Source organism: Anolis sagrei, chromosome 5 (assembly GCF_037176765.1).
Source record: "Anolis sagrei isolate rAnoSag1 chromosome 5, rAnoSag1.mat, whole genome shotgun sequence".
In the NCBI taxonomy this organism is placed as follows: domain Eukaryota; kingdom Metazoa; phylum Chordata; class Lepidosauria; order Squamata; family Dactyloidae; genus Anolis; species Anolis sagrei.
Genome location: NC_090025.1, coordinates 141597255 through 141741433, shown reverse-complemented (window position 1 = coordinate 141741433; position 144179 = coordinate 141597255). Strand labels below are relative to the sequence as shown.

General features: G+C 39.4%; 2 protein-coding genes across 5 annotated transcripts; both read right to left on the bottom strand.

Annotated features, from left to right (window-relative positions):
• Window positions 1-30995: 30995 nt before the first annotated feature.
• On the bottom strand, window positions 30996-111356 carry MSRB3 (methionine sulfoxide reductase B3). 4 transcript variants are annotated; one of them, XM_060777512.2, is made up of 7 exons: window positions 111156-111356; window positions 87410-87443; window positions 73798-73906; window positions 71923-72000; window positions 66930-66958; window positions 41424-41521; window positions 30996-34223 (listed from the first exon to the last, which is right to left on the bottom strand). In XM_060777512.2, exons 1-7 carry the CDS (start codon window positions 111339-111341, stop codon window positions 34059-34061), a joined length of 699 nt encoding a protein of 232 aa, XP_060633495.2. In that variant the 5' UTR covers window positions 111342-111356; the 3' UTR covers window positions 30996-34058. The 4 variants fall into 4 exon arrangements, with proteins under 4 accessions (XP_060633495.2, XP_060633494.2, XP_060633497.2 ...); XM_060777511.2 differs by having other exon boundaries at window positions 87317-87443; window positions 111156-111334; XM_060777514.2 differs by lacking the exon at window positions 87410-87443 and adding an exon at window positions 92144-92287 and having other exon boundaries at window positions 111156-111245.
• A 4010-nt stretch (window positions 111357-115366) lies between these two features.
• Window positions 115367-142541, bottom strand: LEMD3 (LEM domain containing 3). Its single transcript, XM_060777516.2, has 13 exons — window positions 141107-142541; window positions 135747-135781; window positions 134435-134498; window positions 131119-131186; window positions 124639-124718; window positions 124105-124253; window positions 123154-123255; window positions 122225-122327; window positions 121862-122040; window positions 120394-120475; window positions 118164-118269; window positions 117999-118077; window positions 115367-117447 (listed from the first exon to the last, which is right to left on the bottom strand). Exons 1-13 carry the CDS (start codon window positions 142431-142433, stop codon window positions 117284-117286), a joined length of 2538 nt encoding a protein of 845 aa, XP_060633499.2. The 5' UTR covers window positions 142434-142541; the 3' UTR covers window positions 115367-117283.
• Between the last annotated feature and the right edge of the window lie 1638 nt (window positions 142542-144179).

Here is a 144179-nt window from a genome sequence, read left to right as displayed (position 1 = left end):
AGACAGAATATTCTGCTTCTAGACTTTTTTTTTCAGACCACCCTCATGGTTAGCCAACTTAATTCATTCACATGAACAAATGCTCATATTTATTATCTTTATCCATGAAGATTCATGGATACAATTTTGTGTAACTTCATGATGACTAATGTCCTATAAACATGGGATGTACACCAATTGTTCTGCTGGGGAGTGAGGTGAAACCCAAAGTGTAATGGAACACACTCCACTACCCCAAAATCTGTGACAAAGCTCAGCTCAGTCTGTACACATTCCTTGCTAAAGAGGAGAGCAGTAAAATGGAAGATGTGAATCTTTTTTAGTAGCCCCAGTTGAGCAAAAAAGAGCAGCGTATCTGAGTGCCCGGTGGGACCGGCTCAGCATTCCAGAGATCCCATCCTCCCAATACCTGCAACTGTGAAATGTGGCCTGCAACTAAGAAGGGCTCTCCCAGGAGGATCTCTGAACTTAAAACAAATGCTGTTTAATTTGCCACTCATTAGGGGTGTATCTGGATTGATTTATTGAGCTCTTATGACCCAACATCTTTGGAGAAGCATTCCTTCATGATTAAATGAGGAGAGAGGATTTGAGTAAAACTGACGAGAAGCACAGACAGGCTTTGGTAAGAGGGTTTTGTTTTTGAAAGCAGGTTCCTATCATGTAACCAGGTCAACAAAAAGCTTTCCTTTGGCTCAGAGTCTACACATTTTCTGACCAGACTTCAGGTGGCTTTGGTAATGGATGTGATCATAGGAATTCGTGAACTACACACATTGTGATTCTATTACTTCACCTGGGTTTGGTATGTTTTAGAATTGTGCAAGCCACATAAAACCAAAGAGATCAACTACTTCTAAGGAAAACATCCTGGTTGCTACCAGATACTAAAAGCCAATACATGCCCTTATGGAATCAATTCCTGCTTGCAATCTGATCTACACTGACTAGGGAATAAGAAGAGGAAAGCAAAGGAAAAAACACTTTCATTGTAAATACATCATAAATAAAAATGTTGTTATGGCAACCACATAAATTCATGTGGAAGGACATAAATTTAATAGTTTCACTGGGAACAGAATTAAGTTCTAGTTCTTGAAGCCCATTCATCCCTACATGCTGCACTTACAGGTATTAACACAGGGAGATGACTAGGAGCTTTTCCACAGTCCTATAATTCAGAAGTTCAAGGCAGAAAACCCCACAATATCTGTTTTGAACTGGGTTATCTGAATCCACACTGCCATATATTCCAGTTCAAAGCAAATATTGTGGGATTTTATTCAGCTGCGTGGAAGGAGCCTTGGAGTAGGATATGGCATTGTAGACATTTTTCTCTCATGTATAGTGTTGGCTAGAATAAGAAGAGTCACATTTGCATTTATGGATGCAAAATAAGGAGAATTGCATTGATTTATCTATATGTGACTCAGGGTATGCCCCCACAGAAGTGGCAAATGCACACTTCATTCTAAGGTTGCTCCTCCTGGGTTGCTTCAAACTGTATGGGAGCTATTCCAGTTCTGGACCTATGAAAGGTAGGAGAGCTTTAGGAGAACTCCTGTACAACTCAGAGCTGCTTTGGGTGGAGTGGCAATAAAATAAAGAGCAGATTTACCACCATCGTGATTGGAGACCCATCAGGACATGCACATGTTTCTCATATTTGCCATCCATGTTTTCTGCTGGTGATTCCTAAGTTTCTACTATATACTGTGTTGTTATTGTGATTGTGGTGATGTTTTCAGGTCTTTTCTGACCTATGGCACCCCTGTCAAAGGTTTTCTTGTTGTATGCTATACCCTTTAGTTCAATCAGCATGTTAAATCTGTTAAGTACCATAGTATTATTTAAACTAGGGTTTCCAGAACCAATACCAGTCCTTTGCTGGTCCTCCTTATCCAATAGTCAGGGAAGCACTGCTTTGTACCAGTGAAGATATTGGAAAGCACTATTTCTTTGGAAGAGAAGGTGTTGCTTGTGTCCCTGGGAAGAGTCCATATTTGATATGTGTGCAGCAGAGATGTCAGTAGGATCCAGAGGCTTTTAGACTGAGGGCTGAGCAACACTGAGACTCCATTTTACCAGATCTGTCTTCTGATTGCATACATGCAAACTGAGGGGAGAGGGGGAGGAAAATGTATGGTACATGAAAGAGCTCTTTGAAGTGGCTGATGTTAAAAGCATTGTGCATTTGGGAGAAAGCCCTAAATATTAGGATCCTACAAGAACACTTCCCAACTGCTGTGTGTTATATCTTTCTCTCTCTGGTTAATGGCTCAGCTGTTAAAAACAAGGTGCAGGTGGTTTCATCTGCCTTGTGACTTTTCTCTCTTACAAAAAGTGAGGCTTGTATGGACTTCTGAGTAAGTTGCTCCAACCTGGGAAAAAATCCCACCCTACATAGATTAGTCAACTGAGATTCTTCTCTCTTACCACCGCTGGATTTCTTGGAGTCTATAGTCGGAGTCTCATTGGTTATTCCCAAATAAAATAGATTTATTTAATCAATCATTGAATGAAAAGCCAACCTATAAATCAATAACGTTGATTCAATGGATCAACTCAAACAATAAGATTTAGACCACTGTCGATGCATTAAAAAGTAGGCCATGAGTTTAAATCAGCTTTCTGAGCTGTATGGCCATGTTCCAGAAGCATTTTCTCCTGATGTTTTGTTCACATCTACAGCAGGCAACCTCGTAGGTTGAGGGATCTGTTGGAAACTAGGCAAAGGAAATACTTTGAATAAACAAAGAAACAAACAAACAATAGAGGGCTAAATGTTTGTCAGTTACCCTAGATAATAGGAGTAGATTATGACCAGAAAGCACATTAGCTTATGTTCACATCAGTTCTACAAAGGATATTTCTTTTTTTAAAAAAAATATCCATTTTTGACTATGATATATATATATATATTCATATGGGGAACAGAGTTTCAGTCACAGCTGGGACAAGAAAAGATAATCTTCTCCCCAGTCTATGCTGTGATTTCCCCCCAAATAACCCCATCTCTAATTAATTTTCTGTGAGAAAAACAAAGGGCCTTGGTATGCCATATGCTATGCAGTAACTGTAATGTAGCTTGGCCTTTATCAGGCAAATGACCAGAATATTGCAATTATATTTTCCCATTATTTATTTATTTATCGTGTCAGGGGCAGACCAAACAGTTACATTGCATTTTTTAACAAAACAAACAAACAGACAAACAAAATACAAAGTTTGCAAGCCTGGTAGTTGATTAAATGTCCTTTGACCCGTAGCTGGCCACTTGGAGTGCCTCTGGTGTTGCTGCAAGAAGGTCCTCCATTGTGCATGTGGCAGGGCTCAGGTTGCATTGCAGCAGGTGGTCAGTGGTTTGCTCTTCTCTACACTCGCATATCATGGATTCCACTTTGTAGCCCCATTTTTAAGGTTGGCTCTGCATCTCGTGGTGCCAGAACGCAGTCTGTTCAGCGCCTTCCAAGTCGCCCAGTTTTCTGTGTGCCTAAGGGGGAGTCTCTCATTTGGTATCAGCCATTGATTGAGGTTCTGGGTTTGAGCCTGCCACTTTTGGACTCTCACTTGCTGAGGTGTTCCAGCGAGTGTCTCTGTAGATCTTAAAAAACTATTTCTTGATTTAAGTCATTGACGTGCTGGCTGATATCCAAACAGGGGATGAGCTGGAGATGTCACTGCCTTGGTCCTTTCACCTTACATCACCTGGTGGATATAAGGTGGTGCAATACTGGCTAAACAGTGTAATTTCTCAAGTGGTGTAGGGCGCAGACACCCGTGATGATGTGGCATGTTTCATTAAGAGCCACATCTACTGTTTTAGCGTGGCGAGATGTGTTCCACATACTCAGCAGCAGAGTAGCATAGCACAAGGGCAGATGTCTTCACTGTGTCTGGTTGTGATCCCCAGGTTGTGCCAGTCAGCTTTCGTATATTATTATTTCTAGTGAAAGCTGACTGGCACAACCTGGGGATCACAACCAGATACCATGTTGACTCACAAATAAGTGGGTTTTTAATGCACTTTATTTTAGAAAATAGAAAACTTTTTTTTCATGTCAGGAGCAACTTGAGAAACTGCAAGTCATTTCTGGTGTGAGGGAATTGGCCATCTACAAGGATGTTGCCCTGTATATGGTTCAGAAATGTGTATAGTGCCATCTTGGAGTGGATTCACTGCCCCATAGAGGTTGAAGCCACCAGCAAACTTGGATGCTCACCGATCTGAAATAAAATAATACCTATAGCATAACATTATATCATTATAAACACAGCTCTAGGTACCTTGGGCCCTTGAGGGAGTGAGGCTTCCTGTTTATTTATGGATATATTTATTTAATTTATAGCCCATCATTCTCCCAGCACCAGGTTCAAGGCAGTTGACAATCAGAATGAAATAGAAATACAACACAAACATACCTAGTATTTAAAGCTTCATCTGCTATAACATATTAAAAACCAAAGGTGTCTCTAAATTTAAAAAGACCTTTACCAACTAGCTGAAAGACAGCAAGGAGAGGCCAACCGGTCGTCCCAGAGGAGGGAATTCCATGACTCGGAAGCAGTCCCTGATTAGACTCTCCTCCATGTCCTCTGTGTGCCTTTGATGGTGGTGATAGGACCAAGAGAAAGCCCTCCTGTACAGATCTTAAAGCTCAGACATCCTAAGAGAGGGAGCTACGGTCTTTCAGACAGTCTGGACCCAAGCTGTGTAGGTCTTTTAAAGTTCATAACCAGCACTGTTGTATCTAATTCTCAAGCAGTGCCCTCCTGGCAATAGTGATGAAAGAGAAATTGAGCTGTTTTTGCTGCTTGAGTGATTTTCTCAGGTGGGATGGGCAATCCTTTCCATTGCCCTTGCTTCCAGAAGTGGAAAGATTACAGTCTCGAGTGACACTCTTGCTGGGCTCACCATGGGATGTTTTTTCCTCCTTCTCTTTAACCCCACAGGCTTCTTTCCCCTGTTTCTAGAAATGGCTGCAGAGGTGTTGGAAGTTTGATTTTTTAAATTTCAACTTGCTTCTTTTTCTCGGTTTGGTGCTATTCCAGTATTGCCCCCTGTTGTGTGGTGCTTGTTTACCTTGGCTTTGGTTGTAACATATCCTGCGGCTGAAGAGTACGAAACTTCCTTGCTCTCTTGTGTGGGCCATTAGGCACATGGCTCAAGAGCAAATCTCATATGAGGAGTCAATATTTCTGTGCCAAAGGTTTTTTTTTTTTTTAATCCAAAATGCTACCATCTGGAGTTGAGGCTGGAAGAGTTGCCGTTTTGGATTACATCACCCAGAATCCCAGAAGCAGAATAGCCACTGGGACATGCAGTCCAAATAAAGTAATTTTTCCATGTTCTGAATCCTGCGATCAATATGGAATGTACAAATGGAATGGATACACCATTTTGCATACATCAAACTGCCAGTTAAGATTTAGGAGCAATCAGTTTTAAAAATTGGCACTCTAAAGTAAAATGGTGTATGGAAATGGTGTATGGAAAAGGAATGGAGTAATCTGTGTCTGGATGGCCAGATCATTAGGTAGATTGAGGCAGGCAGCAGGCTGTGGGGAGAGGCAGGAGAAAAGGCCCTGTGGGATTTTTTGCCTCATGTGCCAAATGTTAAATTCTGTGTACCCTGGCTTATCTGGATCCAAGAGGAAGTAGTATTTGCTTTTTTGAGTCATATAGCAAAAGGTCTTGGCTTAGTCTTGGGACAAATTATGCATATTGTGGGGAATCTGTGTTCAGATTATCACCTTTTTATAAACAATTGTGTGCAATGGTAAAGATCTCATTTTAATTGGAAAGGGGGTGTATGCCCTTTTCAGTGACCGCTTCTTCCTCAACTTGTTTATAGCTACAGTATGTATCAGCGAATCTGAGAGCCAGCATGATGTAGTGTTTTGAGTGTTGGACAATGAGTCTGAAAATCAATATCGTGTTTCCTCGAAAATAAGACACTGTCTTATATTTATTTTTCTTCAAGAAGACACACTATGGCTTATTTTCAGAGGATGTCTGGGTTTGTTTTTTTAAAGTATGGTTCAACAATCTGCGTTTATGGGATGATCTCTCTGGGCTTAGTAGCAGTGTGCTTGCTAAAGTTTCCCCCCTAACCTCTGGTGTTTGTGGGGGTGAGAGAGACCCACAGACTGTTGCTGGTCAGTGCTGGGGAGAAGCAGATTTACTGGTGTTTGTGGGTGGTGAGAGAGACCCACAGACTGTTGCTGGTCAGTGCTGGAGAGCAGAAGCTTTACTGGTGTTTGTGGGTGGTGAGAGAGACCCACAGACTGTTGCTGGTCAGTGCTGGGGAGCAGAAGCTTTACTGGTGTTTGTGGGTGGTGAGAGAGACCCACAGACTGTTGCTGGTCAGTGCTGGGGAGCAGCGGCTTTACTGGTGTTTGTGGGGTGTGAGAGATGCCCACAGACTGTTGCTGGTTGGTGCTGGGGGAGAGGGACCTACAGCGCTGAGTAAAATCACAATCACAGCTTTACTTCTTCCCCCTGAGGACCTAAAGCAGAGCATCCAATCCTCACTTCACTGAAGAGACTTTTATTTTCACTTTTTATGTCTCCCTCTCCGTAAGCTCAGGGTATGGCTTATATTGTGCAAATGCTTAAAAATCCTTCTACGGTTTATTTTATGGGCATGTCTTATTTTCAGAGTAACAGGGTACTGGGTGACCTTGGCCAAGGCAACTTCTGAACAAAATAGATTCTGTAGGTTTGTTCTTTAGTTGAATCTGTTTGTAAGTTAGAACAGATACATTTTTAAAAGGAAACTCTCCCTAGCGTTGGCTGTGGAGGAACATTAGGGGGCCCTGCCTCCTTCCTCCACCAATGCTGGGGTGAAGGGCAAGGGAAACTGGCCAGAAGCCAAGGCTCCCCAGCCATGACTGGAGGGAGAGGGGTAAAGGAGCCTTTACCTTGGCTGGAAAGGAACAGGGAGCTAGCTGCACCACTCCCCAGCTGGCTGTCTCCACCTTGTTTGTATCTACAGTTGTTTGTAAGTTGGATGTTCGTAATTCGGGGACTGCCCGTACTCCCTGTTTCTGGTAGCATTGGTTGCAGTCCACAAACCCTTGTGTTAAATGAAGTTTGTTGGTGTTCAAAGTGCTACAAGCAAAAGACAAAGTGCAGCTAATCTGTCATGCTGTTCTAACTTTATAACCTTTTAAATCTCCTTGGTAAATTTTAATAGCTTCTTCACAGCATTCATGTTTAATTTTAGGGCAGTTTTCCCATTTCTGTTCTACAGCTCTACTTAATGCACACAGTATGAAGCCGATGGAGCCCAGCATGCTGTTTACACTTCAGTTTTCACCATATCAGCACTTTAATCTCAGTGGAAACAGCTTTAATACTGTTATAACCCTTGACATAGGTTTGCACCTCTTGCGATTCTAGACCATAGAAATTGGTATTGCATAAACCCACAGAGAGACTGAAAAACTCTGTTGATGAGAGCTACCTTTAATTTTTTTTTTTTTTTTTAAAAAAACCCTACAGATTCCGGTGAAAATTGGGGCCATTTAATTTTATAATTTTGTAGTAAATATTTCTATTAATAAAATTATTATTGAAATTTGGGACCATTTAAGTATAATACATTTAAGAAATTATTGTATACATCCTCTTCTCTCTGGACATAATACACAAACCAGCACCACACTGGGTTTTAACTTTCTATGCTGTGTTATCAAAATATAATTAAAATAGGCGTATATGAGGAGCAAGTATAGTATAATGCAGGCCAGCACAACATGTGGTCCTCCAGATGTTTAGGCCTCCAGCTTCCAGAGGCCCTGGCCAGCTTATCCAATGGTTAGGAATACTGGGAGCTGAAGTCCAAACACCTGGAAGACCACAGATTGTACAGGCTTGGTGTAGTGGTTTGAATGTTGGACAAAGACCCCTTCTAAACTTCCACAAAAAAACCCAGGTTATCTACTTTGAACCAGATTATATGGCAGTATAGACTCATATAATCCAGTTCAAAGTAGATAATGTGGATTATCTGCTTTGATAATCTGGATTATATGGGAGTGTAGAAGGGGCCTAAGATTCTGGAAGACCTGTGTTCATATCATTACTTGGCCTCAGGAACCCAGTGGGTGACTTTTTGCAAGTCACAAATGCTCAGTCTCTGAGGAAAGCCATGGAAAATCCTCTCTGAGCAAATCCTGTCAAGAAAAACGAATGACAGATATATTTATGATTAAAGAACATTATGTGGTAGTACCTTCCCCCTGATTCATATCCCATCCCCTGAATTCTCCAAGGCCAATAATCTGAGGTAAGTAATCTAGACTCCTGCCCAAGGTGGGCTTAGTTGGATGACTGGCAGAGTGGCTACAAAACCCATTCAACATCTAAAATAATAGTTTCTCTTCACTTGTAAAAAAAACTTGTAAAGTTAGCAGAACTGAGCTCTATGAAAGCCAAAGCACTGAAGTGTATGGCTAGTCTTACGCTGACATTCATTGCAATATCAGAGTCATTCAACAAGTGGCGTAAGGGACAGTGATATTGCTGGTTTGCTATTTTCTACGGTTTCTTGTTTCCGTGGTAAGTTCAGAAATGTACTCTGCATGGATATGACGATTGTACTGCACTCAGTGGCACAACACCTGTTTTGCATTCTAAAGGTTCCTAGTTCAATCCTTTTCTGATATCTCTAGGAAAGGTAGTAAAGATAGCTTCCTGGAACATTAGAAAGCTACTACCAGTTAATATAGGCAATATGAGAGTTGGACCAGCAAAAGCAGATTGAGGGGACACATTGAGGACTGACTTCTTTTCTAGCAGAGGATCATTGTCTCCAAGGCATAACCACTTTAAGTCCATCAGGGATGGCCCAGCAGCAGCCAACACCTCCTTGAACCAAGAAGGAGACTGAATATGAAGTAGCCCATGTCCTTTCCCAGCCATCCACCAGAGAAACACAATGAGAAAAAGCTTGCCACACCACTGGTTCTATGTATCAGACTTGGAAGGAAAAGGAAGTAGCAGTGACAGTGCCTCCTTCCATTTGCAAATGAGGAAGAGGCAATGGCTGTGACTTCCTTCACTTACTTCGCTTAGGCGATCCCTCGTAGCTCAAGGATGATTATCTTCCAGATGTGGTGTCTTCGCAACGGGTTCGTAGGTGGCTGTGGAGCCCTTTTCTTGTTCCACATCTTCTGCAGTGAGGACATCAGTTTCCAGGTGGAAGGCAGTCCCGGTCAGGGTTGGTTTGACTTCCCATTCTTGAGTTTGGAGTAGAGTAGCCACTTTGGGAGACGGTGATCAGGCATTCAGACAACGTGACCAGTCCAGTGGAGTTGATAGCAGAGGACCATCACTTCAATGCTGGTGGTCTTTGCTTCCTCCAGCACACTGATATTTGTCCACTTGTTTTCCCAAGAGATTTGCAGTATTTTTCAGAGGCAGTACTGATGAAATTGTTCCAGGAGTTGCGTATAATGTCTGTAGACAGTCCACATTTCGCAGGCATATAGCAGGGTCGGGAGGACAATGGCTTTATAAACAAGCACCTTGGCCTCCCTACAGACGTCCCAGTCCTCAAACATTCTCTGCATCATTTGGAAAAATGCTGCACTTGCAGAGCTCAGGCGGTGTTGTATTTCAGTGTCAATGTTGACTTTTGTGGAGAGGTGGCTGCCAAGGTAGCGGAAATGGTCAACATTTTCTAATGTTACACCATTAAGCTATATTTCTGCCATTGGAGAGGGATTGGCTTGTGACTCTTGGAAGAGCATTTTGGTTTTCTCAGTGTTCAATGAGAGGTCAAGTTTCTTGTATGTTTCTGCAAAAGTGTTTCCTTCACCTAATATTAAAAAGGAAGATGATACAGTTGTAGCACATAGTAAGAAAGAGGTCTCGACAGTTGTCGCTCTAATCACTAGTGAATTTCTTGAACAGTAGGGATCATGCAAATGCAGGGGCAAGTAGCAAATATGCCTGTGATGACTGTATTAACTGAAATTTATGGCAGACCCAGTCCTGAGGTTTATCCTGGAAAAGACAATGTGGCTATATCCAGTTATGGCATGGGAAACTTACAGGATTTTCCTACCAAAACATTGAATCAATTGCAAACTAGACTTGCCTCTAACGAGCATTGAAAGAAACATGGCATTTCCGGAAAGCTTTTGAGGGATTTCAGAATGGATGTTTTAACTTGCAAACACTCCTGTCTTATTCCTACAAAAGACAATTGACACTTGTAAATGGAGAAGACATGCAATGGTGTGAGCAAGGAATGCAAGCAGAGGCAGTCTGCCCAAGGTGTTAAAGCATCCCTCCCAGAGTTTTGCTTATGACTATATACACTGAGCTTTAAATACACTTTGATTGAAAACAGGGCCCTTTCATTCTGTGGGTGACTGTTTGGGAGCTACAGTATACAAAGCGAGAACTAATGCTGTTAACTTTAGGCTGTGATATACTGGTAGCAAGGACACTTGATAGCTTCCCAGCCCCACCCGAACCTCCTTGTTAAATTAAGCCACCCACACTGAATGCATTCACAGGAAGAGCCAAAAAAAAAAGTCTTCAGTGCTCTTGTCATTACATTCCTTTTATTAATTGTAAAACCTGTCTGGTTATGACAGTGTTCTTGTGGAAACTTTCCATCTGGGCCACCCCTCCTTAGGAGGACGGGAAGTAAAACTTGGTCTACCTACACAGTTTTTCTTGGTGTGATCCTTGAAATGGCACAAAACAAGAAAAAGGCAGGATCTAAACAAACAAACAACCAGTCCATGTCCTCTGAGCAGGAACATAGAGCTGTGAATCATAGAGCTGGAAAAGACCATGAAGACATCCAGTCTAACCCCCTGCCACACCAAAGTACACAATCAAAGCAAAATCAGATGATTTCAGTGGAGTTTGTCAGGCTGAACCAATAAACTATCTTTATACTTTTGTGCACTGCATGGAAGAAAACATATACACTTTCGCCAGGTTAAGAACCAGTTTGGTGCAGTGCTTAGTGTATTGGACTTAGGAGATCCAGGTTCTAAGTTCTTACTGTGCCATGAAATTCATCTTGGACCAGTCACTCTTGTTGTTAGCTTGCTCTGCCCTACAGTGTTGCTGTAATTAAAAAGTGAGGAGGAAAACAGCTACCATATTTTCTGGCGTATAAGATGACTTTTTAACCCTGGAAAATCTTATGGAAAATTGGGGGTGGTCTTATATGCTGGGTATAAAAATGGAAGTATAAAAAATGCCTCAGCGGGCAGCGGGGCTGCTGAGAGTCATAATCCGGAGATGCTTCCTTGGGCCTAGGTGTACCTGGTGACCTTTGGAAGCTTCTGCTGGCCCTCCTTCTCTCTCTCCCGGCTGCCTGCAAATAGCGATGTGGGAGGATTTGGAGGGCCTTGAAAGTAGAGCGGTGAGAGCGGCAGTGGTGGTGAGGACAAGTCCCTTAACGGTGCAGCCTGAGGAGGAGGAGGGAGGAGAAGGAGGAGGTCAGAGGGAGGGCTCAGGAAGGAGGAGTGTCAGGGCTGCTGGACTGCTCCCGCCACTCTCCCCATTCTACTTTCAAGGCCCTTCTCCAACTACTCCAATGTTGCCATTTTCAGGCAGCCGGAAGAGAGAGAAAGGAAGCAAGGCCACCCGATCGGTTGGCAGAAGCCTCCAAAGGCCACCAGGCTCACCTAGGCCCAAGGAAGCGGATCGGGTGGCCTTGCTTCCTTCCACTCTTAGTTTATTTCCTAAATCTCAAGGTTAGAGTTTTTAAATCTCAGTAAGATAGTCCATATTTGTAAAATGAAATTAACAGATTTGGTCAGGAAGAAATGGGAATAGATACAATCTCAGAAAACAACACCTATAATCTGTATGGCAAGCCAGAAAAGATACGCCAGTGCCTATTAAACAAATACAACTGATCAGTGAAGGGTGTTTCTGTCTGTGTGAATATAGATAGATATAGATATAGATCAGTGGCTCCCAACCCTTTTTTGACCAGAGACCATGTGACCAGGGACCTCTCTCCAACATTAGTACCAAAAGGGTTACGAATCTTTTTTTTTTGTCAACTTTAGATTTGATTTGCTAATTTGGAATGCTGATTCAGTAATTTGTATTGGATAGACCACACCAGTTTCTGATACAGAACATATGCCATCCAGTAGTAATCATCTGCTTGTCCACAGAAAACCATGTTCACTAAGCCTTGGCACTATAAGAGGGTTTTGCGAGACCAGTCGCTCTTGTTGCAACAGTGTAGTAATGGTGAGGCCGTGGACCATATTTTAGTTCTTACGGACCACTGGTGGTCCACAGACCACAGGTTGGGAACCACTGATATAGATGATATAGATATAGATAAGTACTCAATACATATTCTCTTGAGATTTTCAAAAAATATAACTCTTTGAAACTAATTTGGAACATATGAGTCCCAATTAGACAAAGCCTAGTGAAATAAATGGGACTTGTTAACTACGACTTAAGTACATCCCATTGAGGAAGGGAGTTTCACAGCCTGAAAAAAAGCTTTCATGTCCTCACCAAATGTGACTGTAAGGGTAGCGTCACTGAAAGAAATCCTTCCCCTGAAGAGCTCAAAAGTTTGACAAGCTAATATGGAGAGGTGTGATCTTTAAGATAGTCCTCATCCAAACTGTATAGGTTTTTGCGGATATAACCACACTTTGAGTTGTGTCCAGAAACAAGCTAGCAGTCAATCTCAGTAACAAGGAATTTCTGTCCTCCCTGTAACCACCGCCAGACAGCAGTCTGGCCACAATTTCTTGGACCAGTTACAGTTTCCAAACGCTCTTCAAAGATGGTCAAGTATAGAGCAAGTTAGAATAATCCAAACAGGATGTAACCAAGGTTGGGTGTGTCACCATGGCCAGATGATACATTTCCAAAGACAGGTACAGCTGACACATTAGTTCTTAATGTGCAGATACATACCTAGATACCCCAGCCCAGATCCAAATCTGGGAATAGACCTATGTTGCAAACTTGTAATGTAATGTAATTCCATTCAGCATAGACTGAATCCCTATCCTCTAAACTTCCTTTTCACTGACCAAAGTCCTCCTCAGAAGACCCTGGCAAAGTGTCCCACTTTGCAGAGCTTTTCATAGAATCATAGAATCATAGAATCAAAGAGTTGAAAGAGACCTCATGGGCCATCCAGTCCAACCCCCTGCCAAGAAGCAGGAATATTGCATTCAAATCACCCCTGACAGATGGCCATCCAGCCTCTGTTTAAAAGCTTCCAAAGAAGGAGCCTCCACCACACTCCGGGGCAGAGAGTTCCACTGCTGAACAGCTCTCACAGTCAGGAAGTTCTTCCTCATGTTCAGATGGAATCTCCTCTCTTGCAAGGAAAGATGGAGCAGTGGGGCAAATCTGCCCCCCCCCCCCCCCCAGACACTCACAGCTCCCTTTTGGCAACACTTTCCTCATCACATTGGGAAAGTGTCACCATTGCAGGGAGAACCCATGCTGGCTCCATTGGAGCCAGCACAATACAGGAAGCCTCCCATTTTGGGATGGAAATGTCCAGCAGTGCTTTCACACCAGTTGGGGGCATGGCCTATGTTGGATATCACACAATGTCATGTGATGTCCAGCATCAGTCTCTGTTCCCCCCCCCCCCCCCCAGGTGGGGTGAAAGCATTTTAGGATGCTAAAATCACCCTGTCTGATAAGGGTTCAAGAGCACATTCTCTTGCCTAGATCACGCTTCTGCTTGTTCACACTTTTCCAGTGCATTACTGGACACCAGACACTTTTGGAATTCTTAGAGATGTTATCCAAAAAAGTAACTTTCCCATTTCAGATGGGCTATTGATCTAACTCCACATGAGGCAGCCCCTTATGCTCAATTGCTCTGAAGTCTGTCAGATGAGAGAGAAACCCCTTTCCTTCATGGGCAATGTAACTGCATGCTTAGAGCAGTTTTAAATACCTGCTGGCTGGAATAAAGAAATTCATTGATTAAAAAATAGTTAAAACACTATCCCAAGTGAGTTGGTCCTTTGATTCTCCAGCACAAGCCAGCCATTGCTTAAGAAACATCAATTCCAGATTCCAGAAGTGTAAAGTAAATACAATGCTGGCATAGTTGGGTATGCAGATGACATTTGATGATTTATATCCCTGCTCAGAACATTCTACACAAATGTGTGCTAGTGTTCATTGTTCCTTGCAGTAAGGCTAGCCTCTGCAGAGAAAAGTTGATGGAAAGCAGCCTAGCAAATCTATTTGCTACCCTGAAGTTAGTGTTCAGCACAGGGTGTTAAATAAGCATGCATGGGACAATCCCTGTATCACTTACCACCTCATCACATGCAGTCAGAACAGCAATTCTCTGGGCTGCCAGAACTCCCGGCATGGAGTCCACCAGAGCCCATCAGATGATACAGGGCTACTTCCGGTGGGGCTTTACTGGGCTCCATGCTGGCGCCATGCCAGCAGCACAGAGACACGAAGCCCTGATGAGACTCCTCATACAAGAAGCTGGGGAATATGCAGGAGGAAACCAGAGACAGTGGAGATACATCATGGGAAGGGTTCGCACGACCAGCCACGACAAGGGGACAAAGTGATACGCTGCCCCATGGTTTCCTCCACTGTCACCCAGTTTCTCGGCCTTCGCGTAATATAGTCTTTTTTGTTTTGTTTATTTTTTTTAATTAAATTTTATTTTGAAAAGATCATACACCAACCATATATGTTGCAAAAATGTACACATACACAAACAAACACACATACACAAACAACCCTCCATACAGTTACCCCTCCACCCACCCCCAGTGCTACCCACCACCTTGACTTCCATCACTAATCCACGCAGGATTTATGCACAACTTATTTAACCCTCTATACTTCTAATTCAATAAATTCCTCTTGTTTTTATTTCTTTAGCTCTCCCGTCAAGTATGCTAAGGCCAGCTTCCAGTTTCTTTCAAATATTTCATTATTTTCATATTTCAAATTGCTTGAAATCTTAGCCATCTGTGCATAATCCCACAATTTATCCTTCCAATCTTTGATGCTTAATGTTTTCTCCCCTTTCCAATTTTTGGCAATTGTAATGCGTGCAGCCGCAAAGCTGTACAAGCAGATTTCTCTCTCTGGCTGTTCTAAGCTGTCTCTGAATATCCCTAATAGGCACATCCCTGGGTTCTTTTTTACTTTGTTGTAAATCATTTTATTTGTTTCCTTTATTATTCTTTTCCAATAGATCTGCACCAGTTCACACGACCACCATACGTGAAAGAAAGTCCCTTTCTTTCTTTTGCATCTCCAACAGGATCCTGTTTGTGACTTGTCCATTTTGGCTAGGAGGGCTGGAGTTATGTAGCATCTGTAGAACATTTTATATACATTATCTCTAATTGAAGCTGCCACTGTAAATTTAAATCCATTGTTCCACAGGTTTTCCCAGATGTCAAAATCTATGCTTCTCCCTAAATCTTTTGCCCATGAGATCATGGGGGTTTTAACACGATTATCTTCCAAATTATAGTGTAAAATATATTTGTATAATCTGGCTATTAATCCTTTTCCCCCTTTATCTAATATAGTTTCCAGATCTGATTTTTTGGAAGCAAATCCCCTCTTCTCGTCTTTTTTGAATCTATCGTATAATTGATGATATCGGAACCAATCTTTAATACCTAATTCGTCTTTTCCCCTCAGTGCCCATTGGCCATTGGACCTGATAAGTAGTTCCCCGTATGTTCTGACATCATCCTTGCAGGTGGGTCTCCCAATGGCTTCTATTGGCCTCAGCCACAGGGGTGTTTTGGATTCCATCCCTAATTTGTATCTTTTCCAAACATCTATTAAGCTTCCCCTAATTACATGTTTATTGAATGCCTTATTTAATCTCTCTCCTTCATACCAGAGGTAAGAATGCCATCCATATCTGATTCCATGTCCTTCTAAATGTAGTAGATTTATGTTCCGGAATTGTATCCAATCTTTGAGCCAGCTCATGCAGGCAGCCTCATAGTAGGTTTTTAAATCTGGTAAATTTAGTCCTCCCCTCTCTTTGGTATCAATTAAATTTTTGTAAGCAATCCTGGCTTTTTTCCCTGCCCAAATGAAATTCATGATATCCCTCTTCCACAAATTGAAAATTTTAGTCCCTTTAATAATAGGTATGCTTTGAAAAAAGAAAAGCATTTTGGGAAGTATCATCATCTTAATAATTGCAATCCTGCCCAGCCATGTTAATGGTAGCTTTTGCCAATTGTTCAAATTTCCTTTGATCTCCGACCATGTCTTCACATAATTATTTTGAAACAAGTCGATGTTCTTGCTTGTGATAGTTATTCCCAAATATTTTATCTTCGGGACTACTTTACAGTTAGCCACTTCCTCTAATTTCCTAATAATTTTAGTGTCTAAATTTTTTGTAATAAATTTAGATTTATCTTTATTTATTTTAAAACCCGAAACCTCTCCATACAATTTGATTACCTCTAATAATTTTGGAACGCTCTGTGTTGGATTAGATAAAATACAAACCATATCGTCTGCATATGTTCTGATTTTGATTTCCTGGCCTTTTACTTGCGTAATATAGTCTTTAGAACCCTGATCAAGATCAGTGACATGCAAAGAAACCAACTTACTGCCTTTGAAAATGCTAGTGCCCGTATTTACAATGCATTTCCTTTACAGTCCCCTTCAACAGATTTTTAAAAAGATAAAAATAACCTACAAGCTTCACATTGCCAAACAAACTGTGAGAATTTCAGCAATATTAGTCAGTTATAGAGCAGACACTTGCCATGAAGATGATCTCGGTCTCCAACATTTCTGGCCAGTGCTGATAACACTAGACGATAATAATAATAATAATAATAATAATAATAATAATAATCAACTTTATTTGTACCCCGCCACCATCTCCCCAATGGGGACTCGGTGCAGCTTACGTGAGGCCAAGCCCAAACAATAATTACATAAAATAAAACAAAATAAAACCGAAAACGCAAATAATGAACAATAATAACGCAATTACATAAAACAAATGAAAACATAGCAATATAAGATTACAATAAGCGCAATCACAAAGACATGAGCAAGCTACATGCAATGGATAAAAGAAAAACTGATTAAAAGCAGATTAAAAACTCAGGCGAGATAAAACAGAGACAGATTATTTGCGGAGGAGAGCTCATTATAGACTACATGGAGCAAAGGTTTGTCTCAGTTTTAAGGCAGCGTTCTATGTTCTGCTGACACCATTCCTGGGTTTGTAGCATTAATACTAACATTTCAAACATGTCTCATCGGAGAAAATTTGAGGTTGGCCTGCTTTCAGATTGTACAAGGTGATTTTTGGAAGCGCAATCTAGACTTTGAATGGCAAATGTTCTGAGTAATGCTTATGGTTGTGCTGAACCTTAGAAGAGGCAGTACTGGATAGTTACATAAAGAAATTTCAAGAATATTATTCTGAAACTCATAATGGATATTCTGAATTTCTTGCATTTCCACTAAACATATAACCTCCTTCTATCCCAGAAGTTTCAAGGAGCCAGAAACAGAGATATGGCCAAGACTTTCATTCCCAGACTTGAAAAATAAGATTATGGGATTTATACTGCTTACCTCAAACATGAGGAGAGATTCATGAGCCTTCAATGAGTTCTTCTCCAGCTTGGATTTTAAAATCCCTGTCATTTCCTCTCTCATCAAGTCAAAGCACCTCCCAACAGCCGGATACCCCTCTTTTATCTACCCTGGTATCTTGAGTCTTCAAATGTTATGCAGATGTGTGAAAAGTGTGAAAATTATAGGCATTTTTGTGGTCATCCACATTCACAAATCTCAGTTTACATTTGGGCTTGGAATTGGACCAAAATGAGTCCAGATCTATTTAGTCCAAATTTGTCTGATGTCCAAATGGCTAAATGAGGCTTTAGAGATTTATACACAACCTTCTTTCCTAACAGGAAGAAGCAAAGCTTTGAGATAATGTCTTACAAGTAAGTATGTTTTTGCTCTGAAAAACACAAGATGTTACTTGCAACATGTTATTTTTTTCCTGAAACAAGAAAGGAATAACAATATTTATTTTTTAAAAATAAAGTATTTGCAATATTGTTAATTAGTAACATTTGTTCATTTGTGCTTTTTTTGTTACTTTCGGAAGGAAAAAATGCTTTTAGGGAGAATTTAGGGTTTGTAAAAAAAAATAGATGGACTTTTAAAAGGAATGAACGAATATTGAAAAAGCTACCAGTAATATGATACGCTGTACATTGAGTCTGGTAAGGACCACCAAGTGAATTTGGGGCTCCAAATTGTTAGCTGCCTTAAATGGAACAAAAGAAGAACTATAAAATAGCTTAATTAAAATGATAAAAACAAACCCGAGGTCCAACAGATTATGGATTAGTAATTTAAAATAGATGGGGGAAAATAAATACATTAAACTCTAAAAAGGTGGTAAAGAATTCTGACTGCATTTTTCGTAAATATTTTCTGTAATTTTTTAGAGGGTGGGAAACATTCGAGAAATGTGTCTCTACAGCAGCCCCCAGCTGTTGTAGGGTACATATGGAACTCACAGAGCACATCGTTGATTCCCTTTAATTGTCTACAAGTAGTAGTATGAATGGCAACCTTTGAGCTTTTTAAAAAAAACCTCTCCCCCTTCCAAACCCCTTCCTTCCTTATGGCAATCACTGAAGTTGGCATTTGAACAGCATGAACATAGCATGAAATAATTTGTAGATTGCCACACATCCCCACCAGGAATCAAATAACATGAAGGATTAAAATAGTTCTGCTCAATAACTTCAATTCCAGTTGTATAAATTTTCCTGTCATACAGCAGACTGGCAATTTTATGCTAATAAAAACTTATTCCCTTGGTTGCATTTTTTTAAAGGAACACAACAATTAAAATTGGCAATTAACAAACTGCTCTGAATACAAAGCACCTGCCATTTAATTTTTTCTTCATTTGAACTGTATATTTAGGAATCATCGATTATATCATTGCACCATAGGATCATCTATGGCAGGGCTCCTTAAACCTTTCCACTCAGGACACCTTTTGGCTTGGGAAATGTTTACGTTACCCCAGGTATATAGGTATATAAAATAGAGATAAAAAATCAAACACTTACTAATCACAAATCCGCGTTTGCAAGGCTTGTTAAATAAGCTGATTTCTCTGTTTATGAAATACATCTAAAGATCTTCTGCAGAGTCCAATGTAAACACAGAACAATAGATTCATGTAAATGTCTAAAACAGCCACTAAGGGTGCTTCCAGACAGCACCAAATCGCGGGTTTTAGTCAGGGACAAAAAACCCGCAACCTGAGAGCAGGTCCACAAACAGACCTGTTAATTCCGGGATTTCTGCCTCCAGATTGCCACTGCGGGACATCCGCCGTAAACTTCGGCAATTTTTTTAAAATGCGAATCATTGTATAAGTTCCATTCCTGGGTTATAAAGGCTGTGTGGCCATCTGTGCAGACAAATTTGGCCTTGTACTGCTTGGATAAAGGTACTGTCTGGATGGGCCCTAAGTCATGCTCAGAAAACTTTTACCACCTCTTCACACGGGGCATTTTTGCCCTGTTTTGCCACTTTGCTTCATGGCAAGGACAGAGTCTGTTGTGTGTCATCAAACAACGCATAGCAGGCCTTGCCCTCTTTCCTCTGAGTTGGGGAGAAGCGTTGAAAGGCACTTCCTCCACGATTGTGGGGAGGAAAGTGTATTTTGGGTAGCTCCAGTGGAACTACCTGCATTTTCCTCCCCTTTTTGCCATGTGATAGCAGAAAGAGCAGCATCCTTTCTGCCATCTCATGAGGGAGGGAAAGGGTGCCAAAGCACCCTCTTCTGTCTCCATCATGTGATGAGGGGAGGAGGGAGGGTGCATAGGGTGCCACGAGCCACTCCACGCACCTTCTCTTTCACCGGCAATTCCAACTACAACAGTATAGCTGGAAAGGGCTGTGTGAAGAGGTTCTTAGTGTTGCAATTCTTTTTTGAGACCCCATCATTTAAGTACCACTGATCTATGGTACTTCAATTCAGCATCCCAACAGGAGCAATAAGGAAGAGATGTCCCTGCATTCTTAGGCAAATTTAAAAAAATATTAAACTTTATATGCATATCATATACACTTTATGCAGAATTTTGAATAACAATTAATTCTCTGAGTTGATTATTTGTCAGATTTTCTCCTTAAGTGGCATTCTCCCTATGTTTCCATAAAGACACTGAAGTTGACCTTATACTTTAATATTAGGTTATTAGAATTCATTGAGAGGGATGCTTTCCACCTGAAAAAATCATTAAAACAGGAAACAGGATTAGAATTTGAAGAACTCTATTTCACAGTTAGGTGGGCTAATCTGCATGCTATATCATGGCTGTCCTCTTGCTTCCCACCTCCCAAATCTCCTAGCCACTCCCATGTTATGAGAACCAGTACAAAAAGGATGTAAAGTTAAGCCAGAAAAATGAGGGGTTTTGAGAAGTAATATGAATAGCTGCATTGATAAAGCCTGAGCCAGGGTGACACCTCTCCACATCCTGAAAAAGTTAGTGAAGCATTTCTATTGGGAAGTAAGCCACCACTTTGGATTCAGGCAGTGTCCTCACCACATGTGAAGACAGCAGGATAACGTAGGGCTCAGTAGACAGATCATGTGTGTCACACATATATATCCTCTAATACAGGGGTCCTCAAACTAAGGCCCGGGGCCAGATGCTGCCCTCCAAGATAATTTACCCGGCCCTCGCTCAGGGTCAACTTAAGTCTGAAACAACTTGAAAGCACACAACAACAAAAACAATCCTATCTCATCAGCCAAAAGCAGGTCCACACTTCCAATTGAAATACTAATAAGTTTATATTTGGTAAAATTGTTCTTCATTTTAATTATCGTATTGTTTTTAAGTGATTTTTGCAGTATAAATAAAATATGTGCAGTGGTCAAAGAAATTAATTCATTTTTTTTCAAGTTATACTCTGGCCCTTCAACAGTTTGAGGGACTGTGACCTTGCCCTCTGTTTAAAAAGTTTGTGGACCCCTGCTCTGTTAGATTGGGGCATGTCTACGCTGACCACTTAACTTGGATTGAAGGCATCTTGAAAATGTGGAATTCAAATGATGCACATTGCAAACCTGTGCAGGAAACTGCATTAGAGGCCTTACCCTGGGAGAAGCAAAATTGCAGGATATTCCGAAACATAGTCCATAATGTGCATCGGCGTGTGTAGATGTAAATCACATAGCATGGCAAAGCTGATTGGCAGACAGGTGTTCCAGCAATCCACACATGCACATTGGAGCAGGAGGGAGTGTGTGTGAGAAAAAAACCTGAAGCCTCCCAAACTATGAAGTCACATTTACTGCAAATAAGGGCTCTCAATCAACAGTAATGATATACCTAGCTGGACTAGTAACACTGAGCAAAGAAAAGAACAACAATAGTGAATGATAATGATCAAAGATCTCAGCCAGATCAAGTCAAAAGTTGGGTTTTAGTTGCTGGAATCCTCTCCATAGGGGTTGGAAATATTTGCATGCCTATTTTGAATGATATCTCTGAGACCATGCATAAGGTTTTCCTAGTTCAGCAACTTGCTTCCTATGGTGGCCAAACAGTTCTAGGAAGCAAAACATGGAAGAACAACACCCTCCAGCTCTTGGTCTTCCTTAAGGCATCCTGTCCCTCAAGATGGAAGCAACAGACAATGATGAGGCCCCACTATGGAAAACTTAATCCACCCTTGATTTGTCCTCCTCCCGTAATTTCCCTTTAGTACTGTCACTGCTCATTATTCTAGTGAAGCCTTCTTTAAAGTGTCAGAATTCAACATCCATGGTGCTAATTTAGTCAGTGTACTCCACATGGCTTATGTGCCCATACTCTTTTTCCTTCTGCCACCACTGTCTACACCAATTATGCCAGTTAATGGTTTCAACGGGATTCCAGCCTGAGCATGTGTTTTGGGAAACCACTAATGAAGTCAAACTTTTTTTTCATGTCAGGACCAGCTTGAGAAACTGCAAGTTGCTTCTGGTGTGAGAGAATTAGCCATCTGCAAGGATGTTGCCCAGGGGATGCCTGGATGCTTTGATGTTTTACCATCCTTGTGAGATGCTTCTCTCATATCCACACATGGAGACATGAGCTGACAGAGGGAGCTCATCCGTGCTCTCCCCGGATTCGAACCTCCGACCTGTCAGTCTTCAGTCCTGCCGGCACAAGGGTTTGGACTGCGCCACTAGGGGCTTCTGAAGTCAAATTAGAAGGACATGAAGAAGCACACACCCCATTCATATCTCTAATTAGCTTTCTGTGGGGTTCTGGGAGTTGCCGTTCAAAATATTAACTTTTTCAATCTCTACTAAAGGGAGTAGCATGGAGTAAAGCAACAACAACAATAGCCTCCCTGGTGGTGCAGACAGTTAAACCACTAATCAGCTGAACTTGATGACCAAAAGGTTGATGGTTCGAATCTGGGGAGTGAGGTGAGCTCCCGCTGTTAGCCCCAGCTTCTGCCAACATAGCAGTTTGAAAACATAGAAATGTCAGTAGATCAATAGGTTCCCATTCTGCAGAAAGGTAATGGCGCTTCATGCAGTGATGCTGGCCACATGACCTTGGAGGCATCTACAGTCAACGCCGGCTCTTTGGCTTAGAATTGGAGGTGAGCACCACCCCCCAGAGTTGGACACGACTAGACTTAATGTCGGAGGGAAACTTTACCTTTGCTAATACTAATATTGGTTTAGTATACTGTATAGTTGAATCAGAACAACAGAATTAAATCAGATGGCATCATGAAAGTCCATGCAATACAGAAGTAAGAAAGGACTTTATATTCTTTTATAAAATAGTAAAAGGCAAAACCAAACACAAGAAACACAATGTATGTGTGTCCAGCTGAGCAACTCTAGCAGAAAAAATAAAGAGCTGCTAATATTTGTGTGCTGAGGAAAGAGGGCCGGAGCATGAAGTTTCCATCCACCTTTCAGCTTCTCAGATCTGGTTTTACGCTATGCAGGGAATTTCACACTAAAACAAATTAGCAAATAGCAACTTTCTGGGATTAAATAATTAGAGTAACAGCCACTTCCATTAAAAAACCCAGGAGTTTGAAGAAATCATCACCATCATGCATACCAGGTCTATCTAAAAATACCATTTTCTAGATTCAGATGTTAGATGGTTGGTATGCAAATCTTTTGTGCTTTTAATTAGAATGTTGATGCTATACAGTGATCCACTGTATAGACATTGATATTTGGGTCACCATTTTGTCTTGTTGATGCTAACATTTCAGAAACATTCATTGGCTTTTAGTACAAGATTATGAATGAGCCCTAAAGTTAAAATTATATTAGATTGGATTTCTGAAAGTATTTAAGCTATTTCCATGCAACCATGGGAGGTCTTTTAAAAAACAGAGGAACTGAATATTTTTTCTGAAAACATTTGTGCAAGGTGGACAAGGTTTCTTGCAAAACATTGTAGATCTTAATGGCTGACACTTTGGTTCTTTTTAATTTGCTTTTTTTTAAAAAAAACCCACCACAATGAAATAGTCAGTAGTTATTTCTGCATGCAGTTTCCTCAGATGCTCTGAAGTCATAAGAAAATTAAAACAGTTTGTAAACTGGAGAAAACATGACCCTACATTTTCCTTTTCTTCAGAAACTGTACTCTTAGCTAAGATCCAGCTGTTTAAAACAACAATTCTTCTGTATTGTCAAAGGCTTTCATGGCTGGAATCACTAAGTTCTTGTAGATTTTTTTTCCGGGCTATATGGCCATGTTCTAGAGCAGGGGTCCTCAAACTAAGGCCCGGGAGCCGGATGCGGCCCTCTAAGGTCATTTACCCGGCCCTCGCTCTGGGTCAACCTAAGTATGAAACTACTTGAAAGCATACAATAACAACAACAATCCTATCTCATCAGCCAAAAGCAGGCCCACACTTTCCATTGAAATACGAATAAATTTATATTTGTTAAAATTGTTCTTAATTTTAATTATTGTATTGTTTTTAAATGTTTTTTGCACTACAAATAAGGTATTTGCAGCGTGCATAGGAATTCATTCATTTTTTTTTTAAATTATAATCCGGCCCGCCAACAGTTTGAGGGACTGTGACCTGGCCCTCTGTTTAAAAAGTTTGTGGACCCCTGTTCTAGAGGCATGCTTCTAGAACATGGCCATATAGCCCGAAAAAACCCACAAGAACTTAACAATTCTTCTGCTTCTAGGGGAACTCAGAGTATTTCCCTGTAAGTAATGCCAGATTTAGTCATTTACAGGGAGCCCCCAGTGGTGCAGTGAGTTAAACCGCTGAGCGGTTGAGCTTGTTGACCGAAAGGTCACAGGTTCGAATCCAGGGAGCGGTTTGATCTTCCACTGTCAGCCTCAGCTTCTGCCAACCTAGCAGTTCGAAAACATGCAAATATGAGTAGATCAATAGGTACCACACCGGCAGGAAGGTAACGGCGCTCCATGCAGTCATGCCAGCCACATGACCTTGGAGGTGTCTATGGATAATGCCCACTCTTCAGCTTAGAAATAGAGATGAGTACCAACCCCCAGAGTTGGACACGACTGGACAATGTCAGGGGACAACTTTTACCTTTACTTTAGCCATTTATAAACTTGCTGCAGTTGGCTTCATTAACTCTGACAAGTACACGTTGCTTGATGCATAAACTAAGAATAGTTTTGTCTTTACTACCTGGGATGATACAGTTGAGATAGTTGAGAACCATTGGTATAAGACATCATGTTTTCTCTGTATGTTTATACCCGTACCTTTGAAGCATCCTGCTTGTACTTGCATCACTTTTGGCCAAATTGAATTAAACCTCTGTGACTTGTCTTCAATCTGGTGAGTTGTTGTTCTCTCCTGGCCCTTTTGGTTTAGTATATGTTCGCTAGGCATGGATCCTCTTATTCTAGCTAAATTTCACTACACTATGGATTTAAATTATATGACAAATACTCTAGCAATGAATTTAAAATAACTTTTTTTACTATTAGAATTGTTTGGTAGTGGAATACATTGCATTGGAAGATAGTGACTCTCTGGGTATTTTTTAGGGTTGCTTTACCACTGCATCAGACGGCCAGCAGCCCGTGGTGGCAGTATTTGGCTTTGGAGATGGCGTGGATAATCTGGCACCCCATGCCCCGCATCACCCAGATCCATGGGAGGGCAATCACATGGGGGGAAGCATGAGCTCATGTAGTGCATGTGGCTCCCCCCCCCCCCCCCAATAGATTTAATGGCAAAACAAGAGCTCTCCCATGTTACTCTGCCAGCAGCATGCACCGGTCATTAGTTCATCCATTTTGTATTCCTGCATGGCAGGGGATTTGACTAGATGGCCCTTATAATTATTTCCAATGCTAAGATTCTATGCTTCTATAATTCTATTTGATGTGCACTTTATAGATCTGGAAACATTTAAATATTTGCAGATATCACAAGTCCCCCTCTCTGATGTTTCATTTATGCTTTCACTTATGTGCCAATTTCTCTTATGTGTAACAAAAGATGTCACTACTTTGAGCATCTTACTTCCCAGATTTTATGATGCAAGCGTCCTTGTTTTACAAAATAAAATCACATTTCTTAAAGAGCTCATCAAAAACAGAAAAGCAATGCGTTACAAAACATTAACTGTCTGAATACGATACGATGGTGAGATATATCATATGATAGTGAGGTATAGATAGTGAGAATATGATATGATAGTGAGAATCCAAAGCTCCCTGTTTCTGTAAATGAAGAAACAGTACTGATGGCAATGCTGAGTTGGGATAGTGGTAAGTATAGGTTTTTGCTCCTTAGCAACAAAACTTCTCAGTATCTAGGCGAACACAACAGAAACCACAGAATAACTGCAAACCAGACACAGCTGTCAAGTAATATTGCTGTGCCTTAGCACACATTCAGGAAACAGGCATCAAGATACATGGTAAGCTGGTCATCTGTATTCACCCAATGTGCTATACTTTCCTTAGAAACAAATGACATGATCTGAAGGAGAGGTGGTGACTAAGGAAACATAAAGACCGCCAACATGCTTCTAGTTTAAAAAATGGCAATGGAAAGATGTCCCCCAGATGAACTAAGTGTGTGGAGCGGATTGTATGGGAAAAGGCGATTCTGTAGGTAATCTAGACCCAAATCATATAGTGCTTTAAAAGTCAAAAACAACAGCTTATGCTTTGCCCTGAAACTAATTGTCAGCCAGTGGAATGACTTTAGGATAGGTGTAATATGCTCACCTATGGATGTTCCTGTATCCAACCTGACTGCCATATTTTGAAACCAGCTGGAGTTTCGGAGCTTGACACATCGCAGAAGTCCAGTGTTGAGGTTATCAGTGTGTACACTACCATCTTTAGATCCTCTGAATATAGGAAGGGGCACCTCTGGCATATCAGCCGAAGCTGGTAGTAAGCACTCCTAACCATCACATCTGCCTGGGCTGACATTTGGAGAAACTGTTCCAGGAGCATTCCCAAGCTGTGGGAATGTAACACCATCCAGAACTGGTTGACATACTTCCATCCCCAGATTCATAGCCAGCCCTGAAACCAGGTTAAAATGGATCCAAATAATCAGTTTCATGCAAGAAGCTTTGGTGTTGAGAGGCCACCATCTTCTCTAGAACCTTGCCCAGGAATATTTCTTTTCTCTGACATAAGAACACAGTCAATAAAGCTGAAGGCAAGTTCTTATAATGAGGGTAGACAAGGCTATCACTATGGGGACAGGGCAAAGTGAGGATGTTAACAACAACAACAACAACAACAAACTTTATTTGTATCCTGTCACCATCTCCCCAAAGGGACTGGGGAAGGCTCACAAAAAGCACTCAATATTGCAACAATATACAAAATACAGCAAGGTACATAGAAATAAAACAAATAGCACTCCAAATTCTGTTCCCTTGTGAAATTTTTCATTAGTTCCTATGTTTCATGGCAATATTTTAAACCCTCACCTGAGTGCTCAGAAAGATAGTGTAAACAGCTAAAGGAAAATTATAAGTAAAGTTATTAAGACAACGTGAAGACAATATATGAAACATAGAATCATAGAGTTGGAAGAGCCCACAATGGCTATCTAGTCCACTGCTTCGTAAATTATGGGTCCCGACTCCAAATAGTTTTCCTAAGATCAATGTTGGAGTCATGAAAAATTTGGCAACAGTAAAAGGTCTCTGAATGTCACCCATTTATACAAATCCGTTAGCAACCATGTGAAGTGATTACATTGGATCATATGGAAAATACTCCAGCTGTATTCCACAAAAAGGAAAATCAGCCCATTAGGACCTCATCACATTAGAGCATGGATCCAGTTTAAATCCATTTTCTGCCTCCTGGGACTGGGAATTCTGGGTCTTGCAGTTTAGTGAGGGGCCTTTAAACCGCTCAGTCAGGCAGGTCCTAGGCCTCACTAAACTACAAACCCCAGAATTCTGCAGGAGGCAGAAACTGGATTGAAAGTGGATCCATGCTCTAGTGTACTGAGGCTGTTAAGGAAGCCTTAGAAATGTTGATTTATTTTTATTAAATGTTTGAGGTTGTGAGTGGGAAAAGTTTAAGGAGCCCAGATCTAGTACTACCTCTACTATGCAAGAATACACAGTCAAAGCATTTCCAACAGATTTGGTGTGAATGACGTTTGATATCTCACTCACCCCATTGTAAAAAAAACCCACCTTGGGGGTCATTCACACTACACAGTTTTAGTGCTATTATTCAGCTTTTGACTGCCATCACAACATGATCTGGAATGCTGGAATTGGCAGGTTAGGGAGGGCATTTAGGATTCTCAGCCAGAGAGCTCTAAGGCCGCCCCAAAGAACAAATACACAATTCCTTTGGATGGAACTATGATAGTAGAAGCAGAATAACAGCACTAAAACTGGTGAAGAGTGAATGAACTCTATGTTCCACTTATACTTGGACATAGGCACACAAGAGATATACACAATCAGCATTTGTTCATAATTTTTTCTTCTAGGATTTTGAACACAGGGAAACTATGCCCCCCTCAGTCATTAACCACCGTTCTCTAATATCTTCAGCAATAAGACACACACAGTTCCCTCCTCCTTGATATAATTGAGGCTAAAAAAAAATTAGGTCACTGACTGAAATGACCAACAAGTTTTCAAGTCCCATATACGTCATTCAATAGTTGGAATCACTCCCTATCTTGTCACACTATCAAACAAGATTAATAGAACAGCTCTTTGGCCAGGTTACTCTTATGTTACCCACGTCAGATTTGAGTGCACTGAATTGACAATACCCATGAACTCTGCCCTCTTTTTAAAAGGTGCAAACATGTTGTGACCTTATGGCCACAACTCTCACCTAGGTAATATACACAATGTATTTGAAACAGTGGCCTTATTGCATTGTTTTGTCTTGTAAAGACACTAAAGATCTGATGATCAACAGTCAAAACCATGTGTGAAACAAAATCAAATTCCATTTTATGGCCACTAAAATTTCAGAAAATAAATGGTGGCCAATGAATGCTTCTTTTGGAAATCATGATATAAGTTGCATCTTAGAAATTACACCTTTTCCCTCAAAACTAGTCAAATATTATGTGACATTATAATAGTCTCATTTAGGAGCAAGATCGGATATAAACAACAATCCAACAAGTCTGGGAAAATATTGGCCTTCCATATGCTAAGAGTTTCAACATATAGAAGCCCCAGCCAGCATACTTGGGATAAAGAATTGTGGGCATTCTAGTACAATGGGAGAGCTGAAGGTTCAGCAAACCAGTTGTGGAGAATGTTTCAGGCATTTACAAGAGATTCTGAGAATGATGGTGTCTCAAACATACATCGCTTAAGGTAGATATTTAGTTTGCATAATCAGTTCTCTACTTTACACAAAAATAGCAGACACATATCTTGTGCTATACGTACCTACAGTGTTCCAGGACTAATCTTCACAGTAGGAAAGGTGGGACAACGGCCTCTGGTGGCAGATGCTGGGGGCAAAGAGTGGAATGGCAGAGTTCTGTTTGTCACACACTCTGCATTGTATTCCCTAAGATAATTCATTGTCATTCGATTTGTAACATTGGCAGTGTTGAAGTCAGGTTCAGTTCCCAGTCTAGTCAATTCATGAACATGGTTGGCTGATCCTTTTCCTAGGACAGGGAGGTGTTTGGGGTTGACCTTCTACTATGGTCATTAAGCTATATATTGTATCTTTTAACAGCACATATATGCCAAGAAAAGTAATTTAGAAAGACTTTAGGCCAGTGGTGTCCAACCTTGGTTCTCCAGGTGTTTTGGACCTCCGCTCCCAGAATTCCAGAGCATTGGATAAATTGGTCAGGGCTTCTGGGAGTTGGAATCCTAAACAGCTGGAAGACCAAAGATTGGACACCACTACTCTAGGCTAACAATTACAGACTAATGTAGACTAATATATAACACATAAATGGCAGTAGTAAAATTAATATAATGAAACAAACATTCAGTTTCAACCTGTTTTTATTGAGATACCTGATTCTATTGACTTAATGAAACATTGGCTGCACCTACTACATTCAAATGCCCCTGATAGCCTTTCTAATATTTGATTTAAAAAATTGAACCATGCACTAGAAGTTCTCAGCAAATGCAAACATGAAAGCTGTGTTGGTGACAAAAGCCTCTTTCCCACAAAATGTGTGTGTGTGTGCAGTTGAGTTATCAAGGAAAGCTTATCCACAAACAAAAATGGCATTCTATACTCAGCATTTTTACATACCAAGCTTCTAGAAAATGCTCCCAGGCAAATTACTTTGTCACAGTTTAGGACTCCTTTGGCAGAATTCTTATAATATATTGTGTGATATCTCTGTTGAATACTTCTTCAAAATGTTCCCTCCCTCCAGTTATACCTGGATCTCTGAAATATTTTTCCAGGGTCGTGACATGTTCAGGGAATTTGTGTGTGGCTTGTGAAAGAGCTCTGTTTCTCCCAAGATAACTGAGAGCTCGGAGTTGATGTGTGGTCTACAAAATATAGACTTGAAACACCAGACTTGGCCATGGTAGTCCATACCTTAGTCACAACCTGTTTGGACTACTGTAATGCTCTTTAGGTGGGGGTGCCTTTGAAGATAGTTCAGAAGCTTCAACTGGTCCAGAGACTGGCAGCCAGATTACTAACTGGAGCACCGTTCAGGGAGAGAACCACTCTCATGCTGTGTAAGCTCCACTGGCTGCCGGTCTGTTTCCAGGCTAAATACAAAGTGCTGGTTATTACATTTAAAGCCCAAAATGGCTCAGGTCCAGACTATTTGACAAACCACATCTCCCACTGTAGACCAACTCGTACACTACGGTCATCAAAGGATGCCCTGCTCTTGGTCCCACCCCCATTCCAAGTGCAAGTGGTGGGAATGAGAGAAAGGGCCTTCTCTGTGGCCACCCCCACCTCTGGAACTCCTTCCTAAGGAGTTAAAGATGCACGCTTCCCGCCCCACCTTCAAGAAACAGCTGAAGAAGTCCCTTTGGTCACTGGGAGAGTTGGTAATGCAACCACTATACCTCTGATTAATAGCTACCATCTGTATCCATGCCCTGTTTGCTCCACCAGCTCAATAGATATCTTGAGCAAAGTTCAATCTATTTTTCCCAAGGAAGTGGGAAATTGATGCTTCTGTTCAATATTTTGTCTTATATCTGATATAACAGGTAGTGCTTTTATTTAGTTTTAGTTGTTAAGTCATAATTTGTTTTTATATGTTGGGTTGCCAAATTTTGTTTCTATTGGTGTATTGTTGTGTTCAGGCATTGATTGTTTGCCTTTTATGTTTGGAATCTGCTTTGAGTCTCTCTGGGGAGATAGGAAGGAATATAAAGAAAGTTTTATTATTATTGAAGTACAAACAGATAAGGGTGGTGTAGTGGGCGGCTGGAACAGAAAACTGTGGAACAAAAGCCCAGAGAGTGAAATGTATTTATAAATTATATTTATTATATATCTGTGTACAGCAAATATATTAAAAGATATCTCCATTGAAAAAGTCAGCACTGATATCTTCAAAGCAAAGAACAATTCAGAGGAAAAGTTCAAATATTTAAAATAGTATATCCTGTATGCTAAAATAATCTTTTTTTAAAAAACAACAACCTTTTCTCTTTCTTTAAATAACATTTGTGATGCACAGCAGATCTTTTGCAAATCCTCAACAGACAATTATAAAGTATAGATCTCTATTTCTATATAAATTTGCATTCAGTAGTTTTGTGCACCCATTAAATACAAAGAACAGAAAAACTTCCCAGCTATAGATTGTGTTCAACTTCAACTATCCCTTGTGAAGGCCATAAACAAAGTGACCTTTATTTGGGTTTTGTAACACCAGTCCTTTTAGCATCCTCTATTGGCATTCACAGAGAAAAACACTGCCCAGTATTGCAGCTGAGAGAAAGAACAATGGCTTTCCATTGTCAATAGTGTTACACTTCCATTGATCATATATACCTAGCCATTCTGACTCAGTTCACTGCATTCCAGATCGTGCAAGTATAAATCTACCGATGGGCAGCTGACACCATTCCTCATTGAAGTTTGAGTCATATATTTCTTTAATGGAAGACAGAAATACACTGAAACTTGATACTACAGTGATTCTTTACTACAACTGTGATCTGAAAAGCAAACTGCGTGCATATCCCACATTTTCGCTTATGTTGCACATTAGAGATTTATGTCTTAAAATGTGACTGGAGATAACTCAGTTTTTTTTCCCAAGAGGCAAAGAATAAGAACAGTCCTTCTGGAAAAATAACGATAAAGATAAAGATAAAAAAAGCAATAATGATATGACACATAAATTGCTTTGCCTTTATGTACTAAAGACTGTTCAAATGATAAGAGTAATGGCATGCATAATTGTTTTCTTATGTATATGACTGCATTCTGAAATCCTACATCTGTCTATTCTTCAACTATATTTGTTATTTATTAGCATATAGGTTTTTTTGTCCCATTGAGCTGTAAGGCATAAAAGGCAGTAATTGTATGTACTGCAAAGGGTGCCAACGTTAAATATTTCAGGTATTACATAATACCATGGTGCTAGGCTTTTGCAAAATGCATCTGTTCCAATCATGTACACTACTGAAAGGCAATGCAGAAAGCAATTGCGCCATTCTTGTAAAAAAGCAAATTGAGCCCTCAAACGTAAGCAGCAATTTCTTGAAAAACAAATTAAACAAAATTATAACATCATTATAGGCACATGAACTAATATGCTGCACAATGTTCAGTAAATGATATATTCTCTGTATATGTTTATGTGTGTAGGTATGGATAGGATTGTTCCTCGTTGAATATCTTTTTATTGCTTTGATTGTCTCTCTTTGTTCCAGAAACTATATTCGGATATCTACTACACCTGTACACATGTTGGAGCTGAAAGCAAATATGAGCTCAGAGATGTGTTCAGGTAGCACACTAATAAAAATTTGTACTTGAGCAGGCACATTTGTTTCACTACTCATGCTATTGAAAGATGGAAATATCATCTTTCCAAACATTTTAAGGGGGACTACAGGAAGGTTTGTACTTCTCTAACGAAGTACAGTAATCTCTCCACATTAACTGGAGGTAGGGGAGAAGGACCTCCACAATAGTGGGAAAACTGCAAATAAAAAACTGCTTTTTAAAATATATATATGAAAGAACACCTTTCTAGGAATCTCTAGATCCTCCAGTGCAACTCTTTGATCAACTTCTGTAAGATCGCATGGGAGGTCCTACACATATCTAAATAAATATTTTCTTTAGAAATCCTCCAGTGTGACATCTGCCAGAAATTGACCAGAGTCACGCTGGAAAACCTGGAGATAACATATAGCAAATTAATAATCAAATCTGTAAAAGTCAAAGCTGCAAATGTGGAGGTCAAGCTGTATGAACTGGGAGAGGACAAAGGTTGCACTACTTGTTTATTTCCACAAAAAGGCAGCGCCTAGAAAAGTTACATTTTGGATTACAACTCCGAGAATCAATTTCAGGGTTTTGAGAGTTTAGTTCAAAATTAATGTCTAAGACACAATCAACAGACTGTTCTTATGAAAGTTTTTTTTGCTCCTCAGTGATTATTTTGCAGGATCTTCATTAGGAACGTATGCTAGAACAATTATTTAGGGCTATCACTTGAGGCATAGATCACTCCTCTAAAGATTATCGTGTCTCTCTCCACCTTTGTCTAAATTCTGATTGCAACTTAAGATGTTCTAACAGGCTGCGCTAGTTGTTTATTTCCACCAACAAAGGCAGAAAAGGACAAATTTCTGCTATGTCCAATACCAGTGAGAGCTTTATTTTCATTTAGATCAAGTGGTCCTCAACCTGTGGGTCCTCAGGTGTTTTGGCCTACAACTCTCAGAAATCCCAACCAGTTTAGCAGCTGTAAGGATTTCTGGGAGTTGAAGGCCAAAATATCTGGGGACCCACAGGTTGAGAACCATTGATTTAGATTAATGTGGGGAAGCAGATTACACATAGTTAACAGTAAGTGCACTCTCTGAATTTTGATAGAAACCTGAGCCATGGGATAGGTTCGATACAACAACCGATCCACAAATCTCCACTATGGGAGAGTATGATAGTTACTGATAGATGGTTGGCTGCCCAAGTCTTGTAAATCAGAACAAGATATCAGAATTCTGTTGCATATTATAATTCGACTTTGACAGAAATGAACTGTCATCTTCTCCCCTGCAATAAAAAAGAGTTATATTCAAGCCTACAATAACCAAGCAGTATAATGGTAATAACTCGTACTGCCAAAGCCCTTCTTGCTAAGGGATTACCCAAAGCACAGACATAAACAATTATCCAGGTATAATTATATAACAAAATACATTGGCACACAAGGCCTCATCTTAGTACAGAAAAACATTGCTAGTACAGAATATCTTTTTTTAAAGATAGAAGGCAATTTAGGATAACATTCTTTATAAGTCATGTAGGGACGCCAGCTGTCTGTAGTATATCCTTTCCTGCTACAGCTCTGTCTTGTCTGGTTGAGCAGAAGTAGAGCTAGTGCTTCCTTCAGCAGCAAGGTTATTGTCTGTAGGCTCAAAAGACAATGAAGCTGAATTTATGCAATATCGTTTGCCCGTTGGACGAGGCCCGTCATCAAAAATATGTCCAAGGTGAGCACCACACTGAAATAAAAAAAAGCAAACATTGTATTTATTTATCATTTATGAAAACAACAAAAGGTGGATGAACATTGGTGACTTTTTATTCGATTTTTCTTTATGCCTCTCAATTTTGCCACAGCTGCACAGTTGCAGCATTATCAAAAGACCTTCGTCCACTTCACAATTACCAGGACAGCAGCAAAAGGAAATTATTGCACAAAGAGGACGGAAGAACAATAGTAATATTAGATTAATTTATAGTTTTTTACCATCAATAAAAATAATCTCCTGCATCCATAGAAAAATCCTGCAGGGCCTTTGGACATCAGTAGCAAAAGATAATTATATTCCCTGTAGTAACCTATGGATTCAAGAGCTGGACCATAAGGAAGGCTGAGCGAAGGAAGATAGACGCCTTTGAATTGTGGTGTTGAAGGAAAATGCTGAGAGTGCCTTGGACTGCAAGAAGATCAAACCAGTCCATACTTCAGGAAATAAAGCCTGACTGCTCACTGGAGGGAAGGTTATTAGAGGCAAAGATGAAGTATGTTGGCTACATAATGAGAAGACGGGAAAGCTTGGAGAAGAGAATGATGCTGGGAAAAATGAAAGGAAAAGGGAAGAGGGGATGACAAAGGGAAAGATGGATGGATGTTATCCTTGAAGTGACTGGCTTGACCTTGAAGGAGCTGGGGGTGGCAACGGCTGACAGGGAGCTCTGGTGTGGGTTGGTCCATGAGGTCACAAACAGTCAGAAGTGACTGAACGAATAACAATAACAAGCAAAGGACAATTGTGAGCCTAATTCAAAATACTGATAATACAGCAAAATTGTTGATAACTGGCACTGGAATTACATAAAAAAAATCTTCATGTGTGTTTGCGTGGAATTCCAGAAATTCCCTATTCTGTATTGGGAACAAGAAGCTTGTAAGTAAACTATCTGTACAGCATTTTGTTGTAGAAATTAAGAGTTGAAAAAGTTATTCTGATATCCAGGGGTAAAACAATGGGTCGTAGAAAAGTTGAGTTTTTCTTTAAAAAATACTGTAAAACTGTCTCCTTGGTGTCAGCCTTATTAATTCTAATAAAGCTTGATCTAAATGTTTTAGATCCTTCACAACTTTGTATTCCCTACATTTCTAGTCAATGCAGAATTTTGGAAATTTGACGATATCCAATTTACACAGACTAGACAAAAAAGTGAATGTTAAAGCTACGGAGGGGGCAATGTTGGCATAGTGAATCCTGTATTTTCTCAGCAGTGAATCATGAAGATACAGAAGGGTGTTTTTTAAAGTTATGCTATGCTCATGAGAGTTGATGTCAGGAGACTGTAAAGATGATTCAGTAGACTCATATATTATTTCCCCCTGTATGCAGAGCCCCAGAGCTGAATCATATGCAAGAATTCTAGGTTTTGGGAGAGGTATTTAGAATTCCTTGCCAAAGTGCTCGAACGCCTCACCAAACAAAAGTCATCCCTTATCCAGAGTTCCAAAATTGTCCACATGGTTGGCTGAGTTAGTGATAAATTTACTTTTTAATGGTTCAATGTACTCAAACTTTGTTTCAGGCACAAATACCGTAGTATTAAAATATTTTATAAAATTACCACCAGGCTATATGTATAAGGTGTACGTGAAACAAATTAATTTCATGTTTAGATGTGGGTCCCTTTTCCGCGATATCTCATTATGTACATATATGCAAATACAGATATTCCAAAATCACGAAGAAAGCAATTCCCTAATCCAAAGCACTTCTTATCTCAAGTCTTTGAGATAAGAAATATTCAACCTGTATAAACCTGAAGGACACAAAAGACAATGGATTCCCACAACCACAAAAAGCACAAATCCACTACAAGTTGTGGTACACAAAACACAAAGGTAAAAATATTCTTTCAGCTAATATAATGCAATATTGAACAAATAACAATTGTATATAGTGTGGCATACAGCAGTATATAATGAATTGCAAACTGTGGTTTACATATTGATTATACAACCGTAGCAAAAAGAGTCTTTCTTGGTGTAAAGCCAACTTCTCTATAGGGCATGCAGTCTCTTACTCTAGAGAAGGATACTCTTGAGTGAGGTTTTCAGTTTCTTGTAGGAAGATACCCACACTTCTCTTGAGGGCATAAAATCCCTTACTTTAGAGTTACTCTTGAGTAAGTTTTGAGTTTCTTGTACAAAGATATCCACGACCCGTTTCGACTAAAGTCTTCCTCAGGTGGAGAATTGTAGAGAGTAATGAAGTGGACATCAAGTTCATCACAATAACAATGCTTCCTCAGATGAAACAGTGGATCTACAGGGAATATACACAAGTGGACACAGCCTTGGCTGCTAGAAGTGGATTCACACTTCCAATGCAAAAGGATCCCAGAAGATTAAACCTTGACCTAACTCAGATGTGAGAACTTTATGGCCCCACAGCTGTAGTTGAACTGCAACTCCCAACATTCATCACCATTAGCTACATTTGCTAGGACCTGTAGTTCAACAAAATCAGGAAGGCCTCACAATTCTCACCTCTGGACTAAATCCTGTTGCTGATCCCAATTAGATTAGACTCATTGAAACAAGGGCTTTTAATTCAGGGTTGATTTATTATTTAGCTATTAATTCAATGCCTATGTTTAGACTATCAACTAGATTTAGGACAGGATGGAAAGGTTGTAGCCATCCAGATGTTATTGGACTTCAAGTAGCAGTTTCTCTCTCTCTCTCTCTTGATCATGCTAGCAGAGGCTCATAGTTCAAAAACATCTGGAAGTCCACACAATTGCAATCTCTGATTTAGGCAACTAACAGGCAGTGATTATCACCTGCAGCAAGTAGAAGTAATAGGAGTCATAGCATATCACTGCTGAATTCAAGTAGCACCCAAAGGATTGAGCAGATTTGTAGAAATTTCAGCACAGAATAAAGTACATTTCACTTGATGCTGAACTAACAACTCCATCCCCATTTGCTATACCATGATAAAGCTAAAAGATGGTCTAGCAAATGGGGCTATACCATTTCTGCATATGAGTTCTGAGCTCATATTCAGAAACTTGAGTTCAGACTGCATATTTCACAAGCTCTGAACTCAGTTTACCATGTGCCAGTTTGGTCTTGTGCATTAGCTGAATGACCACAATACACAGACTTCACCGTTCTTGAGTTCCTACCTATAATTAAACTAAAGCCATTGCTATGACTTGAAGAAAGCTCAAGGCAAATAGTGACCAGTAACTTGGGATGCTCTGATGTTGTAGAATTAATGCAGTTTGACACCACTCTAAATGCCATTATTCAATGTTGTGGAATCATGGTTACTATACTTTTATAAGCTCTTTAGCTTTTCCTGCCAAAGAATGTTGGTGCCCTACCAACTACAAATTTCAGTGTTACCCAAACTTTGGTCCTTTAGATTTTTTTCAGTTCTCAGAAGCCCCAGCCAGCTTGGCCAGAAATCAGGAAGTCCAAAAGATTTGAAGGACCAAAGTTTAGAAACCATTACTTTACATCAGGTTGTAGGCTGTTAGGAATTGTGGGAGTTGATGTCCAAAACACCTGGAGGGCTGAAGTTTGCCCATGCCTGGTATTGATGTACCCTTAGGTCATGGTCCATCAATATGCAACATATTGTTTTTGTATGATTACACAATGTTTTTGGCTTCTATGGGTATATAATAAAAACCACAGTTAACCTGCTAGGGAAAGAAGCCTCAAACAGGAAAGGAAAAAATGAGACGGAATGTGCAACCAATTTAATGTTATTCCTTAAATGTACTTCAAATTAACAAATCACAAATATCTAACATTGCACATACTTGCACTGTGATGTAGTTGCAATAAACTATGAAAGCTGTTTTGCAGATGATATCTATGATTTTTTTGTTTTTTACAGTAAGGTAATTTTCTTCTCAGGCACTTATGTGTTCCATAAACCAATGGCATTTCAAAGAGAGGACTGCATTTGAACAAAACAGATGCTAGAGTGATTTTATGGAAAGACTGCTTAATTTTTCACCTGCTGCATGTTTTTTTAAAAAAAATGGAAGAAGAGGATCGTGTTCTCTGTTTAACAAAGAAAAACTGGTGCTGCAATTCCTGTCAGTAATGAAACTATTGTATTTTTGCAGCTGGCTACATGATCCCTGTTGTTAGATCTATGGAGACAGGAGGAAATGACTGCATGATGAATGTATTCTGTGGCGTGTTAGCACCTTGCCACAGGAGGACACAGAAAGCACATATATTGGTGCAGTCTCATCAAAATCAATAGTCTACACAACTGGAAGACGTTTCTAAATTGCAGCCTGTAAAATATGTAGTTGTGTGTGTGTCCAGGATCATATATTATTGTTGAACTCCATTATTGCCCTCCAGCAAAGGATCACCGCCATAAGCTGGACAGCATAAAAACACTGCAAGCAAGAAAACCTGTGATTCTACCAGTTAGATAATATTAAGACTGTTTTATATCATTGTCTACAGTGCTGCATGCTTTTCATAGAAAAGAATGGTCTAAATTCAAGTGCTACTCAAACACGAGTAAATCTGTTGAATCAATTGTTGATTTTCCACTCAATGAATTTAAATCTACGGGTGTACAGGAGGTCCTTGGTGTCCACTGGATTTAGTTCTACGACCCTCCATAGATACCAAAATCTATGGGTGCTCAAGTCCCATTATGTTGTTTATTCGTTCAGTCGCTTCCAACTCTTTGTGACCTCATGGACCAGCCCACACCAGAGCCTCCTGTTGGCCGTGGCCACCCCCAACTCCTTCAAAGTCAAGCAAGTCACTTCAAGAATACCATCCATCCATCTTGCCCTTGGTCTGCCCATCTTCCTTTTTCCTTCCTTTTCCCTCCCCTTTTATATAATGGCATTGTAAAATTGTGTCCTTTACATAAAATGTCAAAATTAAAGTTTGCTTATTTGGATTTTCCCCCCAAATACTTTTGAGCTGTGGTTGCTTGAATGCAGAACCTGTGAATAAGGAGGGTCGACTGTATTCTAAGTGGGAGCAGTAATTGGTTTTAGGATCTCTTTTTTGTAAAATACAAAATTTTACAGTTGTGAAACTGGCTAATATTTTGCTATGCTGTATTATGCTAAGACAATTAGAAGAAGTCTGAAGCTTACAACAGCTTCTCCAAATAGGGCAAATATGCTTTAAGAATGTGTTGTTTATTTATTATTTATTTACTGTATTAATATACCGCCTTTCTCACCCCTGGGGGGACTCAGGGTGGTTTACAACATACTAATGGGGGGGGGGGGAATCAGTGCCAACATACAATACACAAAGAAATAATACTTACTACATATAACTATGAACTTAAAGTCAGTTAAAACCATTAAACATAATTTATTAATTTAGTTCTCGGAATTTTAAAATATATACAAACAATGTTTATATTGCCCCATTATATTTTATTTTAAATTCTCAGTACAAACTACAATACCTTGTTCCTACCTTGTTCTTCTTTTCTCTTTTCTGTCTTTTATTTTTAAGTGTTACAGTACATCAATAAAATAACACTTTATTTCTGTCATTTTCAAATCAATCACAAAATTTGTCCCTGATTTACCAAAAAAAAAAAAAAAACCCTCCTTGGAAAAGCCTAGTGCAGAGCCAAGAAATAGATTATAGAAACAATTCACAAAGAACACAATGAGTGGATGGCAAAGTGACAACAACTGGCAAACTCTAGCAAAACTCAAAAAGCTATACAGGCAGTCCCCAAGTTACAAACATCCGACTTACAAATGACTCATAGTTAAGAACAGGGGTGAGACAACAGGAAGTGAGTTAAATCTACCCCTAGGATAGGAAATTCACTCCTGAAATAGTTGTCATGGGAAAGAGGTGTCTCCACTGAAACTGTGTCTTATCTGTCTGTAACACACTGTTCCTTTCCCCCTACTGCCTTACCAAGCCTTATTGTCTTTTCTAGTGAGTCATGTCTTCTCATGATATGGCCAAATTGGAAAAAGGTCTTCATCTACACTCACCATCCCTCAAAGAGAGGACACTTTAAAACAATCACCAATACATTAAACTATAAAAATATTAACAGCAATTAAAACAATTTGTACAATTTGTGATATTTCGTAATCTCCAGCAACACTTCTCCTGTCTTCTTGGATGATTCCATGGATGTTTGAGATCCTTCAATAGTTTAACATCCTTTTTCATCTGTTGTTCCGCTGCTTTTATTTTTAAATTTGTGTATTATCATTACTAAATTGTAAACTGCCTTAAGACCATCTAACATGAAAAGAATTATCATAAATTAAAGAAACAAAAAGCTAATGATATCTAGATTGGTTCTCCCAATCTGTTCAACTAGAAAGATTAACTGAAAAAGACTACACAGTTTATAACATAATCCCACACACATACAAATAGGGAGCACACCAGTCTGTTCAGAGTTCCTTTATCTCCGTTCTGTGCCAGATTCTCAGCCACATACACTGGTCTAAAACAAAAACCCAAAGAGCAGGCTTGGGTTTTGATAAAAAAAAAACAAAACAAAACTGGTGCATCCCCAACGGATGAAACTGGCGGCAAATTACTCAGGCATTTCCACTAACTGACAGGTCAACAACCCATCTTCCGTGATAAGTGAGGACTGAGCCATTAATGCCACAGAAGGCTGGTGATGACAATAGATGAAAGGAATGAGACAGATAACGAAAAACTGACAATGTCTGGTATGATTATTCACTTGGTTATTTTGGCAGATGGGACTCAGAGATGACCAAACAGATAGCCTGGGAATAGCTACCACACTTTTGTCAGTATTGCTCCTTGGCAATGCATAGCGATAGAATCAGTACACATGTAGTCAGTCCAATGTTCCCAACATCCATCTAAACTATTTGCATTTAGACTTAAGAGAGCAGAGTTCAGAGGTGAACCTTGAAAAGATGCCATCACGGAAGACAATTTCTGAGCCTCTGATTCCAGCCATTTATGTATGCTCTGTTAAATAATGCTTGCCACAGAGAACAACACAGATTCTCATTAGCACTTTGACTTTAGCTTATACCCACCAGCTGTCATGCCTGTGACCCAACACGCAACCCTAATTAGTGCATCTAGTAACGAAAGGTTTGTAACTCCTTAGATGTGGAGAGAAAAACTGTGGCCACTGGTACAATTTCTGTAACCTTTAACATTAGAATGGCCTTTTTGTCTCTAAACTGACCTGACTGCAGCTTGTCTCAACCCTGTGCATCCCGAAAGAGTAGTCATCAGTGAATGTAATTTTGTCAGAGGCAATAACATCATAGAAGGAGGGCCAACCTGAAAAAGAAAAGAAATTAACATGTGAGTGCTTTTTGTCTGTCTCAGACAGGACTCCGAAAACCGGAATTGCAAATGGGTCTGTCAGAGATCTAACATGCTTTGGTTGATAACTTTTCTTGGATTTGCAAGGCAAAGAAGTATGCTTTCAAACTATAAAAATATTTTTCTTTCCTGCTTAAAATAATAATAATAGAGTCCTATGTAACCTGAAAGTGTAAAAACCTACACCAGCATACTAACACGTTTCACCCAACAGAATCATTTCTGAATTTAATCAGTCTTGAAAAACTCTGAACATAAAAGAAGTGAAAGGGTTCCCAGAAAAATGATGTCTTACCATGGAATAAATTAAGGCATTTTAACATTAAGCAGGCCCAAACAGAGCACGATTTGCCTGCCCACAGATTTCATCTCTCTATGTTTGTGAGTGTAGACCCCCATTCCCAAGTTGGCTTCCAGTTGAAAATTGCACTATATACAGAAAAGAAAATGGGAAAGCAGCAGGCAGGAAAGATGCATCATTCTGACATTTTGCTTCTTGTGTGGAAATATCTAAGTCCAGCACGATCCCAGAAAAAGCCAATTAGAAACTTTAGCCCTTCTCTGCTAACAGAGATGATAGTACACCAAGGTTCTTCTGTTAAATCTCCAAACAGAAACACTTTCTATAGACCTCACAACATTGGCCAGAATCTGGAATTTGCCTCCTGCAGTCTCCTGTGCACCCAAAGAGCCCAGTGCTGGAAAACCCTCTGGAGCAAGGTTTATGCACCAGGAGGGAGAAAAATATTATTAATACTATATAATAATAATAATAATAATAATAATAATAATAATAATAATAATATAATTTCATTTCTTACCCGCCTCTCCTTGTGGCTTGAGGCAGGTTACAACATAGCTAAAACACATAATCATTATATATAAAAAACAGTAGAGTCTTGTTTATCCAACATAAACAGCCGGCAGAACATTGGATAAGCAAAAATGTTGGATAATAAGGAGGGATTAAGAAAAAGTCTATTAAACATCAAATTACATTATGATTTTACAAATTAAGCACCAAAACACCATATTTCACAACAAATTGACAGAAAAGGCAATTCAATACATGGTAATGTTATGTAGTAATTACTGTATTTACGAATTTAGCACCAAAACATTGCAATGTATTGAAACAGCTGTGGGTCCGGGTGGGGGGCAGACTGCATTGGATAATACAGAATGTTGGATGAGCAAAGGTTGGACAAGTGAGACTCTACTGTTTCTAAAAAATGCATATATTACAATATATAGAACAATGATTAAATTATAACAGACACAAAACATGAGCTGAAAATTCATGATTAAAACTGGCTAGGAAGGCCTGCCAGAAGAGATAGGTCTCCAGATGTATTTTAAATTCCAACAGCTCATTCAGCTGTTGGAGTTTTTCCAGCAGGTCGTTCCACGGTCTTGGAGTGGCCAATGAAAAGGTCCTCTGGGTGTCAGTTGGGTTTTGGCAGGCTGGAGTAGACACATTCCTGATTGCATTTGATCAGATAGGGAAGTACACTATTTGGGGGGGGGGGGGACATGATGCTCCTGTTTGTGAACAACTACCTAGTGGGTTGATAATAATGTAGTCTGTGCTCATTCAGAGGAAGACATACAAGCCACTTTAAAAACCTTTGCAGAAGAAAAGTTTGGCCTCTCAGTGAACATCAAGAAAACCAAAGTGCCCTACCAGCAGGCAACAACCAATCCCTCTGCAATGCCAGAAATAAAGTTTAGTAGTGTAGCACTAGGAAATATTGACAATTTCTGCTACCAAGGCAGACACCTTTCCACAAAAGTTGATATCAGTGCCGAAATACAATAATGTCTGAGCTCTGCAAGAGCGGCATTTTTTAAAGTGAAACAGAGAGTGTTTGAGGATTGGGACATTCATAGGGATATCAAGATGCATCAAGAAGACACTTCAGCTCCAGGATTACCTGCATTCTAGTTTCTCTCTTTCCAATAGCTTATAAAGCTATTGTCCTTCCAATTCTATTGCACGCTTATGAAACATTGACCATCTACAAATGTTATTCTCAACATCTGGAAAAATTCCATCAGTATTTCTTCTGAAAAGTCTTGCAAATCTTTTGGGTAGAAAAACATCAGCATTCTGGAAAAAGCAAAGTCTGCCAGAATTGAGACAATGGTCCTCCGCCATCAACTTTACTAGACTGGACACATTGTTTGAATGTCCAATCACTGTCTCCCAAAACAGTTACTTTACTCTCAGCTCACGAACAGAAAACAAAATGTCGGTGGACAGCAAAAGAGATTTAAAGATGGGATTGAAGCTAACCTTAAAAATTGTAGCATAGACACTGAGAACTGGGAAGCCCTGGCCCTCAACTATCCTAACTGGAGACCAGCTGCTACCAACAGTGCTATGAATTTTTAAAAGGCACAAATAGAGGGTGAAAGAGAGAAATATGCCAAGAAGAAAGTGCGTCAAGCAAACCTTTGTTGGGACTGTCCTCATTGTGAAAGACCATGTGGATCCAAAATAGTCACTTATGGACCCACCAGCAAGACTCTACCCTTGGAAGACAATCACACTTGGCCACTAGTGATCACCTGTGATGAGTTCTCTTTCTAAATTCATAGTATTTCAAAACCGTTCTAAACATTGTGTGGTTGCCTGCTAGTTGGACATCCCCAGTTTCCTTACGAATGCTTCAAGCCCCTATTAAAAGTGGCATTTTTTCTTTATTTGCAAAGCAATTTTTTCTTTATTTACGAAGCCATTCAAGATAGACTGACTTGTAACTTTATCTGTGACTGTATCAGATTTCTCAGTAAGGCTATTTATGCGAGGGGGAAAAAGCCACAATGAAAAATAGTGACGTAATTTCAAAATGGCATGTGTTTATAAAGAAAATGCCTTAGTTTCCATCAAAACACAGATCTACATAATTCAGTATTCTACTTTCCATGGTTTAGTGATTTATTCAGTTAGTGTAATGCTGGAGCTCAAGGCAGCATACCCATGAATTCCTGTCCAAGGATACTTAATCTGCAGTGTATTCTGCAAGGAAGGTCAGGTTAAGAGAAAAATGTCTAGCCCAAGGTCAAACAGTTAGATTCACGGGTTGCTGTGAGTTTTCAGAGTTGTATGGCCATGTTCCAGAAGCATTCTGGCCTGTATGGCCATGTTGCTTCTGGAACATGGCCAAACAGCCCACAAAACTTACAACAAATCAGTGATTCCGGCCATGAAAGCCTTCGACAACACAGTTAGTTTCATGTCTTAGTGGGGATTGGAACCCTGATCTCCCAAAACCTTGTCCAATACTCTGACCAAGTGCCTACAGGAAGTTCACAGGACAAACATGTAGAGATTGTGCCTGCTGCTGTCTCTCAACAACAGCTTGATATTTAAGCTCCTGCAACTTCTTGGTGGTGCAATTGCAATATTTCCAGTATATCCCACCATATGCAAATGAAGAGAAGCAAAGCTGGTACTGCTATTGTTCATGGAAGGTTTTGAGACTATAGCATCCTGCCATTCACTCATCCATTAAATTCATGTCCTCCGTAAAGCTGACAAGTAGCAAAGAAAACAACAAGGGAAACAAAGAGGAAGAAAACAGCACAGAAGAGTAGACAGCATCTATACAAGCCATGGAGGTCATTGACCTGCTAGATATGTTGACCTCTTCTCCTGCCCAATTATTAAGGTCATTTTTAAAGCTTCTTTCCTGGATGCTGCTGCCCGCAATGGTGTGATGGGAGGTTATCAGTTAAAAAAACATTCTCGGCAGTTTGTCCCCTCCTCCAATCTATGGGATGCCTTTCAAGAAAGGTTTCCCTGGGATCTTCATTTAGTAGAATTTAGAAGCCAGGCTAAAACCTTTCCCCTATCAACAGGCATTCAGTTCTTGATTATTTTTTACCTTTGATTTTACAATCTACCTGTATATACTCGAGTGCAAGCCAACCCGAATATAAGCCAAGGCACCTAATTATACCACCAACCCCCCCCCCCCAAAAAAAAAAAAAACCCTGGAGAAATATATTGACTCGAGTATAAGCCAATGGTGGGAAATGCAAAATAAATTTCAAAATAAAAATAGATACCAATAAAATTACATTAATTGAGGCATCAGTAAATGTTTTTGAATATTTACATAAAACTGCAATTTAAGATAAGACTGTCCAACTCTGATTAAACCATTATTCTAACCTTCTTCGATGTAAATGTGCTTACGTATCCTTCCAATAACAATAAAGAGAGTAAAATAATAAATGTAATAAAAACAATAATAATAGAGTAAAATACTGTAATGGAAAAGCAATAGTAATAGTAATAGTAATAGTAGAGTAAAATAATAAATGTAATAATAATAAATAGAGTAAAATAATGTAAATGTAATAAAAATAATAGAGTAAAATAATTTAAATGTAATAAGAACAATAATAGAGTAATATAATAAATGTAATAATAATAATAGCAGAGTAAAATAATGCACATGTAGTAATAATAATACTAAATAGAGTAAAATAATAAATGTAATAATAATAATAATAATAATAATAATAACAACAGAATAAAATAATAAATAACTTTGACTTGAGTATAAGGGGGTGAGTAAGATTCAGCCTTTAAAAAAGTCTGAAAAACTCGGCTTATACTGAAGTATATATGGTAGGTTTTATTAAATCAGGTCTTAACATTCTATTTTACATATTTTAATGATTCACCTTCTCTGGTTAGATGGTAAAATAAGTTATTTCACTGATTTAAAAAACATACTAAACTGCTGATTTCTACTTGAGCAATATATAGATATTTTAGGCAGACAGACAGATGAATAACATATAAACATAGGAAAAAGGACAGGAAGAGATGAGAAGATCAAAATATTCTGAGATACTGGTAATGGAGGAAGGTGTAACATAGGATTGAAAACAATCTCACTTGACCATGGAAACCTACTGGGTGAACATGGGCAAGTTATACTCTCTTAAGTTAACCTCAGAGAAAGGCAACAGCAACCCACTTCTGAACAAATCTTGCTGAGAAAACCCCATGATAGGGATGTCTTAGGATTGGCTGTAAGTCAGAAACATGGTGAAAGCACGCAATATTCATAAAGATTTATTATATTACTTAAATTTTGTGTATGATACAGAACTGCTTTAAAGCTGGTTCTGACTTTCCATCAGAAAAACTGTAAGTTCCCTCCTTAAGCCTGAACACAGGATAAGACAGGATGTCTTTCTTCAGGTTAACACAATATGTCTTTGCTTTTGAAATTCCTGCTTCATAGTAAGTAGAGTATTAATCTTTTGTCTTTTCATCTCCTAGTCTTTATGGTAATGGCATGAGAATTCATGCTATTGTCATAAATCATATCTCTGTGTTGTAATGTCTTGTGCTTTAAATAGTGTTCATTCTTTGAACTGAAGCCCATAGGAAATAAATGCCTGCTATTAGAAATAATCACTTCCATCATCTCAGATATAATTTTAAAAGCAAGGTGAGTGCTCATCTGTCAGCTCCAGCTTCTCTTACGGGCCCACAGGATGGTGAAACATCCAGGCGTCCCCTGGGCAACGTCCTTGCAGATAGCCAGTTCTCTCACATCAGAAGCAACTTGCAGTTTCTCAAGTTGCTCATGACACACGCAAAAATGAGCATAATGTAATTTGGCAAGGCACAAACACTCTGGGGAGGGCTAAAGACCATGTAAAACTACAACACCCATGAATTAATGCAGTTTTAACTTGAGCCATGCAAGTTAAAACTGCATTAATTCTACAGTGTAGATGCATCCCAATAAATTAATTAATTCAGGTATTGATTTGTGTGTCACTTTAGCCCACAGGGGTTAGCCCTACATGTTAACTGACACATAATTTAAGATGAGGGTGGAAAACTAGTGGATTTTCAAATGTTTGGATTCAAATGTTTGGATGATGGATCATTTGTGGGGATTACATTACATTAAATCTATTAAAACTAACACATTAATTAGCCAACCCAAATACTCTATGAATACCTAAACATTTATGGCATTTTTCAACCAATGTGGACGCAGTTCAAATTTGGAAAGGAAATGATAGCTTGGAGAACAGCATGAGATGGCTGATCAGAGAAAGTAGCTTTTTCCTAAGAGCTGTACTTGAAGAAAAACATCCTAACTAAATGCTAATTGTATTTTTCAACCTCAAATAAGTAAATCCCCCTTTCCCACAAAACTCTATTCCAGTAAAAAAGAAAGAAAAAACAATGCAGATTGCATTTGCTTCCTAATGAATGAGAAAAGAGATCTTAGAAAAATATGTGTGCCAGAATGCATTTCTTAAGCATATTTCTCAGTAAGACAATGCTTGTTTCACAATTCAATTATGAGGGTTATCAGGAAAGTAAGGTTACAAGGCATGTAGCTCTCGTGGGGAACTTTTATGGGAGAAGTTGGTATCACTGTCGTGTAGCGGGAAGCCAGTGGAAGCAAACAAGCAGTGCCAGTCATCAGCAGCTCATCAACTGGCGTTGTGGTGAAGGTTAGAGATGAGAGTCCTCATTCTGTTTCCCTCCAAGTGCGAAGTTCACACTGTAATGTGCTACCTAGATGCTAAGGGCATGAACGCCACTGTGATTCATCGCAAAATCGTTTGTTTATGGAGAGGATGAAATGTCAATACAGCACATGACAAAATAGATACGGAATATATTGTGAGACCATGAAGAAACTTTGCAGAGCAAACAAACATCACGGGGTGCTGACGGCAGAAGGCTGTCTCCTTCATGACAATGTGTGTCCGCACACCGCTCCTGCAACACAAGAGTTGTTGCCTTCATTTGGTTGAGATGTTTTAAGCCACCCCTTTCACAGCCCCGATCTCACACCCAGTGATTATCATCTGTTCACTAAATTGAAGAAACACCTTAGTGGAAAACACTTTTCCAATGACGACGAGGTGAAAATCGAAGAGGCAAACTGGCTGAAAAGGCGGAGGGAAACTTCTATGACACAGGCATAAAACTCATCAAAAACTCATCCCACGGATGACAAAATGTATTGAACTGAATGGTGATTATGTGGAAAAATAATGTAACACCTATGCTACCATCCATGTAAGTTTTATTAAAATACTAGCCGTCCCCTGCCACACATTGCTGTAGCCCGGTCTGTGTATATGTGTTTTGTGTGTATATATGTGGTTTTGTGCATGCGTTGTAATGTATTTTTTTCATTTTTGGCTTTTAAAGTGTCTTCTGCTATGTTTTTCAGTGTTTTATGAGTGATGGTCACTCGTTGGCCTGATAAGTGTATTGTGTCCAAATTTAGTGCCAATTCCTTCAGTGGTTTTTGAGTTATGTTAATTCCACAAATGAACATTACATTTTTATTTGTATAGATATTCATTATTTGTATTTTATTTTAAAAAAATTGTAACCTTATTTTTCAGATAACCCTCGTAGCTGATCATTTAAAATGTGAGATTTACATGCGGTTTTCCTAAAAAGTGAAACTGACAAGAGTAACTAGGGCACCACTGAAGACTGAAAATACATTAATGGTTATAGAACACAGTAACTTGTACAAAACTATTACTTTTAGTTGCTTTAATAAACCAACACAAAATTATTTAATATGTACAAGCGCTGGTGTTAGGAGCACCCAACACAATTGTACTTTCCCCCAAAAATCGTAATTTCTATTCAAAGAGATGATCCAGTTGAAGAGGGAAAATTTCTTACCAATTAAGACCCTGCCATTAATTATGTGCTCTTATAGTCTCGGCTAAATAAAACAATTGGACCTGTTTCATTCCTGCTAAAGCATTATTCCCCTCTCACTTCCCATCTATCTCTTCTTGAAATCTTGTCTTACTGTAAATCACAGGGAATGTTTTTGAAAACAGATCTTCGGTTGTAGATCTTCAGCATCAAAGGATCTGAATGGCATTGTGCAGAAGTGTAACCCTAAGCTATAATTTTGAAGTGCCATTTAAAAATCTTTCAAATAGTTTAGTGACCTAGTAACCTCCATCCAAAAGCACTGAATGTTGAATAATATTTTTGTTGCTCTCCAACCAAAAGCAGTTCAATAAAACATATAGCACATGCTGCTTCTTTCTTTATTTTTATATAAATTACTAGCTCCGGGATGTTATAAAATCGCAGTTTGTATATTCAAAGTTCTCCACATTAAAATACTGTCTTCAGGAAGTTATTTAAATCTTAGACAAGATTGTTCTGTCAACTGGGCATTAAACTATCAATGCAGTAGAACAACAACGTAGTTAAATACATGAAAATGAGTACAAATACATTATCTAGGAATGCATGGAATAATCACAAATTCTCTCATCCTCAACAAGACAGGGTATCTCAACATGCTGAGCCAACTTGTCAAAAAACTGCCTGTTCCTGCACTAGAGTGAAAAGCCGAACACTTATTTTTTTATAAAAGGAAATAATATTGTTTGGTTAAATACATGTTTATAGTATTTCTTAGTGGCCCAATGAGTTAAAACCTTGTGCCGGCAGGACTGCTGACCAAAGGTCGGCGGTTCAAATTCGGTGAGCAGGGTGAGCTCCCGTCTGTCAGCTCCAGCTTCTCATGTGGGGACATGAGAGAAGCCTCCTACGGGATGATAAAAACATCAAATATCCGGGGGTCCCCTGGGCAACGTCCTTGCAGATGGCCAATTCTCTCACACCAGAGACTTGCAGTTTCTCAAGTCACTCCTGACATGAAAAAAAAATAGTATTTTCATTCAAAAAAAGGCTTATGCCCAAGGTTGTCCCTTCAGATGAGATTCTATTAATCTATGAAAACAAGGAGGATCTATGAAAACAATCTATGAAAACAAGGAGGAGGGTGGTTTAAGCCACCCCTCTCACAGCCCTGATCTCGCACCCAGTGACTATCATCTAACAGATCTTATAATTTATTGTTAGATTCCTGTTTTGCTTGCATAAGGTCCTGGCTTTTTGGACTTGTTTTGTATGTGTTTTATTGATTTTATTGAAAAGAGGGAATGAAAATTGCTTTGAGCTAAAGAAAAGTAAGTGGTGAGTTTTTAAAAGCTGGAAAACAGTGTTACTCCAGCAATAGAAATATGTAAGCTAAATAAAATACATCGGCTTAAAGAATTCCTTCAGCAAATCTTAGGGAAAGTTTATATGTATATATAGATATAGATATAGATATGTGTGTGTGAGAGAGAAAGACAAAACCGAGTCAATAATACAATGGGTAATGATGATACATACTGATCACAGTACCTTTGATTCTTTTTTAAGTAGTGTCTTTTAGCTTCTGCATTATTAGAAGCCCAGTATGGTAACGCAGTTTGAGTATAATTTGACTAGGAATTGATTTTGAATACTCATAGGGCTATGAAAACCCAATAGGCAAGTCCCATTCTTTCAGCCTCATAAGCAAACCCCCCTTTGAACACATCTTTCAACAAAAAACAAAAACAAAAACAAACACCTGTGATGGGTTTGCCTTAAATTGGAAATGACTTGAAGGCACACAACAACAGCAACAATAAGCCTCTAAGTCATCACAGTCTAACCATTACTTATGAAGCTTGGTTTTGGGGGTTTTTTTAAGTGTGTTGTTGTCATGTCTCTTCAATTCAACTCTGAGTCCCCTTTGGGGTGAGAAGGGCAGCATATAAATGTCGTAAATAAAATAAATAAACTCTGACTATAATCATCTTATTTTAGGGTTAGCATGATAAGATACAGAGCCGGTGTAACGCAATAGGTTAAACCCTTGTGCTGGCTAAACTGCTGTCCTGAAGGTCAGCGGTTTGAATCCACGAGAAGAGGTGGTCTCCTGTCTGTCAGCTCCAGCTTCCCATGCAGGGACATGAGAGAAGCTTCCCACAGGATGGTAAACATCCGGGCATCCTCTGGGTAACGTCCTTGCAGATGGTCAATTCTCTCACACCAGAAGCGACTTGCAGTTTCTCAAGTCACCACCTTCCAACTTCTTTACTCTTAGGCTGAAACACTGTGAAAATAGTTTAAATGATACCCTCCTTGCTATTCATTCTTAAACAGCTTTCAGCTGGTCTTTGAGGGCTAACTGTTTGAGTGGGAATTGTCTTTCCTGTCCTATGTTTGTTGTTGCTTTTAATGGTTATGCTTTGATCTGGTTTTAATCCTAATTGAATTTTATTTTAAAACTATTTAAAACAATTGTATTTGTTTTAACCTTTATAAGCCACCTTGAGTTCCAGACTGGGGGGAAAGTAGGACAACAGCAACAAATTCTCCAAGATCACCCAATGGGTTTCCATGTCTGAACTGGGATTTGAACCCAGGTTTCCTACAATCTTAGTCTAATACTAAAATCAGGACACCACTTTTGTAAGTGGCTACCCAAAACTGACAATAGCAAAGAGAAAATAATGATTTATGCCAGGCATGGACAAACTTCAGCCCTCCAGGTGTTTTGGGGTTCAACTCCCACAATTCCTAACTGCTGGAAGTTTGCCCATGCCTGATCTATGCAATCAAGTTACATAATGGAACTTAAGTAGAAACAGGCAGACAGAGTTATGGCCAGCAAACTGTGATTCAGAAGACAACTATTATGATGGGACTAAGTGCTACTTCACATCAAAAAAGGTGGACAATTTCAGAACAATATACCAAAAACCAGGCCCGTAGCCAGGATTTCGTTTCGGGGGGGGGGGGGCTGAATTTTTTTCAGGGGGGGTTTCGGGGGGGCTGAGTTTCGGGGGGGGGGGCTGAGTCTGAGTGAAAGAGGGTCTAGCCTAGCAAACCTTTTGTATCATTACCCCAATACCCCCATGCATATGGGATATATTGAGTATGGTGATCAGATCATGATATGAATAAACATAACATAACATAAATAATGCACCAATAAGGCCTTTTCGCGAACCACCATGAAAATTTCGGGGGGGGGCTGAAGCCCCCCGAGCCCCCCCCCCCCGGCTACATGCCTGCCAAAAACAGTTCTGGCCCTGATTATCTGTCTGAATGTATCTCTCCTTATGAACCATCTAGGAATTTAAGATCTTCTGGGGAGGTCCTGCTCTCTGTCCCGCCTTCTTCACAGGTTCTGTTGGCGGGGACAAGAGATAGGGCCTTCTCAGTGGTGTCCCCTCGGCTGTGGAACACCCTCCCTAGGGACATTAGATCGGCCCCACCCTCTTAATATTTCGTAAAAAAGTCAAATCTTGGCTTTGTGAGCAAACTTTCTCAAATGCAGTGTAGCAGATAACTTCTTGATCTCGGAACGACTGGAAAATTGTGATCGGATAACGATTTTGGTATTGTGATGCGAAGGATTTATGCTTTTATTGATTTTACTGTTTATGTAATTTTATGTATGTTATATGCTTTTAGCTGTTTTTATATTATTATGGCATTAAATTGTGCCATTTTGTAAACCGTCCTGAGTCACCCTTGGGCTGAGAAGGGCAGTATAGAAATATAGTAAATAAATAAATAAATAAAAAGACCCAATAACAGAAAAAGAAGAGATAGCCCTTTCTTCCTTTCTGATTGTGAAAACGGAAACACAACTGCATATGTAAGATACTGCTATTCTCGTTTTACTACCTAAAATTGAAGAAAAATAAGATATAAAATATTTCTCTGATGGTAGTCTCTTGTGATGTTAGAACATAAGATACCAGTGTCTAAAACAGAATTATCATCACATAGTGCTAATGTTGAATCCCCATAGGTGACCAATGCAATGATCAGCATATTTTCATATGAAGGACTCAACAAAAATTAGAAATAGGAACAATGCACAAAGCAATGTATATAGCCCAACGACGACAGAAAACTAAAAATAGTGAGTATGGAGCTGTTTTTATCTCCTGCCAACAAAATACAATTCTAAATGAAAGCCAGTGAAGATGCGATTAAAAGACTGATGTTTAATGTCTGTGTTTCTGTCTCCACCTGCTGATAGGGAGAGCAAATCCATTTGTTCAGGCTGATATATTATGTTTAATATACCAGAGCTGCTGAGCTTCAAAACACAGAACATTATCAATAATGGCTAAATTTCAGATTTTGAGCTTTTTTTAAAAAATAACCATGGGAAATAATAAGAAAAAGTTGTATTTGTCCATAACTCTTTTCTCTGGTTCTTCTATCTCAGTCTACAGCAGCCTGAGAAATTGACAACAGCTAACAAAGTTTATAGCCACAAATATAGACTTCAATACAGACCTAAAAGTAATTTGTGGTTTGAAATCTTTCAATTTGACACACCTGGACATACTGCATAAAATGTATATGTATTGTAAAAGGTCACTGAAAAATGCATTAATATTTAAAACAAGCACAAGCACAACAAGCAAATGCATACAAAAGTGGATTCACATGAAGTAGCTATAGAAATATAGTGGTCCTTGGTATGAGCTGGAGTTTTGTTTCAGGAACTCCTAAGGAAACCCAAATCAGTGGATGGTCAAGTCCCACAATATACAATGGTACAGTCAAATGATACCATATATCATTAGGTTCTCAACGTTCCTAATGCCGCGACCCCTTAGTACAGTTCCTCATGTTGTGGTGAACCCCAACCATAAAATTATTTTTGTTGCTACTTCACAACTGTAATTTTGCTACCATTATGGATCGTAATGTAAATATCTGATATTCAGGATGTATTTTTATTCACTGGACAAAATATGGCACAAATACTTGATATGCCCTAATTTGAATACCGGTGGGGTTGGGAGGGATTGATTTTGTTATCTAGGAGTTGTAGTTGCTGGGATTTATAGTTCACCTACAATCAAAGAACATTCTGAACTCCACCAACGATGGAACTGAACCAAATATTGTGTTTTCTGATGGTTTTTAGTGACCTTTCTGACACCTTCCTCATGACACCCCCCCCCCCCCCCGGATTCCCAATTCCCGGGTTGAGAAACACTGCTGTATATAAAAAGGCCAAACTAAGACTTGCTTTTTAGATTTTTTTCTTATTTTTGGGGAGGTGGATGAATCTATGGATTCAGAATCCAAGGATACAGGAGAACAACTGTATACATGAACACCCATGCTTGACCATGATAACCTCATGATTCTATATGGGGAATAAATGATTATAATGTTTATATGTTTTAATGTTCACTTTAACTCTAATTTTAAATTTTAACTTAAATGTATTTAATTGTCTATTGTTTAAAGACATCAAATAGTTGCCATATGTAAAACCTCTTTGAGTCCCCTTCGGGGTAGAGAAAGGCGGCATATAAATAGAGTAAATAAATAAATAATCTATTTCTTTGCAGCCTAAATGGATTATGTGTGACTACAGCATGTAGAAACATTTCTTCTTCCTCCTCCTTTTCCTCTTCTGGACTAAACATATCTTTTTCAAAGTTCTGGAAGACCATGAAATGCAAAGGAAAATGCAGGAAGTTTGTGTCATTTCTATCAGAACTCAAACAAAGAGAATGTTAAGAGCAATATTATGGCAAAGGTACACAGTTCTGCATGGCTTCTGAAACACAGGCCTGCTACTATGCTTTAAATTTCCTGATCTTCTCTGATAGTTCCAAGGAAACTAATTCTCACAAGTCTCTGCCACAATGAAAAGGCTAATAAGCTCAATCTGACCCTCTTCATATCTTTTGTGTCGACCTTCTGCTTTCTCCTCCATCAAATAATTCCTGCTCTGAAATTCTTGCCTTTTCTTCAACTCCAGTCCATATGTTTTCCATATCGCATCCTTTCTCCATCTGTACATCTCTTAACACCTGAAATATCAGCATACAGGGTGGAAAATCTACTTTGGTCTTTAAAAAAGTACACATACTTCTCCAAAAAGTCCACTAATATTTTCCTTCCTCTTATCATCCTATCCATTCCACTTGTAAACTGGTATGCAGACTTTGGAGTTAGCCCAGATTCACTTTTCCTTTCTTACGTATATCCAGTCCTAGTGTTATACCAAATACACAAAATGTTGTCACTTAGTTTTCATTGCAAATTTGATCTTTCTCTGTGGACCTCTTGTGAACACTTTTTTCAGTGTTTTGGTGCATTTTATCTACATTAATTTTATTGCATCTCTAATGCCTAATTGCACCTAACTTTGCACTTAGTTCAGAAACATTCTCTCTTCTTTACACCAGAATGAGTTTCTCTCTCACTGCCATCTTCAACTGGATAGATATATATACATTTATCAGATGGGAATGTTTTGTGCTTCAAAGGGAAAAGCTAAGCCTTATCGACCCTATTTTATTAGTCTCACTCAGTTTATGGTCGGGGGAGGAGGATCTCTTTGTATCGACACATACTTCTTATACTATCATGGCCTAAAACATACTCTGTGATGTGATCACAATAATGTTATGACCTTTTTCCTGCATATGATTTATCATCTGTCACCTGAAGAAACAAAAGCTTCAAGTCACTATGATGTATTTTGCGCTTTTGGGCTAAACACCAAGTAAGATATCATTGCAAGATGAATGTGGATTTTGGTGTTTTTTGCTATGTGTCCAATATAGCTACCCTGAAACACTTTTTGACAATACTTTGCTATAAACATATCTGTGCTTATTTTGACGTCTCTTCATGGACACTCAAACATCTTCCACAACTATCTCAAACTCCCGGGTTGGGCTTTTTGTCTGTAATTAATAAATGAATAGAGGTTGCTTTTGTCAATTTTGTACGTCTGTTTTTATGCAAATGTGTTATTGTTTTTATATGCTGATGTATTTCATTTTATGTGTTGTATGGCACCATTGTGTGCTATTTTGGAAGCCACCCCGAGACCCTATAGGAGATGGTGGCGGGGTATAAGGTTATTATTTGAAACACAAGGTGAGTCCACAGCAAACACGCTGCTGGCTGTTGTATTGGATCACATGTCGGACACTTCCCAAGTGTCTAGGACTGTGTGATGTATCGGCAAATAATGTGTGCAGATCCCAGTAAGGTGGCCTTTTGCAGCTGGCAGATGGTAATCTTGTCAGCCCCAATTGTGTTTAAGTGCAGCCCAAGGTCTTTAGGCACTGCACCCAGTGTGCCGATCACCACTGGGACCACCTTTACTGGTTTGTGCCAGAGTCTTTGCAATTTGATCTTTAAATCCTCATATCGTGTCATCTTTTCCAGTTGTTTCTCATTAATCCTGCTGTCACCTGGGATTGCAACATCGACAATTCATACTTTGTTTTTTAGCACGATCATGAGGTCAGGAGTATTGTGCTCCAAAACTCTGTCTGTCTGATTCCGGAATTCCCAGATTATCTTGACGTGTTCATTCTCTCTGATTCCACCAGTTCTTTGTCACAGGCAGATGTTATTTGTAGCACAAGTTCCAATGAATCATCTGAGCAACGGTGTTATGCCTCTGCTTGTAGTCTGTCTGCGTGATCCTCTTGCAGCAGCTGAGGATGTGATCTATTGTTTCATCTGCTTCCTTGCAGAGTCTACATTTGGGATCTGTCGTCGACTTTTCAATTCTGGCTTTGATTGCATTGGTTCTAATGGCTTTTTCTTTGGCTGCCAGAATCAGGCCCTCTGTCTCCTTTTTCAAAGTTCCATTTGTGAGCCACAGCCATGTTTTTTCTTTGTCAATTTGGCTCTAATTTTTTTCAAGGAACTGTCCATTGAGAGATTATTATTATTAATATTATTATTTGTTTAGATTTAGGATTTCACTGGTCCAAAGTGCAGTTAACTCCCTTTTCCAAAAAGTCATGGGAAGTTATTTATTTATTTCACTGATCTAATTTCGTTGAGGAGGAAGTTCCATAGTCAAGGAGCTACCACTGAGAAGGCCCTGTCTCTCGACCCCACAAATCGCACTTGTGAGGGAAGTGGAACAGAGAGCAGGGCTTCCCCAGATGATCTTAATCTCTGAGGTGGTTCATAGAGGGAGATACGTTCAGACAGGTAAAACTATTTTAAAATAATCCTTGTTTTCACACAATGCTATCATTCTTATGCAGACTTTTGGTTGATGATCAAGGGCTAGGTATGAAAGCTTTTGACAATTTAAATTGGGATTTTTTCAAGATATTAATACAAGAATTGGATATGGGAGAAAAAATTAACAATGCAATTAATGCTATTTATAACTATCAAAAAGCTAAAGTGAAAATAAATGGACAATTGACACAAGAATTTGAAATCGCGAAGGGCACTAGACAAGGATGCCCATTATCCCCACTGATTTTTATAATGGCCATGGAAATCTTAATGAAGAAAATTAGAGAAGATGAAAATATAAAAGGAACGAAAATCGGCAAATTCGAATATAAAATACGGGCGTTTGCAGATGATTTATTAGGAACAATTGAAGATCCAGATAAAAACCTACAACATTGGATAATGAAATTAGAGCAATTTGGAAAAGTGGCTGGATTCAAAATGAATATGAAGAAGACAAAATTGTTATTTAAAAATGTGAAAAAGGAGAGACAAATAAAGATTCAACAACAATTGGGGATAGAGAGTGTAAAGAAAATTAAATACTTAGGAGTCTGGATTACTGCGAGAAATTGCCAACTTCTGAAGAATAACTACAAAATAGTTTGGAACAAAATTCAAAAGGACTTACAAAAATGGAACTACTTAAATCTATCACTCCTGGGCAGAATATCATTAATAAAGATGAATGTTCTTCCAAGACTCATATTCCTATTCCAAAATATACCGGTAATAAGAAATCAAACCTTATTTAAAAAATGGAAGAAAGATCTACTTAAATTCATTTGGAAAGGGAAAAGGCCAAGAATTAATTACATAAACTTAATTGATAAAAAAACGAGAGGAGGTCTGGGATTCCCAGACTTGAAAACTTATCATGAGGCATGTGCTCTATCATGGATAAGAGATTGGATGAATTTGAACAAGGAAAAGTGCTTAAATTTAGAGGGCCATGACCTGAGGGTAGGCTGGCACGCTTATGTGTGGTATAATAGAGAAACTAAGGGAAAAAAATTTGGAAATCATTTCGTGCGAGCCTCCCTATTGAGGACATGGTTAAGATACAAAGCCCTCTTTTATAAAGCTATACCTCTTTGGGTCTCGGCGATGGAGGCCCATCAAAGAAGACTCTTAGGATGGAGGATTTGGCCAAGATACAAGGATATTCTGTTGAAAGGGGAAATGAAGATCAAATCGTTTGAACAACTTAAGAATACGTTCGGAAATATAACCTGGTTACATTATCTTCAAATTAAAGAGCACTTCAAACAAGATCAAAAAATTGGATTTGACTGGGAAGAAAACACATGGGATAAAGTTTTAAAAACTGAGAAGAAAGTAGTCACAACTCTTTACAATAAATTGATCCAATGGCAAACGGAAAAGGAACAGGTTAAAAACTGTATGATTAAATGGGCCGAAAATTTAAGACGGCCCATTCAATTTAGAGAATGGGAACAAATGTGGAATAAAAAGTTGAAATATACTTATGCCATGGATTTGAAGGAAAACTGGTACAAAATGTTTTATAGATGGTATTTGACTCCGAACAAACTAAGCCATATGTACCCAAATGTCTCAGATAAGTGTTGGAAATGTGGAGAACAAACGGGCACATTCTTCCACATGTGGTGGACGTGCAAAGAAACAACTAAGTTCTGGGCATCTATACATGAAGAAATACAAAAGATATTGAAGAGAAGGTTTAAAAAGAAACCTGAATATTATTTACTAGGATTTACGGACTCTGATCTTAAAGTAGAGGAAAATGAAGATAAACTACTTACGTATTTTACTACTGCGGCAAGAATCATTTTTGCCAAATTTTGGAAAAATGAACAGATACCGACTGTTGAAGAATGGTTGGAGAAAGTCAAAGAAATTAGAGATATGGACGAATTGACATTTTTAATGAGAAGAAATACCGGGAAACTGCTAAAGAGAACAGATTGGACTTCTTTTTATGATTATGAAAAGAAATTTAGACAAATATAGAGGATAAGAATAGACAAGAGTAGAAGAAGTTGACGGAAAAGATCCTGATGTTGGAGTGGAAGTCATTTTAGAATAGTTTAGGTTAGTTTAGTCTTTTTTAGTTTAGGTTTTTGTTTTTTTTTTGGTTTTTTTTTGTTCTTTTTTCCTTTTTCCTACTTTTTGATCTTCTTCTTATTGTTCCCCCTCTTTCGTTGTTTTGTTTTATAAAATACTTAATAAAAATCATTTTTTTTAAAAAAGGGCTAGGTATGAAATACACTACGATGTATTTACTTCTTTATCATTATCATACTAGTGGATTGGGACCAAAATCTTGACATGTCACTGAAACACAGAAAGTACATACCTGTGAAGGAATTTCTCCCACTCTTACATACCCTAATACATTTCACAAATGTAAACTGGGAGACATATGTCCAGCAACAAGAGAGTGTGGTAAAGTTTGAAAAAGTTACTAATATGAAAGAACAGTTTAAAGGAAGCTGTAGCAGTTTGGTTCACACTGAACCTCTTAGAAAAGACAAGATGCTGACCCATCCTCTCCTCCCCACCTGGTTGAGACAATGGACCTTGGTTGGCAGCAATGGAAGTAAGTTGAAGACAAAAGGGATAATGGAGGAAAAAAAACTAGGACAATTTAAAAGCAGTTGCAAATGTGGGACAGCAAAGGATTAATTGAGCATACTCTCAAAGACAGTTTGAGACAGTTTGAGAGTATGCTCTTAAGATCACTAATGTTTAAGATAAGCACTCCTGAAAAAGAATAGTAGCAATATATCAACATAAACTATCCAAAAAAAACCAAAGCTGGACAAATACTAAATGACCTAATGATAGTATAAGGCGAGGTGAAATGCAACAAATTTAAAACAATAAACCCATTCTCCCATTGTATTAGTATGTATAAAAAGTTTACATGAAGCGTATCCAACTGAACAACTAGGAGGAAAAAAGAGAAAGAAAGAATAATTCAAAAAAATCAATACAAAATACTTAGTTTACTAGACCGTTAGAATGGACATAAGCTTCATTAGAACTACTGGAATATACTTCTAAGCCAGATTTCTCAACCTGAGGGTCGGGACTCCTGGGGAGTCATGAGGGGGTGTCAGAGGGGTCACTAAAGACCATCAGAAAATACAGTATTTTCTGTTGGTAATGGGGGTTCTATGTAGGACGTTTGGCCCAATTCTATCATTGGTAGGATTCAGAATGCTCTTTGATCGTAGGTGAACTATAAATCCTAGCAACTACAACTCCCAAATCTCAAGGTTATTTTCCCCAAACTCCACCAGTGTTCACATTTGGACATATTGAGTATTCGTGCCAAGTTTGGTCCAGATCCAGCATGGTTTGAATCAACAGTGCTCTCTGGAGGTAGGTGAGCTACAACTCCAAAACTCAAGGTCAATGCCCACCAAACCCTTCCAGTATTTTCTGTGGGTCATGGGAGTTCTGTGTGCCAAGTTTAGTTCAATTCCATCGTTGGTGGTATTCAGAATACTCTTTGATTGTAGATGAACTATAAATCCCAGCAACTACAACTCCCAAATGACAAACTCAATCCCCCCCCCCAACCAGACCTGTAGTGAGGGGGTGGTTTTAGGGGTTCAACCCCCCCCCCCCGAAATGTTTCAGATTTTTTTAAAAAACCTGGTTTACTCATGAATTTTAACTGGTTAACCAAATCCCCATGCTAAATCTATGAGATGCAAAAAATTAAGAGTCCCTCCAGAACTGTAAGCAGTGCACTATCTCAAGCAAATATTGACAATTTATTCACACTGTCATTACTTGCAGCAATAGCCGATGTAGTGAAGCAACCAAGTTGGGGGCCAGACTTGGTGGAGGTGGTTGACAGGGGTGGAACTGCAGGCTATTGAAGGTTGCTCTGCCCCCTGCTGTGCTCTTTGCTTCAGCATGAGCTAGGAGGCAGGCTTCAACCCCACCCACCCCCAAAATTTTCAACCCTCCCCGAAATTTTCACACCCCCCCCCCAAATTGTCAACCCTCCCCGAAATTTTTTTCTGGCTACAGCCCTGCCCCCAACCCCACCAGTATTCAAATTTAGGCGTATTGGGTATTTGTTCCAAATTAGGTCTAGTGAATGAAAATCCATCCTGCATATCAGATATTTACATTACAATTCATAACCGTAGCAAAATCACAGTTACGAAATAGCAACGAAAATAATTTTATGATTGGGGGACACCACAACATGAGGAACTGCACTAAGTGGTTGTAGCATTAGGAAGGTTGAAAACCATTGTTCTACGCAAACATGTATAGGATTAATGCTGTAAGAATCATATACTGTATTTTGTGCTCCACTGTGGATTCTTGATGCCCACATGTTTATCTCTTCTTTTATTTTAGGTAACAATAAAAGCAGTATGAAAAACAAATGGTCTCAGAGAAAAGCAGTTCCTTCTATGACTTGCTAAAGAGAATCCACCACCCACAGGGAAATAAGCCTAAATCCACCCATGTTAACGCGGCCTATATAGTAGCAAAGTATTTGATACCAGAAGTTATTTTTAGTCAAACTGTTAAGAGGATTCCAATAAATAATAAAACCTCAGTAATATTAGACGCACAAAATGTATGGAACATATTCCTTTTTAACAAGTGGGTATTACTCCAATTCCTGTTAGCCAACAACCATTCTTTGTTCACTTACAGTAATTCAAAAATGTTCCCACAAGGCAACAGATTTCTATGGAAGTATCTCTTTCCCTTGTGTCCGCTGCCCATGAAATGCGTATTACTCCAATTTCTTACAATGCCCTTCCTGAAGAATATAAATATAAATCCTATTGCGCGCACACATTTTATTAGATGACATTAAGACTTAAAAACAGTAAGCATAATTGTTTTCTCACGCAAAAGCCTCTACAGCGAGAGGAGAATTTCGTTCAGTCAAAGCTGTTTCTGTTATTAAAGCAAACTTCTCGTCACTGAAATGAAGAATGTGCATTGTTGTACATATGTTATAGCCATTGGCATGATGAATATTGAGCATTAATTTATTTATTTTTTTGTTTCACTTTGAAGTGAAATGCTCTGATCACATTCATGTTACATAGATTTTTTTCCCCCTCACAGTATGTCAGCCTTGTATGATATTTCCAGATTTTGGAGCTAAAATTAATAAATTGAACCTTTCATAACTAACTGCATACCAGACTCCACTTTTATTGCAAGGAAATAAATCTGTGTTATTCTTCATGTTATTCTCACAAAAACGCACAGAAATTATCAAGCTTTCCTCAAAGGATAGTCGCGAGGCTTTACAAATGGTTTTCAACTACATTTCCGCTCGACACACAGAGGGTTTGTCCAAGGACGGAGAAAATGAATGTTCTGAATTGGTCTGCTGAAACAGAGCAACAAAAAAGGTATTCAAAGACCTCCTTTAATTAAAGAAGTGACAAAACTGGGATATTTGGCCAAAAAGACCATGAAACAGCCAGGCTTTTTGTCATATTCCATCTGAGACTATGGATAGAGAACATGTGGCCCTCTGGATGTTGGACTACAGCTCCCAATCACCAATGCTGGGAGATGTTGTCCAATTATATTGAGAGAGCCACAGTTACCCAGGGCCACCCTATAACAGGCCCAAAGTACAATGAAGGCATTTCAGAAGGTTCCAAATGGGGTAAAGGTGCAACATCTCCCAAACTTCCTTATGTCCTTTCTACAATTCATGACTCCCAGAAAAGCAGAACATAATGAGGGAAAGCAACAAAGGTACTGAGAAGATGGTGTACTAGACTAGAGGCTCCATGTGAATAACTCACTAATCTTAATTATGGATGACTAAAATGCATATATTGGTTCCACAAATATGTGATGTTATTGTGATATATATATATATATATGAATGATAATATATATCTTATACACCATTTTTTCATAGAATTATGGAGCACTAGCTTTCCCCTGCCACATGTTGCTGTGGCCTAGTTTGTGTAGATGTGTTTTGTGTGTGTATGTATGTGTATATGTGTATATATGTGGTTTTACAAATGCACTGTAGCGTCTTTTTGATTTTTTGGCTTTTTAAGTCCCTTCTGCTGTGTTTTTCAGTGTTTTTATGAGTGATGGTCACTTGTTGGCCTGATACGTATATTGTGTCCAAATTTGGTGTCAATTCGTCCAGTGGTTTTTGAACATTACATTTTTATTTATATAGATTGCAGCACACCAAAATACCTGAGAGTTACTCTGGACCATGCTCTGACTTATAAAAAGGACTGTTTGATTATCAAACAAAAAGCAGGCGCTAAAAATAGTATCATACGAAAGCTGAGTAGCACAACCTGGGGTTCACAACCAGATACAGTGAAGATACAGCCCTTGCGCTTCTCTACTCTGCTGCTGAATACACATGCCCAGTGTGGAACACATCTCATCACATTAAAACAGTGGATGTCGCTCTTCATGAGACATGCCTCATTATCACAGGATGTCTACTCCCTACACCACTAGAGAAATTATACTGTTCAGACGGCATTGCACCACCTGATATCTGCCTGGAAGTAGCAGGCAATAATGAAAGGACTAATGCAGTGACATCCCAGGCCAATTCCCTGTTTGGATATCAGCCAGCACGCCAATGGCTTGAATCAAGAAATGGCTTTCTAAGATCTATAGAGATACTCACAGGAACAGTGGAGCAACTAAAAACCCAAAGGTGGCAGGCTAAAACTCAGAACCTCAATATGTAGCTGAGACTAAATCAGAAACTCCCTCCTGGGCACACAGAAGGCTGGGCGACTTGGAAGGCGCTGAACAGGCTGCACTCTGGCACCACAAGATGCAGAGCTAATCTTAAGAAATAGAGCTACAAAGTGGAGTCGATGACATGCAAGTGTGGAGAAGAAAAAATCACAGACCACTTACTACAGTGCAGTCTGTGCCTTGCCACATGCACAATGGAGGACCTTCTCACAGCGACACCAGAGGCACTCCAAGTGACCAGCTTCTGGTCAAAGAAAATCTAGTATAATGCCAAGTTTTTAACTTTGTTTGCATTCTTTTTTAAAATACATTATCACTGTATCCTCATTTTGCTTCTGACACGATAAATAAAAATAAATGATAATGTCTAATTAGAGAGGTAACATTCTGTATGGTTTGAGCTCTGAGCTATGATTCCAAGATCAGGTTCGTAATCCCACTCAACCATGGAAACTCACTGGATGATCTTGGGCAAAGTAATGTTCTCTTAGCCTCAGACTAATGCAAAAAAGCAAAGCCCCTCTGAACATATATTGCCAAGAAAACCCTGTGAAAGGTTCAGAAACAACTTGAAGGCACACAAAAATAAGAGCAGACGTCTAACTGCATGGTCATCTATGCCCTTTGTTTAAGGTTTGGAGACATTCGCTCTTCAGACGCTTTAAACTAACTACAAGCTCCATAACCCTTCATCATTGGCTATGTTAGTTAGGGTTGAAAAAAATCCTCAAGCCAACAACAGTTGCCCACTCCTCATTTAGAAAAATCTGGAATTTGATTAGCAGGAGCTTGCGTGACTGAAAAGTATGTCAATCTGTCAAGTTCAGTTCAGTCATCTCAGAGCAACTGATGAAGACAAAACAGCTGGTGACAGGTGGCCAGGAAGGCAGAAAGCGGGAGATAAAAAGCCAGAAACGGCTGAACAAAGCTTGAAGCATGCAAACCGGCATCAGAAGCTGAAGGTTGTGGAAAGACTGAAAGACAGGGTAGAAATGACTGAGGAAGAATACAGGTGGACAAGATCTATGTGTATGGAGAGGGAAATCTCCCAGGGTACTGTATATTATTAAAAGCAGAATGGCGAGCAAGGGGAACTTGAGAAATAAGGATTTGCTAGACAAAAAGAAGTTCAATGAAGCAGTCTGGAGAGAGGATCATAGGGTATTTCAGGAAACAGTAACCCAAAGGACTATCATCCTAGCTATTCAGTAAAGTAAATGTGTTCGAAAAATGCAAATGTGAGTAGATCAATAGGTAACAGTGCTCCATGCAGCCATACTAGCCACATGACCTAGGAGGCATCTAAGCCAGTTCTTTGGCTTAGAAATGGAGATGAGCACCACTCCAGAGTTGGACTCAACAAGACTTAATGTCAAGGGAAAAGCTTTACCTTTACCTTTAGAATGCTTTTTAAATTATTATGTTGTGCTATTCTTTCCCTTGGAAAGGCAATATAAAAATAGCTAAGTTGATATAAATAATGTAGAGTAGCAACGTCTCTTGATGGAAACTTTTTTGTTTAAAAGCATGCTACTTCAGAAGATAACCACACTGAACACAAAATACCAGAGATTGTAATGTTGTGTCGTAAGAACAAGATACAAAATCCATATGTAGATAATGCATATAATAAAGCCAACAGTAAATCCCATAATGGTATATGAGCTTTTGAATTCTGAAGATCTCTTCAACGGGTTCTTTTTTCCCCTACTATCTAACCAAATGAAGGTATCTGAAGAATGCCAGATCTTGCGTTCCGTTATGAATTTGTCACCATAAAGGCATTCCCGTCTATTAATTTTGCCTTTAAAAACTAAGAAATTGTCATTATCACTACCACTCAAGTTTTTAAAAAGTTGGCATGTTTATAATAATGTACATGGTTGGCTCTGCAGAGCCAACCTTAAGAAATGGGGCCACAAAGTGGAGTCCACAGCATACGAGTGTGGAGAAGAGCAAACCACAGACTATCTATTACAATATAGTCTGAGCCCTGCCACATGCACAATGGAGAACCTCCTTATAGCAACACCAGAGGCACTCCAAGTGGCCAAGGACATTTAGTATAATGCCAAGTTTTTAAAATTTTGCGTTTTTTAAATACATTACAACTGTACCCTCGGTTCACTTCTGATACAATAAAATAACGTACATTCTGTTCTGTTGAAATTAAATATAATTTTTAAACGTTTGCATTCTTAGAGCCTAACGCATTAATATTTCTTATAAATATAAAAGAACCTGACAATTTGGTTAACCACCTAGAAACAAATCTACATCCTTGACTAGACTGCATGTATACATAGACGTTGCATGGACGTTCGATGACAAATAACCTGTTTCCTGATCTATGGCTTGCTCAGACATCATGCAAAAGCCTTGTCCTCCAGGAAGAAAAACAACCTTTTTAAATCAAGCAATATTCCCAAAGTCCATTTCCCTCAGCCCCATATCATTCAAAAACTAATGCAAAACTGACATGGTTTCCTTGCAATCATCTCAACATGAAAGAGTAAAATTAAAAAGAGACATGCACCTATGGAAAGAATAAAATCACTGTGTATGGTATTCTGAAACCTGAGATTGCCATAAAGATCTGGCTGTTCCAGGCTGTTTAAAGTTAAAATTGTACATGATAAATTGCTCTTCTGAGAGTAACATGAAAACAGAGTATTCAGCAGAAAGATTAGGAACTTTAAAACGTACCTGAATTGGAGTCAAACTTTGTTTCTGATCTGAGGGACAAGAGCGAGGAGGGGGATATGTTAGTTAAAGTAATACTTTAGGTAAATAGTAAGAAGCAACACCTATACATCTCTACTTTAATGAAATTTGTTCTCAAATACACATTTTCGTTGTATTTTCAAATTTACAAAATTATCCATGATCATTTTATTTACAAGACTGGTAAAATCGGCATGGAAAACAATGGATCATAGCCATGTATAATTAATCATTAAGTTTTAAACATTTATTTATTTATTTTTATGAAGAGTATTTTATGTGGATAGTGATATCAATGCACATGTTTACACATCCTCACCACACACGTACACCAAGAAATAAATGCACAAGTTTCCCTTACGGAGGTTGAAAATTCAGCCTCCTCATGAATTCCTGCCAAACAAGAATATATGCAAAACATACTAGTACTACCAATTGTCTGCTTAATGTGTTATTTAACGTGTTTAGCATAACACAAATGAACTCAGTAGGCTGTGTACTTAATAATGAGGTGGAGGGGGAAAGGGGGGAAATTAGCTTTTGTGGGAACATCATGTTCCAGATATAGCGTAATAATAGTTCTAAACTCTGAAGCCTTTGAAGCTCGCAGTTCAGCTGTGGGAAAACCTAAGTTGGGTAATTACTTTCGAGATGCTGCTGAAGTGCTGTCAAGCAGAATTAACCCTATGACTAGGCCTATCTGAACAAATAGCTAGAAGCAGCATTGTCTAGATCTAACTCTCAAACCAATTAGCGGGCATGCTCCAACCAGACATATATCACAAATTAACAACCTCTGTGCTTTGTGCGTGTGTGTATGTGTATATATATTATATACATTCACAGCTGCCACAGCAAGATACAAGAACCGATCAGCGGGATTCTTTGTCAAAGATGTTACTTTAGTCAGGGAAATGTGCCCAAATAGAGTGGGAAATGGCAGGTTCCTTTAACCCATGAGAAGATATTGATGAGTTTGGCAAATTATACACATCTTTCACTAAGCACAGGTTACATACTGCTGGTGTGCAGATCACAGAAATAAACTTAGAGCAAGGTGAGGCTTTGTAGTGAACTCTGGTCCACTTCATGCTCACTGGAATATTGGATAATGATGAAAAAAGCCAGAAAATAACAACAGGTTAAAAGAAAATGAGGAGAGGGAGAGGGGATATGTGAAAAATGACCTCTTTGTTATGCAACTATTTTTCAAAGGGAAGTCTTCCATATGGCTTCGAAGTACAACAGGGCAAAAAGAAATTTTCTTCCACCAGAAGCAAATTCTAATGGTGCTCAACAGAGTCTATCGGCAGCATGAATCAAAGAGTTAATCTCCATTACAAATGAGCACCCTTACGCTAAAGGATGCAATACTGCCAAACAAAGGCACTTATGGGTCGGTGCGTAAGTGAGTTTCTGAAACCCAGCAGGCATATCATATGGATAGAAATTTCCAGGGTTTGGGACATTTATATTATTGGACTATAACTTGCAAAAAAAAATCCACTCTAGCCAGAGGGATCTTGTATCACCTTGGACACTAACTGAGAGAAAGAAGTGGGTGACGTTTCTCTCCATTAGCCTTAGGGCCCTTCCAGACAGGCCCTATATCCCAGGATCTGATCCCAGGTTTTCTGTTTATCCCAGATTATCTGGCAGTGTGGACTCAAATAATCCCGTTTAATGCAGAAAACCTGGGATCTGCTCCTGGGATATAGGACCTGTCTGGAAGGGCCCTAAAGGTGCTACAAGATCCACTTACATACTGATCCAGACTATCATAGCTATGTCTTTAAATTCTGTCTAGAACAGTGGTTCCCAGCCTTATTTGACCAGGGAACACTTTGACCTGGGACCACTTTAACATGGACCATTTGACTAGGGACCACTCTCCAACATTAGTGCCAAAAGGGTTACGAATCAGTTTTTGGTCAACTTTAGATTTGGTTTGGTTATTTGGGGTGCTGATTCAGAAAATTGAATTGAATAGACCACATCAGCTCTAATTTCTGATACAGAACATATGCCATCCATTAGTTGTCATCTGCTCACCCACAGAAAAGCATATTTAATAATCTAGAACTGTGAACGTTATTTTAAGTCTTGTGGCCCACAAGTTGGGAGCCACTGATCTAGAAGGATTTATCAGTCCATTACTACTGATGAATCATCACAAAGTGCATCCTGCACAATCATAATCAGGATTGGTGATGGATCCTTGGGTCTATAAAATTTTATTTTAGATGTTGAGCATAATTCTTCCTTTTGTAGAAAAATCTTGCTAGCCATTTCACTAGCAGCTTGTCCCATGCATCAGCTTTGACTGTATAATTGTACTATAAATGGCTAACTTTGGTTAGCTATTTTTCTTTCCAAGTTATTTTATGATGGGGAAAACTATAGCCGACATGTTTGGTCAGCATGCTGAAACAACATGATTGAAAAATTGTCAGATGTTTTGTTAAAAGATGTGGCAATGAATTTTGCCAGTGTCTGTAAGCCGCCTTGAGTCCCCTGGGGGTTGAGAAAGGCGGGCTATAAATGAAGTAAATAAATTATAAATAAATAATGAAACTTAACACAGGGAACACTAAGAAAGTAAGTAGAGGTAGGTGGTTTGGAAATAACAAAACAGGAAGAGGGGGTGAATCCTAAAATACATTTGGATAATAAGGCAAAATCCAAAGTTAATGTGTATAAATTTGTATTTATAAATAAATACCTCAATTTATTAAAATGTACATATAAACAAATACATGTAAATAAGATCCAAAAACGAACAGATATCTATTTAAGCTTTCAAGATGTTAAGATTTCTTCATCACAAATGTTACAAAATGAGGTAAGAGGAAGTGATGGAATAACAGATCTTAAAAGTCATGTCATTACATGCCGTGTTGCGGCGAGTCCAGGCTTTCAAACAGAGTTTATCACGTATTATACTTCATCTAGAACACTACTTTGAGTCTTGACCTAAAAGGAGGTCTTCTTAGCTGAAAGTTGGAATCATGAAAAATTTGACAACATTTACACAAATTTATTAGTAAGATTGTGCTAACAGTGGGCTTTACAGAAACTGTTTCAACTGTACTTCACAAAAAGTAAATTTAGCCTGTTTAGCAAGCTTTACAAATGCTGATTTATTATCATTATATGTTTGAATATTATGTCTATTTTACATATCTATATACCTGGGGCTGCATAAACATTTCTTGGGTGGAAAGGGCTCACAAGTGGAAAACGTTTATGAAGCCCTGATCTAGAATGAGCTTGCCAGGAATTTTTCTAACTTTTCTTCCTCTGCTTTGCATATTAAGCTGTGCAAAAATCAGAGTCAGGGGACCCTACTGCAGGAGCCAACTGGAGCCATGAAAGATGTCTCTGTCTGGTTTTTTTCATCCCCTTGAGATCTCTACACGTAAGATATTATATCCTTGGTAGTGTCATTGCTTTTACAAGCCATTTCTGTATCAACTCAGCAAGAGATACAAGCACTGTTCGGCATGTGTAGGTGCTGGCTTGAAGAGCTGTTGCAGCTGCACTTCTGGATTATCGCAGTAAATGATTGCATTAGATGGTTTTCCTGCAAGTAGTATGTACAATACACATGGAATAGTTTTGCCTTGGCCTTGTATAACTTGCACATTTCAAAGTTCAGTACAAAAATTACATCTTAGGGGTAAGATTTACCAACTACTTTGATACGTTTATGGATTGGGACTGCAAGATTGAAATAGATTAATTAAAATCAGGTTGAACAAAAAACACTGATTAATTAGAACAAGGGTAGGTATAAGACAGTCTGTTGCTGGCGAAAGGCAAATATTACAATTTTATTATTCTATTTTATGAGAATATTTTTGTTCTGGTAGAATCTAATGGGCTACTGAGGGCTCATCTACACAGCACCTAAAACATGGGATTTCTCGAGTTAAAAGGGGGGGGGTGGCTACATGACATTAGCACTAAATGCGCTCTGATTAACTGCAATAGCTGAATTGAATGCATATAGCACAGTAACAGCTTGCTACAATTTGTAAGGCCCAATTAATTCATTGTCACAATAAGCAGATTCTCCAAAGAAACTATGCATGTTTACTTCATTAACTTCTTCCTATTCAGGTATTGAGGTACATGGTTCACTTTCCTTTCTTCTCTGCATCCTCTTTGGCTAAAATCATGTTGTTGTTGGATGCCTTCAAGTTCTTTCCAACATACAGCATCACTAAGGAGAATTTACCATCGAGCTAGGCTTAATTAAACACCCTGTTGACACAATGGGTTAAACCCTTGTGCTGGCAGGACTGCTGGCTGAAAGGTTGGTAGTTCGAATCCAGGGAATGAGGTAAGCTCCCATCAGTCAGCTCCAGTTTCTCATGTGGGGACACGAGAGAAGCTTCCCACAGAATGGTAACATCCTTGCAGATGGCTTTGAGTAATTCTCTCATACCAGAAGCAACTTGCAGTTGCAACTTGCAGTTTATCAAATCCCTTCTGACATGAAAAAAAAAAAACCAATCTCCCCAAGTAAATTACAAGAAAATCTCCTCATTTCACATTGATCTGGGAATAAACCCTTTAACTTCCAATCAGGAAAATATGTATGTGTGTTTGAATGATAAATTGTGATAGGTATATAATGCAAATGCATTATTATTATTATTATGCATTAAAACACATTATGATAAAATACATATATACTTGGTACAAATATTAAAAGAAATAGTAATAGAATGTAAATTTAAAATGCATGGTTTAAAATTGGGTTGGCATCACCATGGCCTGTCCCTAGCTCGCAGGTTTTGGCTAGGAAACTTCAGGGCTAGGGACAACCTTAAACTGCCAAACCTAGATCATGTTGGTATAATTCAAAATAAAGATCTTGTTCTATCTTAACATCCCCTTACATAGTTCTTATATAACACTCAAGGATAATAAACAATCTTTATCTCATAGCTTCATTGCATCTACTTACTTAAACAAAGGAGTTCCACAAACAACACATTTGTATATTCCAGAATCTTTGTGATATGTGTATTCCCCTTCAAAAGCACTAGAATGGCAGAAAAAAATACAATAATATTTTTAAAATTTAAGAAAACCTTGTTGGATTAACACATAAATGGTCTGACAAATGGCAAACAACGTATTTTGTGCAATCATTAGCAAATTAATTTTATTTATTTATTTACAACATTTCTACCCCACCCCTCAACCCCCAATTAAGTTACGCATGATTGTCCTATATTTTAAAATTTCCCCATTCAAATTTGAACATAAATGTTTCTTTCAAAAAAGTGAAGCTACCATTCAACTGACAAAGCATAGACTCACAAGTTATTAGACATATTTAAACCAGTTATTTAATTTCCATCTGAACATGAAGGTCATTTAAAAACAACATTTTACTCCTAAGCATCCTTCTAACTACTTTTCCAGACAGTATGTCTTAATTCTGATATCTTGCATTAAACTATACATAAAGCATTAGTACATGAAACTTCTGGAAGATCAGACGCCAAAACATATTCAAGTACCAAAAAATAAAATTGAACTGGGGGGCTGCCCATGATTTCAAGCTGTGTGCGCTCTATATTTTTATTTGAAAAGGAATATTACTGCTTTAAGGGAATATTTTTCTAAGTTAACAATCTTAAAGGCTAGGAGGTCATTCATCTAATACAAATCAGCTGTGCTACTTCAACAAAAAGTCTATGTGTTCTGCAGCTTGTTTTTATTATCATTTTGCCCTTTTGGGGAGGGATTTCTCATACACACACACACACAGATTTTTTTTAATGACCTAATCTCTATTTGTTTTTATGCACTAAATCATAGTGCTAAACATGTACACAATAGTAAATTCATTCTGAGTTTGAAGGAACACCATTGCCAGCTGTTTCAGAGACACAAGCTACTTTGGTTCCTGTCATCCCCACCCAGAAAAATCTATTTAAAAGTCTACTCCAGTACGGAAAGGGTGGCCAATTCACTAGGACCCCACATGTGGCCAAAGGACCCTTTACAGTATTGTTTGAAATAGCAACAAGCTTACATCATGACTACTACTGGATCGGAAGCTGGATAAGGATTGGTTATACCTTCCGCAGTCAGAACAAAACACCCAAATAGTTTAGATCTTGGCAAAAGGTGACAACTTCTTCAAGCTAGATTCAGCTGAGAGGAAATATATTCATGTTAGGACCTTGGGATTGAGCTCCTCTCTGTTTTTTTTTTCCTCTCCCTCGCCTCCCCATCCTCTTTTAGGATTTATGGCATGCTTCCAAGGAGTAAAGCCATGTGAGGGCAGTTATTGAAAATATTTGACATTCCAGCCACAAATGAGCCAATAAATACTTTCTCCACATGTGCTTCAAAAAGGAAACTGAACTGGAATAGAAGGGAACAAAATTATGTTACTCTCTCTCCGTCTCCCAGCCAAAATGTCTGCACATACAATGGCCACCTTCAAATTTGCAGCTCTAATGGCACAATGCTGTTTCCCTTATGGTTCTGCTTACTGGGTGTCTCCCCTTCCCATACCCATACCTACAAAATAACAACAAAAGGGGTTTCTTAACTACCATTACTTCCACACATTTTTCAGCAAACCAAAAACAGACGCTAAATGTAATCCAAGAGGCCAAATACTGTTCATTTTATATTTATGAAGTCTATGACCTTGCCCTCCACTGCAAATTTCTCTTTTGTTTAGTGGTGTTGATTTATATAAGTGAGTAAACAAGTGCAGAATTCCCTTAAAATGTGAAGTTCTGGAGAAAAGAAAACAGCAATCCTGCCAAGAAGGAATAGTCTCTTATTTCACATTGACCTCACTTCTCTTCCTTACCTTTCAGTCCCTTTCTCCTGAGTAACATGGTATTGCAAAGGCGTCAACCGCTTCCTCAGTTCTTCCTGGGGAAAGGCCACCTTACAGCTCTTTTTATTCCTACATGACCCTGCAAAGGAAGAAGATATGGGTGAAAGAATCCCCTTTTAGTTCAAATCCTTAATAATTGCTTTGGCTGTGAGCCAAAAACACGGGTTCGGCATTCCTTTTTCCCAATGGCTAGATTGAATCCTAATGCATCAAAGGGTGGCAGAGCTGATTGCGTCTTCCAATCCAACTTGGAGAAGTCTGCTGTGCACAAGGCAGGTGTCTCTACTGGAATGGCAATAATGTGAGTCAGCCAAAGCTTTCTCTACGCAGGAAAAAGGTCACAACCATTGGCAAAATAACTACATTCACATATCCTTCACAGGAAGGTGTACGTCCTGAGCCTAAACAAGTTCAATCATAGCTTCTGGATAATTATACTTAAGCGTGCAGCTTGAATATTTACAAAACATCTGTACTGTAGAGGAAAGTTAGTGGGCATATTATGTTTAAGCACAATTCAAGATAACTTGTTCATCTTACAATTGTTTCTGAAGATTGTGCAAGAGATACATGCTTTAATCCACCATCACTCCACTGGTAAAGTGCAACAAGGAGTTGATCGATGTTTCATAAGATACCATGACATACTTCCAAGTTCCCGACATAAAAAAATGGCTTATAGTGGTCTTCAGCTATATGAAACCTGTATTAAGAGTGCTCCCTGGTTAGAGCCTGAAAGGACTACTCTTTTTGGATAAAGGTGTCAGAATACACCATACATGGCACAGTTTGGGTAATCATACTAAAATTATCTATTGTTTTGGCTGCCACAGAATCAATCAGCTCATTGCTTCTTAGGACTTCATCATAAGTGTCTTCACAAGTGTCCTAGAACACTTGCAGCACAGTTTATCCACAAAGCCCCACGCCTCCCAGTTAAAACACACTAACATCCAGCGGGGCTCCGTTAATTAATTGTGGCACAAGCATTCTAGGACACTCTGTTCAGAACATAGGAAGCTTCAATTGAGAACAATAGGGTCAGTGCAGGGTAAAGCTGTGCAGCGACGCTTCCTCACGTATGATGGGAAAGCATAGCTACAGGTTAGATGGGGCATGAGGCACCGGGATTGCACAGTTGCCTTGAGGATTGCACAGTTGCCTTGAGGATTCGCCAGAGCTTGGTGGATTGCCCCACACTTCTTCATCAATGTGATGAGGTCTTTCAACTATCTGATATGGAGAATATCATGCCTGAGATCCACACCAAATTCATGATCATTCGATTAACTCTTCGTTGTATTGTCAAAGGCTTTCATGGCCAGAATCACTGGGTTGTTGTGAGTTTTCTGGGCTGTATGACCAAGTTCCAGAAGCATTCTCTCCTGAAGTTTCAGGAGACCTCACAATCTCTGAGGATGCCTGCCATAGATGCAGAGGGAACATCAGGAGAGAATGCTTCTGGAACATGGCCATACAGCCTGGAAAACTAGTAACAACCCAGTAACTGTTCATTCTTTCCTGAAAACTCTCTAGAGCTCAGCAACCAATAGCATGTAGATTGGCATTGGCCCATATATCACTAATCTAAGTAGGACTGACTTAGGCCCCATCCACACTGAGCATTTAATGTAGTTCAGAGCCAGCTCCAAACTGTTATTGGCCAGACAACAAACTCCCACAACAGCGTACAAAAGAAAGCCCTTAATGTGAATCAGTGCTCTGTGGTTTGTGTCATCACCATCGAATTGGTTAAAAGATTTCTTATGCAATCATTTGCATTGTAAAACCACTTTTGCAACTGCATTAAATAGTCAATGTAGATGGGGTCTTTGATAGCCCCCCACAAACTGGTACTTGTTTACCTTTACAATCTTTTGTAGAGGAAGCACTTTAAAGATTGTGGTTATTGTAAAGATAGATATTACTGATACCTTTGTAAGTCTCTCCCTGTTAAACCAGCATGCACTTCAATCTATATTTGTTTGTGATATAAATGAAAGCATTCTCCACTTGGGCAAATTTAGTTTTTCTATTGAAAAAAATGTAATGCTTCTTAAATGTATAATGCTGTTAAGGAAATTTCACTTCTATTAATCAACACACCCATACTTTAATCAAGAAATAATCCCCAGCAAAATGTCCTCAGAAGCACTTTTGTTTGCTTATTGTTTTTGTTTTATTGATGTGTTGTCGGGCATGGCCTCATGTAAGCCGCTCTGAGCCCCTTGGGGAGATGGTGGCAGGGTATAAATAAAGTGTTGTTGTTGTTGTTGTTGTTATCAGGGGCTATAATTTTCAACTTTAGATTTAAGTGCCTGGCATTTTAAAGAACATGTTTCCAATAAAATTCTATGGGAAACACCAATTTTTGTTGGACAGGACACTGCTTATTGACCATTGTTTAGTCTTATACCATTGGAAAAACTTAACATACACAAATTGAAAGTATTAACCCCCATGCACCAGGATTAAATAAGAACTTGTGTAAATTGAAGGATATTTTCCAAATAGATTAAGAATCAAAGAAAGGGCTGTAGGCATATGTATATATATATTCAAGTTGCTCATAGACATATGGCAACATAGGGTTTGCTATAGTATAATAAGAGGTGGTTCAGCCAGTTTCTTTCTAACTAATATTTGTTGATGTTTTCCCATCCAAGACTAACCAGGGCTGATTCTGCTTTAATTCAAAATCAGATGGGATCTGGGGCTTTCGGGATATTTCTGTGACTTGTTATGGGAGAATGACTTCTTACTGGAAATATTAAACTCGATCTACAACTACAGTAGTGTTTAATATTCCCAGTAAGCCAATGTCCCTGTAATGGAAGAAATTTCATGTTTGTTTGTTTGTTTTTTCTGGATGAGGCAATCTTACAGTCAGAAATCTCTTCTGCTTCTCTGCCTCATGCCTTGTCATAGAATGTTTGTCCTATTCTAGAATGAAAAATGTGTTGCCTATTAGATTTCAAGAGCAAACAGAAATAAATTTGCTGGAATGTTCTTTTATACCTTGTGTTTCGCTTGGGTTTTGTTTGTCTGTTTCATTCTATTTGGGCGTTTTTAGTACAAGAAGGGGATGAAATTTGGGGACATAATTTATAACTGTGCAGGTGACAGTTCTGGAAAATGTCAACATGGTAGGTCTGATTCTGTGTGGATTTTGTAATAAAATACGATCCAGGGCTCTACGATGTAGGATCATATGTCTTCAAATGCCCATATTGGAACTATGGATGAATATCATGAATACCATTTATCGTTCCAAAAGTAACAAGAACATTCTGCTTCTCCATAAACCTATTGCTTTATGGGGGAAGGGCTTATGTTTTATCTGCAGCGTGTTCTTGGTATTATTCTAACATTGCCGTTAGCTGCCTTGAATGGTGGCCAAGCTCCATAATTATGGTATAAAACTTTTTGCAGTAAACATAAACACATTTTCAAATGTTCAATTTTCTTTACACAGTATCCAGAAAATCAATTTTATCCTTACAACATCCCAGACTTTCTCTCTCTTGCTCTCTGTTTTTCCTGTATCTATTTATTCTGTACAAAAGAACTATACATTCCTCCTGGTAGTAAATTAAAACCTGGCTGTTCATCAAGGTCTTTGGACCTCATTAATTCCCCTCAAATATGGTCTTTAAAATCTGTTTTTGACTCATTAAATTGTTTAATATGTTTCCAACTTACTTACATTATTTTATTATTTTAAACTATTTAATGTTGTTTGTAAGCTACTCTGAGATCTTTTGATTCAGGGTGGGGTGGTATTATTATTATTACTCATCACATTTATTCTGGAGTTTATCTATTTCTTTTGCCTGTAATCATCAGGTCATGAATTATTATAGTCTAATATGATTGCAGGAAAACACTAATTTTCTTTTAAGTTTTTATTGTATTTTTATGCTTCTTTCATGTATTTATGTGACTTTATTGATGTGTTCTTGTTTGTTATTATTTGCAAGTTCCCAATGAAGCAGTTAGTTGGGTGCACAGGAATTACACTCAGTCTAGTCCGGGTCAATCAAGGGCTAGCTGAGCAAAATGCAGAGAAGCACAGGACTACTCAATAGCCAGCCCTGAGATATCTGCAGGTTAGAAGTCCAGATACATGAACTAGCAGGGAGTAAACAGAATAGACCAAAACACAATTAGGTGGAAAAGAGAGCCGCAGGCAACCAGATAAGATAGTTGCCTGCACTAAGGCTGCAAGAGAACTGCTGGGATAAGTATGACAATTCCTTAAAGATTACAGATGCTGATCATTAGGTCATCGTCTATTATTTAACTGGAGCTTTGTGTGGTGTTTCTCCCTCATTCACAGCAGAAAGGACAGAGAAATGCCATCTTCCACCTCTTCCACCTTTGTCAGTATTTACTGGGGAGCAAGGTCTCCCACTGTCTCCATATCCTTGGATTCAGATAAATTTTCACTCATGGAATGCTTTCCTTCAAACACAAGGATAGCATGAAATTTGTTGCTGAAATATAAAGTCGTGTATTTTAAAATATATTTGGCAAAAGTATGATAGCTGGGACCCAGTGCTGGAAGCGCTACGCTGGTTGCGCAACATGGCTCTGAACTAGAGAAGGGAACACGTGAGCGAGACAGTGCACTGAATGAGAGACGCAGCTGCGGCAGGATACCAGTGAAGTAATGTAACGCAGGTGGGACAGAATAACAGTGAAGTAATGTAAGAGTGACTAGATTTGATTCATTTTTCACCACTGCTCGTATTTCTTCCCTCCTTTCTAACCTTCCTTCCAATGCAACAATGTTTTTGAACGCGTTTGCATACAATCTCCAGATAGCCTACATCACTATGCTTGGCTGTTTCCCCTCCCCCTTTCTATTGGACTACTTTGCATAGGATCTCCCGATAGCCTACATCAGTATGCTTGTCTGCCCCGCCCCCCCTTCTACCGAACTACCTTGTTGGCTCTGTCATAGCTGCGTCTCTCACTGCGTGCAGTCTCTCACGCACATGGTGCTGTCTGGTGCATGTGTTCCCTTCTCTAATTCAGAGCCGCATTATGCAACCAGCATAGCGCTACTAGAACTGGGTCCCAGCTATCATACTTTTGCCAAATATTTTAAGGTATTAAAATACATATTACTTAGGTATATCTAGAATGTCATGATTATTTTTTTGAGAAATCGTCCATTGAAAGCAGTAAGATTTACTTCTGAGTAGTCACATGTAAGTTTATACTATAAATTAACTGTATTTGATGGTAAGTTTTTAAATTAATTTATTAATTACTTCATTTGTATACTGTTTTTCTCACCCCGGGGGAGGGGGGGGACTCAAAGTGGTTTCCAACATATATACAGCAAAATTCAATGCCTCACATACGTAAAAACCTAACATAAAACAATAATAATATACAGCTAAAATGCAACAACATTTAAACATTAAAACGTGAAATTTAAAACATATTAATACAAATGTTAGAATCACACAATTCAACAATCCATGAGTTTCACAGGACTCATGTTCCACACATGTTTAGAAATATTCTGTGACTTCAGGTATTTTTTCCTCTCTTAGGCTTTGATCTATTTTAACAAAATGAAGGTGGATTTGTTAGACACTTATATCTGGATTGTAGACAGGCCAAGACACATATCAATCCTCTTAATTTCACAATTTCGGCTGGTTAGGATAGAAAAATATCTGTTTAAAATTATATTTAAAACTTGCACAGGTGGTTTTAGAGAATATAACCTTCCCAAGTAGTTAGAGTTAAACTGGCTCCAAAAATTAACTTTTTTTGAAATGGATTTTTCTAATTACTGAAGGGCTTATGCTTGATTAGAAATAAACAGTCTTCACAAAAGTTTGTTAGTAATAGATATATACCCATAAAGAAAGCAATTGTGTTCTGAAAGTAGAGTGACCAGAGCTATCCATCTGTATGTCATTTAGCACAAGAGAAGAACGGCAGGTTTAAATTACATGGTATTGGATTGCAATTTCCTAACATTGGATGCTTTTCTGCTCTTTTTTTACCTTCAGTCATTACCAAGGAGTGTTCATAAAAAGTAGCTTAAAGAACAGATGCTTTAAAATAATTTAACCAAAGATGTTTCTTTTTTTCTCCCCTTTATTCCATTTCCATCTTTTTATTAGAAGAAAAATAAAAGAAATATATGCTGCTGCTAGTCACTACCAACTAACTTTGTTAAGTTTTGGCAGATAGAAACAAATAAATCAAAAACACGTGAAAGAAATAAATACTAGACATTTAGAGTTTAGCTTTTAGATGCAAGGTATTGAAAAGGAACTTTTTAAATGCCAGAGATTAGACACAACTGATCTAAGCATTTTTTTTAAAGTTTTTCTCTCTGCTGGGAACTCTTTCCTTAACAGCTGCAGAAGCCTCATTTTATTGCAAGGGTTTCAAGGCCTACTCTTCCTTTTGTTAGCTGAAATCTAATTTTGTCATGTGCTAAATATTTAATTTCAGGGTTTTTTTCTTTGTCTTACAAGTATCACTGAAGAATTACTCACAAAAAAAATGCAGGAATGTGCCCTGTGTCTTCACTGACAAATTATTGGGTTTTGGTGCACATAAAGGTCACCTTCCAAATTAGCAAGGTTTTCCTATATCCTGGCTTTCCAACCTTTAATGTAAATATTGTTTCCGAACTGTAAACGAGATTTGCACTTTTAAAATGTTCTTAAAATATTGCTTATTTCAAGAAGTCGAGCAGATAAGGCCTAATTGTAGTCAATGCTGTGTTCTTTAATTTTAAGTTTTTCCAAAGTTTATATAAAATCAACAGGAAGATTCAGCACTATATTCTAGATTACGATTATGGAATGGCCCGGATTGTGATTATGAATAGTGATGATATTAGTTTAATGTTTTAAATGTTTTGATGTATTTTATAATCCTATTTTAAATGTTTGTTGTAATTTTACATTGTTTTAATGGCATTGATTAACTGCCTATGTTATAAAGCTGCCTTGAGTCCCCTCCAGAGTCGAGAAAGGAGGGGTAGAAATGGCATAAACAAATAAATATTCGCCAGCAACTGAGGAGTGAAGTTGAAAACCTGTAGAGAGGACAATGTTGCTTTATTACATAACTTAAGTTATAATGATCTCCAATCCACAGTGGATCAGAACAGGTGGCAATGTTTTACATATCAGCCCACCAAATTAGCCAAAAAAGAGCACTTGAATAAAAAGTATTTTTAAAAGATTGAAAACAAAAACCTGGCTATTCATGACATATGATTTAAATGTTGCAGATCAGCCAGAGGCTGATGGTTTAACTGATGATTTAGAAAGGATTGTGGGCTTTCCTGTGGCTCAAAGTGATGGGCCCTCAAAGTCTGGGAAATTCAGGTTTGGGAAATGACGGTTCTCTCTGAAAAAACTGGCTCAGAATGTGCAAGGCCTCAAGGTCAGTCAGAGGAGCCAGAAGGAGCAAGAGCAGACAAGGAATCGAGTGAAGTGAGTGATAAGGAGGGTTCATAAGAGAAACCACATATAACTATGGAGATTAACAAAAGTCTTGCTTTACAAATTGGAGCGAAAAATAGAGTACATTGGTCTGAGAGATTACGTGGGAAAGTTGTGAAGAAAAGTCATGGAAGATATACTGCTTTCATGGGTGTCTATCAAACAACAAGTTGTTTACCTTAAAGACAATTCAGGCAATACTGAGAAGCTAAGCCTAAGTTTTCTGATTCCTAGTTCAAGTCAAGCCTTGGTTTTGGATTTTAATATCCCGGAAGTTTTCTATGTTCCTGTTCATGTACTCCTGTTCAAGTTTTACAAGTTATATCTTTCTGCTTGTAGAGTTATCCCGTGCCTGTGATTTCTGACTGTTCCTAGAGTTTTGGTATCTCTGGAACTTTATGAGACATTTGGATTATTGTTTGGTTATCATCTGTTACTAAACATATTAGGATTATATATCTTCCTTTTTTATTCCTGCTTTTTAAAGTATAAACTGTTTGCTCATATTCCTGGACTTTTGTGTGGTACGGTGGTCACTGGTCATAGATGTTTCCAGGCCTGGAGTGCTACATTAAAGTCACTCCTGAAAGAGTTATCATGAGGAAAGGGTTTCTTCACTAAAGTTTAATCACCTATCCAAAGCAACATACAACCTTTTGAAAGCACAATAGAATTAAAAAGCTAAATTAAACAAAAGTTTAAAACATTTGAATGAAATTTCTATTTTTAAAAACTTGCTAAAGCAGGTGAATAGTAGCTTTCAAAAACACATATAAAGGAAGAATTTAAATTAGTAAGAAACTTAACATCATACCTCTCACTGGGACATTTTTTTAAATTGTTTTCTGAATTTTTATTTATTTATCCCTAGCAGTCAATTTCTATTCTTCAGCCTCCTTCCAGAATTCTTTGTTAAAAGTATTCTGTTAAATGCTTACCAGCCTTAAAGCCAAAAACAGGTTTTAGAAGAAAAATAGCTGTTTTGAATAGCTCAAGCCTTCTTTTGTATCTACTCATTTTTCTCTTCCAGCTCTGTGGAAACTATATTTGAAAATTTAAGTCCTCTCTTCTAAACATACATGAGAAAGCCTTTGGTGCTTTAGGAATAATGATAGAATTTAATTTCAAGACTGAAAATAATGTCTCAGAGCTTCAAGTTTCCTTGAATCCTGTGCTGGGGAAAAGATGGAGTATAATTAAAATAAAATAAATCCAAGCACTTCAGTTACATTAGACTGTACTGTTGTCTATAATTTAATCATAGGCTGAAGATAATCAAGATCTATTGATGATCTGTGGACAATTTGAAGCTGATCAGTGGGACTCAACAACTTCTGTAAGCATTTTGGGGATGAATTAAGACTTCTGGAATCCTTGATCTGTACTTGGATACACAGGTCCTACTAATCATGGAATTCATAATGAATTTGCTCCAGCTTTTGAGCAAACGGGAATGCTATTCCTTGAAGATAATGTAATTAAAGTCTCCCAATGTAACTTCTACCATAAACATTACAAAGATGAACTATTTCCAGTTAGTCCTTGTGTTATCTGCTCAATTTTTCTGATTTCCCCCCTAAAATAAGCCACATAAAAACAAGAAAATAGCCTAAAATTTGAACACATTTCCTCAGGATCCTCCCAAATGCCCCAGAAAACAACAAGAAAGAGTAAGCAGTGTGCAATAATTTATTCCGTGCATTTAGAAAAACAATATTACCACTTACAATGTTACCATCCAAAATGGACATTGGTATAGCATTACTAACCCCAAAAGTTGCACACTAGGGGATGTTGTTTGTAGTATGTTACCACAAAGCCCTGATCCAGGCTTTTGCATCTGGTTCTAGTGGGCACAATTGGGACTTCTCTGTGATTGCTCCCTGACTCTGGAACTCTCTCCCAAAAGAACTAAAAATTGCCCCCTCTCTCCTCGCCTTCAAAAAGTTGCTAAAACCCCACCTATGCACTCTAGTGTATGGAGAGGAAGAAGACTAACACGTCACAACTTAACATCCTCACCTAGATATGTTAAAATTTGTCTAGATACTGGAATTGATTTCAATTGTTGGTTGTTGGAAACCATCCCATCTCTCTATAAGGTTGTAGTTGTTAGTTTTAGATGTTTTATCCTGTGATAAATTTATACTATGTGATTATGTCTATACGGGTTATTTAAGCTTTTATATTTGGTAAATTCTGTTTGTTATTAAGTTTAAAATTAGGTTGCTTATATTATTTGATGTGTTCTATTCTGATGTAATTTGTTTGTATATTATTTCCTAATTGGCATTGAATGTTTGCCATACATGCTGGAAACCGCCCCAAGTCCCTTCGGGGAGATAGGGCAGTCTACAAATAAAGTTTTATTATTATTTGATACATAAAAAGATTAGTACACAGCAAACAAGAGCACTATACTGGCTTTTGTATTTGAAAATTTCTGCCGCTTTTGAAGTTATTTTCCTTCCAGTTGCCCTTACAGACCCACACCCTGGTTGCTCAGCAGTGGGTCGTGGTTCCTGTAACCCATTTGCCAACAGGTGCCCAGGAAAAGCACTTGCCGTGGTCCTTATTATCCTGGGCAACGACCAAGCCAGTCTAGATCTCTTTAGGGTTTGTTTCACCATATTTAAACTGGTGGGTGCACTTATTTCTGCTTCTCAGTTGAGACCACTCTGGCTTGGTTGAACTTACTGGTAAGTTTGCACTACTGCCAGCACAGCTCTCATCATCATATAAGCAGTTAAGCCTCCCCGCTCCCCGCCAACAACAAGGCAGCATATTATTGTTGTTGTTGTTATTATTATTTGGATACTATAAGGTCAAAATGTTTAGAAGACCATAACTAGAAAAGGGCACTAAATATCTGGTACTTGAGTCATCTCGATTCATTTACTTCTTGTAGATCTGCTAACTGCCGAGCTTTGCTAATTTACCTCAATGAGTGAAGGACAGCACAATACCACAAAAACCAGATCAGACAAAATTCTGCCCTCTCTGTTGGAGTGAACTTGTTCAATTGGTCTGTTAAAAAGAGGTGCTGAGCATAGCACTCCAGACCGCCAGAATTATGAGTAAGGATTCCACTTTAAAGAATGCACAATTTTAGAAATCCATACTGCTTGTCAATAATATATTCCATGCAATATTATGGAACTGGGGATTGAGGGAAATGAGCGAGCCTGGCTTGTATGTGTATCTAGCACACACACACACACACACAGGATAACCAATATTGTATGGCATTTGAATAAGCTCATGTATACAGGAATAATTTGATCACAACTTACTCTGTAGAGAGAAGCAACCATGTGAACATAACAAACAATGGCCCACTATTGGGATACATATCAACATATATATCCAGCCAATGAAATCTGGCTCAGATACACAATATGACACACACGGTAATGATTATATTATTTGCAAAGCAACAAATAAATACTCAAAATACCTTATGAGGCAGGATGTGGGACTTTTGTCCCACTAGATGTTTTGACCTACGATTTTCAGATCCATGGAAGTTAAAGTCTACAACATCTGGAAGGCCACAGTCATGTCATAACATTTATATTTGTCTACTGTTAATACTAATCATATTACTATTCCCAGCCATAACCGAGATCATGGATCACTTTATCCATATTTCTATTTTAGTATCATGTGAGGGGACCTTACATGTCCTAAATACAATTTGCACACTAATATTGTTGCCGTTGCTATTATTTAAAACTGATAAACAAACTGTTGTATCTAATACAAAAAAAAAGGAACAAACATGATATGCCCAATAACTTCATAAAGATGTATTGTAATTTCCACAACTGACCTGCAGATGTTTTTAAACAATGTTTTTAAATTTGCAAGCAATTAAACACTGCGCAGTAGGGTAAAGAAAACTTTATTTGGAGAAATAAACACTGTGATGTTAAAAAGCATCCACATCTATCAGAATGTCTTCATTGTAAACAAAACATTATACAAATAATTCTATTTTACTAGTAAGAGCAAGGGGAAAGAGAGCTTTCTACTGCATGCAAAAAGTGATACAAGCAACACAACAGTGTTAAAGGGAGGGGAGAACAAGTCTCAAATATGAGTGAGCTCATACAATGCAAACTCACAGCAAAGCAGAGTAAGTTTTGCCCCTATATGAATGTGGTGCTCTGCTACAGCAAATATCTTGAAGGTTCTACATAAACGTGGCCTACAATCAAAATTCCCTTGAAAAGAGAAAGCCCGTGAAGAAAATTACATTTTTTCCCTTTCCAAATTTATCTAGATTTAAAAAAAAATACCCAAAGATTTCATGGAGAAGTTTGCAAACAATACTATTACAAATATACAAATATTATGAGGAATTATTTTAAAAGTGACACATTTGTTTAGGGACCATACTGATGTTATCTACAGAATACATTTGTAAACAGGATTTTAAAAACCAATCAGTTCTATCATCAATTTTCATGCAAATGTTGAAGGCATATGAAACTATTTCGTTGGTTATCCAAAAGGATACACAATTAGTGCCATCTGCTGGAAATCTGGAGAAATAACCTGCACGGTTGTTATTTTGCCGGATGTATTTGGAACAAAATCTTTTCCAAACAATGGACTCTTATATTACACATTAACCCTACATTAATCTACATAACAAATAGTAACATGCACGAACAAATAACTGCAAATATTTTGTGCCCCCCAAAAATTGAAAGCAGCTGTATATATTCCAGATAACTGGCACAAAATATTTTGTGATATGTCGACAAAGTTGTAGTCAGTCTTCCATAGTTCATAATTTTAAGGTTTTCTCATGTTTAATTTTTAATGTCTTGAAGAACTAACTACAAAGAATTTCTGTCTGAAGTAATATGACTCTCTCCAATGGGCAATCTCTCTCTTTTAAAAAAAAAAACCCAAAACTCTTTGAGTTAGAAAGTCATTAAAATAACTCTTCTTCCATTTCTCCCAATTTCCTTGAAAATTGTATTTAAAGTTTTCACCAGTTCCCATGATACAAACTTCTCTAGGGCTGGATCTATACTGCCATATATAATCCAGATTATCAAAACAAATAACACTTTATCTGCTTTGAACTGGATTATATGAGTCTACACTGCCATATAACCCAGTTCAAAGCAGATAATTTGGATTTTATCTTGGCAGTGTACATCCAGCCTAGGAATCACTATGTCCTCCAGCCTAACTTCATGGTAAGATATCTTGTTTAAGGCAAGTGTTATAGCCGATCTTCCACATTCGTTAGAGTTATGGGTGCGGGATACCTGCAAAAGTGGAACAAAAAGATTATTTTTCAACTGAAACTGGATCTACACTATATCCCAGAATCTGATTCCAGATTAGCTTTTTATTCCAATTTATCTGGCAGTGTAAACTCATATAATCCAGTTCAAAGAAGATAATCTGGGGTCGGATCCTGAGATATAGAGCAGTGTAGACCTAGCCTGAGAGAATGTCACTTCAGGAATCCCTAGGTCCCTCAGCCATACTTCATGGCCAACTTTCACTGATGAACAATAGAGAAGTGTCCTCACCAGGAATCCCTAGGTCCTTCAGTGTAACTCTATAGTCAAGTATATAGTAAACTTCCAGTAAATATTAGCTTTACTGAAGGACCTAGAGATTTCTAGAGAGAATATTTCACTCAAATCTGTGAAAAATCACATCAGCAAGAGTCAAACCTGAAAAGGGAGAAGACTGGATTTATATATTGACGTGGTGGAGGGGGGGTGTTCATTCTGGTCTGCAAACATCATCAGCATTCTTTAATGGCATTATATGTTTGGGTCAAAAAGCTAACATATATTTTCCAAACATTTTAAAAGAAAACTGTTGTATATCTTTAAAGAAAGACTTCCACCTCCCAAATGTTTACCATCTTATTTATTTGTGATATCATTTACTGTAGCAGAGGCACCCATTCTGCTAAGAGGAACCGCCGTGTATACGACCACAACAAGTAGCACCCATTCAACCTGAGGGAAGACCACAGGCTCTCAGGGCCACCGGCTGGCTCTTTGTCACCAAATGCAGTAGGTTGAATGCAGACATCACTGTAATATCCTCACCAACACAACCAGAGGCAAAGAACAGGGGCAAGAGCTGAGTAAGGGAAAAAAAGATGAAAATAAAATTAAAACATCAAAAATGTTAGAAACAGTCGCAGCAAATGGTTATGATTCCTTCTAATGAAAGGAAAATATGAGACTAATATTCCAAATACACACTTACGAGTGGATTTTTCTCATTCCTTGATTTATGCTTGATTAAAATTACCACAACATAATTCATCTCAGTGAACAAACACTGACTTTACTAAGCTATAAAGATGAAAAAAAGGCAATTAAAGGAAAAGTGATTACATGATAAATTGAGAAAGAAAATATAGCCCTTTCAATCTAGTATAATTAGGACATGCTCCAGATTCTTTAGAAAATATTGGGACATCCAGTGTTACATAAGATGTGGCATCTTAAAATTTCTCAAATCCTAGAATTACATTCTTTGAAAATAAAAACCAGCAAGAAATGGAATCATCTATAAATAGAGGAACCCAAAACACAATAAATGGAGGTACTTGGAGGAGAAATGCGATAAAGAAAATTATATGAAGGAACTGAAAAGTTGTGTAGCTGAGATATATTAAAACATACAAATCTTGTTTTTTCACCCAGGAGTGTAAATCTGGAATAGAAGCATTTTGCTGTAAGGAGCCAACAGGTGTTTTCCCATGATGTCACCCATGATCTTGCCACACACCACACTTTCCTCCTTTCAGACTTAACTTTGTGTGGTCTCCAAAATATTGTATTAATTCACAGATTCTGTTCTGAAACCTCTAGACTTTTGTGGTGCTAATAGATATCCCATGGCTTGTCCCCTTGATGATGGTGGAGGGCCCCTGAAGAGATGTTTTGCAGACAACACCTCTCTTCTCAGGTTGTAGTTTTGTTCTTTCAGTGCTATTTCCAGGAGCTCAGTCAAAAAGATCTTTCTGCTGTAACCCCCCCCCCCCCAAAAAAAGAATATTTACTGTATTACCAAGAATATGAAAGACCAAGCAAAACTTGTTTTTCTGTTAGCCGTAACACTAGCAAAAAGGAAAAAAGAGAGGACACAATAGGAAAGTACTATTTCACAATAACATATCTCACAGCATGGTGTGGTGGACAGGTGATGATGCCTCTCTTTTTTAAGGTTTCTTTTTTTAAAGAATTCTGTGTAGAGTAAATGTAAGCAAGGGCGGTAAGCCTCTGTAGGGCACATCAACACATCATGGCCTATATAAAGTGGTGCTGCATCACCTTTGGTAACTGCTTTTAGACAAAATAAGACAACGAAGGGGCCAGAGGTAACAGCCAATTGTTGTCTCTGTGAGCAGGTTTCGTGCATTTGGGATAGTTTTCTGCCCACCACAAAAATCAAAGCAAAATTATTTCTGATAATAAAAACTGGCAGAGGGATTCCCAACAGGCATCCAGGACTGTGAAATATATTTATTCTGTTATTCACCAATGCCAGTAATTAAGAAAGCAATTTGATATTTATAATAACATGTCTATTACTGTGTGGGTAGATTCACAGAGTTGGATAAGACTACAAAATCTATCTGGTACTGAGTTAATAATAGTAATAATAATAATACTTTATGTGTATGCTGCCCTATCTCCCCAAAGAGACTCAGGGTGGTTTCCAACATGGAACACAAACATTCAATTGCCAGAAAGAAAACCATACAGACAAATTACATCAAAACAAACAAATAGACAATATGAAAAAACAACCTAATTTAACTTAATAAACAAAATAACAAAAATGAAAGCATCATAAAATACAAAAATCCTGCTAAAACAAAGCAAAAATAAAAATGTTAAAACCAATTGCTTCATCAGTTGAGGTTCAACAACACAATGGCCAGGAATACAAAATGGGTGTGGCCAACTATAAAAAGGCTGGGCAAGGGATAGTGCAAACAGCATATCATAGGGTCAGGGAAGTGGATGAAGTGTAGAACAGAGTACTATCTGGGGACCTAAAGTCTAGGGACTAATCATTCTCAAAAACTTGCTGGAACATCCAGGTCTTCAAACCCCTACAAAAGGAGGAAAGTTTGGGGGCTTGCCTAATTTACTCAGGGAGGGTGTTCCAAAGATGGGGGAGCTACCACTGAGAAGGCCCTCTCCCTCATGCCCAACCAGCCACACTTGTGACGGTGTTGGAAGTGAGAGGAAGGCCTCCCCGGCAGATCTTAGAGCCTGTGTCGGTTCATATAGGGAGATGCAATCCCGAAGATAGGCAGGACCCGAACCATTTTGGGGCTTTGTAGGTCATAACCTGCACCTTAAATTGGGACCAGAAACTTATCGGCAACCAGTGAAGCTGTTTTCATAGGGGTTTCGTACATTCCTTATTATGTACAACGTAATAATACTGCCTCCTCTTTTGATTTTTAAAAAAGTTTCATTTGTGGATTTAAAAAAACTGCTGGAAGATTATTTATCTGTAATGCCACAAATTCTGGTATAAGTGGGAGTGGTGAGAGGTGGCAAACCTAGAATGAATATATGTTATGCAAGTTTACAACTATATACTTGTGACATTCCCATTCATCTTAATGTGGCTAGCAAGATATTTCAAAAAAAATTATATATTACATAGAGTTTAAAAATCAGTAGTATATTCATGCAATCCACATCTTGGCAGTAATGTCATGCACTACTATAGTTTCACAGTTTAAAGCATAATCAGATTGATGGGAAGTAGCTGAGGTTCATACCTTCACCAAAATGTGTACAAGAATCTGAGCAATCTGTTTTTGGGGAAATGCCATCTATATTCTCCTTACTAATTCTCTGATGTACTAGTTGGGCAAATGAATAATTATGGGAGGTAATATCATGCAACTTCTGGGCATAAAGTTCACCAAAATAGCTTGCAGTATGACCCCCATATCTGTGGAGTATACATGCCTGGACTTACTGTGGAAATGCAGATAATGATGAACCTTATTGAAATGAACAACTTTCAGTAGAAGAATACCACACAGCATTACTTTGGAGGACTCACAAAATACCTTGAGAGAACCCCTCTCTATCATTTCTTGGCCTTTCAGAATAACACTATGGTCATCTTCTAGCAAAACATATCACAGACTTGGGCTGTAGGGACCTCTGTCATGGATACCTGATCATATCATATCTCTAAGCCTCTAAAACCTTCTACATGCTTACAAAGAGCAGAAAGATCCTCAGGAGGTTACAGTGAAATCTTCTCTGAAGTTTCTCAAACTCTGAGCAATGTAAGGTTGGATGTCAGTCATTCAAGCAAAGCCACCATGTCCCTCTAGCACAAATAATAGTAACTACTACTACTACTACTACTTTATTTTTATACCCCGCCTCCATCTCCTCGAAGAGACTCGGGGCGGCTTACATGGGGACAAACCAACAAACATAGATTAAAACATGATGCAATGAAATTAAAAAGATAAAATAAACACATCATAATAGCATAACACAACATCATAAAACAATCCATAGCCTGTACCGTAATAGGTGTAGGAGGTGTAGGAGCTTGTGCAAGAGTTTCAGGACAGAGGCTGGTGGAAAAGTGCACAAGCCGATAATAGTTGGGGCTGGAAGGTTAATGTCATTTGGCATTTTGAGCACCAGGTCTATAGGGTAGGGAACAGTGATAAAGTGCAGGAGTAAATTACAGTTAGGGGGATCAATTATCTGGTGAGCTGTTCACTCACAGGAACATTGGAACATTCACGTTTTTAGGCCCTTGCAAAAAGTGGACAGGGCCAGTCTAATTTCCCTGGAGAAAGAGTTCCAGAACCGGGGGGGGGGGGGCACCACCGGGAAGGCCCTCTCCCTCATCCCCATCAACCATGCTTGAGACAGAGGTGGGAGCGAGAGAAGGGCCTCCCCAGACGATCTTAGAGCTTGTGCGGGTTCGTAGGGGAATATGCGATTGTGAAGATGGGCATGTCCTGAACTGTTTAGCACTTTGTAGGTGATAACCTGCACTTTGAATTGGGGCTGGAAGCTGATCTGTAGCCAGTGGAGCTATTTAAACAGGGGAGTTGACCACTCCTTGTAACTCGCTCCAGTTAGTAATCTTGCTTCTGGACAATTTTCTGCGGTTACCAATACCAGTGACTACAGTGTTTAGGAAATTTTCCCTCAAAAGCAGAAGAGAAGTTGTTTCAGAAACCATTGAATGAGTGGCTTATTGTTCAAGCAGACATTGGATCCAAATAGTGTGTGTGTGTGTGTGTGTGTGTGTGTTACGTAATACAGAAGACAATTGCCTCTTCTGTTCCACGCCACACACACACCGCTGATAAAAAAAGAGGGGAAGTCATTTATTGCTTTTTCTGCATTACAAAATGAATGTTTGCCATCTGACAACAAACCCCCTGGTTGTAACATGCCTGAACTCTGACTTCAAAACTTCAGAATCCAAACATTCCTGTTACTAAATGGAAACAAAAGTGGGAGTTGGGCAGGAGGGGAAAGAGGGAGAAGGCAAATACCAAACGAACAGGCTGAGAGAACCATTGTTCATAAATAAACATGTCATTTTCACGAGAGACTGCAGAACTACTTTTTGGTTTCCTTAAAAAGCAAAAAGAAAGGGAGAAAAAAAAGAACAGCATTCCTTTGGAACAGACTACTGACTAATAAAAGATCAAAGGTCCACACATTCCAAACACACAAATAAAAATGTAATCCCGCCCCGTCCTCCCAGCAACCTTCACCATGAGGAATAAAAGTGCACAGTGAAAATGTAATTACCTAGCAAAGCTGCAGTCTTATTGTGCTCCCGCAGCTGATCATAAAACGTCTTCCTATTCTGTCTCATCAACTGTAGTGCCAGGCAGCCTGTGCGCCTACCAATCGCAGCCATCTGGCTTGTGTCAAAGCCTGTGAGTCAAGCCGCTACAGTGCAATGGGAAGAAAGGCAGGGATGTCACTCTTCAGGTCAGGCAAAGAACAAAGATGTATTTTACCATTAAAAAGCCGGGTGCCGCAGGAACAGAGAGGCCTCTCGCATGCTTTTAGTGAGTGATTTATGCTGAAAGGGATTCTCTCTGTTAGCCAAGGAGCACAGCACCATCCAGTGGTTGGCGTGACAAAAACAGAAGAAACAAACCAAAGTGGTCCCTTGCCCTGATAAAGCTTTCATTTTTATAGTGAACTCACATACATACTCAGGTTGCTTTTGTCCCAGAAAATGATTACATATTCAAGATAATATAAAACCATATTGTATTTGAAAATACATCTATCTTTGGCTTGGCTTTACTGTTGGTTTGTCATGATTCAGGTAATCAAAGGAGACAAAAAAAACCCTCATCTCTGGATGAGAACAGATGAGTTTCTCATCTTCTTATTTTATGAATTAAACAAATTTGAATCCATGCTCAGCCACAGAAACTCACTAATTCACCTTGGACAAGACACATTCTTTCAGCTTCAGAAGAAGGCAAATGTCACAAGATTTGCAATTGTCTTCCTAAATTGGCTCTTTTGCAGCATCATTAGGTGAAATATTGCCAGAAGCTGCCAGTGCATTTGGTGCTTCAGCATGGGGAATCAACAATGGATGTTATGGATTCCAGTATGGGAGTGTTTATGGGAACTATCCAAGGTGCTGTTTTCCCCCAAAATGGACTTTTCTTCCGGATGGACTACTATAATTATTGTTGGTAGTGGAAGTCCAATACATCTAGCGGTCAATGCCCACTCAAGGTGAATGCCCACCAAACCCTTCCAGTATTTTTTTGTTGGTCATAGGAGTCCTGTGTGCCAAGTTTGGTTCAATTCCATCATTGGTGGAGTTGAGAATGCTCTTTGATTGTAGGTGAACTATACATCCCAGCAACTACAATTCCCAAATGATAAAACTAATCCACCCAATCCCACCAGTATTCAAATTTGGGCATATTGGGTATTTGTACCAAATTTGGTCCTGTGAATGAAAATCCACCCAACATAACAGATATTTACATTACGATTCATAACAATAGCAAAATTACAGTTATGAAGTAGCAATGAAAACAATTTTATGGTTGGTGGTCACCACAAATGAAGAACTGTATTAAGAGGTCACGGCATTAGGAAAGTTGAGAAACACTGGTCTAGAGACTATCAGATTGTAAAAGATTGCCATAAAGCATGAAATCTCTTCCTACACATGTTTATTTGTGCTAGATCTGACTTGAGCCACTGCAAGTTTGGCAATACATGAGGTATGGCCAGTTACGAAGATCAGTCAGTGATTCCAGAGTGAAGAATTCTTAATCAGAAATGTTTTGAGAGCCTGGAAGCCTAGAAGGAATCTGTTTTTACAAATCTGAATCCCTACAAAGTAAAGAAGAGCAATCTGTAGAGGCCAGTGGGAGAGCATATGTTACGCATGCACTATGACACTGCTTGAGGATTTGGAGTGGAAGTAGATTTTCAAGTAGTCAGAAATCCCAAGTTGAACCTATGGCCTCTTCTCTTCAAAAGACAAAACATCTAACAAATCTCAAATTCTTCTGGACAGAGAAGATGGGCCAGAGAAATAGGGCATGAGTTTAGCTAGCTATATCTTTTTTCTCTCCAAAAGTTGTAACCTTACCGAACCCATTAAAGTGTGTGACTCACTGCAGAACAGAGTTAAGTGCACTATGCACTATTATACCTCTGTTACCTCTGCGGGCCAGTTGCGGCAGGAAGTAATGTGAAGGGGAGTGGGAACAGCTCCTTACAAGAAACGGAATTGGAAGAAGGGTGGGAGTGAGAGGCTAAAATGGGAGGATGAGGAAGAGAGTCACTTAATTATCCAAATGCAAAGAATTCTGCAAGTGAAGGTAAACACAGAAAAGTAGTGCAAAGGGAATTATCACAGCTTAATCATGTGTCAAATTCAAGGCTCACAGGCCGGATCTGACCCACTACTTCATTTTATGTGGCCTGTGAGGTATAGACACACCGACCATAGGAAAATGGTAAGCATTTTAAAAACTTGAATCTGAATACATTTGAATGGTTATGCTTGCATTTTTGTTTTGTGTTTGTTGTTATTTTCAGAATGTGATCAATAGATGAGAATGGTGTGTGATAACGTCTTGGGTCATTTAGCAATATGTTAAGGAGTAGTTACATTTATACAATCTTACAATTACAAACAACCCTTTGGAGTAACCATAATGCTGATGTGGTGAAAATGAATTTGACACCCCTACCTTAAATAATAATAATAATAATAATAATAATAATAATAATAAAAATAATGGTCCCAGTAGTGATCGGCACACTGGGTGCAGTACCTAAAGACCTTGGCCTGCACTTAAACACAATCGGCGCTGACAAAATTACCATCTGCCAGCTGCTGAAGGCACCTTTACTGGGATCTGCACGCATTATTCGCCAATACATCACACAGTCCTAGACACTTGGGGAGTGTCCGATGTGTGATCCAATACAATAGCCAACAGAGTGATCTTTTTTAAAATGTACAAAAGAAAAAAGTAGCCCATTTTCACAGAGGATTTGATGGCTCAAATATAGGACATATCGCTTATTTGCCTTAAAATGGTTTTCACATTACAGAAAAGTGGCAAAAAGTCAAACAAGTGAACAAAGCTCTATGTATAAAATTTAGTGAACTTATGTCACAGTAACTTTTGTAGGCTATTCTTAATACTCAGCCATGGGTTTCCTGATGAAATGACTGATCTCTAGCCAAGAGAAACTATTTAAAATGCAAACCGGAGATAAAGACTACATTTGAAATTCAGATTGCAAATTAATTAATTAATTAATCAATAATATTTACATATAATAAAGTGGTTTATCAATTTTAACCTTTTTCCGCTATCCTTCAGTGCTCAAGATTTCCAGAGGAGCTGTAGTTCAGTAAAGCTAAACAATATTATGAGTCCACATCAGTGGTTCCCAATCTTGTTTTTTTACCAAGGGACCACTTCACCAGGGACCACTTTGACTAGGAACCACTCTCCAACATTAGTACCAAAAGGGTTACAAATCAGTTTTTGGTCGACTCTAGATTCTGTTCAGTTGTTTGGGGTGCGGATTCAGAAAATTGAATTGGATAGACCACATCAGATCTAGTTTTTGATACAGAACATATGCCATCCAATAGTTGCCATCTGTTCGCCCACAGAAAACCATATTTAATAATCTAAAGCTGATGTGGTCTATCCAATGCAATTTTCTGAATCAGCACCCCAAATAATGCCAGGAACAGGCCTAAAAACAAAGAAACCAAGGCACCCCCGTTTCCAGGTGCCACATGGAATGGCTCCACTCAGGGGGAGGGAGGAGGGGAAGCAGCAGTCAGGAGGCTTGTTGTTGTGCCTTTTGTGGGTAGCCAGCCTCTCCCCTCCTGACATTCCCATTGACTCAACACTATAAGTGGGTTTCGCAAAACCAGTTGCTCTCATTGCAATGGTGTAGTAACGGTGAGGCCACAGACCATATTTACAATAAGAATAAATAATAAACTTTATTTATATCCCACCACCATCTCCCCGATGGGGACTCGGAGCGGCTTAGATGAGGCCAAGCCCAAATGACAATTACAATAAAGAAAAACCAAAAACACAAACCGAAAACACAAACAATATTTTAGTTCTTGCGGACCACTGGTGGTCTACGAACCATAGGTTGGGAACCACTGGTCAACACTCATATAATTCATTATATGGCAGAATAGATGGGGGCCTCTGTTTTTTTAATAGAAATGTTATTAGGTTATACATATACATAAAAGAAGGAAAGAAAGAAAAAATATCAAAGCATATATATATCAACTTTCGTTTAAGTTTACAAGGAAAGTGGGAGAACATTAGGTTATAGGATAGTAGAAAATTTAAGAAATCAATGAAAAAGAAAGAAGAAGAAAAAATAATAATACTGTTAACAGTTTTGTGAAGAAATAGGCGTGTACAATACAATCTTTATTGCTGTGGAAATAACCATTAAGCACTGCATAATATACCTCTATTTCTCAGTATTATGAAGTCTCTTGCCAAGCCCAAAGCTCAGCTTACTATTCATGTTCCGCTTACCATTTTCTCCAGATGAAGAACAGACTTATCATATTTCACAGAGCAGAAAGGAGATGATTTGTGTGCAGGCACTAGCCAACTATTATTTATTTTGTCATTCTTTTTAGTCACTATAGTAACTAGATGTGCAAACAGTTAACGCAGCGACAAAAGATAAGCAATGCCAGTCTCAAATGTTAGCTTTCTTATTTTTATCATGATGCTAAATTTGCTGTGTAGTTTGAGTTGGCTTTTCCCCTTTAATTGAGATTGCCAGCTTTCCAAAGGGTCAGTTACACAAACAAGGTGATAAATTTTGCTCTGTAACTGCACTCATTGCAAAGGTCAGCTGATGTCACTGGAGCATCTTAATGACAGGGCAAATTTGCAGAACTGCTGGCCAAAAGATTCAGTAAGAGAGAGCCTCTCTATCAGAAATTATCTTCTTGCTTGTTTTATTTTTTAAAAAGAGAAACAGATTTCAAATTCTTTGAAAATAGATTTTCAGGTCCATGTAGACTGCCCCCCTTTGATGAATTTTCAGCCCCATTTCTAGTCCTGTGTTGAAACCTTAGTGGTTGCTGACTCAAGATTCAAGGATCACCTATAGGGTCCTTTTGCACATGCACTAAAATGCGGAAGAAAACGGGATAAAAGGGGAGGGGCTCTAAATGACATTTCACAGAAATGTGCGCTGATTTTGATTAATAGCTGAAAAATATGTGCTTAAAACCCAATTTTGGCCACAAAAAAAAATCACATATGCACATGACTGTATATCCCTGCAATCAAGGAAAACATGTGATTTCATTAATATATCCTGTTATGGATTGCTCCAGTACATGGCCACATTTTAAAATCTCAAAACAGCTTATCTGGGCTGTAAATAAATGGAGCCATGGACACAAACGGAAAACAATTACAATGGGAACTCTTTTCAAACATTCCTTTGTTCTGATCTCTATGAAATTAAACAGAGCTTGGATTTACAGTGGAGCAAGAAGAGATAATAATAAATCTGCTTGTGTGTACATTTAGATATATGCAAGAGCGCATATCAGGTCCAGCACATCTTGGAGGGTCAATTTTTTAAAAAGCAAGCTTCCACTGGATGTCCCCTATCCATCTTGCAGCTTTCTAAAAATCTGCTACAAACAAAGGTATTAGGATGACAGGGGGTTATTTACTGGGACTGAGAGGTCTATGTTTGGACTTGCTGTCAGGTCCTGTGATCTTTTGCCCCAATTATTTGTCCCACATTTTGATGCTGTCTAGAAGTGCCCTCTGTTCCACTTCTTCACCTGTAACGCTGGGGGAAGAGGGATGTTGGGGATGAATCCTTTTTAGACTTAGTGTCAGCCAATGAGAGGCTCACTCTACCATTCCAAGATCTCTCCTTACTCTGTTTTACCTTTGTATACGATTTGCAAGACTAGCTCAGTGTCAAACTTAAAATACTAATGTGGCGCTCCAGCAACTGATCTGGATCAAAAATAAACAAAAGCAGATTCACGAAAGGTTCTGAACATGCTGTAATGCAGATCCTACCAAGAACTCCCTTCTGGAGTATCCACTGTGCAAGTAAAAAAGAGAATAACGGGACATACTGTGCTTGTGAACTCCAGAACACATTCTCCACAACACTCACACATGAAAAAATGTTCTCACAAAGGGGGAAAAAAGTATCCACATCTGCTTATATGGTTGGAAAGTTGCTTGGGAAAGAGGAAGCATTCCGTGATTTTAGCAATGTACATCAAGCCCTTGTTACACTCAGTGTTTGGCTGGGTCTCTTTGAGTATCAGCCAGCATGAGGCTCGGTCTATAAAAGGGTTGGAGAGCCTCAATTCCTCCAGATATTTTTGACTATCACTTTCATGATCCTTAACATTTGTCATTTTGGGTGGAATTTATGGACAATGGAGTGCGAACTGCCTGGTTGATATAAGTTCTCCAATTTTGATCTATAAACTACAAAGTAAATAATGAGGAACAAGGTTATTTTAGTTATACCCTGTCTGCCTTTTATTAAATTTCCCTTCAAAATAGATTGCAATTACAATATCCAAATACTTATTTAATATATTAAGAATTTGAGGTGCCTGTGGTTGTGGGGATTTGTAAAAGGATGCTATGATGTAATGGGTTGACTGGAAAGACATGTGTCGGCAACTGATTGGCTGAGCGTGTCAGGAGCTGGAGTTCTGATTGGCTGCTGTCTCTAGCTTGCTGCTGAGACAAATGGTTTTAACTGTCACTTTCACCTTGGAGAGGGAAGAGTGCTGACTGAAAACAGTCAGGAAGGGAATGGCTGCCAACTATCAGAAGCCTGATTATTTATAAAGCAAATGAGGCATATTTAAAGACTGTTTAAAGGGACTATTTATTCCCTCTGTTCTCTGTGTGAATTCAGAGAGACTGCTGTATATATTGTTGCCCTGTTTGACGTTTTAAACTGAAGTAAAGATAGTGTTACTTGTTACACAAACCCGAGTGACACTTTATTATACTGCAGGGTATATCTTGGTTCAGAAACTGTGGTAAAGCTTGTTTATTTACATTTACAGTCCCCAAAATGAGGCAGTCTCTTCCTATCCTAGATAATTGATAATAATACAGAGACCTTTCCACACTATGCATTTAGAGGACTATGTTTACAGCAATGACAACATCCTATGCAACCCTAGGGTTTGCAGCATAGATTTAACAGCCAGAGAGCTCAGGATTCCACAGATGTGGCCATGACAGTTAAAGTGTAATCATATTGCTATAATTATGTCATGTGACAGGGCTTCAGATTGCTCCAGAAAGAGCTGGCAGAAATTGGTATGGAGAGTCCTGGCTATCAGCAAAAATGCCAGATCATAAGATCATACGTTCACTGATCTGGATATCAGCACAGACAATATAGATTTATTCATTTATTTGTCGTGTCAGATTAACCAGTCAATCAAGACAGTATAGAGACAATATAGATGATATTTGCCTAATAGAATCTTTTTGGCTGGAGCAAACAGAAGGCTCAGAAAGCTCCTTACTTGCCTGAGAACTCGCTGAGACAGGAAGTAGCTTTGTTGCCAAGCAAGATCTCTTTTCTATTGCTTTGTAAATCTGATTCTTCCTTTTGACACTCAACACATGAACCCAGTCTTTGTTAAAAGGAACAATTATATCCTAAACTGAGCTAAATTCTTTTTGAAATCTTATTTAGTTAAATAGGAGAAAAACCATTTAGGACAGACACCTAGTTTCTTTTACAATCGCCTTAGTTGGTTTAGCTTAATCTAAATCCTTGTTATCTTAGGCAAGATTAGAACAGGGCCGATTTTAAAAGCATTGTTTTCAAAATTCAATTAATTCTCTTCTACAACTTTAACCAGTACAGCTTATGCAACTGTTCAGTTTTCTAGCCTGTGTTTGTAAAAAAAAAAAAAAAAAAAACTATAAGAAAGAGAAAGTAGCCAAGGATTTATTAAAATAGAAAATGTCCCACAAGCAATAACCAAAATGAAAAGTGTAGGTTGGAAGACTCACACAGTTAAATCTTCAGCACTTAATTGGAATCAAAGTGTTTGGCACTATTTCACAGTGTGAATGGATTCATAGCTACCATTATAAATTACCTCCAGACAAGAAGTCAGGCTAGATGACTCCTTCTTTAGAGAAAAGCAGCTAAGGGCCCTTTCAGACAGGCCCTATATCCCTGGATCTGATCCCAGGTTTTCTGCTTTAAAATGGATTATATGAGTCAGCACTGCCAGATAATCTGGAATAAACAGAAAACCTGGGATCAGATCCTGGGACATAGAGTCTGTCTGGAAGGGCCCTAAGTTAGCCCCAGACCTTCCCTATATGGCAGTGGTTCCCAACCTTTTTTGCCCAGGGATCACTTGACCAGGAAGCATTTTGACCTGGGACCACCAAAATTAGTACCAAAAAGGGTTACAAATCAGTTTTTGATCAACTTTAGATTCAGTTTGTTTATTTGGGGTGCTGATTAAGAAAATTGCATTGGATAGACCACAAGAGCTCTAGGTTGTTGTAGGTTTTTTCGGGCTGTATGGCCATGGTCTAGAGGCATTCTCTCCTGACTTTTCGCCTGCACTTTGGCAAGCATCCTCAGAGGTAGTGAGGTCTGTTGGAAGTAAGCAAAATGGTTTATATATCTGTGGAATGACCAGGGTGAGACAAAGGACTCTTCTCTGCTAGAGCTAGGTGTGAATGTTTCAACTGACCACCTTGATTAGCATACAATGGCCTGACTGCGCCTGGGGCAAACTTTTGTTGAAAGGTAATTAGATGTCCCTGCCTGCTTCCTCTCTGTTGTTGTGCTGTTGCAATTTTAGAGTTTTTTTAATACTGGCAGCCAGATTTTGTTCATTTTCATGGTTTCTTCTTTTCTGTTGAAATAGTCCACATGCTTGTGGATTTCAATGGCTTCTCTGTGAAGTCTGACATGGTGGTTGTGAGAGTGGTCCAGCATTTCTGTGTTCTCAAATAAAATGCTGTGTCCAGGTTGGTTCATCAGGTTTTCTGCTATGGCTGATTTCCCTGGCTGAAGTAGTTTGCAGTGCCTTTCATGTTCCTTGATTCGTGTTTGGCCAATGCTGCGTTTGGTGGTCCCTATGTAGACTTGTCCACAGCTGCATGGTATACGGTAGACTCCTGCAGAAGTGAGAGGATCCCTCTTGTCCTTTGCTGAACGTAGCATTTGTTGGATTTTCTTGGTGGGTCTGTAGATAGTTTGTATGTTGTGTTTCCTCATCAGCTTCCCTATGCGGTCAGTGGTTCCCTTGATGTATGGCAAGAACACTTTTCCTCTGGGTGGATATTTGTCTTTACTCTCGTGGCTTGTTCTCGGTCTTGCAGCTCTTCTGATGTCTGAGGTGGAGTATCCATTGGCCTGTAGAGCCCAGTTGAGGTGGTTCAGTTCATTTTGGAGGAGGTGGGGTTCACAGATTCTTTTTGCATGGTCTGCCAAGGCTTTAATGGTGCTTCTTTTTTGACTTGGGTGATTGTTGGAGTTTTTATGTAGATATCTATCTGTGTGTGTGGGTTTTCTGTAAACGGTGTGACCCAATTGTTGATCTGGTTTGCGGATTACAAGGACATCTAGAAAAGGCAGTCTTCCTTCCTTTTATTTTTCCATGGTGAACTGGATGTTTGGGTGGATACTGTTAAGATGGTCCAGGAACCCGTTGAGTTCCTCTTCTCCATGGCTCCAAATGGTGAAAGTGTCATCCACATATCTGAACCATATAGGGGGCTTTTTGGTTGCTGTTTCAAGGGCTTGTTTTTCCATGTAGAAATTAGCGATGACTGGGCTGGACAAGAGCTCTAATTTCTGATATAGAGCATACAGGGCCGGCCCTAGGTAATTTTCAAGTGTAAGCAAGCAGTATTTCCCCCGCCCCCCAAAACCAATCACTGAAAAATAAAAGGTAGAAGGGAGAGGTGGATAAAAGAGTTACCTTACAAACCAGAAGTTTACTTACTTGCCTTGATATTCTGGGTTATATGGCTGTGTGGAAGAGCCCTCAACCCCTGAGAATCCAGTGGTAGGTTGCCATCAGTCAGAAACGACTCCAAAGCAAAACACCACCTTTCAAGGGGTATTTTCCTATGTACTGTGAGAGGAGAGGATGCCATTTGGGGCTGTCTTTCAGCTCCTCTTAGCCCCCTTTTGCCATCTCTTCCCAATCTGACCAGGACCAGCTTTTGTATAAGGCGCTCCCTTGCTCCTCCTCACTTACCCACCTGTCTTTGGAGAGTGTGCGTGCACTTCAACGGTTGAAGCAACCGCCGGCCTCTGCTTGTGGGTGTGCGCTGCATCGCTAGTTTTCTTAGCGCTTCACCTCCCTCTCTCCCTCCATGTGATATCATTCCCCCCTCCCTCCCCCCCCCCCCACCCCAGCTGCCACACAAGATGATATTAGCCGTGGCGGCAGAGCAGACAGCTTACCCTGCACACCTGGTGCTCTCAGCAAATCAAAGGCCCATTCAGTGCCGTGATGGATGGGCCCGCCGTCGTGATAAACCTGTGCTTTAATACAGAGGAAGTTATGAAAGTGCCATCCATCAGCGGCGGGAAGGGAGGGAGGGAGCGCCTTGCTCCAATCTCTCTCTCTCTCGCTGACTTGCTCCTCTTTGCCTCCACCGTGCAGCTTTGCTGGTCTCTTCCTCTCACCTCAAATATGGAAAGATGCTTTCGAGTGGTGGCACCTCAAGAGAGCCCCTCAGGGATTCACGCTATATGCAAATGCACATCTTGCCTATTGCTTCAGCCGCCCCTGAGAATATATGCCATCCAGTACTCACCATCTGCTCACCCACACAAAACAAGTTTTAATATGCCTTGGCACTATAAGAGGGTTTCGTGAGACCAGTCTCTCTCGTTGCAATGGGGTAGTAACGGTGAGGCCGTGGATCATATTTTAGTTCTTGCGAACCACTGGTGATCCACGGACCACAGGTTGGGAATTTCAGTCTTCCTTTCCCATGTAACTCATCAGTATTGCAGAGTTGTGCACAGGAGAATCGGGTGGACTTGATTCCAAGGAAAAATGGACAGAATCAGGCTGCATATCACTTTATCTACTATTTTGTGTTATGTGTAATTTTGTGTTTTGTGTAATTTAGATTCAAACTCAAACTGTATAGCTTAAGCACACAAAGTTGTTTGCGTGTATATTGCAATAGTTTCCAACCTGTGGTCCGTGGGACACCAGTGGTCCGCAAGAACTAAAATATGGTCCGTGGCCTCACCAATACTACACCATTGCAACAAGAGCAACTGGTCTCGTAAAACCCTCTTATAGTGCTGAGGCAACGGGGATTTCGAGAGGGGAGAAGCTGTCTACCCATGAAAAGCACAGCAACAAGCTTCCTGACTGCTGCTTCTCCACCTCCTCCTTCTCCCTGAGTGGCGCCATTCCATGTGGTGCCTGGAAACGGGGGCATCTTTTTGTTTTCAGACCTGTTCCTGGGGTTATTTGGGGTGCTGATTCAGAAAATATCATTGGATAGACCACATAGGATCAAGATTATTAAATATGGTTTTCTGTGGGTGAGCAGATGATGACTACTGGATGGCATATGTTCTGTATCAGAAACTAGAGCTGATGTCATCTATCCAATGCAATTTTCTGAACCAGCACCCCAAATAACCAAACCGAATCTAAAGTTGACCAAAAACTGATTAGTAGTACCCTTTTGGTACTAAAGTTGGAGAGTGGTCCCTGGTCAAAGTGATCTCTGATCAAAAAAAGGTTGGGAACTACTCGTATAGTGTCATTTTAGAGCACAGAGTTATGATAACGACACAAAACAAATGTGTACATGTGTAGAGCACTGAAATGCACATCAAGGTTTGCACATTAGTGAAGCTGTGTAGTAGCAATACAAAATATATACTCATTTCGTTGGAAGTTACCACACATTTCAATTGGCAATGTTAGAACACTGGAATATATTTAAGAACAGTGCGCTAACAAGGAGTCACCATTCAGTAACAAAACACGAACAATAACTTGAAGAATATAATTTCTTTTCCAGTAGCAAGTCTTGTGTTGTGATTTATGAGCCACTGATAATCTTCATAAAGGCTTTTCAACTATGTACAGTAAGAGAGGTTGACATGTGTCTCAAATACCAAATCTACTATATAGGGTCAATGTATCATTCTAGGTGACTCAGAAAGTACAGATTACAGTCTTCTCTTGTCCTATAACTTCATCCCAAGGAAAGAATGCTCTCAGATCCTGAAACATAACTTAGCTTGCAGTGGGGAGAATAAATTCGGTACATCCCAGGGCTACTGAAAACTAGCCAAGAATTTCAACTCCCCTTTGTTTAACAGCAGCAGCAACAAAATTCTCCGCCACCAGCTTTGACATTACATGCTGAATTGAAGATAGTTGGGGGAAATGAGGAGTGGAGTTTTGTGTGAAAAGACTGTGTGAGTTCCATTCTGTGTTTGTAGTCAAAACAACTTCTGGGGTCAAAATCCAAAGAACGTCTCTTTGTACCAGGCATTCCCTCATCAATGTCATGGCTTGAGCAAAAAATATTATGTCTATCTATTTATAACTTAACTTACCCATATGATGGATATCATAACCACTACTCAGAAAGTAGCATCCTAACCCAGAACTTCAAATAACTAATAAAGGGAAATATAGGATGCTAGAAAGTGATATTTGATAGTCAATTTTTGCCTGACTATTATTCTGTGAGCTGAAATAAATATATACCATATATAATCAAGTATAAGCCAAGTTTGTCAGCTCTTTATTTAGGCTAAAAAAGCCCCCCCCCCCCCCTCAGCTTATAATCAAGTCAAGATTATTTATTATTTTACTCTATTATTATTATTACATTTATTATTTTTCTCTATTTATTATTATTACATTTATTACATTACATTTATACTCAAGTCAAGTTTATTTACTATTTTACTCTATTATTATTATTACATTTATTATTTTTCTCTATTATTATTACATTTATTATTTTTCTCTATTTATTATTATTACATTTATTATTTCATTTTATGATTGTTGTTATTATTACATTCATTATTTTACTCTATTATTATTACATTTATGATTTTACTCTTTTATGCTATTATTACATTTCTATTTTTTACTCTATTATTTAATTACATTTATTATTTTATTCTCTTTATTATTATTGAAAGGATACGTAAGTACATTTACATAGAAGAAGGTTAGAATAATGGTTTCATCAGAGTTGGACAGTCTTATCTTAAATTTTATGTAAAAATACAAAAATGTTTAACCTATTGATGCCTCAATTAATGAAATTTTATTGGTATCTATTTTTATTTTTTTATTTATCAATAACTACTGCATTTCCCACCCTCGGCTTATACTCGAGTCAATACATTTTCCCAGTTTTTTGTGGTAAAATTAGGTGCCTCGGCTTATATTCGGGTTGGCTTATACTCAAGTATATGCAGGTATATACAGGTACACACACACACACACTTTTCAAAAGTAGGGGGAAATTAATTTACAGAATAATTTACTGCCATAAAGAACTAATGCATGCTCTTCCTTTCATAGCACAGGATTAAAATAATGTATTATTAATCCACTTTCACATGTCATTCTACTATTTCTTTATAACAGGAATATCCTTATGTAATTTTATTGTATTTAGTCATAGGCTACTGCAAAATGGGATGCAATATCAGCACACAGTAGGAAGGAAACTGGAGGAAAAGACAGACAGATTATCACCAGATTATTTTAGAATCTGAAGTCTGACAACTTTCAGTTTATATATAACATCGTTTATCTGCCAGCTATTGCAAGAAATTGTTTCTCTATGTGTCAAACAAGTGAACAAACTCAGCTGGGAAAAATGCACGCAATTGTGAAATCTAAGAAGATGTACCCTTGCTTCTCTCTAGATAATGCATACTTTATATACAGAGCAGAGGAAAAATTGCTCAATTATGGAAGAAGTTTTCATTTGTGTAACAGAGTTTGAAGCAATCAGAATAAGCAGCAACTATTCTGCAAGTCCACAGTAGCATTATTTATATTTAGCATTCCATGGCCAGTTAGAACATACTGTCAAAATTCCCAAAAATCTGGCAAGTTGTCAGCTCTCTTAATTCTGCACACTTTACTTGCCAAAATCTCACCCACTTGAACAAAACCCTTTTAGGAGATTATTTGCTCCAGGAATTGTTGCATCATCCTTCTGCCCAGCAGACAGGAGGAAAAAGTATATGCGCTCCGTCAAAATGAGTATCCTCAAAAAGAAAATCCTGATATAGATCTTTGACTACAGAAGCTCACCTCACTGTGGGTTTTTATTTACGATTGCCCCTAATTCAGGGTGCCAAAAGCAAGCCAAGCACAGCATCTTGGATATCTTTTCCATCTCTTATGTAGACATCTGCAGTTCAGGCTCTGCTTGCAAAGTTCCAAAGGCATGACCTGGACGGTTGCCACTGGAAACACAACACTGGACTGACTTTAGCACGGGTTCAGATATTCCTAAATCCACATTTAGCCCTGGTTGAGCTACCGACTCCTGTTTTACCGTCACAATATTAAAGGCCAAGGTTTTAGTTCGTATAGTATAAAAGGGTTTTTGCACAATCTCAAACACTCAAAAGTATGTTCAGTCCCATAAAAATTAACATTCATAGAAGTGGGAAGAACTGAACACTTAGACTGTTCCTATACAACCTATTTTAGCCTTGTCTGCACACTCTCGTAGGACTTGGGCTGAATCTACACCGCAATATAATGCAGTTTAAACTCCATTCGCTGGCCAAGGTAGACCAGCTGCATTATGTGGCAGTGTAGATCCCGCCTCGATCCCCTTGAACTCAGGGCCCTTCCAGACAGGCCCTATATCCCAGGATCTGATTCCAAGTTTTCTGTTTATCCCACATTATCTCGCAGTGGAGACTCATATAATCCAGTTTAATGCAGAAAACCTGGAATCAAATTCTGGGATATAGGACCTGTCTGAAAAGGCCTTAAGAAGGGCTTCCTTCTGAGTAGTAATGGATATATAATTGCTGTGTAAGAGTATGCCAATAATAAATAATAATAAAACTTTATTTATACCCCGCTACCATCTCCCCAAGGGACTCAGTGCGGCTTACATGAGGCCGAGCCCATAGAACAACAACAATAAAAACAATAACAAAACATCAATACAAAACAATCAAAATAAATCTCATAAACAAAAAATAAACAATAAACAGTAACAACAATGCCAAGGCATTCTGGAGACTGCAATCCTCAAGTCACTAATTTAGGACTACAACCCACCTGAAAATAAGCATTTAAACTGCTTTAAAATAAACAACAACCATTATAATAACAGCAATTATAATAACAGGAATAATGGATGACGTAAATACACCAAAGGCACCAGGTCCCATCTAATACTGGACACTAAGCAGGGTCAGGCATGGTTAGTATATATGTAGGTGGGTTGCTGTACCAGTTGCTGTAAGCTGTATTTCATGGCCCTTCCACACAGACATATAACCCAGAATATCAAGGCAGATAATCCACAATAGCTGCTTTGAACTGGGTTATTCAAGTCCACACTGCCATATAACCCAGTTCAAAGCAGATCATGTGGGATTTTATACAGATGTATGGAAACGGTCTCAGAATAAGGAACTAGCAAAACCACCTCCTTACCTAAGAAAACCCTATGAAAGTCACCAGGAGACTTGAAGGCATGTACACACATACTTTTATTCCTACCCTGCTGTTGCCAAGATTGGGACTCAAATGTGGCTCAAAACTTAGTGGCACACAATCCACTTCTAAGCATACAAAAAAGTGAGTATCCATATAGAACAAAACTAACTGCAATGACAACAACATTTGAAAAGTAGCTGCTATACTCCAGAAATTTCATTTTTGTGGCTGAGGCTAGTACGATTATTTCCTTCCATCGAAGCAATTTTCCTTAATAGAAAGATGCCAGTGTAAACTTTTTGTGCAGACCGCAAAAACAAACAAACTTTCCCCATGGTTTTTTATGACAGAACCAATTAAGAAATGACATTTATTTATAACCCAGGAACAAAAATTGTGTAATATAAAACATGTCAAGGCCAGAATCAAAGAAGAACATGCCACTGGAAAGGTAAAACTCTCTTAAGATGTATTGCCGAAGGCTTTCATGGCCGGAATCATTGGGCTGCTGTAAGTTTTTTGGGCTGTATGGCCATGTTCCAGAAGCATTCTCTCCTGATGCTTTGCCTGCATTTATGGCACGTATCCTCAGATGTTGTGAGATCCTGTTTGCCCATGCCTGCTCTATGCTCATGTTAAGAGACTGGTTTGCTTTAAGTTTTCTGGGCTGTATGGCCATGTTCCAGAAGCATTCTCTCCTGATGTTTCACCTAAATTGTGAGGTCCTGTTAAGAGACTGGGTTGCTGTAGGTTTTTCAGGCTGTATGGCCATGTTCCAGAAGATATTAAACCGGCCACCTCCCTTTTAACATTCCAGAAAAAAGTCAAGACGTGGCTTTTTGAACAAGCGTTTGCAAATGCAGAGTAACTGACGCAGAGTAACTGACATTGGAAAATGGAACAACTAGACAATGAGTCCAGACAACGTTTTTAACAAGGAGAACTATGCATTTATAATTTATTTATTTGTTTAGTTTTTATTATATGTAATGTTTTTAATTGTATTTATGACATCGTAAGTATTGAATTTTGGCGTGTTAACCACCTTGAGTTGCCTACGGGCTGAGAAAGGCAGTATACAAATACAGTAAATAATAAATAAATAAATGGTCTCCTGATGTTTTGCCTGCATCTATGGTTCTCACAACCTCTGAGGATGCATGCCATAGATGCAGGCAAAACCTCAGGAGAGAATGCTTCTGGAACATGGCCATGCAGTGCAGAAAACTTACAGCAACTCAATCTCTTAGCATGAGCATAGAGCAGGCATGGGCAAACTTGGGCCCTCCAGGAGTTTTGGACTTCAACTCCCACCATTCCTAACAGTCTCAGGCCCTTCCTTTCCCCCCCCTCAGCCTAAGGCTGTTAGGAATTGTTTATTTGAAGCCCCAAACACCTGGAGGACCTAAGTTGGCACATGCTTGCTGTAAACTATATTTCAGAATACAGTTTATATAAGGGGGGGGGGGGGGAAGGGCCTGAGGCTGTTAGGAATGGTGGGAGTTGAAGCCCAAAACTCCTGGAGGGTCCAAGTTTGCTTCTGCCTGGCATTGGGGGGGGGGGGTGGACGGGGACAACACATAGGGGAACGTCAGAAGTCACACAATGAAACATTTGATTATGATTTTAAACATTTTTCATTTTATGCAAACTGGGTTTTTTTTATAGTTATCCATACCTGTGTATGTAAAATAGTCAGAAAGCTCTAGTCATAAGAAAATGCTTTATTGCCTGCTCCCATTATGTTTTTTTAATTAATGTGATATTAGGATATATGTAGACATACTCTGAAATTCTCTTGATCATGAAGATATATTTCTTGCCTTGTAAGGAATTTCCTAAAACATATAATATGGAGGGGGGAAGAGAAGTAGCTGATGGCACTATTACTATTATCCAGATCAGGGGTCCCCAAACTAAGGCTCGGGGGCTGGATGCGGCCCTCTAAGGTCATTTACCCGGCCCTCACTCAGGGTCAACATAAGTCTGAAACGACTTGAAAGCGCACAACAACAACAACAACAACAGCAACAACAATCCTATCTCATTAGCCAAAAGCAGGCCCACATTTCCCATTAAAATACTAATAAGTTTATATTTGTTAAAATTGTTCTTCATTTTAATTATTGTATTGTTTTTAAGTGATTTTTACTCTACAAATAAGATATGTGCAGTGTGCATAGGAATTCATGGGGTTTTTTTTTTCAAATTATAATCCTGCCCTCCAACAGTTTGAAAGACTGTGACCTAAAAGTTTGAGGACCCCTGATCTAGATGGAAGGAGCCCCCAGTAGCACAGTGGGTTAAACCCCTGTGCCAGCAAGACTGAAGACCGACAGGTCGCAGGTTCGAATGTGGGGAAAGTACGGATGAGCTCCCTCTATCAGCTCCAGCTCCTCATGTGGGGACATGAGAGAAGCCTCCCGCAAAAATGATAAAACATCCGGGCGTCCCCTGGGCAACATCCTTGCAGATGGCCAATTCTCTCACACCAGAAGCGACTTACAGTTTCTCAAGTTGCTCCTGACACGAAAAAAAAAACTAGATAGAAACAGTTTTTCTTATAACATATCAACCAATAATAGGAGCCCTCGGCGCAGTGGGTTAAACCCCTGTGCCGGCAGGACTGAAGACTGAAGGTCGCAGGTTTGAATCCTGGGGGAGGCGGATGAGCTCCCTCTATCAGCTCCAGCTCCTCATGCGGGGGCATGAGAGAAGCCTCCTACAAGGATGGTAAAACATCAAAATCATCCGGGCGTCCCCTGGGCAACATCCTTGCAGACGGCCAACTCTCTCACACCAGAAGCTACTTGCAGTTTCTCAAGTCGCTCCTGACATGACAAAAAACAAAAACGAAAACAAAACAAAATCCAATAATTCTAGTTAGGAATAGTTTGCATGGATTTTCCTTTGAAAATGTCTTAAGTTCGAGTGAATGGTAAAGTATGTTATACTTATTTTGTACAAGTTGCTATTTGCATACACCTCTAGACACGTTTCGTTGTTTTTGAATGTATATTTTCTGATTATATATTTGTTTGTGTGTGTGTCAAATAATTAACAGAAAAGGGGGGGGGGGAGAAAGATGTCACACACAGAGTGAATTTAGAGCTGGAAGAGACCTCGTGGGCCACCCAGTCCAAGAAGGAATGCAGGTTGGCCCCACTTCTTCTAGGGCCAGGGCTCAATGTGATGGGCTCCTGGGAAGAAGTAGTTTGGGGAGGCACTGCTAGGGCTCTTGGGCAGGGAAGACTCCATACCTCCATAGCCTTGAGCCTGGGCAGTTCACGCGGGGTCAGGTTGCATTCGTCCCCCAGTGGAGACAGGCAGAGAGGGGCGACTCTTCCTGGGAGGAAGAAGGTCAGGGCAAAGGAAGGAAGGAAGGAAGGAAGGAAGGAAGGAAGGAAGGAAGGAAGGAAGGAAGGAAGGAAGGAAGGAAGGGCGGTCGGGTAGAAAGCTCGAGAAAGGCGAGAGGGGAGAGAAGCGCCTGCCTGCTTGCCTGCCTGTCTCCCTTGCCCTGCTTTGCTAAGTTGCCAGGCTTACCTGCGGCGGCGGAGAAGGCGCAGAGCAACTCCAGGAGGCAAGGCAGCGGGGCGCGCATAGAGAGAGAGAGAGAGAGAGAGGCGCCTTGGCCAGGCTCCCGGCCGTCTCCCTTTCCCAGCCCCAGAATGACAGGCTCTCTGCCTGCCTGCCTGCCTTCCTCTCCCTCTCTCTCTCTGCAAAGGGCATGACGGGAAATTCCTCGGCCCCAGCTGCCCAGGCAGCTCCAAATATGAGCATCGAGGGAGAGAAAAGGACCGGGAAAGCAGGGCCCATTCCCAGCAACTCCTCGCCCGCCTTAAAGTCCTCTCTCTGAGCTTTCAAGGCAGTTTGGTGCTGAAGACAGAAAGGAAATATATACAACTAGCCGTCCCCTGCCACGCGTTGCTGTGGCCCAGTCGGGGTGTATATGTTTTGTGTGTATATATATGTGTATATATGTGCTTTTGTGTATGCATTGTAAGTTTAAAAAATGCTTTTAAGCCCCTTTTGCTGTGTTTTTCAGTGTTTTTATGAGTGATAGTCACTCGTTGGCCTGATAGGTGTCTTGTGTCCAAATTTGGTGTCAATTCGTCCAGTGGTTTTTGAGTTATGTTAATCCCACAAACGAACATTACATTTTTATTTATATAGATGTGATTGGTACCATTCGGAACTCATTCAGATCTCTCCCACTCTGTTCAGTTAAGGCAGTTTTGATTCCACTTGATTTATAGCAGCATTTCTTATCCTGTTGGGGTCGCAAGGGGGTGTCAGAGGGGTTGCCAAAGACCACCAGAAAATACAGTATTTTCTATTGGTCATGGGAGTTCTGTATGCCAAGTTTGTTTGAATCCCATGATTGTTGGAGTTCAGAATGCTTTTTGGTCATAGAGGTTCTGTGTGGGAAGTTTGGCCCAATTCTATCACTGGTGGGGTTCCTCTTTGATTGTAGATGAACTATAAATCCCAGCAACTACAACTCCCAAATGTCAAGGTCTATTTCCCCCCAAACTCCACCAGTATTCACAATTGGGCATATTGAGTATCCATGCCAAGTTTGGTCCAGATCCATCATTGTTTGAGTTCATAGTGCTCTCTGGGTTACGTGAACTACAGCTCCAAAACCAAGGTCAGTGCCCACCAAACCCTTCCAGCATTTTCTGTTGGCCATGGAAATTCTGTGTGCTAAGTTTGGTTCAATTCCATCTTTGGTGGAGTTCAGAATGGTCTTTGATTTTAGGTGAACTATAAATCCCAGCAACTACAACTCCCAAAAGACAAAATCCCCTCCCAACCCCACCAGTATTCAAATTTGGGTGTATTGGGTATTTGTGCCAAATGTGGTCCATTGCATGAGAATCCATCCTGCATATCAGATACTTACATTACTATTAACAGTAGCAAAATTAGTTATGAAGTAGAAATGAAAATAATTTTATGGTTGGGGGTCACCACAACATGAGGAACTGCATTATGGGGTCGCAGCATTAGGAAGGTTGAGAAACACTGAAATATAGAAGGTGTTTAGTACTACTCCATCTCACTCAGATCTATCAGTTTTCATGCCACTTGATTTTGATTGATTTCGATCAACTATAAAATGAGTTTGGTGCCCCTTGATCTCAATCAAATCTATCCCACTCTCTTGAATTAAGGCAGTTTGATACCACTTGATAAAATATATTCCACACACTGTTTACAGTTAGTGAATGCATGTTCATACCACTTGATCTCAATGAAATATATCCCACACTCTTGAATGTAGTTTGATACCACTTGAGCTCAATAAAATATATCCCACTGTTGAATGAACTTGACACCACTTGAGCTCTATAAAATATATCCCACTGTTGAATTAAGGCAGTTTGATACCAATTGAGCTCGATAAAATGTACCGTACGCTGTTGAATAAATGCAGTTGGGATACCACTTAATCTCAGTAAAATATATCCCATGCTGTTGAATTAATGTAGTTTGATGCTACTTGATCTCAGTGAAATATATTCTTACACTGTTGAATTAAGGCAGCTTAATACCACTGATCTGTGATAAAATATATTCCAAAATTGCAGACTTTTAGAAACTCGTGAATGAATTGTGAAATTACTCGTGTATAAGAAGCTAGCAAGTGTAAGGAAAGTTTAACCTTTGGCACTGAACCGCAAATGTAGAGTGCATCTATGCCAGGCATAGGTAAACTTCAGCCCTCCAGGTGTTTTGGACTTCAACTTCCACAATTCCTAACAGCCTACTGGCTGTTAGAAATTGTGGAAGTTGAAGTCCAAAACACCTGGAGAGCCGAAGTTTGCTCATGCCTGATCTACACTGTAGAATAAATGCAGTTGGCACTACTTGATCTCCCAACGGCTCAATGCTAATGGGGGCTCCAGTTTTATATCTTTAGCCTTCTCTACCAAGGAGTGCTGGTGTCTTGCCAAACAACAACTCCCAGGAACCCATAGCATTCAGCCATGCAGTTGAAGCAGCATCAAACTGCATTAATTCAAGTGTAGAAGCCCGCTCAGTTCCCCTATGCGTTGTGTCCTTCTCTCCCTCTATGCTCATATTAAAGAGAGTTTTACCTTTTCAGTAGCAAGTTATCCTTTTATTCTGGCACTCGAAGTTGTGGCCAAAACCCAGAAAAGATCTTGTTTTGACTACAAGCTCCCTGAATCCTCATTCCAAAAAATGTTTCATATTATCATTTACAAGTTCCAGTCATACTTGAGAGCATTAGTTGATTTCAGTTCATTTTTTCTTAAGTCTTGCTGATGTTTAGTCAGCATCATCTTCGTCAGTAAGAGCCAGAAGTTTCTAGGACTCGGGAACAACAGCAGCTTCTCCTCTACCAATACAATATTATTGTCTTTGTCGCTACAAGCTGCTAGTTTGGTGTAGTGGTTTGAGCATTTGAGTACAACCTTGAAAACTAGTTTCAACTCCTTCAAACCATCAAAACCCTTCTTTGGGTATGTCTGCTTCAGACTCTTGCCAAGAAAACCCTGGGTAAATTCACATTACAGTTGCCATAAGTCCAAACAACTCAGATTTTTTATATATAGAGGGGGGGGGGGGTCCCTTAAAAATACAATTTAGTTTAAATTAAAAAGAAAAAAGAAACGAAGAAAAAGAAGAGAAAAGAGAAAAAAAGAGAGAAAAGTAAAAGTTTCATTGATTTCCTGAGTATCTTGTTGGGGATAACACAGAAGAAATTGGATAGAAACACTGACAAACTTTTGTTCTGCTAACCACGGCTGCAAGAATTTATTATGCAAAATTATGGAGGAAAATATACCAAAAGGATTGGCTGGAAAAGATACTACACATAAGAAATATGGATAGATTAAGCATATTTTGCTATTCAGTAAACTGTAAGGACACAACTGATAAGTTTGTGGCAAATTTAGGTAAAGAAAATATTTTATTCATGTAGCACTTAAAAGATTGCCTCCTCTCATCAATTGTTGAAACAGATTGATCATTAAGGCCCACATAAAAACAGGCTGATATAATGAAAAGGGAAACCACTGATTGGTAACAACTGATGTACTTTAAAGCATGGTGAAGTTTTCAAATTGCCTCTAGGCATGAGATCTTTACAAGAACAAACAGAATTATCTCCTCCTGCTCTTAAAACAAGCTGTTTACAGAGGAAGGACCAGTTAAACCAAAGAAGTAAATCAGAACACATCATTTTCCCCCCAAATACCAATTTCCATACAATGGATTAGATACAAATGTAGATATGAGACATTATAAAGTAGGTTGGTTTGGCTGGCAACAGTTGTAAAATGAATCATTAACACATTCATTCCTTCTACAGTCAAGGGGGGAAAGGAAATGAAGGATATTTCAAAGTAATCTTTTTCACTTTACAAGAACTGTGATACAAAAGGAACATTTAAGGGAATTTAGTATTCGCATGACTAAAGTATTTGCATGACTAAAATACTGCAAAGCTTCTCCCTGCAAAGTTAAGGAAGCACTGCTGTTGGCAGGTATTACTTGCAAAGTGAACTGAAGTCTCTTCCAGATCACATCCTTCTACTTTTTAGAGCTGTAGAGTGGCAAGAAGCAGAAGATGCCCATAAATTATGCTGAGTGCATGGACAATGTTTTGGGATATGACCTATTGTGCTTTTGTGTACTTTTCAATGCCATCACCCCAAAAGATGGATGCCAAAGAGGTGTTGTCCAAATTTTGATAGGTTTTAAAAAAACTGACACATATATAAAAAGCCCTAATAAATCTTTAATTAGTTTTGATTCGCTTTTGTGTTTTTTTACAGGACAAATTACAAACATCTGGTTTCTCAAATGTCCAAGGTATTATACACATTCCCATCTGTCTTGCAGGGAGGAATATTGGTCAACATTTTAAAGGTAAAATAAGCTGCATAATAGTACAGATTACCATAATAAATGTACAGTGTTTACAAACAGTTTAGAAGCAAGAAAGATGCATCTGCATCAAAAGGCAACCTTTTAAACTGCCACAACTAAATTTTACATTCACGCTTGCAAACAGGTCACAAGATGGGTACTAAGATTAGATCAATAAATCACTATGATGCACAAATACAGCAAAATCTGATTATATACATATAAATACATATACATGTATATTGTACATTTTCGTATATGTATGTAGTAAATCTCATGGAAAATCTACCAGATGCAACAGACTACTCACATTTCAAAAATATGTACTTGTTCTTGGTGAGTAGTGTTTTGCATGGTTGATTATATTACACATACTTGTTTGTTAGCATCCAGGACATAAAACTGACTAAGGGTTTTTTTCAGATAAGAAAATGTCAATTATTAAACATGTTGCCCACAAAAAAAGCACAAAGGTAAGGCACAATAGGATTTTTCATTACAGAAGTGTGCATCATGTTCACTTAACCATAAGAAACGTGCATTATTTGTGCAAGTTCATGCTGCAGATCATTACTATAAAAATGGGTTTTAAGTAAATTCATTTTAAACCGGTTGATTTCCCATCTCTTCACCTATGCAATACCCAGCTGGATCGGCAAATTATGCTGCTTCCGCAGGAATGGTTATCTCCAATTATTCTGTATTTTCAGCTAAACTTCAACCATTTTGCAGTTTTAGGTGTAAACAATGCACACATTTAATATCACACACAACTCTTCCGTAAGTTTACTGCATCTCTAAGCTCTAACAATCAAGATTTATTTCCAAAATATGTGCACTTTTTCAGTTTTACACATGTTTAAGGAATCATACAGGAAAGTGGTACATAGCCAATGCCTTGCTTTTGTAATAAATAACTTTTCACAAAGTTTTTGGAGTACCTGCCAACTGCTTCTTTATTGCTCACATAATTCCGAATCCATTATCACAGTTACAGACCATTCACACAAAAATCATAACCATATACTTTAATATAAAACCTATAAAAGATATTGAACTTGTAATCTAATACTTCAAGGTGTTTGGCCTTTATGTAATGGTACAGCCAAAATATATAAAACATTAGGTTATGAATAAAATAAGGAAGCTTATTCACTGCTTTAATGCAGACATCCTCACAAAACAAAGATTACCTTTGCTGATGCCACCACCACCATCTAAATGTATATACAAACAGGTACATCTGCATTCAGTTGGTTTTCCCTCTCCAGCCACTAAGACCACCTCTCTTCCCCATCCCTCGGCCAACACAAATGAAGCTCTTACAGCAACAGAAACCCAAAACCAGACAGAAACTAACACTTCTACTTACTTTCCATCAGAAACTGCAGGTGGTTTTGTTACAAAATACCCACAAGATTATTTCACAGGAAACTACGGAAATACAGTACATCTCCATGCTTTTAGACTGTTATCAAACACTTGTTTGGTGCAAAAATACAGCCACATCTGAAAATGTTCAATAAATTCAACATTTGTCATGCAAAACATAATGTGTTGGTTTGTATAAGCTCCAAAATACTTTACGGAGGAATTGTTCTTGTAACTCAGCACTACTGCCTCATTGCTCATTTTTTTTAAAAAATGACTTCCTTGAACATCGTTTTAATGAAAATGTTACATATAAAAGTACTAAAAGTGGAAGACAGGGCCAGACAGGAAATGTTCCCGCTGAAAGTCAACAGTTCTAATATCAATAAAACGTCTCAGGAGTTTCCCTGAGAATTAGCTGTGCCTGTCCGCAGACGAAGATGCGACATTGAGTTCATGTGTGTATTTGATGGTTTCAATGGAACACTACAACTAACAGCCTGGGGAAAACGATGATGATATCGATCTAGTCGTAGATATTTTACCGTTACCAGTTTGCCTATAGTAAAACACAAATCAACAGATTAGGATTTTGCCATTAGCAAAACTACAACATTCACAGATTTACAGTTAAACATGATTTTAAAAACCATATATAATATTTTAATCCATTTATTTATTTTATTTTATTTACCACACTTTTACCCTGGCCTTATGTAATTATATGTTTGTATTTTAATGTATCTTATGGATTAGTGTATTATGAGGTGTAATGTTTTTATACTATTGTTTATGAATCTCTTGTTGCGAACCGGCCTGAGTCCTTCTTCGGAGGTCGAGAAGACCGGGTTATAAAAGCTCTAAATAAATAAATAAATTCTCACCCCAAAGGGGACTCAGGTTGGTCTTACAAAGGCAACAATTCAATGCAGCATATACATATTGATAAATAAACAAATGCATTAAAATCCAAAACAATTAAAACATAAACATTAAAACAGCAATTAAAATCACAGTCTAAAAAATTAGCCACACTTCTTGTTTATGTTGATTTAGTACCAGCTAGCCCCAAGATCTGACTGATTGATTTTGTAAATCAAAATTTCTTACCGTCAAACCAAGAGCCGTGTAATGCTTTAAAAGCCTTTCCGGCATATTCTGGAGACAAACACTTGACATACACGCAGCCCTGAGGAAGGAAATAAAAGTCTAATTTAGATCTAACACTGAAATCAAATAAATATAATTTTTAATATTAATAGTCCTTTTTTTTACCTCGCGTGAATTTTTGTCCACAGCTATGTGAACAATTCCCTCATTATCACTACATTTTTCCAAGATTGCTTCTTGAATTGCCAAGTGCCAATGATCTCCTATTTCCCTAAAAAAAAACAACAACAACACACACAAACATAAATCAAATGTGTCAATGATACTATTAATTTTAGTTGATTAAAGCAGTCTTAAGTTACTAAGGCCCACACTACTAATAAGCAAATCTGCAATCAAAACATTTCGGAAGACTGGAGTCCCCTTCCACACAGCTGAATAAAATCCCAAATTTTCTGCTTTGAATTGGAATATATGGCAGTGGGGACTCAGATAACCCAGTTCAAAGCAGATATTGTGAGATATTCTGGGTTATACGGCTGTGTGGAAGGGCCCTAACTCAGAGAAAATATTATAAATACAAAGAGAGAATAGGATACATGGGGAGTGGAGGAGAGGACTTGTCTTGCAGCTAACAGCTTGTGAGTCTACAAGTGGGTGATCCCCCTCTGAACATAACTTTTCACTATAATCGTACATTTTTGAGGATAAAAAAGAAATGCCTGCTGAATGTTAAGCAAGAAAAATGTACATTTCTTTTAGAAATGTAAAAAGTGAGATTTATTTTAGTATTGTATGCTACCTAATAAACGAGTCACTGTGGTATAATGGTTTGGTGTTGGTCTAGGACACTGAGATCAGGGATTGAATGTCTGCTTGGCCAAAGAAATCCACTGGATGACCTTAGGCAAGCCACACACTTTTGGCCTAAGAGGGAGGCAAAGGCAAACCCACTCTGAATAAATTCAGTGATAGGTTCACCTTAAGTGTTGCCATAAGTCTGATATGACATGAAGACACAAAACAACTGCCTAACACTATGTTCACTTAACCCGAATTAAGAAGACATCTTGAACACACTGCCAGTCAAGAAAAATACTGCATCACTTTCCTCTGACATTACATAACAAGTGTTACAATCTCTTTCAGTGGTCGAGATATCATAGATTTAATCCCTGCCATTTCAAGTGAAAAGGAATTTAAGATGGAGAGTTGAGAAAGACCAACATCTTTGACCTTAAAGGATCCAGCCTGAGTAAATAGCATAGGATAAAATAACCAACAGTAACATCTAATATAAAGAAGTTTCATTTGTTCCCAAAGAACACACATACACATCAGAATGGGGGGAAACGGGACAAGCAGTTCCTGTGTTCCATGCCACCAACACTCAAAAGGGGATGAACACAAGCAGAAAACACCTCTCTGATTAAAGCTGATTGAATTGGGAGGTAGAGCAGGTTTACATAAGGAAAAGTACAGCAGAGCAACTACCCCAATGCATCTCTAGATTATGTGCAGATAACAATTATCGTGAAACTCCTCAAATTTTCAATTTAAAAATAACCCAGATATTTCTTTTTTTTACAGGTTAAATCTAGAGTACCAAGAATATAGATTTCATACAGGCAAGACAGCTGTAAGGAATAGGAATCTGCAGTATGTGAGCATTAAGCTTTTGAAGCTGCAAGATGGATATTAGTTTGTTTCTCACTTAATCCCCTGAACACGCATAGTGGGCATCTCCTGGATGAGAGGAAATATCCTTATGCTTTCTTTACAGTGTTTTTAACTAAACCCCAGAGGTGGGAAAGTCAAAATAAAATCCCGGGGAGATAAAATCCTGGGGAGAGATATGTGGGCTCCTTACAGGCCAACTATCAGGAATATGGACAGCTGTGTAATTAAAAATAAATTTTAAAATATTGCAAAGCAAATCTGTTCTGTTCTTCCTTCTTCAGCTACCCAATGCTAGCACTCTTTTTTCCAGTTTTAATAAAACATTTATTTGAGGAAAAATAGTTATATACATATACTGTATACATATACTATACATTTTCCCCTCTTTTATTTTCTTTCACCCCTGTGCTCCCCTTCTCCAGAGCCATCTCTTGTTCTAAAGTCCCACCAAAAGTTCAATTCTTCATTTGGAGGTAAATTCCCATCTTCTTTTTCCAATATTTTTCTAAAAAAAATTTCCTAATACTTTCTAAGTCAATTTTTCCATGATCCCTTCTTTACATTTAAGTTTGATGTTAGCTTGTCAATCAGTCAATGCTAGCACTCTAAGATGAAATAGATAAGAAAGCAGCAATCCCTTTACTTCTTCAGCATCTAGATGCCATACACAAATCTAATATTGTCTATTTAAATTGAATGAAAAAAGCATACTTACATGACAGGATCAAACATATTGCGTATCTTTAAGCAAGGTGTCAAACTATTTGGTGGTGAATTTCTTCTGTCTAAGTGAAATGCTGCCAAGATTTTAAAAGAAGATAAGAATATTTAATTAGTAACAGAACATTATTTTTTGAAATGTATTAATATTATCTGATACTTTTATGAAGTATTCTTTATGTATCATGCACCACAGTACAATGAAACCATATGAGTTGTAGAACTTTAGGTTATTTCTGAATACAGAAACTGATAAAGTCAACCTGCAATATTCAAACAATGTAGATAAGTAAGATGTAAGTGTGTGTTTATATGCGCAACTGTGTTTTCATTTATGGTCTCAGAATGCATGATTGTGCTTTTAATGAAATAATCATTTGTACCTTGATCATCCACATTCTATGTGGCCACAGTATAAACAGTAGCTTTTCTCACTTACACTTGACATAAGAAACAAGCAATCCCATTTGAAAGTAACCAAAAAATATTAGCAACAAAGCTGCACTAAATCAATGTCCATCTGACTATGCTGGAAAACCTAAAAGAAGGACCAATCCTTTCTGTTTTCTCAAGTTCTGGTCTTTTTTTGATTGCCTGGGCAGGGAAATGGCAGCCACCAGTGGCAGCTGAAACTTGAAGTGGCATTGGTTTATTCCCCTCTTTGTTATGACCCTCAGCTTATCCAGGGATCACAATTTTGGCCCCCAAATTATATATACTCATACTTACACATATAGAAGTAAATACAGTAAATACATGACAATTAATTTTGGCTCATGAACTGGAATTCTTCAGTCCCACGTCATATTTACTTTTTTGAGAAAGCAAATCAGGAGCCTAACAGAACTGCTGATAAGAGATAGCAAGACAGTCGTGCCATGCCAACCTGTCACAATCATGACTTACAGATCCCACAGCTGGCTATGACAGCTGCTATTGTTCTTTCCTAAGGCTGAAATCCTGCTAGGAAAAGATGACTAACATACAGCAATAAATAGAGATTTATTTCTGATGTGGGCTGTAGGTCTGTTTTGAGCCCCGAGTCCCCATAGAAGAGAGGCTATAAACACACACACACACACACATATATTCTCAGTAGGGGACACAAGATCCCTGCCTTTAGAACATTTATATGGCTGACTATATAATGAGAGATCACTATGATAATCAGAGATACAGACTAGGCAGATTATTAAGACAAATGTTATGCTTGGGTTACCTAACAAGATGTAAAATAAATCATTTTTCAGAATTGTATAGATTCATAAATGCAATTACAGATACCCAAAGAAACTTTCATTGAGTACAGATTAGAAAAATGTTTGTTGACTAAAATTTAATTGACAAAAATGAATCTGTATAAACAAAATCTGTTTTGAAACAACCATATATGTTCTTGAGTAAGTCCTAAATGTCGATTAGAGTGAAAACAAGTATTTCAAGATGACCCAATTGTTGCGTACCTTGTCCTTGCCATACTTTAGATGGTATGACCAACATTTTGTCACATGATGCAGATGGCTGTATCCATCTCCAAACCAGAAAGTCAGCACCACCTATTCTCCGTGTTTCTGTGCGAACTCTAGATTCATTAGCAGCAAGGAAATCCACAGCTCTAGTCCATACCTTTTTCATTTTTTTCCTAAAATATAAATCCAGGGATGAGGAGGTGGGGAAAAGAATAGAATTGGGGTTATTTTAGTAAAATTACTTATCTGACTGTAAAGAGCACTATAGTTCTTATACCAAAGCCTAACAATGACAGTGCATATTTCAGTTCCTTGGGATAGCTAATGTAGCAACAATATATAATTCTTTCTACATACCTGTCTTGAGGTGGAATCAAAGAATCTCGAACATGGGGAATAGGCATGTAGGGTTGCAAGTCTTTGTTTTCCTGACATGCTTCACTGTGGGTTCTTAAAACATCTGAAAGCATTGCATTATGTTAACTATGAGGAAAATCAAGCTGAAACCAATCATATTTATAAAGCCAATGAAGAGTATGTACTAATAGTGCAAATATCATTTTGGCAAGCAAGGAGATAAATGCACTTCTGATGAGAAGAGCAACCAAACAGCATAATGTTTCATGCAAAATATGAAGAATAGTTTTATTGTTATTCAAAATGCCAACAAATAGGAATAGTGGTTGCAAGTTTAGAAGCCTCATTCTTTAAGCTTTTCCCTCTGTTTACTCCTACTGCCCACAGAATCTCATTTTATTTCTGCCAGAAATTCTTCAAAATTAAGATAATTAGAAAGCATTAAAATATACTAATCACAGATCTGCCAGGAAATTGTTACAATGTATTTGCTTTCAAAATCAACATTCTGTTGACAGGATAATGTGGACAAGATAGTCAGATAAAATCTGTTATTTTTCACAATGGACTTCATTTTCACCAGAATAACAGAAATCAGATCTATTTAAAACTAAGCAGCATCATTGCGCCCATACTTATTAACTATTATTTATTAAGGGATGCAAACCACTGTTAAGCTAGCCAATTTAGGAGTTAGATGCAATTATGAACTGAAGTTCATTGGAAACTGAGGCAAAGGTTTCATCTCTTCTTGTGGTTGGAAGTGAAAAGGGGGAAAAAAGCACTGTTCTGCATTATGTTCAGTTTAGACCATTAATTAAAATACAAATTCTGGCCAATCTGGGAGTAGTCCTGCACACAACTGAATTCCTGGATAAATATAATGAAAGAAAATCAGACCACCAAGTAAAGTTTTAAATAAAACTTACCTATAATTTTTACAACCATATCATACATCTGTCTCGTCTCCTCTTCCTCTTTAGACCACCGATACTTCATATACCTGAATACTCCCCAAATCATTCCTATACCTGTGTAAAATAGGATGATTTATCTAGCTAAATAAACCAAATTCTATAAAAATTGAAGGCTGCTTAGAAAGAAGACATATCCGACACCCCACCTGAAAAAATCTAAATTTTCTAAAAATGTTCCAGAAGAATGTAAACAAGCATTATAAGATATTATTCAATATATCAAGACATCCACTGCTTTTATGATTGATTATGTTTACCTTTAATACTTTTGGGAAGTGTATTTTTAAATACTATGTTTACGTAGTATAGCCCCCATTAAACTAAATGGACAGTACTCATTATTTATGCAAGTTGCAAGGACAGGAAGAAGGCTTCCTCAGCCTTGTGCCCTCCAGGTGGATTGAACTATAAACCTATTGCAGCAAGTTGGACCACTTTGAGCACCTTTTTAGCTGCCTTCATCTCCTTCCAACACAAAGAAGGGGTGAGAATTTAATAAGCATAAATAAATAAAAAATAAAAACTCCCATAATCCCCAACCAACATATAGAATGACAACCGTGATAGTTCTAGTTCAAAACATTTAGATGCCCATAGGTTAAAGAAGCTGCTTGTGGAGATGCTGGTGCTTTTTCATTGAGCATCAAAAGATGCTTCATTGGGCCATTGCTTTGTAAAAGTGAAGATAATGTGTGGACTGCCTGTGCATTAAAAGCATTTTGACGTCATCAACCACACATCTAACCCATTATATTATGATTTCATAAAATGTTTGCTAATTTCTTCTTCTCTCGGTCTACTAAGAAAAAATTACCAAACCTTAAATACTCATTTTTAAAATCTTGAGATTCTGTGAAACCATTTCCCCAAAATAGGCTTTCATGAACACCGAAAAGAACTCACCTAAAACCAGGATTAATGATCTGCACAAGGCAGTAAAAAATGCACGACGAAAACGACATGTAAAAGACATCTGTGGTCTAGTTGATATTAAGTATTTTACATCAGTTGAATTGGTTATAGGTTCCTCATCAGAGCTGTGGCCAACACACCTATTAAAAAAGATATTCCAACCATCATGAATGAGGCACCGGCATGTGTACTTCTTCCTGCTCACTGAGCACTTGAACTCCATCTTTTGACTGCTGAACTCTACAATGCTACAATATCCAAATCAGCAAAAACTATGCTTAATATTTGCCATCAAAACCATTAGGAGAAGCGCAAGGTAATTTTCCAACTGTGATTTGTGATCTAGTGTATTTACTCAAACATCTTAGAAAACAATACAAGAATGGAAAGTCATGAAACAGAAGACGAGATGGCAACAGATGAAACCAGAACTTGCTTAAAATCAGTGAAACTCTAGCATTTAAAAGAATGTACGAAATTAAGCTTCTGGATAAAAAGGCTAGAGTACAAAATAAAATGACTTACTTAATGCCAACATCCTCTCCGCTATTTAGAATCCATTCCAAGGATTTGTTAAAGACATTTTCATAGTCGGCACCTAAGCTCTGGGGAAAAATGAAAATTGCATCAATACAAAGATGACTGAGGATCTGCCCACTCCAATATTGCCACGATTGTGGTAACATGTTGTTGCATGTTCAATGTCAAAACAAACAAATACTATAATCCATAATACATTAAACCACTACACTCAATCATAGTCTTCAATATTTCTCTTTCAACATAAATAATAGGAGGAAGCACAAGCAACCAAGTTTGTTTAGAAAGCTTAGTACATGTTTATAAATAAACAATATTCCTGACTATAATCGGAATTTATATATTACATTCAAGAAGATGAATGGAATATTTCTTTGAACCACTTCTACAAAAGCATTAAACATAGTATTTGTAGATTTATTGCATCTGGCAGCTACCTAACAGGGCTGGAGAAAAGGCCAGGCCTCTGGATATGCCTGTCTGGATTGATTGGCTCTGGGCTCATCTGCTCTGAACAGATTTTATCAACAGATATTTCAGCTGTCAAACAATCACAAAATGCTTACTTTCTTCCTCATTATTTGTTATATTTTAGAGTCATATCAACCAAAATGTAAAACATCATGGCAGTATTAATAAAGTTATTACTACTAACAGGGACTTCCTACTAAGTACAATTGCATCCAAAAACAATCCCTACTTTTTAAGCATCAAACTGTTACACTGAAACTGACAAATTAAAGCACCCAGGCATGTCACCAACAAGGAACAGGAAATGCAAAGTAAAAAAAAGAAAGAAAAATACTGTATTTTTTTTACCATATATTAGAAAGCAAAGACATGTTTGTCTTTGCATACACCAGTAACAACTCCCATCAGCATGATCACAGACAACCCGACTATTTACTAATCGATCTAGCTCACATTCCTTCAGAATTTCTAAGATGCTTCTGGAAGTTCACAAGCAAAGTGATCTTCCAGAAGAAACTTAGAAATTCTGAAGGATGCTCAGCTAGATCAATTGGTAAATGGTGGGATTGTTTATGGTCATGCCAACAGGAGCTGTTACTGGTGTCATCTTCCTCCACTATTTAGCATGAAGATATGTATTATTCCTGCAGTTACATCTCCTCTTAAAAGGACTCCCATCAACATTGACCACTGGATATCTTGGCTAGAGCTAATCTAGCCAAGATATCCGGTTAAGATGGCGGCGCGGCAGCAGCAACAAACTTTAGCTCTGGCAGAGTAAGAACTGTAACTTTTTAAATCTTGTTACCTGAGCCATAAAATCACTCCCAAATTACTTTTGCCAAACCAGGGTCGCGAAGGTGGCCTTGGGGAGGCAATTGAAGGGGCACAGGCGAACACAGAGCCTGAGGAGCTAGAAGAAGGAGGAGGAGGTAGAGCCGGCTAGCCGCCATTACAGCGTTGCGGGCTACGAACTCGCTCCCTCCCGGTTCCCCGCTTCCACGAGCTGCACTTCCATCAAGCGCTTACCTGCTTTGGCGTTGTGACCACTGCCTCGCAGCCGCCGGGCGGCAGAAACCGAAACTGAAAGAAACCGAGCGGAGGCCGACGAATCTGCTGGGGCTTGCTATCGGCACAGCCGGGCGGAGTTTTTTCCTTGCGGCCTTTCCTCGCCACCAGCGGACGCTGCTTGCTGGCCTCGCCTTGGGGGCGGTTTGGGGCCTCCATTGGCCATTGTGTCCCCGTGGCCTGGCACAGCCGGTCGGAGTCTCCCGGCGGACGCTGTTTATTCCTCGCCCTGGGAGCGGGTTGGGGCCCTCCATCGGCCTTCGCGCCTCCTGTTGGCCCGGCATAGCCGGGCGGGGTCTTCCTCCGCGGCCTTCCACACTGCCGCGGACGTTGCTTTGCTCCCTCGCCCAGGGAGCGGCCTGGCTCCTCCGTGTCCTCTGGGACCTACTGACGGGCCCGTGTCCTTGGCTGCATCCTAACCGCCTCTGCGCTTCCACCGTTGAGAGGTCTCGGCTTGGCTCCAGCGGGCGTCGGCGGACGCTTCACGGCCTGCAGCTCCGGCGGCTCGACACTCCTAGGGCCCTCTCAGCATCAGGAGAGGCCTTGCTGCCTTTCTACGGTGCTTGCTGCTGGCGCTGGGGCTGGCTACAGCGGGACGCCGCAGCCGGCCGCATTGACTCCAGCACTAGCCGGCCCTGTGCTGACCGAATTGTGTCACCATCACTGTGTTACCATCACCAGACTGAGTGCCTGCGTTGACCGAGCGTGTACCATCCCGCCGTGTATTCCACCAAACCCGGAAGACTGAGCGGGCCACCCTTGCTGGTTAACAATTCTCATCCTTCAGCACCTCATTATTTAAAATCTTGTAAGATATCAGCATTTATACGACTAGCACTTTAATCCACTATATCATTAGACCTTCCCAACTGTATCATCTAGCTCTGAGTGTGCTAACTATTAGGACGATGCTAATTCCCTCGTTCTGATTGATTATTATTGCAACCTATGTGTGACCATCTTAAAATGTGCTGACCGTTCCTACTGATTGCTAATTAATTAATCTTAATCTTGACTCCATGATCAATTGGTTACTTCGTGCACTTTATTAACTGCTGCGATCTTGCACTTTATACCATTAGCACTTTAAATTATTTCTTGTGCACTTAGCCACTATAGCACTTTGAACTCGATTGTTACAGCTAGTGCTGAATCAGGCCTCCATGACGCACTTTAATTAATATCTAGGGTCATTAGCTTTCGCACTTTATCGTTGCTCTACTGTGTTGCTGCTCTATTGTGTTGCTCTGTTGTGTGCCGCTCTTCATCGCTGCTCTATTATACTGCTAAAACATCATCTGTATCCCAACAGCACAATTCCTTGTTCCCAACTGTGCTTAATAACTACGACCTATGCCATTACCTACTTCCTGGCACCTGTTAATCTGGTTGCTCATTATATATATAGGCAAGAAGGAATGGAATAGCACGAGTGATCCCGAATATGACCTAACGGGACCGAAGAATGCGTGGAGGGCAAAGCTATGGCAAACTGAGACTGTAACATGGCATGTACACCGAAATGAGCCTTGGTTTATTGGTATAAGTACCAAATGCGTCATGGAGGAGGGAGAGGCTTCCGTTAACCGAGGAGCCCCCATAGAAGTCGTGGTGGGGAAGGGGAGATACGGGAAAAGGAGACCTTTAATTCGGCCTAGGGAACGTGGAACAACTTTAGTAATTCCAAATCGGCCTCCTGATATGGTAAGTAGGTGTAACCAGGATGGCGGTCCCTCAGGATTGAAAGTGGTGCTGTTGAACGCCAGATCTGTCAATGGCAAAACAACTATCATCCAGGACTTAATCCTGGATGAGCGGGCAGATCTGGCGTGCATCACAGAGACCTGGCTGGACGAAGCTGGAGGTGTAAACTTGACCCAGCTTTGTCCACCCGGGTTCTCTGTGCAGCATCAACCGAGATCCGGAGGGCGGGGAGGCGGGGTTGCAGTAGTCTATAGAGATTCCATTTCTCTGACCAGGACCCCCATCCCACAGTCAACAAATTTTGAATGCGTCCACCTGAGGGTGGGTGACCGGGACAGTTTAGGGATTCTGTTAGTGTACCGTCCACCTCGCTGCACTACAGTCTCCCTACCTGAGCTAGCGGGGGTAGTCTCGGACCTGGCATTGGAGTCCCAACGGCTGCTTGTGCTGGGGGACTTCAATGTCCACGCCGAGGCTGCCCTAACGGGAGCGGCTCAGGACTTCATGTCTACCATGGCGACCATGGGTCTGTCCCAACAAGTAACTGGCCCCACCCACAGTGCTGGACATACATTGGACTTGGTTTTCTGTCAGGGACGGGAGGAAGGTGGCGGTGTTGAGGAGTTATCCATCTCTCCGTTGCCATGGACCGACCACCACCTGGTCAGCTTTAGACTTACTGCACCCCCTAACCTCCGCAGAGGTGGAGGACCTATTAAATTGGTCCGCCCTAGGAGACTTATGGATCCAGAGGGATTCCTGATGGCTCTTGGGGAATTCCCCGCCACCTCGGTTGGTGATCCTGTTGATGCCCTGGTCGCTCTCTGGAATGGGGAGATGACTAGAGCAATAGACACGATCGCTCCAGAACGTCCCCTCTCAAGTAGCCGAGCTAAACCAGCCCCTTGGTTTACTGAGGAGCTGGCGGTGTTGAAGCGAAAGAAGAGGGAACTAGAGAGCGTGTGGCGTTCGGATCCAAGCGAGCCAAACCGAACACGGTTTGTGGCCTTTTTAAGGTCATATGCCGCGGCAATAAGAGCCGCTAAGAAAACTTTCTACGCGGCCACTATTGCGTCTGCAAAGAACCGTCCGGCCGAACTGTTCCGAGTTGTCAGAGGCCTTTTAAAACCCACCATTCAGGATGGGTGTCCTGACGACTCGGCTGCTCGCTGTGAAGCTTTTGCTCGGTTCTTTACAGACAAAGTCGCTTTGATCCGCTCTGGACTGGACGCCGCATTAACGGCAGTCTCTGAGGATGTAACACGAGCATCTGCTTGTCCGATTTTGATGGATTCATTTCAATTGGTTCAAACTGAGGATGTGGACAAGGTACTTGGAGGAATGAGAGCTACCACTTGCATCCTAGACCCCTGCCCATCCTGGCTTCTAAAGGAGGCCAGAGGGGGATTGGCCGAGTGGGTTAAGGTGGTGGTTAATGCCTCCCTTCGGGAAGGCATTTTTCCAGCCAGCTTAAAGCAAGCTGTGATAAAACCGCTGTTGAAGAAGCCATCACTGGACCCCACTCAATTGGTAAACTATCGGCCTGTTTCCAATCTTCCCTTTTTGGGCAAAGTCATGGAACGTGTGGTGGCCTCACAACTCCAGGCATTCTTGGTAGACACGGATTATCTAGATTCGGCACAGTCTGGTTTTAGGCCGGGACATGGTACCGAGACAGCCTTGGTCGCCTTAGTGGATGATCTCCGTCGGGAGCTCGACAGGGGGAGTGTGTCCTTGTTGGTGCTACTCGACCTCTCAGCGGCCTTCGATACCGTCGACCACGGTATCCTTCTGGGACGCCTCGCGGGAATGGGTCTCGGAGGTACTGCTCTGCAGTGGCTCCGGTCATTCCTCGAGGGTCGGTCTCAGAAGGTGTCACTGGGGGACTCCTGCTCTACCCCACAACCTTTGTTTTGTGGGGTTCCTCAGGGTTCAATCCTGTCCCCCATGTTGTTTAACATCTACATGAAGCAGCTGGGCGAGATCATCCGGAGTTTCGGGGTGCGGTGTCATCTGTACGCAGATGATGTCCAACTCTGTCACTCCTTTCCACCTGCTACTAAGGAGGCTGTCGAAGTCCTGAACCGGTGCTTGACCGCTGTGACGGTCTGGATGGGGGCGAACAAATTGAAATTGAATCCAGACAAGACAGAGGTGCAAGGCCGAACAGGGTATAGGGCTACAGCCTGTGTTAGACGGGGTCGCACTCCCCCTGAAGACACAGGTTCGCAGTTTGGGTGTGATCCTGGACTCATCGCTGAGCCTGGAGCCCCAGGTTTCGGCGGTGACCAGGGGAGCATTCGCACAGTTAAGACTCGTGCGCCAACTGCGACCGTACCTTGGGAAGTCTGACTTGGCCACGGTAGTCCACGCTCTGGTTACATCCCGTCTTGATTACTGCAACGCTCTCTACGTGGGGTTGCCTTTGAAGACGGCCCGGAAGCTCCAATTAGTCCAACGGGCGGCAGCCATGGTATTAACAGGGGCTGGGCGCAGGGAGCATACAACTCCTCTGCTGTACCAACTCCACTGGCTACCGATTAGCTACCGAGCCCAATTCAAAGTGCTGGTTTTGACCTTTAAAGCCCGAAACGGTTCTGGCCCTACATACCTATCCGAACGTATCTCGGCCTATCAGCCCACCAGGACCCTAAGATCTTCAGGAGAAGCCCTTCTCTCTATCCCACCTGCTTCACAGGTGCGGCTTGTGGGAACGAGAGATAGGGCTTTTTCTGTGGTGGCCCCCCGGCTTTGGAATGCCCTCCCTACTGAACTAAGATCAGCCACCTCGCTAATGGCATTTCGGAAGAAACTAAAAACTTGGATGTTCGTGCAAGCCTTCAATTGATTTTTGATGTGATGTTGTTTGACCATGGATTAGCAATCAAGGATAAAGAATTGGACTACGATTTAAACGATGAGATGTTCCGATCTGTATTGGTGGCCCAATACTATGAATGTTTTGTATGTATTTTTAAATTTTTTAATTTATATGCTTAAAGTGTATTGTATATTTTAACATGCTGTAAACCGCAACGAGTCGCCGCACAGGCTGAGATGTTGCGGTATATAAGCGTACCAAATAAATAAATAAATAAATAAATAATCTGATTCACAGCCCAATAAAACCCAGAGGGACAAAGGAGTAATTGAAAATACAAGTAGAAAATGCAAAAATACCACAGATAATTCCATTAAAATATATTTTGAAGTTGTTCTTACTTTTAAATATGCAGCAGCCTCCTGAATAGAAAGTCCTTTCTTGACAGAGTTGCCACATTCATGATCCCCTAGGAGAATCAAATTTGTATTATCTGTTTATATATTAAGCATCTTTGGTTTCAAATATCACACTGTTAAGCAACTAAAGAATATACACTTTGGGTGCATATGAGTATGTTATTTTCAAGTATTTTGTTATTTTGAGTAGTTTGCTATTTTCACTTTTTTATACTCTTAATTAAAAATATGCTCCTCTCTATAAATATAACCAACCCACAGATGCTATTTACTTACTACCAGACAAGATGCTGCTACAGACATATATGTCTAACTAGAAGTAGCAATCACTGAGTTCAATGTTTGTCACTTACAGATAAGTAGGTATACTGGACTATAGCCCAAGCATCAGGTGGCACACCTTTATATTATTAAATAACATCTTAATACTATGACATTCTGAGTATATAGGTGTGGATCCCAATAAGAGAGTTCAAAGAAGCAAAGTTTACAGTCTTCTCCTCTCTGCATCCCCCCTATCCCTCACCAATTTTTTTTTTAAAAAGTCAGAAAGTGCTCCTAAACAATGTGAGATGATGAGGCACAGGCTGCTACTTGGGGGGGGGGGGGGGGGGGGTTCCAGATCAAGTTAGTTTATGGAGATTCATCCCAAAAATATGTCTTTTCCCTTAAACCACCCTCCACATCCCAATAAACACTGTTCAAGACAGGCTGCCAAGAAACTTCTGAAAGGTTTTTCATTCCAGGATGGTCCACCTAAGGCCTTTGCAAGTGGCTCCAGGTGGAGGGAAAGAATAGGAGTTTTTCCTGTACTGTACTTCCTTAAATTAATTATCTTAAGATCCAAGGCATGTAATGCACTCTTTACATTTCAATGTAAACATGGGATTTATACATATATGAAACTTGCAAGTATTCATTAATTTTGTTGAAAACTGTAAGAACACAAAAGCTAAAAGTAGAAGAGATTTAAATTAGTATGCAAAGGTTCTCCAATAATTATATAAAATGTAAGCAGAATAAATTTCATGGAATATAGAAGTATCGTTTTGAGAATTTATTTTAGAAGCAAGTTTTATTAATGTTAATCTATTTTAGTCAAGACTATAACTGTATAATAAGAAAAGCAAACCATGATAAAAGTGTAAGAGCAATGCCAGATCAGACTGAAATTCAGCATTCCTTTTGCATAGTGGCTGAGTAGCTGCCATTGGTATGCCTGCCACCAGGAGAGTATGAGTGAAACTCCACACTTGATCTCATGTTCCCCAGCAACTAATACTGTACACAGATGGATATTGCTTCTGATTCCAGGCTATTGGTGAAATGTATCTAAACTCTTTTGAAAATGACAGAATCACAGAATCCTAGAGTTGGAAGGCACCACAAGGGCTATCCAGTCCAACCTCCCGCAATGAAGGAATATACAATCAATGAACTCCTGAAAGATAGCCATCCAGCTTCTGTTTTAAAACCTCCAGAAAAGGAGTCTCCACCTTACTCCAAGGCAACACATTCCATGATTGAACAGTTCCGATCATCAAGAATTTCTTCCTAATGTTTAGGTAGAATTTAATGCTTCATTTGGGAGCAATATACTATTAAACATGTCACCTTCGTCCTAAGAACTTGAGAAGTGTGAAGATTGAATATAGATTTTAAAATATGCATTCTACAATGTGCACTGCACAATGTGTATTGTTTTTAGATAGATCGTTTACAGGGTAATTTCAAAAAGATCCAAAGTTAGTAAGCCCAGATGGTTGAATCTGGAAGAATGAAGCTAGAAGCTAGATACTGATCGCAGATGGACAAACCTTGGCCAAGTTTAGGAAATGCTTTGAACTAGTGCACTTAAAAAATAAAAAACATTAAAAAGCCTATTCCAAGTGCAATGGTATCACTCTTAACTGAACTATCCCCCCCGCCCACCACCACCATGAAGGAAACAATTTCAGAAGGATTTAACATTCAAATAGCATTTTATACTTCAGAGTTAATAAACATAAACAGTCTGTCTCAAACTCAAGTTGAAGTTCATCCATAGAAGAAGCACATAACCATAATAATGGCCCATAAATCAATTTATGCTCATACATTATCAATTTACAAGATGTTTCAATTTTAATTTGGAGATAATACTTAACATTAATATTAGGTTAGTAAAAGTGAAGAGAGGCAGGAAGAAAGAGTCAGTATGTAGTTGAGACCAGGGTTCAAATCCCTGCTCAGCCACAGAAACCCACCACCCTCAAAGGAATGCAAAGGCAACTCTCCACGAAAAAAAAATTGCCACGAAACCCCCAAGATAGTTTCACCTTAGGGCTGCCATAAGTCTGAAATGACTCAAAGGCATACAACAACCAAGGGACAAAGAGATATTTCAGAGCTAGCATAATAAATTTACAATTTCTAAATAACCAGCTTCTTTTGCTAAGAACATGTAATAAACTATAGTTTGCTAAGAACATATAATAAACTCTAGTTTTCAAATAAAACATTGTCAAAATAAAGAAGACCTAGAATCAAAGAAAGGCACAGTAGAGACAATCTAAGGAGGGTGAACCTTCATTCCTCAAAGCATAACCATAATAAATTCCACATTCCTTAGAAAAAGATAGAGAAAGCAAAACTGAGGTCAAATTCAACACTGAAATTTAACTGTCAGATCTTTCATATATGACTTTCAGCTGAATAATAATAATTCCTTTATATATTGTACTTTCAATAGCAATTGCTGTTAATTTAGTGCAAAAACACAACCTAAATTAAAATTTTGAATTCACTGATGTTCTATATATAATGGATTGATGCAGACTTGAGCAAGCTCAACAAGATTTTCCAATCCCCCTTTCCCACATAGCAACTCATCCAGTTCCCTGAAAATTGACAGAGTGAGGTGAACATTTGATTTTAGCATTCTATCTGATGAAGCAGTCCAGAATTTGAAAGTAGCCTTAGTGTTTAGTTGGTCCCATCTGAAGCCATTATCATGCTGTAATTTCTTTTGCTGATTAGGCAAACACAGCTGATTATAACTTTCCTAGCTTAATAGTAGCTTTTCTAATTAATACAACTGCATTTCATTTTCATTTAATATTGTAATGAGTATATTTCAAGAATTCAGCCAACTTTCACCACTTCTATTTCAACAAATTTTTCCAAAATTAAAACTTCAATAATGGGGTGTGCCTTACATTTGATGGCACTTTGTTTTCAGTGAAATACTGCACCTCGTTTATTTTTACATATATGCATTCTGATATTCAATAGTTTAATAATACTTTTAAATGCTTACCTGCTATCTGTGCCAGCTTGTCGTGAAGTATGTACAAGCTATTCATGAGAATGGTTTCATTTGCCTAGAAATGTAAGAAACCAGTCAACAAATCTTGTTAATATGTGTTTAATCTTGATAGAATTAAAAACAACATAGTTCCTTAGTTTCTAACAGACACCCCACATTATGAAGTATAAGATTACAAATATTCAAAACTATCATTTGAAGGCAAGAAATATGCCTTCATATTGATAAACTCAATAGCAACAAGAATGGGGGGAAAATGCTCTGTCTTGACTATATGGATTTAAACAACTTACTTTCCCATGTGTCTAAATCCATATGGTTTGAACTACAATTATTCCAGAATTGTCGAAGGCTTTCATGGCTGGAATCACTGGATTGTTGTAGGTTTTTTTCAGGCTATATGGCCATGTTCTAGAGGCATTCTCTCCTAGGACACAGCCATATAGCCCGAAAAAACCTACAACAACCCATTCCAGAATTGGCTCAAAGAAGAGTGAAGTCATAAGATATATGAAATATTGGATTATTCCTGGATAATTATTAAACACCTTCACCATGAAGGGTCTAATCTGGCTTTCCAAATCCAGTCAACAGCAGAAAATTTTAACTGAGAATAAAACCTTTTTTTTTTTTTTTTAGTGTCAGGAGCAACTTGAGAAACTGCAAGCCGCTTCTGGTGTGAGAGAATTGGCCATCTGCAAGGACGTTGGCCCATAGGACGCCCAATGTTTGATGTTTTACTATCCTTGTGGGAGGCTTTTCTAATGGCCCCGCATGGGAAGCTGGAGCTCAACCTGCTCTCCCTGGATTCGAACTGCTGACCTACCAGTGAGCAGTCCTGCCTGTTTAACCCACTGCACCACTGGGCGCTCCAGAATAAAACTAAAACTGTGGGATTTTGAAAACAAATTATACAAGTTGTTTACACATTTCTCAGTTCTAGTTCAATAACTGAAACTAATACATCTTCCACAGTACATTGACTCATATATTAAAAACAAAACACCACAATCTCTCCTCATTCAATTTTGCAATATCTCATTCTATGCTCTGTATTCAAATGGTTCAAGTCCAGTTTTAAAATATAAGCCACTTTTCAGAGGCCCACACAAGAACTTCTCAGTTACATTAGGCAGAAAACATAAGTTTTTCAATAACAGATGTCTAACACACAATAAACCAATCTCCATAGTAAATCCACCTAAGACTGAAACTGGTCCATAACCAATTTAATGAAATATCAGGCAGTGATGGTCAGAAGCCAAGAAACAGTCTTCAACATGGCTTTTAAATATATACTTACATTTACATCAAGGTTCCCAATGGACAGATTTTTGCCTATTAAAAGAAAAAATAAAATCACTTCATATCATTTTAATGCCTAGTTGCTGCAATTAAAGGAGTAGGCCAGGATGTGGGGGAAACAAGATGTGGGCTTCTGTGTATCAAGCATATGAGTTCAGTTTTGATACTGAAAACAAATACTCAGAGGCAAATTCCTTAGTTCTATCGCGAGCAACTTCTTTATAACTGACTTTAATTTGGTGAATCTATTTTTTTGCTAAGTGCTGTCAAGTTGACTTAGACTCATGCCAACACATTGAATGAAAGACCTCCAAGTTACCTTAACTTGAACAGACTTGCTCAAGTCTTGCAGACTCAGGACCATGACTTATGCAGTCCTCCTCTTTGCCTTCTATGACTTCTTTAAAAAAATGAGGTCCTGGAAGCACTGAATTCACTCATTTATATTTCTACATATAGATTATTAATTATGTATGTGCCTTCAAGTCATCTGTTGACATAAGACAAATCCATGAATTTCATAGGCATTTTCTTAGGCAAGGCTTTGTCAGCTCCTTTCTCTAAAATATAGCATGTAACATATGGTATATTTTAGTAATAATCCATTCAAGTAATAACCAGAGCTTAGCTTCTATGATCAGACAGGATCTGATGCTTTTAAGGTACTGCACAGAAATGCAGTAACACTTTATGTGGTCCTAAAACCCGTGAATTTGGGTGGAGGACAGGGAAAATGTACAGAATCCATGGATACAAAAGGTGTACTAATGGTGCTGTATTAAATAAATCATCACCAATTTTTTCTACTTCATTAAACACAACAAAGCAGTTTTTAAAATTAAGCTAGCTTTAGTAAAGCTGAGGGAATAAGAGAAAAGAGAACAACATGCAAAGAGGCAGCACAGCATCTAGGCACACAACTTGCTAAATAATGACTTAGCCTTAATGGGTAAATCCAGACAATACACTGTATCAAGTGTAGACTGATCAACAATCTGGGATGCGATGATGGAGGGTAAGTTGCGGAAAGATAACAAGTTGAGGAAGGCTGACCCCTTCAATAGAGTTGAAGTATTGCCCAATACAGGGAAATACCTTTAAAGGCCAGCATATAAAACATGGGATCTCCCCAGTGAACTGTTTTGTGATTTGTATCATAGTTTTAAAAGTACAATATATATTTATTTCCTCAGAACTGAACATAGATTTGACAGAAGTTTCATGCCCAATGTATTGGCCAACAGCTACACCACACAAATATTTCATCATTCAATTTCTGGCACTGAAAATTTCTTGTTTCCTAATCTTACATATTATATATACTTTAGAATCGCTGACAAGATACACATTCACATGCACACACCAATCTTTATACAATGATAAAGACTTCTCTATTCTGGAATGAACTTGCAAAATCTAACATAATAATTATATGGGGAGAATATTTTGGACAGCAGTTCCCATAAGTCTCAGGCACCATGACCAATTTTAAGAAATTAAAGGAGCTGTCATTCAAAATATCAAGAGAGCCAAAGGTTCTTCAGCCCTGAGAGAGGAGTAAATTAAAAGAGCAATAGGCTGTCAAAATGTGCTCTGCATCTTATTAATAAAGATGTACAAATAACATGTGAATTTACAATAAGTTTATAATATTTCCCTAGTATGCCTTCTTCGGTTGTTTCATGAATTAGACATGAATTATGTGAACTAAGCCATCTCAATATGCAGTATCAATTTGCTAAAACCACAGGTGAACAAATATGCATGATCTCATGGTTTTAAATTAGGGGCTTTATTTATATTTGCACACACACACACACCCTTGTCTGTCTCTCCAAACTACTAAGCATACAGTCTAGAGACAACTGCCACAATTATGGGGAAACATTATGATTTGGTACTGAATTCTTTCTTTTCTTTGGTAACTCTCATTAACAAGCATTTCAGAACCAGTGACGTGTAGTGGTCTCGATATCTGACTACAACTCTGGAGACCAGGGTTTGAATCTTCACTCAGCCATGGATATCCACTGAGTGACTTTGGGCAAATCACTCCCTCTCAGGCTGAGAAGAGCAAACAGACCTTGCCAAGAAAACCCAAATACAGGATCACTTTAGGGCTGCCATTAAGTTGCAAATGGCTTGAAAGCACACAACAACAAAAGGTATTCCATGTATCTACCCACTGTTTGCAGTGCTCCAAACAATTTTAAGCCAAACTTGGTAAAATGGTAACGGTGAACTTTGGAGTTTTTGAATCTCAACATACATCAAAGGTTTATCAGTGTTGCTGTACTTAAAAAAACCACAGTTCTGATAATTTACCTATCATGAATTTTGGATATAAAAATTCAGAAAGCCAATTATATAATAATAATAAAGAAGGGATCAAATATTATTTGTAGAGCTAAACCTATAATGTGATGCAGTATTTTAGAGAAACACTACATCTGACCATATATTTATATTCCTAAAGCCCAGCATGACTGACCACTTGTTAAGGGTGCTGGGACTTGCAGGCTAACATCACCTGTATGGTCACATGAATCCTACCCACAACTTACAAACAGAACTGTGACTTCAAGATGAATCTTCTTTTATCCATGCTTTCCTAATAAACAATGTTTTCACAACCTACGAAACTATAATATACTAAAAGAACTATCAAGATAGAGAAAAAACATTTTTCACATAGCAGCTAGGGTATTACTGTTACTCAGTTTGATGTGAAATGATCTACTATTAATTTCTCTGTGCCCAGGGTGTGTATATACATGTGTGAACCTTGACATACTTCTATATAAAATGCAGCATGCATTGTGTTCAAGATGTTTTTGTGGGGGTTTTTTTTTTGGCTAGAATAACTATAAACCAATGAACAAGTGTTTCAATACTGGTCAGAAAGTTCCATTTCTGAACTTAAAATCCCTTAAGCAGACACCAGATCCTGTCTGATCTTGCAAACTAAGAAGGATCAATCTTATTAGTTAGATGGGAGACTGTCAACAATACTAAGTGCTGTAGGTTATATTTTAGAGCAGTAGTTCCCAACATTTGGTCCTCCAGGTGTTTTGGAATTCAACTCCCACAATTCCTAAAAGCTGGTAAGCTGGCTGGAAGTTCTGAGAGCTGAAGTCCAAAACACCTGGAGGACCAAATGTTGGGAACTACTGTTGGGAAACCATGGGCCCTTCCAGACAGGCACTATATCCCAGAATCTAATCCCAGGTTTTCTGTTTTAAACTGGATTATATGAGTCCGCACTGCCAGATAATCTGGGATAAACAGAAAATCTGGGATCAGATTCTGGAATAGAGGAATAGTCTGGAAGGGCCCCATGTCTGAATATTCCTTGCATAAGAAAACTATAGTTGACAGGTGACTTGAAGGTCCATACACACAACAAATCATGCTTCTTTTAGCCATTAACCCCTCCCTTCAACTGTTAGAAGCCACTGCAATTTAACCAGTGATAAAGGATAATGTGAAATTGTATTTTATCATAATTGCAAACTTTTCAGAAAGAGCTTCTCAGGCCCCTTCCACACAGCTGAATAAAATCCAACATTATCTGCTTTGAACTGGAATACATGGAATGGGAATAAGATAACCCAGTTCAAAGCAGATATTCTGAGATATAGGGCTGTGTGTAAGGGCCCTCAGAAACTGAACAGAAGCTGCTATGTCACTTCATGCATTACAAACACTAATACTGGAAGCACTTCCCTCAAAGAATCAGCATACTATACAATGTAATGAGGCTTACAAGATAATAAATTATACTATGCAACTACTTTATTCTGAAATAAACATGTTTCCCATGTGCAAACATTGTAATATGTGAAGTGGCCTCCAGGATAAAACATGCACTGGAATGAAGACCAAACTGTTCTTTAAGGTTTTATTTGCATCCCCCACCTGAGAACCCTCACTAGGCTACAGGTCACAAGCTTTGGATCAAGTTTCCATTTATAAACCAGGACTGTGGATTTAACAGTGGGATATACCTCCATGAAGGATGGTGGCCTCTGCTTCTTTGGAGGTCCCTAAACTGAAGTTTGAAGCCAATCTGTTGGGAGTATTTCAGGTGTATAAAAGGGGGATGGACCACAACTGTTGTGGTACCATTATATCTATAATTCTGTAATTCCAAGGCACAACAATTCTGAGAAAGAAAGCACCAAAGCACCAAGGTACTCAACTAGTGTCCAATGCACTACTTCCTGATAAAAAAATTAAAATTAAAACAGAGCAGTTTTTCAAACTGTGCTCCTGCAGGTGTTTTGGAGTTCAGCTCCCACGATTCCTAACAGTAGGTAAATTGGCTGGGATTTCTCTTAGCTTAAGTCCAAAACACCTGCAGGAGCACGGTTTGAGAAACATTGTGTTAAAGCAGTGGTTCTCAACCTGGGGTCCCCAGATGTTTTTGGCCTATAACTCCCAGAAATCCCAGCCAGTTTACCAGCTGTTAGGATTTCTGGGAGTTGAAGGCCAAAAACATCTGGGGACCCCAGGTTGAGAATCACTGTGTTAAAGCATTTTCACGAAACATAGGTTTAGATGCAGGTATGGGCAAACTTCAGCCCTCCAGGCTCCCTCCCAAAATTCCTAAGAGCCAGTAAACTGGCTGGGATTTAAAGTCCAAAACACCTGGAGGGCCGAAGTTTGCCCATGCCTAGTTTAGAGTTAGAGCAGTAGTTTTCAACCTGGGGTCCCCAGGTGCTTTTGGCCTTCAACTCCCAGAAAACCTAACAGCTGATAAACTGGCTGGGATTTCTGGGAGTTGTAGGCCAAAAGCATCTGGGGACCCCAGGTCGAGAACCACTGACCTACAGGGTCAAAGTTTGCCCATACTTGGGTTACAGTATCCCATTTGGACCTCTTTGCAAATTCTTAAGCGGCTGAGCCGGGAAGGGGCCTAAGGCTGTTAGGAATTGTGGGGGTTGCAGTCCAAAACATCTGGAGAGCCAAAAGTTTGCCCATGCCTGGTCTACACTGCCATATAATCCAATTCAAAGTGGATAATCTGGATTTTATATGGCAGTGTAGAAAGGGCCCGAGCAAGGTCTGAAACTTGGTCAGAACAGCATCCAAAACACCTGGAGGGCTGAAGCTTGCCCATACCTGGGTTACAGTATCCCATCTGGAGCTCTTTACAAACTCTTAAGCCGCTGAGGGGGAAAGGAAAGGGGCCTGAGGCTGTTAGGAATTGTGGGAGTTGAAGTCCAAAACACCTGGAGGGCCAAAAGTTTGCCCATGCCTGTCTTACCCTCTGCAATACACTCTCAAGACACATCCATTTACTCCACTGTCATTCTGGCTTGCCACAGGACTTCAGCCTCCAACCCTAATACTTACTGTCAACTCCCCCATCCACAGCCACTCCAGACCCCCTCATCCTCAGGTAGGTGAGTCCCAGCACCAGGAAAAACAAACAGGCCGCAGTCAAGAGGCACATAGACAGGTAGTGAGCACTGAACCCTCCAGTAGTGGATATCTCTTCCCTCTTGAACTGCTGAAGCAGATCTTCTTCGGGCTCGGAAAGCTTCTGCTTGTAGATATTTTTCAGGTACGCGTGGTTGGGACCCGTGTGGTTGGAGTGATTCATTCTGGGAGGAGCAGCCCCGCCAGGAGAGATGCTGTTGGTGGCGGCGGGTGCGTAGATCCTGGATTCAGGGCCGAACCCGCCATCGGCCCCCAGAATGTGGTTGTTGGCCGGCTTCCTGCCCATGTCCAAGTCCAAGGGCGGCAGGAAGAGGCCTTTCTTGGAGGCGCCGTGGCGGAGCCTGGGCAGGCCGCCTTCCTCTTGACCCCTGGCTGCCCTGTCCAGCCCACTCGCGCTGCTCTCCATGGAGCCATCCCCATCTCCATCAGCACAAGGATGGCTGGCGAAAGGGACCCCTTTGCTGAGGCCCTTCCTTGCCAAGTAGTGGCGGGTCAACGAGGCGTCCTTCTCCTCCTCCTCCTCCTCTTCTTCCTCCTCCTCTTCTTCTTCCTCTTCCTCCTCCGAGTCGGAGTATTTCTCCCTCCGGCTATAAGACAGGAACCGGTTGCCGTTCACCGCCCTGGCTTTGCAGCGCTCTCGAGGTGTTTCGTCTCCCTCCTCCTCGTCGTCGTCTTGGTGGTGCTGCTGCTGCGGCGGCTGAGGCGCTTCCCAAGGCCCCGCGGAGGCCCTCCACCAAGCGTGAGGCCTTCGTCGCGCCGGCGCCTCAGCCAGGCCTCCGCTACTGCTATGCGGGAGGCAGCCTGAGGGCGAAGGAGGAGGAAGAGGAGACGCCGCCGCCGCCGCTGCCTCTGCCGCAGAAGCAGCAGTAGGCCTCGGCTCCCGGCGTGCAGCTGAGGCGCGGTCCCTCCTGCTGCTGCTGCCTCCAACGAGGCTTCTAGGCCCGGCCTCCGCGTCCGACTCGTCCGAGCTGAAGCCCAGCAGGACTTTGTTGTTGTTGCTGCTGCTGCTGCTGTGACTGCCGCCGGGAAAAGGGGAGAGCTCGGCCAAGCCGCCTCCCGGCCCCGGGTGAAGAAGGTGTCCGCTGTTGCGGGTCTTGGAGGCCCGCTCCTCCTCCCGCAGCTTCTTCAGCTTCTTCAGGTACACCGGCCGCGTGCTCTCCGTCACCGGGCCCGGAGAGAAGCCCAGGCGCCGCAGCTCCGAGAAGAGCTCCTCGTCCGTGAGCTGCGCGGCCGCCGCCATTTTGCTCGCTCGCTCGCTCGCGCCTTTCCCTCCCTCAGCCTCTCTCTCTCGCTCTCTCTCCGCCGCTGCTTCCGACCCACGCGCCTACCGCCCGCCGCCGCCACCTAGAGGCGCGGTCTGAAAGGTGTTCTGCCCACACTTCAGGTTCTCCGACGCTCATCTTCCTCCTCCATTTGCGGGGAAAGAGTGCCTTGCGAATGTAATCAGAGGGAAAACTCAAAGCAACCCCCCCCCCCCCCAAAAATACTGCAACACACTTTTATATATAACAAGCCGTCCCCTGCCACGCATTGCTGTGGCCCAGTCTCTGTATATATATATTTTTGTGTATATGTGTGTGTATATATTTGTGAATATATGTGTGTTTACATATATATATACACACATACACTAGCCATCCTCTGCCACGTATTGTCGAAGGCTTTCATGGCTGGAATCACTGGGTTGTTGTAGGTTTTTTTCGGGCTGTATGGCCATGGTCTAGAGGCATCCTGTGTCACGCATTGCTGTTGCTCATTCTATTTATATGTGTATTGTCGAAGCACAACAGAGAGGAATCAAACAAGGACATCTAATCACCTCTCAACAAAGGTTTGCTCCAGGCACTGTCAGGCCATTATATGCTAATCAAGGTGGTCAGTTGAAACATTCAGCAGACAACTGTACGGTTCCGGTCCAGTGTATCTGTCCCACCTCAGAGTTTGAGATCATCTGGGGAGGCCCTGCTCTCGACCCCACCACTCTCGCAAGTGAGGCTGGTGGGGACGAGGAGCAGGGCTTTCTCAGTGGTGGTCCCACACCTGTGGAACTCACTCCCCGGGGAAATCAGAGCATCATCATCCCTCCTCTCCTTCAGGAGGAGGGTGAAGACATGGTTATGGGACCAGGCCTTTGGGCAACCAGGCAATTAAATAAGACAATCTGACGAGTAAGACCAGCAGGATTGACGAAATGGAATCAAAAGCAGATCTATGAGACAGCAAACACTGACAGTGTAGGAGGAGGAATTGGGTTTGTATTGATTTTATAGATTTTATTGATTTTATTGGAATAATGCATGAACGGTTGGTAATTGTGAATTTATTGTAGTTTGTGATGATTGTTTGTGATGCAGGCATCTAATCGTGCCTTTACTGTGTAAGCCGCCCTGGGTCCCCTTCGGGGTGAGAAGGGCGGGGTAAAAGAACCCCAAATAAATAATAATAAATAAATAAGAGTCCTTTGACCCACCCAGGTCATTCCAGATATATAAACCCATTTTCTTAGTTCCAACAGACCTCACTATCTCTGAGGATGCTTGCCATAGATGCAGGCGAAATGTCAGGAGAGAATGCCTCTAGACCATGGCCATATAGCCCGAAAAAACCTACAACAACCCTATGTATATTTATATTTATTTATTTATTTATTTATTCAACTTGTATACCGCTACTCCCAATTTGGCTCAGAGCGGTTTACAGAAACAGATTAAAACAATACAATTAGCTTTAAAATGACCATAACAATAACAATAGGCAGCGAGAACAGGCTTGTGCTTTGTGTGTGTATATGTGTGCATATGTATCTGTATATGTATATATAGTTGTGTATATGTGTCGTGCAGTCATGCTGGCCACTTGACCTTGGACAACGCCGGCTCTTCAGCTTAGAAATAGAGATGAGCACCACACTCCAGAGTCAGACATAACTGGATTTAATGTCAGGGGACAACCTTTACCTTATATGTGTATATATGTGTGGTTTTGC

What these genes read in the sequence shown, in the direction of transcription:
- MSRB3 (XM_060777512.2), bottom strand. Translation starts at nt 111,341, where the DNA reads ATGCCCTTTGCAGAGAGAGAGAGGGAGAGGAAGGCAGGCAGGCAGGCA. An exon ending in CTTTGCCTCTGGTTGTGTTG is followed by an intron (nt 73,907 to 87,409) that starts GTGAGGATATTA and finishes CTTCCTTTGCAG; the next exon opens with GGTCATGTAGGAATAAAAAG. An exon ending in TTGAGACAAGCTGCAGTCAG is followed by an intron (nt 34,224 to 41,423) that starts GTCAGTTTAGAG and finishes TTTTTATTTCAG; the next exon opens with TGTGGTGCTCACCTTGGACA.
- LEMD3 (XM_060777516.2), bottom strand. Translation starts at nt 142,433, where the DNA reads ATGGCGGCGGCCGCGCAGCTCACGGACGAGGAGCTCTTCTCGGAGCTG. An exon ending in CAAGCTGGCACAGATAGCAG is followed by an intron (nt 131,187 to 134,434) that starts GTAAGCATTTAA and finishes TGATTCTCCTAG; the next exon opens with GGGATCATGAATGTGGCAAC. An exon ending in AGGCTGCTGCATATTTAAAA is followed by an intron (nt 124,719 to 131,118) that starts GTAAGAACAACT and finishes ATTTTTCCCCAG; the next exon opens with AGCTTAGGTGCCGACTATGA.